The 144,179-nt window shown below is 39.0% G+C and overlaps 1 protein-coding gene and 1 pseudogene across 4 annotated transcripts; both read right to left on the bottom strand.

Annotated features, from left to right (window-relative positions):
* Positions 1 to 46,465: 46,465 nt before the first annotated feature.
* On the bottom strand, positions 46,466 to 133,342 carry DDHD1 (DDHD domain containing 1). Of its 4 annotated transcripts, XM_045810393.2 has the most exons (14): positions 132,339 to 133,341; positions 101,812 to 101,985; positions 95,162 to 95,263; positions 93,109 to 93,237; positions 91,872 to 92,019; positions 81,255 to 81,361; positions 75,582 to 75,688; positions 66,969 to 67,231; positions 65,300 to 65,375; positions 60,394 to 60,543; positions 58,247 to 58,499; positions 57,053 to 57,244; positions 54,464 to 54,547; positions 46,466 to 49,167 (listed from the first exon to the last, which is right to left on the bottom strand). In XM_045810393.2, the coding sequence occupies exons 1-14, from the start codon at positions 133,165 to 133,167 to the stop codon at positions 48,986 to 48,988; spliced, it is 2,796 nt and encodes a 931-aa protein (XP_045666349.1). In that variant the 5' UTR covers positions 133,168 to 133,341; the 3' UTR covers positions 46,466 to 48,985. The 4 variants fall into 4 exon arrangements, with proteins under 4 accessions (XP_045666349.1, XP_045666350.1, XP_045666351.1 ...); XM_045810394.2 differs by lacking the exon at positions 54,464 to 54,547 and having other exon boundaries at positions 132,339 to 133,342; XM_045810395.2 differs by lacking the exon at positions 95,162 to 95,263 and having other exon boundaries at positions 132,339 to 133,339.
* On the bottom strand, positions 104,086 to 104,220 carry LOC148107673 (U2 spliceosomal RNA; annotated as a pseudogene).
* Positions 133,343 to 144,179: the final 10,837 nt, after the last annotated feature.

Below are 144,179 nucleotides of genomic sequence, written 5' to 3'. Positions count from 1 at the left end.
TATAAAGGCTTTTCACTGCAGGCTTCCATTGGCCTTCTCACTTCTAAAGGAGGTGAACATATGAACACATATTGAATAATTTTGCATCTCTGAGATTTAATCAGCTCTCATAAATAATTTAGTTTTGTCTGTGAAAAAGTGGCGATGAGGACACATCCTCCTTCTCACCATACCTGGAAGTCATTGCCCATCTCTGTTGTCTGTATGCCTCAAGAGAGGAGTTTATTTTGTAGTTTAGAGCCCAGATTATTCGTTTGGACTGTTTGTTAACAGGTAAGATTACTGTATGTTAAAGTTTTGTATCTCTATACCCCCCCCCCTTTTTTTTTTTGGTGGTAGGTGTACCAAACCTGGGCAGGCTTAACACCTTCCTCTCTTTAATTCCACATGGCTTCCAGAGACTCAGGCCTCTCCTATTTGGGGCAAAGAAATGACACCTCACTTAGACCGTCAGCACAAGCTACATTCTTCAATCCAGCCAGAGACCTCCTCCCTCCTCGTGGGACTATGAAGTGCTTGCTCAGCTATTAAGGAAGTAGAACTCTGTTTTGCTTTTGGCTCTTTCTTTTCATGTGGTCAAGCCAACTGAGTATGCAGGATGCTTGGTGGTGCAGGAGCTGGACAGTCTGGGTCTCTAGCTCAATACACTCAAAATAGGACCCAAACCTTACCTCCAACCTCTAATCAAACACTTGTTTCTTCAGGAACTCGGAACAACAATTTCTAGCTTATGCCTAAAACTGAGCATATGGGTTTTGCTTTTTGGCAGAATCTTTAAAATAAATAATAGAAAAGCCCCAATAAGCCTTCCAGTCTGTCTCCCCAAAACCAGACCAGGATCATTTCCTACATTAGGCCTGCCTAATGTTTTATCTGATTTAATTTTTAATATTTTGGATGATGACTTTCACAATTTCCCTGAGGAGACCATTTCATAATTTAATATTTACTTCTCAGACAGGGATTGTTTCCAGTAATGAACCCAAATTTTAAAATTTCATCTTGTTCTCTTGGAGATTATTTCCTCTCTGTGAAAAGTTAAAATTTCCAAATATGGTATTAGTATACCAATAATTTCCCAGTAGGCAATCTTTAGTTCCTTCAAAGAAATTTATACCCCGAACCATTTGTTCTTATTGCTTTTCTGAACACCTGTATTTTTTCCTATCCTTTTAGTATCTGTTCGAACTTATTTTCTACCCGTGGTCTCATTCTGGTTTTTTAGCTGAATATTTTTTATAGTGACTCTTCTGTGGTAAAATACGTAACACAAAATTTACCATTTTAGCTGTATTTAAATACAGTTTAGTAGCGTTAGGAACATTCACATTTCTGTACAACCCCCACCACCATCTGTCTCTAGAACTTTTTCCTCTTCCCAAACTGAAACCCCGTCTCCATTAAACACTAACTCCCCCTTCTCCCCAACCACAGTTCCTGGTAACCACTATTTTACTTTCTGCTTCTATGAATTCGACTCTTCTAGGCACTTCATAGAAGTTCATTCTTGTTTTTTAAAAGACTGGACTCTAACATGCCGTGATTTTAAAGGATCACAAAAACAACAATAACCTTAGTACAGCTATATTAATTCAAGGATGGTATTTAAAATATTTAATGGCTGGCACAGCAGAGGCTCAGGGCAATCAGAACAAAGGTCAGTCCAGTCAGAGTGGATGATGGATACACAAACCAGCAGAGCCTGACCAGTGCTTTGGCCTTTAAGGGTATTGTATTGTATTGTATTTATTTTTAGAGAGAGAGAAAGAGAGCACACGGGTGTGTGGGGGGGGGAGGGACAGAAGGAGAGAGAGAGAGAGAGAATCTTAAGCAGGCTCCACGCTCAGCCTGGAGCCCAATGCGGGGCTCAGCGTCATGACCCTGAGATCATGACCTGAGCTGAAATCATGAGTCTGGCGTTTAACTAAATGAACCACCCAGGTACCCTGAGGTTATCTTATTGACTGGACAAAAATCACTATCAATTTTCTACAAGGTATACTACTTAACTCTCTTGAGTCTAGGCTCTCATCAACAGTAAACAGTAAAGCAAGCGTTATATTCCCTAGAGAATCAGGCTTGTTAGGTAGTTCTCTGATAGTGCTCTGCTGTAATGTTGAAGGGCACACAGGACTTTCTGTTTCATTTGTGTGTTTTGGATACTTTTCCCTTACAGTGCTGTGCAGAGAGCGTGCTCCTCAAATCTCTCCACTATCCTTTTTTTTTTTTTTGAAGATTTTATGTATTTATTTGACACAGTGAGCGAGAGAGAGCACAAGCAGGGGGAGCAGCAAGCAGAGGGAGAAGGAGAAGCAGGCTCCCCGATAAACAGAGAGCCCAACATGGCCTCGATCCCAGGACTCTGGCATCATAACCTGAGCCGAAGGCAGACGCTAAACCGCTTAACCGACTGAGCCACCCAGGCGCCCCGCCCGTTGTCCTTCTGAAGACATGTTTGGGTTGATGGAAAATTCTTCCTGCCCAGAATGAGGTCCAACAAGTTGGGAGAAAACCTTAGTGGGGGCTCACTGAGTTTTTTATACCCCCTAATCTTTTCCTTAGATAGTTTCAAAACGTGCCTTTAACAAGTCACGTGTAGTTCTAACATTTGGGTTCCAGGTACAATATCATACGGTGTCACCAGTGCCATAGGAAAATTCCAAGTACAATACTGTGAACACCCACATATCCTTTGCTCAGCCTCACTACTTGTTAGCATTTGTAAGTTTGCTTTATCTCTTTCCCTCTCTCACACCCCCACAGACGGTGCAACGCTCTGTCTAGACCCCCTTCAGGGATGAAGAACTCATTTCCCCGTACTTTTGGAGTGCTGCTGGCATATAGCTCTTAGCTATCGGTCTTCTCTGGAAATTGTCTTAGTTGAAGAGACTGTGTAGCCCAAGGTCACACCTCCCCAGGGCCATCTGCAACCCATGATTGACTGATGTGGAGGCAGAAAGGCCTGGACTCCTTTCTGTATCAGGATAACTCGGAAGGGCCTTTCTAGCTTTAGCTCCCCAAGGGTTCATGTTGTTGAGACTGCATTGCAGCCCACACGTTCTCTCTGCCCATTTCGCATTTTTATTTATTCCTTCTATTATTCCCTTCTATAGGTATTGATCCCAAGAACACTACCAAATAAAATTCCTGCATACTAACCTCCATTTCAGTCGACTTCCTAGGAACCTCAAACTCTGTGATGACAGAGGTGACTTAAGACAACTGAAAGTAATATCAATTTTAGTGACTCATTCCAGAATTTTATCCACATGATCGCTAAAAAGTACTTCCTCATGTTAGATTTAAACTCTCCTGTTCCAACAGTCTCCAAGATATATTAATTGAAAAAAGCAAGACACAGAATGTTACACATCATCAGCTTCCATTTGTGAAAAAAAAAGGGAGAATACACTAATACATATGCTTATATGTGCCCAGAACATCTCTATAAGGTTGCCTCTGGGAGAGATCAGGTGTCTGGGGGTGGGAGGCTTACTTTTTTTTTTTTTTTTTTTTACTATTAACACTTTGATATTGTTCTAATTTCTACCATGTACTTTTTGACTTTTTTTTTTTTTTTAAGGCTGGAAATAAAATAAGACAAAATGGTAATGGTTGCTAGGTTAGGGTGGAAGGAATATGGTTTTGTTGTATTGGTTGCAATTTTCAGTAGTTTTAAAAATTAAATTTCTAAAACCAAACTCATCTGTTTAATTTATTTTTTCTTGTAGACACAGAGACCAGCCTATTTACTGAAACACTTCACTTACTTTTAAGGGGTAATCAAAGAATTCCTTAGCCTTTTCTTCTGGGAGTTAACAACCTGAATTAATTTAAACTTTCATGGTAGTAATTTATTATCTGTTGATTTGATGATTATCTTTGTCACTTTTCTTAGAACCTTAACCACATTCACTACATTGTTTTCAAAGTATAATTATCGAAACCAGATATAATGCTGTTTACCCAAGATCTAAATAATACAGAGGACAGAACTGATTTTTTATTAATGGCCTAAGCTTGCAGAATCATGTTCAACTAATGCTCAATGAGATTTTTATTCAATGTGAGCAAATCTGAAATTTTGATTAATCTGTTGGGATTTTTTAAAAAATTTTATTTATTTAAGTAATCTCTACATCCAATATGGAGCTTGACTTCATGACCCTGAGATCAAGAGCCAGCCAGGCACCCCTAATCCACTGGAATTTTTTTGAGTAAGAAAGCAAATGAGGTCCACAAAACTAAACTTAGCGCACAAGGCAGAGCAAATGAGAATATATCCTTTCTGTGGGCAGCGGAGGCAGAAGAAGAGAGAAGTAGCTGAAGCCGGTGTGCACAATGCCTTCAACACTCATCGTCACACTGGTCAGGCCTCATCCTGAGCTGCAGAAAGATGAGGATAGGAGGAATAATAGTTTCTACCTCTGAGAGTTGCTATGGGAATTAAATGTATTAATACATTGCAAATATTAATGCATGTTAAATTATTTTTCTATTTAACACATATTCTATAATTATAAAACATAACATGATAGTAAGTATGTTGTTATATTAAAATAAATAGATTAAATTAAATACTAATGCATTTAACTTTAATTAAAGAAACTAATACAGACAAAGCACTTAAAAGAGCCAAGCATATGATATATGTTCAATAAATGTTAGATATCTTTATTTATTTATGTATCACCAATACTTAGCACTGTGCCTACCACTTACTAGATGTGTCGTCATGTTGGTTCACTCACTCGGTCATATGTCCGACCAGCTGACCTGGTAGGGGCATATTGCTTTTGATCCACTCCTTTGGTTTCCTTGAGGAAGGATCTTCCCAGCACACTTGGCCTCTTCCCACACCCCGCATTCTGACCCATGGGGGTGGAGCGGCTTACGTGGATGGCAAGTTTGGGAAAGGCTCTTGGTGGTGGTGGGGCGTACCCTGACCTCTTTTTCCTCTTTTCTCTTGGATACATATTCTGTTCTTCCTCTAGGACGAGAGTTCTGTAAGGGGCTTGTCCCATGGGCATGTGCATACAGCAAAGACTAGGGGAGTGAGGCTGCCTGATTTGGGGGTTCATGTTGGGCATACCAATGTTGCTGCACACCTGAAGCACATTTTCAACCACTCTGTTGATGAAACTGATATTTTGATCTCCATCTGATTGTTCCCTCCATATCTTCTCTCTCAACTGGCTCTCAACCCAGGCAGGGAAAAGAGAAGTTTAACTTATGAGTATCCCTCTTCAAGCGCCAATATCATTTAACAAATATTTTTGTGGTAAGTGCTGGGGAAGAGACAGTCAAGATCTGAAGCATGAATCAGAGTAAACTCCAAGAAGATATGGTCAAGATTCCCAGGTAGAAGGACAAAGGCCCTGTGGTGGGGGAGACATACAAAGAGAACTGGAAAGAAGCCTGGGGAGCTGGCTGGAGAGAATGAAGGGGAATATAGATCAAATGAGGGCTGATTTAAGTCGGCAGGGACAAGTGCATCCTCAGAGCATTGGAACTATTTGAGAGCCATCTGAGAACCTTGCATTCTGAATGATCTCTTTGGCTGCTCTGTGGAAAATGGATTGTCGGAGACAAAAAGGGAGGTGGGTTGATCAGCAGGAGTCAAATCCGGAGGACTTTTGCTCTCTGCAGGGACTGAAGTGATGGGAGTAGAAAAGAAAAGGACAGATTTGAATGATATTTAGGAGACAAACTCATCAAAACTTGGTGCTGGATTGGATGTGGGCAATAAGAGAGATGGAAGTGTCAAAATAACTCCTGGATTTTCAGCTTGCATAACCAAGTGAATGAATGGGACACACCATTGAAAGATATCAGGAGCAAAGAAAGACCAGATTTGGAGAGAGAGCATGTGAATTCAGTTTTGACACATCGGGTCTGTAGTGCCTTTGAAACTTCCAAGGAGAGATGTTAAGAAGGCATTGAATATATGGATTTGGAGTCCAGAGGAGAAAGCGGGGCTGAAAGTATGCGATCATGAGTCACTGTGCTACATTTATATGCCCTCTCTCTTCCTTCTCCCTCTCTCTCCTCAACCCATCTCTCACCTTCTGTATGTAGTAATTAAAGTAATATATATATAGTAATTAAATGGACTCTCCCTGTCTCCCTCTTTCCCTCCCTCCTGCCTCTCCGCCTATATATGTGGTAATTAAATTAATACATATATCAAGTAATTGAATTAAAATTATATGTAGCAATTAAAGACAGTGTGTGGTGAGATCACCTAGGGAGAAAGTGTAGCTGGTTGGAGAAGAGAAGGTTGCTCAACACTGAGCCATGACCTCCAACAAATAGAGGTCAGATGGAGGGGTAGGAACCCACAAAACAGACTGAGAAGCAGCCATAGAGTGGGAAGAAAAGCGGGCGAGTGTGAAGTCAAGGAAAGAGCCCAGAGAGAATGTCTGGGCACTTCCAACATGGAAATGTCTGCGTAGCTCTTCAATGTCGTGCAGAGCTGAGTAGCGACAAGAAGTGGCCGTGCCTGATTCATCCTGATCTTTATCCCTTTTTATCCAGGTTCTCAAAGGTTGCTTTAATTCTTGCTCACTACCTGTGCGGGAAAACACCTTGCCTCTCCCATTCTATGTGCTCTGTATTCACTGAACACCAACTCTGTCAAAATACCCTGAGGCTCACAGGCAGGGCTTCTCAGGGGCAAATAATGGATGGAAAACAAGCAAGGTCCCAAGCTGGGAACCCAGTGGGCCACACCAAATGAACAGTATGGGAATGGTGAGAGAAAATGGCTTACAAATATTTTCTGTTTTACATGTAAAAGTTTCAATTTTCTGGGGTAATGTTGCCCCCAGTGCTACAATACTTCCAGCCCTTGAGCACCTGCCCGCTGCATATATCTCTCCCAGGACAGCCGAGTGATATCATCGGGTGAAGACATGTAACAAGGAGGCAGTGTTATGGTGTGACAGAGGCCTGGAGTGGGTGGGCAGGTGGAAAGTCATCATTCACCTCTTCTCAATATGTCAGGACGACGCTTGCTGGGAATAAGAATAAGAATTGGGCCTGAACCCCCTTCCTCCCTTTTGCTCATTTTTTTGACCCAAGGCTTTTTGCTTTTTTTTAGGGGATAGTAAAAGTGTCAGCCATCAACATTCTCTTCTGTATATATTTGTAGCCATTAAAGCAAGAATTATAAAAACTAGGTGGCACAATTAGTCAGATGCTTCCTGAAAGCTGGAACTTTGTTTTGTTCACTGTTATAACCACAATGCCTGGTACAAAGTAGGGGCTTAGTAAGTAAGTTGTCCACGATGAGTGGATGGATGGATGGATGGATGGATGGATGGATGAAGAAGCAAGTGAGAGATCATCTTTACTAGTTATTATACAAACAGGGAAATACGTTATCATCTGAAAGAGGCTACAGAAATTGGCCCTCTGGCAGGAGCACAAATGTGAAATGGCATGAAGCACCTGTTAGAGCTTGCTGGATCCCCTTCCTTCTGCCTCCTGCTTGCCCAAGCTGTGCAAATGGCAGAGCTCGATTAACTCCTCCGCTGATGTCACCTTGGCTAATGCAAAGGGGTTTCACCGAACCCCCGAAAGGAAATATCCAGTACAAACCTCATATTCAGTAGATTCTCAGTAAACCTTTTTGACTCACTCATGATTATCTGAACACTATCAATGTGTTCAAATCTATGGGGCCTGATGTTCTTCCCTTCTGGGATATATCACGGTCAGTTAAGTTCACTATCATGGTTCTTTGCTTGTGGCAGTTCCCAAGGACTGATACATTCCTGAAAACTGGAAAAAGTCCAACTTCATGTCTTTCTGAATGAAGGATGAGAGGGATGACCTTGAAAATTATTAAGCTAGTAGAAATACCCTGAAAAGTCGTACAATAAATCAGCAAAATATCAATTTAGAAATGCTGAAAAGAGAATAAAGCATAGGGTATGGTTTTACAATAAGTGATCCTGTCTGACTCACCTCATTTCCTTTTAGGCAGAGGGATAAGCCTGGCTGAAGGAAAGGGGAGCAATAAATTAAACAATTTTTTAACCTATCAAAAAAATTTCATTTGTCTTGCACAGCAATTTAAAATGAGGAAACCATACTGCAGGAGGATTAAACTCTAAGAAGAATCATTGTCAACCGTATAACAAATGTGTTTCAAAGGGATTTCAAGGAGCTCATGTAGATAGTGGCTCTACATTCATTTATTAAAGATGCATTTATTGAACACTTAACTATTTCCCAGGCATTGTTCTAGATGCTGGGGATGTAACACTGAACAAAACAGGTTAAAATCATTGCCCCATAGAATAGAACGTGTGGGGAGAAGAGTTACAATTTTAGATAAAATGGCTATTGTGTGTGAGAGAGAGTCATGCAGGTATTTGGGGATGGCATTTCACCTGTGAAAACTGCATACACTAAGGCCCTGAGGCCGAAGCCTACTTAGTTGGTGTTTTACATTGAGGCTACAATGGAGTGAATAGGAGTTGAGGTCAGAGAGGTAGCAGGGGCCAGATCAGGACAATTTTATTGGTCAAAACAGGTCCCAGAACCAGCACAGATTAAAGAGGAGAGGGAACAGGGGCGCCTGGGTAGCAATGACCAGGTGTTCGGTACTGGGTACCTCTTTGTATTTGTGGGGAACACTCCATCATGTAAGCCTAGGTAGGGGGCAGAATACTCTTAGTCCCAAACTTTAAAGTGGAAAGGACCCTCTCCTCGTTTCCTGGTCAAGGATGGAGCAAGTAGACTTGGACAACTGGCTGTTCCTATTCAGGACTTGGAACCACAGGGAAAGAATGAAAGCCTCAGGCCCAGGTGCAGTGGCGCTGAGAGCCCCACAGCCCAGTGTGTGCAGTGTCAGCTCTAGTGTCCTGAGCAGAGCGTCCTTGTGGTGCCACTGTGGATACGCCTTCCTGCCAGCCTTCCTTAGGTTTTGTCCCTGTTCTGTATCTAGCTCTCCAACCTTCCCGTCTTCTGTAAACAACTTGATAAGACAATGAAAATTCCCTGTCTGCTTAAGTGAGCCAGAATTGCTTCTTGGGCCTTGGAACTGAACATACTGACGGATGCACATGGAACTCAGGATTATAATTCAAAACATCCATTCAAGCTAAAGTGCTGATGAATAAAAAGCAGGCAGACACACAGGGAGAAAGCAAACTAAGAGTAGATTCGTCACCGCAGCCCAGAACCGGGACTGACAGTGGATTTCCAGCTAACACAGAAGAGTGATAGCTCATGTCCCCAAGGGCACCGCAGGCGTATCTCCCACCCTGCACGCTCGTCCGTGTCGCGATCTTGCTACGCCCCTAGTAATTGGGAGAGGTGGAGTAGATCTCCTCTCCTCTTATTTATTTAGTATTTTAGAGAGAGATAGACAGCGTGAGCTGGGAAGGGCAGAAGGAGTGGGAGAGAATCTCAAGCAGACTCCCTGCTGAGCCCCACACAGGCTTATCTCACAATCCCGAGATCATGACCTGAGCTGAAATCAAGAGTTGGATGTTTAACCAACGGAGACACGCAGGCGCCCGTTTCCTCTCCTCTTTAATCCGTGGGGGTTCTGGGACCTGTTTTGACCCATAAAATGTGACAGAAGTGATGCATAATTTCCAAGGCCGTGTCTCCATCTTGGAAGCCAGCTGCCACGTAGGAAGTCCCATCATTGCTGGACAGAGTCTGGGGGAGAGACACCTGAAGATGCTGGCTTGAACAATCCAGGCCTGGTCAAACTCCCAGCTGAATGCAGCCATACCAGTGAGCCCAGGCACTGTCCTATGAAACAGAAGGACCACCCGGCTAAGCCCAGCCCAAATTCCCGATCCACAGAATCATGAGCAAATAAAGTGGCTGTTGTTTTAAGCTGCTAAATGTTGGGGTTGTTTGTTACACAGCAATAGATAACTGAAACATACAAATATTGTCATGATATGAATTTTTAATTAAGCACCAAATTGCATGTGGTTTCAGTCAGGAGGTTCACAAAGACAGACATGCACGTGTGTGTGTGTGTGTGTGTGTGTGTGTGTGTGTGTGTGTGTGTGTGAGATCTCCGCCCACCTGGGCCTTACTCTGTAGTAGGTATAACTCTCCCAGACAGAAGTAAGGAATGCAGACTATGCAAGACAACTGTGGAACAGGATCTGAAGAGTTATTACAGTATTTAGATTAAATATAAGATAAAACAAGAGTGTGTGTGTGTGTGTGTGTGTGTGTGTGTGTGTGTGTGTATGTGTTGGGGAAGGTCAAGGAAATGTCTGGGAAAATTGAAGAAAGAAGAAAAGGGAACACAGTCCACAGAAAGGCTCATCTTTCTCTCAGGACCATATTTGAACCTAAGAAGCACTGGAAATACATGTATTAAACTGACCCCTGTTCAACTATTGATCACACATTCCGTCCTTCGGTGCAGAGACATGATTTTACTCGTTTTGCTCATGATGTATCCCCAGGTGACTGGAACCGGGCCTGCCTGGTAACTGCTCATTGGAAATTGTGGCAGGAAATAAACAAACACACATGGAAATAGCAATATCATTTAAACATTTTACCTAATAAATATCAGAAATGTAACAGAGTAGTTCATCTGCATTACGTTTTCCAAACAGATGACTGGTGAGATGGCAAGAGGTGGAGTGACCTGGAGAGAGTTCCAGAAATCTGCAAAATAGATATGATACCATTACCAGAAACTCGGAAAGGGTTATGAAGGCTAAAGTTCAAATTAAGCCAAGGTTTATGAAAACTATCCAGAACAAGGCTGTAAACCTATATTCTTCAGCAATAGCTCCCTCTAATTTAGGCCTCTAATTTTATCTCTGTCTTTTTCTTCAGGTTCATTTTCTTAAATCAGAAGATCTTCAAACTGCAAAGCATAAAATACACACGTAAGGAGATAAAGGAGATAGAGCATTTTGCTCCTCTGAGTTTAGATCTGCAGGCCCTGCAAACAAGGTCTGGCGGGGGTTGGTGTGGCCCTGTGGAGTGTCCTCAGTTGGTCCTGCCTCAGGGGGCCTAGAGGTCCATTCTTCCTGAAGGGAGATGCTTCTGGTCTTACAGGTGTTGTCTTAAGCCCAGACATTATTTAGGCTGAGCAGCTTCATAAGACCCCAGCCACAGTGCCCCCACCCCCTTGAGGAAATCAGATCTTACAAGCCTTCGATAGGTTCCAGTAGTATTCTGTTGGCCCTTCCCAACCCATCGCTGCCCTCCAGCAGACATGGCACCTGCCACGTCTGAGGGTTGTCCTCGCTAGGCAACCCCGACAACCGGGCACGTAAGAAGGGTAGCTGGGGGCTGTCTCCCTTCGGCCAAATGGAACCCCAGCCTCTGTAGCAGCCGGTACGTACAGGGTTACCATACCGAATCCCACACAGAAAACCCCTAACTGACCTCTTCACCTCTGGAATGAGCAGGGTCTCGACACTGATGTATTATGCCTTCTTCCACAAGCCTTTGGTGTTCTCGAGGCTGAGTCCGTCCCCGTTTTGTAAACCTCTGCTGAATCCAATGCATTAGCATACCAAATAATATTAAAGGATTACTGATCATCAAAAGTACCAAAATGATGGGGCGCCTGGGTGGCACAGTAGTTAAGCATTTGCCTTCGGCTCAGGGCGTGATCCTGGCATCATGGGATCGAGCCTGCTTCTTCCTCTCCCACTCCCCCTGCTTGTGTTCCCTCTCTCACTGGCTGTCTATCTCTCTGTCAAATAAATAAATAAAATCTTAAAAAAAAAAAAAGTACCAAAATGATTGAGCTTTTCCCCAAGGGGACCCCTGACTGCTGCTTTGTCCAAATGACCTTGGCAAAAGCTGCAAAGCTTACACACACACTGCCCACCCTACTGAAATGAACTCATACTCTGCTATATCGTCCAACATTCTTATGGATAAATGCCCAGAAGTGAACTCATAAAGTTAAATAACTTTTTCAGGTCATTGATCTATGGTCTAACCTTAATTTATCCTTTAGCAAATGTCATGTATTAGCTCGCCCACAGATTAAACATTTTTGGAAGTAAAGTATAAAGTCAAAATGTTAAAAGAATTATACGTTGAATCATATAGCATCACATCAAGATTAAATATACATCATTTTTAAAAAAGATTTTATTTATTTATTTGACAGAGAGAGAGAGACAGCCAGAGAGAGGGAACACAAGCAGGGGGAGTGGGAGAGGAAGAAGCAGGCTCGATCCCATGACGCCAGGATCATGCCCTGAGCCGAAGGCAGACGCCCAACGACTGAGCCACCCAGGCGCCCCTAAATATACATCATTTTAAGCATTGTTTGCAAAAAAGGTTAGAAGCAACTCAAAAGTCTATCCATGAAGGTTTGGTTAAAGATACGAGGGTACGCCCACACACTGGAATACTACGCAGCTGTACAGAGGAGTGAGGGGGCACGACTGAACAGGTAAAGAAAGGTTTCCCAAACATGGTAGGTTAAAAACAAAACAAAACAAAACAGTTCAAGAAAGTATGTCATGCTTCGGTAAAGAAAGGCAAAACATAAGAATGCGTATTTGCAATTTGCTTGCAGGTGCGCTAACCAACTCCAGAACCATCATATGCTAAGAGGGCATATGTGGAGTGTACAGGGAGACATTTCACTGTGTAACTTTTTACGCATTTTGGTTTTGACCCATGACAATGTATTACTTATTCAGAAAACTAAATTTAAAAAAAGATTCAGTATTTTTAACAGCAAAACTTCAGTGCTTCAGGTCCTCTATGTTGGGAATTTGTGGTGAGTTGAACATGTGAAAGTCAGGGGTGATGATTATGTCTTCACTCCATGGGGAAGTGGGGATGTAGAGGCTCTGGAAAGGAAGCAAGGTTCTTTTCCCAAGTGTCCAGCTCTTGTAGAGGAGTGATGGGGACAGAAGAGGGGCGGGCCCTGATCCTTATTCCAGCTTTATCCAGGCCCTACAGGAATTTCTGTGCACATGCAAGTTTTTAACATAGCCTAAAACTATTGAAGGCTTATGCATTCAACAAATATATTAAGGACCTACTGTGGGGATACAGACATTAATAATAGTCCATTCCGGTCCTTAAGAGAATAGGTAGGTAGGCACAACGTGATAGGGGCATAGAGGAGTGCCAATATTTGGCCAATATGTACAATATTTGTTACTATTACTTTTGAGAGTGAAGACGAAGCAAGAATGCCTCCATCAGAGTGTTAACAGCAAACAGCCCACTCAAAGTGCACTGATTCTAAGAGAGTTTATTGACAGACAGATAACACCAAGGTGTGGGCCTGGAGTCACTGCAAAGAATGCTGGAGTAACGTGGGTCTTGTAGCGGCCTGGCTGACGACACGTGCCTGTCTGTTACAGACTGAATGTCTGCATGCCGCCCCGCCCCCCAAATTCATGTATTGAGGCTCTAACCCCTAATGTGTTGGTATCAGGACGTGGGAGGTAATTGGGTTTAGATAAGGACGCACACGAGTTGTCATGATGAGATCAGTGCGCTTATGAGAGGGAACCAAAGAACTTTCTCTGCCTCATTCTCTCTCTCTCCCCCTCTCTCCGAGGACACGGCAGGAAGGCAGCCGTCTGCAGGCCAGCAAGAGGGCTCTCACCGGAAGCTGACCACGCTTGCATCCCGATCTCAGACTTCCCAGCCTCTAGCACCTTGAGAAAGGAGCGCTGCTGTGTCAGCACCCAGTCTGCGGTGTTTTGTTATGGCACCCAGGCTAAGACAAAGCCACACAGGCAGGGGCAGGGAACCGGTATTTGCATCCAGAAGGAGTGAGACCCCTCCTGTAAACTGGCCAGACTGAGAGGAGCAGTGAACTCCGGTGAAGACCTCACAGGGAGTGAGCCAGCGCAAGAAAGACCCTGACCTCCCCCTCCTCCCTCCCTCTCATGGCCACGCACTCAGAGGGCTGAGGGGCCCACAGTGTAGGTCAGTCTTCAGGGGCTAAAAGCAGGATACAGGAGGATAGAGCCTGAGTCTAAAGGGGCAAATGACAGAGGCCCAGCGCAAACATTATAATTAAATTTCCTTCCACTTAGCCTTTTTTGGTGTGTCTCCTCCCTCCCCAAAAAAGTAAAAGAGAAGAATTTTGCCATGAGTTAAAAAATGCTAACTGTTCTAAAAATGTATAATGGCTCAAATACCTTACAGCTTACTTCTTGTTCACATAACAGTGCTAGGTGATCCCCACTGGCCAGCGGGGTGCCTCCTCTTGCCCTGGAGCCAATGGAGGCTCTGCTGTCTTTGGTGGCTTCCAAGGTTGTCCTGGAGGTCATCTGCGTTCCAGCCAGCTGCAAGGGGCAAAGAGCAAGACGGGTCAAGCATGCGAGGTTTGGATGGGCCAGGCCTGGCAGTGGCACACAAGACTTCAGCTGGGACTCAGTCACAGGGCTGCTCCTATCTGCAAGGAGGGCTGGGACACGTGGACAGCCATGTGCCTGAGAAGAGGAGAGCTAAGAAGTGAGAGGGAAGCAGCAGCGAGCACCTCTGCCATCATACAGAACTAATGTCCTGTAGCAAAAATTGGTTTGTACTAATAGGCTAATCTCTTGATAGAACCATCCTACTCTAAATAGATTTATGAAGTTTATGTCCAGCTCTTGACAGTGAAATTTTGCAAAGGGTACTACAGTGCCTGAACTAAATCACTAAAGACCTGAATTAGCCAAGAATGTGACATTTTTAAAAAAAAGATTTTCTTTATTTGACAGAGAGAGAGAGAGAGAGAGAGCACAAGCAGGCAGAGTAGCAGGCAGAGGGAGAAGGAGCAGCAGACTCCCCATTGAACAGGGAGCCCAACATGGGGCTCGATCCCAGGACCCTGAGAGTATGACCTGAGGCAAAGGCACATGCTTAACCGAATGAGCCACCCAGGTGTCCCAAGAATATCACATTTTAATTTCAGAATGTATAGCTCCTTTATTTTACTTTCCTTACAGGAAAACCTCTCTGCTTCCAATTTATACCTCTTTTTTGATGGTATCATCCTCCTTCAACATAGGTGAATGAGCCCAGTCAGGTTTTTGAAAGTTGCGAAGAGCACATCAGGAATACACACGGCCAAGAATCGCAGAAGTCGATCGTGTAAGAGGGAAGAACGATTCTGTTTAAATGGCCTGGTATTATAGTCATGCTATTGTAATATAGTCCATCATGGATCCCTTAAGGAAATTGCTCATCTGTATGGCTTTTAAGCTGTCTTCTTGAAGCTCCCCAGTGTTCCCTGCATGGCAATTCACTCCTTTCTTGTGGGCTACTGTGTGCTGTGTCCGTCACAGTGAATTATATATCCTGTTACAGGCCCGTCAGCATTTTGAGAGCCGATTCCCTGCCTTGTGTCTTTCATCCTCCGCCTCTAACGCGTCATGAGGCATGTGCAGGCAATACACTGGAATGAAAGAGAGAAAAAATGAATATCAGTAAGTATAGTTTTATTTTGGGCCTCTGAAAATACTTTTTTTTTTTGCTCCCCGCCCAAAATACTTTCTTATTGGTGGATATAATAATCATTATCCTTAAACTGAACATTCACACATATGCCTGCTTACCTTTCTATCTGGAAAAAAATAACCAAAAAATGACCAGTGTTCGGGGGTCACTGTCTTAAAAAAAAAAAAGACAGAGAGTTATTTACTTATTTTAGACAATGCAAACATACCCTAACAATCCAAAGTTGTATAAAAAAAATTAAACAGGTACAGGAAGACAAATCTGATTTGCAAACACATTTCAAGCAGCAAAATCTCACAACTGTTTGCCAAACTGTTATTAGTAATCCTGCTGTTCTTCTCTTAAAACATTTTTAATTGAAGTATAATCGACATACACAAAAAGCTGTGCATATAGTTCTTAATGAATTTGAAGGTAAGCATACACCCATTAAAATGTCACTATAATAAACAATGCCATAAACTTAACCATCACCTCTAAAAGTGTCCTCCCTCCCTCTTCTCTTTTGTGATAAGACCATTTAATATAAGATCTACCTCTTAACAAGTTTCAAAACATACAGTATAGTATGGTCAACTACCCGCATTATACTGTAGACTCTAGAGCTTATGCACCTTGCAAAACTGAAACTATGTATCCTTTGACCAACAATTGCCGGATTCCCCCTCCGCCAACCTCTAGTAACCATGACCCTACTCTGCTTCCCTCACTGTTCTTTATATAAACAAACTAATAGTTTGTTAGATGTTTGAATTTGATTAAATAATTGTTGGCTGAAAGATACTTTTAACTCTGTGGAAACTAAATCACAGTTTACAGAAGCAATAGGAACGCCGTGCTTTTTTCCCCTAAGGTATGTGTGTGTATGTTAAGAAAACAATGACAAAATGTCAAATAGCACAAAGGGGTATATACTTAAAAATATCTCCCTCCTACCTTCGTTCCTCCACCCTAGTGCCCTTTACCAGGGGCATCAAGTGATACTATTTCCTGTATATCCTGAGTTTAGACAGAATTCTAAGCATATATAAGAAAGTTATTAGAGCGCCTGGGTGGCTCAGTTGCTGAAACGTCTACCTTCAGCTTAGGTCATGATCCTGGGTCCAGGGTCCTGGGATCAAGTCCTGCATCAGGCTCCTTGCTCAGTGGGGAGTCTGCTTCTCCCTCTTCTCCCTCTGCCTGGGGTTCCCTCAGCTTGTGCTCTCTCTCTCTCTTTCAAATAAATAAATAAAATCTTAAAAAAAAATATGTCCACGAATACTTGATACTTTTCAAGACGTGGAACTTAACTCCTGTGCCCTTGGGTGTGGGCTAAATTTGAAATAAATAGAATATGGAAGAAGTGATGGCATGTTACTTCTGCAATTAGGTTTTAAAGAGATTGCAGCTTCTATTCTGTGTGCCCATTTTCTCCCATATCACTCTCCCTAGGGGAAGCCAGCTGCCAGGAGAGCCACTGCCAGGACAGCCACTCTGTTCTCTATAGAGAGGTCTATGTGGCAAGGAGCTGAGGAACTGGCCAGTGTCTGGCCAGCATCCAGGAAGGAATTGAGGTCCTCAGTCCAAAAATCCATGAGGATCTGTGGCGTGCCAACAACCTTGTGAGTGAGCTGAGACGGGGATGCTCCCCTAGTTGAGTCTTCAGATGAGACCTCAGCCATAGCCGCTGGTGGCTTCTCCACTGGGAGGAGTGAAGCTCCTCCCAGACCATGATCAGAACCACCCAGCTAAGCCACTCCCAGCTTTCTACCCTCAAAAGCCACGAGAAATAATAAAGCTTTGTTATTTTAAGCTGCCAAGTGTATTTTATGACACAATGTGTAATTATTTAGGCCCTGAGGCTGCAGCTTGCTTGCCAAGTTGGAGAAATAGCAAGGGGCCAATGTGGTGAAACAAAGAGAACAGGAGTGGGCACGGTGGGTGATGAGGTCAGAGAGCATACAGGAGACCAGCTCACAGAGTCTTGTAAGCAGCACTAATGACTCTGACTGCTAATCTGAAGGAGGTGAGGATCCAGATTGCAGAGTTTTGAGTAGAGGAGTGACATGATAGAGGATGGACCTGATGGGACCATGTCTGGGGATGTGTGGGCAGTGTGGAATGTGGGAGACCACTGGGGTGGCTGCTGTCCCAGGAGACCGCCTGCATTAGCAAGGGTGTGGTGATGGTGCTGAGGGCTGACTGGGCTCCAGTAGGCTCTGATGTGGGAGCCAGTCGCAGAGGAAAGAATGGCGCATTTCTGAAGAGGTTGGCCTGTATTCGAGAATTAGAATAATTCCATGAAACTTCAGGGGAAAAGATGGAGTGATAAAATTGGTTTCCAAAGAACCTGGCAGCTCTCTTCTCTGGTTTTTGGGCTTCTTAGAGAGTGTCTTGTCCTCACGCATTTCTTCATGTTCTTTTTCCTCTTCCCCTTCCTACCTATTAAAATCTCCTCCCAGGGAAGAACCAATGCAACTGGTTCCCAGTGAGGTATAAATAATTGATGAGGTAAAAATCAATAGCATTTGTTCACACTAGCAATAGGCAACCAAAAATATGTGATAGAAGAATCGGATATCTTTCACACTCGCGACCAAACCTACAAGAGACTCCAGGAATTAAAGCATATCCTTGAGCTCTAGAAGGAAAAATTTTAAACTGTATTAAAGGACATAAAAGGAAGTGCCTGGCTGGCTCAGACAGTGGAGTATGTGACTCTTGATCTCAGGGTTGTGAGTTCGAGCCCCACATTGGGTGTTGAGATTACTTAAAAATAAAATCTTTTTTTTTTTTAAAGAACATAAAAGATCTGAATAACTGGGGAGGTATTCCATGCTCATGAACTGAATAGCTTAATACTATGAAAATGAAGATTCTTTCCAAATTTATCTATAAATTCAATCTTATCAAAAGGGCAGGTTTTCTGGGTTTTTTTGTTTTGTTTTGTTTTTTTGTTTTTGAGAAACACTGAAAACTGATTCTAAAATTTATTTGGAAAAACAAGTCCATGATTTAGCTAATTCTAAAATTTATTTGGAAGAACAAGTCCATGATTTAGCTAAGTTTCCTTTGAAAAAGAAAGACATAGAGGTGATATTTAAGACACACTACTAAGCCACGATCATTCAAACATGAAACTGATTCAAGAACAGACAAAATGGTTAATGGAACAGAGTAATAGATGGCTCAGAGACAGAGCTGTGTTAGATTAGAACTTGGTCCCCACATATAAATGTGGGAAAGAACGCAGCTAGATGGGAAAACTGTGGGAAAGGATGTTCACTAGACGGGAAAACTGTCTCACTCTATTGAGAAAAATAAAACCGAATCCCTACCTATTGCATAAACAAATGTTGGCTCCAAATGTCTCAAAGATCTATTTTTAAAACTATCATGAAATTAATAGATAATATATAAATCATTGTGACACATGTGTGGGGAAGGACTTCTTAAAATGTAAAAGCACAAACCAAGAAATGAAACAACATTTGCTTGACGTTGTTAAGGTTGCGCTTTCTGCTCCTGCTGCAGCCACGGAGAGCAGAGCCCCCCGGGTCACCTGTCCAGACAGTTTTGTCTAGGCCAACTCAGTAGCTCTTCAGAGTGGTCCACTCTGCTGACAGGGAAAATCACTCCCGGAGACTCAGGCATCCCTTACCAACCTCTCTTCTCTGAGATTGTGCAAATGGGATCCCATCTTTGTCACTTCCAGAAAACCCATCAACGCTACCCCTTCCCAGCTACCCAGGCTTAGGGAAATGCTTAGTTTCAAGCTCAGCCTCTAACCAAGCCTCCTTTGGACTTAAATCAATCCTGCATGCTGGGCCTCAAGTGCAAAAACTCTTTTCATTGGGAGAAAAATAGTTTTGTACCCAGTACAAAACACATTAAGCACATATAATACAATGAGTAATTAAGGGGAAAAAACCCTAATGTAACATTTCCTTCTGTTCTCCATCATAGCAATGCGTTTTGAAAGTTTAGAGAAGCTTTTACTCCATCCAGGCCCCCATTTATTTATTCAGGGTGCCATTCCAATTTCACTTTTTCTACTTACCACATCCTAAGGGCCCTTGGAATTACTCTGAGATTTGGAAATGAATACTGGAGTGTTTACTGTCTGGCATTCACAGGTTGCAGGGGCACATATATTAAGTTGTTGGAGAAGGAGAACCCAATCCCTGTCTCAAGTATCCCACAACCCCCAGTGTGGCTGACTGACAAAGAGACAAATGTGGCAGGAGGTAGGAAGTCTAAGGAGGCATGTGCAAATGTGATGTTGTGGGATGCCACCTGCTTCCTTGAGCGTGACGTTTATTATTGTCTGAAGGCTGAGCTTTCCCTGGACAATGCTGTTGTTCCATGCTTTGAAGCTAATGCTTCTTTTGGATAGTTTAAAATCCTATTTTAACCATTAGAACTATTAGAGCTCACAAAAGTAATTAGCACTACTAGTCAGTTTTGAACATCCTCAAAAATAAGTGATTGTAATCAACCCCATGTAGAAGTTACCCACAGAAGCACCCAAAGAAGAGAGAGACATGATATAACTTCCACCAAACTAGGCACCATCTTTAGTTCTGTACGAATTAGGAAGCTTTTGATCGCAAGCAACAGCAAGTTTGACTCAGACTGACTTTAAAAATAAGGAAGTGTGCTAATTCTTATAATAGGAACTCCAAAGACATGGCAGGCTCAACAGTAGCATCAACCACCCAGATTTTTTCTGCCCCTCATCACTGTTGCCCACAGGGTTCATCGGAAGCCTGGTTCCCCTCGTGTTTCTAATATGGCTGCCGTAGCAATGTTGGCTACATTGTGTTGTTGATACACTAGATGAGAGAGCAAGTAAAAATCCTGATGGATCAGCTTAGTTCCTATGCCCCTCTCTGGTTCAGTAACTGTCACCTCAGGGATTGCCATGTGCTGTTTGGCCCAAACCTTGGTTCCCAAGCCAAACTCTGCCAAAGCAGAGACAAGGAATTACTGAAACAGGTTTAGGTTAATCAGAGCCCATTCCTTGAGCAGGAGTAGAGGGGATAGAGTCATCTCCCCTTAAATCCCCTGAGTTGCGTGTGAGGGTGTTGGATACCGCAAGAAGGTCGGGATTCTGTTAGGAAGGAGGGGAAGGGGAATGGATGTGGAGTGGGCAACCCAAAGTGACAACTTCAAGGCCTGATCTACAGTAAAGAGGAAGGGCTGCTGGATGCAGTGCCGATCAATGAGGGCTGGCGAAGAGACCAGGAGGGACGTCTGCAGGGGGATCTCAGACAGATGCCCCCACATAGTGTGCAACGAGGGAGAATTCAGCACCCCCTTGAAAGAAATGATGGGAACGGGGGACACCTGGGTGGCTCAGTCAGTTGTGCGTTTCATTTTTGTTTTTGGCTCAGGTCATGACCTTAGGTTGTGAGATCGAGCCCTGTGTGGGGCTCCTTGTTCAGTGCAGAGTCTGCTTGAGATTCTCTCCCTCTCCCTCTGCCCCTCCCCCCATGTGCTCTCTCTCTAAATAAATCTTTAAAAAAAAAGAGAGAGATAAAGAAATGGTGGGAACAGAATGCTTAGGGTGGCTGCAGAGTTTCCAGAGGGCACTGAGAAGCAGCAGGAGAGGAGGGGTTAAATGAAGAAACACACACTCTTGCCATATTGGCAGGAAGCCGTCAGTGAAGTAGGTATGGTAGGGAAAAATACCCATGACTTGTGAATAGACCCACAGTTGTTGATCGCTGCTGACTGGGGAGTAGAGAGGGCTAAAGCATCATACACACACACACACACACACACACACAATTTTGTGTTACAAGGAACCAGGAAGAAGGTTTACCAGCTGAAAATACCAGTTTAGTTCCTCTTCCTTTACCTAAACCTCCTAGAAATTGCTCTTCCAGGAATACTCACCCCGTGTCTGACTCCGTCAGTTATTGGCTGTATGACCTTGGAAACTTGTGTAACCTCTCTGTATTTCATTTTGCTCTTATGTAAAATTAGAATAATAATAGTACCTACCCTCCTAGGGCTATTGTGAGGGCTAAATAAGTATATATATAAAGCACACAGAAAAGTCCTTGGAACTTAGTAAGCACTATATATATATTATATATATATTATATATTATATATATATATATATATAATATATATATAATATATATATATGTATGATATGGAAATTTTGAACAGACCTAAACCTGTGAATTGCTATGGACAGTGACTCTTCTGCACCTCCCATTTTCTTCCTTTTTTTTTTTTTCTAAAGATTTTATTTATTTATGTGACAGAGAGACAGCCAGCGAGAGAGGGAACACAGCAGGGGGAGTGGGAGAGGAAGCAGCAGGCTCCCAGTGGAGGAGCCTGATGTGGGACTCGATCCCGGAACGCCAGGATCACACCCTGAGCCGAAGGCAGATGCTTAACGACTGCGCTACCCAGGCGCCCCCCATTTTCTTCCTTTTTGAATGAGAGTGTTTCTAGCTGTTATCCTTTGCCTGTTCCACCACTGTATGTTAGGTGCATGGACAAGTGACAGGTCTCATTTGTTTCGCAGGTCTACAGATGGGGAGGAATTGTGCTTTAGGAGCTGAATTTAATAAGTTGGACCTGAGGCACCTTGGCCACACCTGGCCTGGTTTACAGGTAATATTCCAGACTTTGAAGTGATGCTGTAAGGGGATAAGAGCTTGAGGACAGGTGGGAGCATTTTGCTTGTGGGAGGGACACGAATGACTGGAGCCAGAGGGCAGACAGACTCTAGGATGGCCCCCAATGAATAGGCATATCCTAGTATTCACTTCCTTGTGTAATTCCCTTCCTTTGAGTGTGAGTGGGACGTGTGACTTGATTCTAACCAAGAGAATGTGGCATAGATGGTGGAATGTCACTTCTGTACATTAAATAAGACTGGATAAACAGGGCACCTTGGTGGCTCAGTCGTTAAGCGTCTGCCTTCGGCTCAGGTCATGATCCCAGGGTCCTGGGATTGAGCCCTGTGTCGGGCTCCCTGCTCAGCAGGAAGCCTTCTTCCCCCCTGCCCCACTCCCCCTGCTTGTGTTCCCTCTATTGCTGTGTCTCTGTCAAATAAAATCTTAAAAAAAAAAAAAAGACTGGATAAGAGAGTAACTTCCATCTTGCCAGCAGACTCTATTGACTCTCCCCCTTGTTGGCTTTGTTGAAGTGAGCTGTCATATGGAGAGGCAAGGAACTTGGAGTGGCCTCCGGCAGATACGAGCAAGAAGCCAGGCTCTCAGTCTGACAACCTACGAGGAACTGAATCCTGCCAACAGCCGTGTGAGCTTGGCAGCATGTCCTTCCCCAGTGAAGCCTCAGATGAGACCTCAGCCCCAGCTGACACTTTGCAGCTTTGTGAAAGGCCCTAATGCAGAGGACCCAGCTAATCTGGGCCTGGATTCCTGACCCATAGAAACTGCAAGATAATAAAGGGATGTTATTTTTTGTCACTAAATTTAGGGTGATTTGTTATGCAGCAATAAATTACTATACAGATTAACTTGAAAACTTAAGTTTTTGATAAAGGTAGCATTTCAGTTTAGTGGAGGGAGGATTGGATTTTTCAGTAGATACTGTTGGAACAACTGGATAGCCATCTGGAGAAAGATATAGATGAAGCCTAGATCCCAGCACTACAACAAATTCTGCTGGATCACAAATATAAAGGCTAAATGTAAAATAATACCTCTTATATAGAAAATATGGGGAGAAATTATCATAATTTTAAGGAAAATACTATCCAAATCCTAAACTTTCTAGATGCCAGGAGTGAAAAGGTAACTTCAGCAGAAAACTAAGAAGAGTTCTGTATGAAATAAACATTGTATATACGGGGAGAAGGGAAACAAACTGGAAAATAATTTTCTCTATATGTACATTGACAAAGGGCTATTTTCCTTAACGCGTTGAGTTCAACGAATCAGAATCAACAGTACAAGAGAGAACGGACAGAGAACATAGCCCACAGAATGGAAAATACCAGCGCCTCTCAAACACGCATAAAGACGCTCAGCCTCACTTGTAATAAAGAAGCCAAATTAGAATTATGAGATACCATCTTTTAACCTATCAAGTGGTAAAGGTAAGAAAGTTAGATAATCCTGTGCTGAAGAATAAGGAAAACAGACACACTCATGCATGTGAATATAAACTGGTACAATCTCTATGAAGGACAATTTGACAAAATATCAAAATGTCAAAGTATAGGGCACCTGGCTGGCCCAGTCTGTGGAGCATGCGGCTCTTGATCTTGCAGTTGTAAATTCGAGCCCCATGTTGGGTGTAGAGATCACTTAAAATCTTAAAAAACAAATAACAAAATATCAAAACATAACATAGCAATCCTGCCTCTAGAAAGCTGATCTATATATAGACCTGCACATATATTCAAAGATATTCACTGAAGCACCGTTTGTCGTGGGCAAAGACTGAGAATAACCCACGTGTGTATGAACAGGGTACTGCTAAGTATTTAGGGTACCGTTAAATGAAGAAATAAACAAGGGAGTCCTAGTTGTACTGATATGAAACTGTTTCCAAGGTTGTTAAAAACAAAGAATGAAACATTGTGTAACATGTGCTATTTGCACAGAAGTTTACATATATCAGACATGTTTGTACATGCAAAGAACACTTCTGGAAAAATACACAAGCAGCAAGTAAGGGTGCTTGCTTCCACAGTGGAAAAGTAGGTGGCCAGGGTGGGCTGAAGTGAGAGACACACGTAGTTCTTACCCATAGTTTTGTGAATATTTTGGATGAATATTATGAATGTATCCTCTATTCACAGTTATTAATAAAATAGTTTAAAAGAGGTAATGTTTTGACACCCAAGTGCTCTGTCCAGGATTTAAAAGGGAGTGGTCCTTTCCAGCAGTGGGAGCCAGTGAATGCCCCCTCTGTTGGCAAAAGGCAGAGAACGCCCACTGCGTTTTTAAAGTGCATCTTAAAATAGTGTATTGCAAAGCTCAGTGGGCTCAGCCCTTTATGATTGTTGGTTAGAGGACTCTCGGGGATCATTTCCCAAAAACCAGCTCGCAGTCCTCTATATTCTAGAAGGTTGTTTTTTTCTGCAGAAATGTTTAGGACAAAGAGAATGTGGCTAGAAGAGCTGGTGACCCCACCTAAAGCAGGTGGGGGAGTTTCCGAGCAGTGGTCCCCACGCACCCTTTCCCTTGTTGTCTTTCCTCAATCCAGCCAGGGCTGCCACTCCTCTTTCCTGGGTCCAGCCTTTGACACAAGCTCTGCAGCTGCTTCGACTGACCCCTCCTCGCTCCCTCTCCAAGTCTGGAACAGCCCTTGCTGGCACCTCCACAGCTGTGACTCATGGCAAATGCTTTGCATTCCGGGATGTTCTGCAGGGTTTGGGTCTCCCCTGTGGCTCCAAGCATTAGGCAAGTTGAAAAGGAGGAGAAAAAGGGGCCCCACAGCTGCCAAAACACTGCAAGGAAGAGGGGAAAATTGTTAGGAAAACTGGAGAGGTTTTGTGCCGGCAGGACCCCAGCCAGCCGCTCTCTGGCTTGGGCCTGCTGGTAACTTGAGCAGGGCCGGGGGACACAGGGGAGGCCGACTCAGGGGCTGCTCCAAGCCCAGCGAGGCCCGTTCACACGTCCAGAAGCGCTACCCGCCATCTGGAGACCATCTCCATCTGTCTGGGCGAAGCCACTCTAGAAAGCAGACATGGGTCTCATCCATAAATGTTTTTTGTTTCAAATACTAGTTTACCTTTAATTCACTAGGATTATTTTGTTAGTTTGTTTCCCCTCCCCCTTTTATAGCCGTACAGAACTTACACTGAGGTCAATTGTCATCTATTTTTAAAACGTTAGTGTTCTTTCTTTTTCTCTTTCTTAAAGCTTGGGAAATCTAGGCCGAAGCCTTTATATAAAAAAAAAAAAAAAAAAAAAAAAAAAGGCAAGCTGCGCAGGTTAATTTAACAGAGGTGGGTAGGAGTTGGGGGAGGGGAAAGCTCTGCCCAGTCACCTTCACTTTTTTTTTAATTAAAAATTTTTTTCATTCTTTTTTTTTTTTTTTTTTACCTATATTTCTTCTCTGTTTCTCTATGTGGACTCTAACGGGGCATAATTTTTAAAAATCTTTATAACTTTATCAATTTTATGGAGGCACATTTACTTACAATAAAATACACCCATTTTAAGTACACAGTTTGATGAATTTTGGCAATATCCATGTAAGGCATGATTTGAAACACTGTCTTGGTAGATACAAACATAATGAAATAAATGTGCATTTTTTTAAGGGGGAGATCACCATTATTTAACATTCACTATACTGTCCTAACTGCATGGGTGTACATCAACACATTACGCTTCCTTTGCTATCAAACAAATAATGATACTCAATTTTGTTTTACTTGGATTTCATAGAAGGAGCAATTTGGATTTAACACAAAACAAAATTGAAGCGAAGTGAAAAAAAAAATGCTAAATTTCCAACAAAGTTTTCTTCTTCTGTATGAATATTAGCTTCTAAAAGCTCTCTTGAAGATTCAGGAGGAATTTTGAAAGTTGCGTGTTTTTGAACACTGAGCTCTTCTATGAAAGACGAAGATAATGTTCTCACACCCACTCCCATCTGCACATCCCCCTCCTCTTACTTTTACAGTATTTTTATACCAACATGTTTGTGACATCAACGTTCTTATGACAGTCCAACAGTTTGTACTGGTCTATATTTAAATGGATTTTGTGTTCACCCAGAGCCTATTACATGGCTTTTCTGTCCCCCCCCCCCTTTTTTTCCTTATTTTTATTCTTGTCTTAACTGCCAGCCTATCATTATGGAGTTGTTTTTTTCAGAGAGGCTCATGGGCGCTGGGTTTTCTTTTCTTTTCATGTTTTGGAAAGTCTATCTCCTGGAGTGAGAACTTCTTTTGTTAAGATATTCTTGGGTTACGTGTTAGTCATTGCTCCTGTCTTTTTCCACTGAATTCTGAGGTCACTACGTCCCATGCAGATAATTTGATATTGTTGGTCTAAAAGCATGAAGAACTCTTTCTTTACTTTTGAACTTTAGCAGGTGGGCCAAGGTGGGCCTCAGGGTTGAGTGGTCCATGTAGAAGTTTTCTGAAGCACAGTGTGCGCTTTAATTCAGCAGATCTGCTTTTGTTTCAGGAACATTCTCTTGAGTAGGTTTAATGTGATGGGCTTACTACTTCAGGACGCCATTTGTCATCACATGAGATCAGTTTTATCCAGTCCCCACTACCTACTTCCTTTCTACTAACTTTAATCTCTTGGTTCCTTTTTTTTAAAACCTGTGTTTACTGTGGTTATATCTAACTTTTGAACTTTGCTCTATGCTGTAATTCAAGTTTTAGTTGTTTCTAACTCTGTTCCTTGCTGTTTTTACTTTGTTCACTAGTTTTGTAATTATACTGTTTTGTCCTCATTTTTTTCAGCTCATTCTACTTTTTCTTCTTTTTTCACAGGGTATTCGAGCTCACGTTCTATTTAATTCATGTTCTTAAAATGTTTTGCGGTATAAAGATTTTGTAGGCAATTCCTTTGTTTCTAGGGTTTTTCTAAGTTGGACTCTTCCTTTATCTATTAGGTTTGTGCTTTTTCCCCCTTTCTCTAAATTGTTAAAAAGCAAGTATGTTTGTAAAATAGTTCTATAATTTTTTTTTCCATTCCGCTCACATTTTACCTAGATTTTCTACTTTCTCTTTGCTTTGAGTCAGGATTCTTTTCCCTCTATAAATATCCGAAACTGGTTTGTTCCAGTTTGTTTTCCTCTCTATACCACAGTCTGAGGGCTGGAAATTTTGGGTCTTCACACTTTTCTGTGACTCGCGGTGATGGCAGGAGATGGAGGAGATATACGTCAACTAGGCAATATGTAGTCTTGGAAGATTTGTGCTTTGCATTTCTGAAATTTGTTAAATAGCCTGGATCAGTTCTCTTTCACCCTGTTGGAGTTTGTATCCTCTTCTTGAGGGTGGTGGGAGAAATACCTTTAGGATTATTTAACAATAAGGATTAATCATTTAAGCTGGGATTAAATCATTAGTAATGTGGATGGCTCAAGAGTCTTACTTCACAATTAGTTATTGAAATTCATGGCATTTGGTGAAGCCCCCTCCTTGTTTGATTATTGTAGGTAAATATTTGTTTTGCTACTTTAAAAAGCTACATGTTCATTTCATTCATTGGGCACTGGGGTATCATTTTTAACCTGGATTTCTCTAATAGCTTCTGTTTTCTTAAAGTGCTAATAATATTAAATAATTTCAAATTTATAGAAATATGATAAGAATAGCCCTCTATTATAAGAATAGCCCTCAATGTGGGAGTGAAGTGCCCTGGAGCTTACTTCCTGCTGTGATAATAAAGAGTCCCCTTAAACACAGTCATTTCCAATGAGATAGAAAAGCTGATTTCTTCTTTAATCATATTTGGTCTGTTGAGATTAGTAAAAAAATAAATAAAAAGAAAAAAATCATTATTAGAAAAAAATAATACTGTGAAGTTAAAGTTCAATAGTTTACTCTTTAATGCCTGTTACCTTTGGGACAGGAAGAGTGGAAACTTCATGCTTTAAATCCTCGTTGTCTGACCTTCTTGTCTCCCGACCTCTGGTGGCTGCTGGACAGAACATGTTAACAAAATTGACAGGTTTAATAGATTGGTAGATAAGGGTACTGGTAGAGGTCTGGTGTATCTAGATTTGCGCAAGGCACCTGATAAACCTTTCTTAATACCTTATTGAAGTGGCAGGATGGAGCTGTGTGTACTGGGTGGTTAGGCAACTAGGACGACTACAGCTGGTTAGACATCCAGCTCCTGGAGATCAATGTGTGGTCCTCAAACCACAATGCTTCCTTCTGACACTATCCTATGCAATCCTTTGAGTCTGGAGAAACACAAAAAAACTAGCTTACAAAGTCTGTAGCAGCAACAGCAGCCTGGGAATGAGGGCTAGATGACAGAATCATTCCTTGAAAGTTATCATTTGCAAGGGATGAACCCAAATTACAAAATGAAAATTTATGCATAATAGATATTTATAATTTGGGTTGCCCAGCATCTAAAAGCTTTTCCTATTTGGGAGGAATCCTCAGATAATGATAAGGAAGCACCCTCTCTTCCACTAGGGAAACTCAAAGGGCAGTATCCCCCTGGGAGCACAAGCAAGGACAAGACCTAAGATAATCAAATGCTGCCACCTGGACTTTATATCTTGAAGGGTAATGACAAGGCTCAGGTCACTTAGGTGTGCTTCAGTGTGGCTCTGCAGGGGAAAGGTGGGGGGAGTCTGGAAGGGTGACACCGGTGGATGTCTAATGCCAGCAGAATGCAGCACAGGGCTGGGAGGTGTCCAGTGGTGGTGAGGTGAGGCCAGTCTTGGGGCAGTGAGGGCCCTACTGGCAAGTGGGACATCCTGTGCTGCCTGCTCCTGCGGTGAAAATCCACTTGGGCCTTGCCTCCCCTTAACCTATCTGATTCATTTCCACCTTTCTTTGAGTCTAGGAGCCACGAGAATCAAAATACATTCCATTTCTGCCTAAGAAACCATAGTTGTTTTCTGCTATTTATAATGAAGAACCTTGCCAAGTACAATATATCTGAGCTCAGGATCTAAAAATCAACTGAGAAGACCCGGATACTTGGCAATTCATGTGAAAAAGACATAGTGAACTGTGATGTAATGGGTATCAATAAAGTGGCGTGGCTGCCAGAGGGCTACAATGGGCAGGACAAAGATGGTCAGAGGCCATCTTGTCCAATCTTCTGCTCTTGCTCACTACAACTAGAGTATATTTTCCTGTTCAAAGTGTTTTCTTTTAAGGAAGAGTGACCAGGAAGATGATGAGTCTTTGTATGAGGAGCTGGGGAAATTTAACTTAGAAAAACCATAGGGACGACATTCTAGGATTCTTTCAAATTAAAATGACCTTAAAAATAAGACAACATCCCCCACACCAATACTGAGCTCTGTGTGTATATCACAAGAGGCGAGAGAAAGTGAGGGCTGACAGTTTTCGGATGGGAAAAGGATAAGAAGTGAGTGTTGTTTGGACACTCACTTCCATCACTAGTAGCATGAGCCTTGGAGGGACCATTTCCCAGGCTCCAATCAGACTCACACTTTCCTTTTGGGGGCCCTTTTTCATAGGGTGCAGATATCTTTTACTCCAACAGTGTTCCTAAACTATTGTTCCGGAGACTCCAGGTGACTCACCTTTTCCATTGTGGAAGAAATACAAGATCTAAATGTACTGAAATATTCCAAAGGTGTCCTATTGTATGATATCATATTCTTGCTCTGCCTTCTGGTTTCTAATATGTTCAAATGAGTAGTATGTCTCAAACCCTGTTCTGGTAGCTTCATAATAAATCTAAGGCTGCTTCCATTATCAGAGTGTCCCCAAGGATAATGTTGATTATTTGGAATTAACTATTTCAAGTATGAAATAATAAATCTTATGTATGCATATATTACTTGCGTATTTCTTCTTTTATGTGGAATGTAAGAATTGAAATAATTCAGGATATTTTACAATTTCGAGAAATTAAAACCTCTGAAGGTAATTAAACTTTTTCACAAGCTTGTATGCAAACTGGTTCTTCCACTCCTAAGATCCCCTGGCATCAAGAATTGAGAGAGGTTAGGAGGAAATGAAGGCCTCCCCACCTTCAACTCTCCTTGGCACAGCACCCAGGACCAAGTCTTCTCCCCAGGAATACAATCAGGGGATTCAATACTGGCAGGATTTAGAGAGTCAAACAAGGGCTTCATTCAGGCTCCTGAGGGTTGCTACAAGTAGTACTGCTGTGAGTATCCTGCTGACTACAGAGCATGCATATTAACCAGCTAACTTTTGTTCCTTGTTTTTATAGTTATGGCAAATGATCTGGGTTTAGCCATTCCTCCTTCTCTCTGTCCTGTCTTGCAACATATCTCTCTGCAAAGTCTGACTGAGGCTAGAAGAGTAATCTGTACCAACAGAACAGACTGTGAGCTCCTTGGGGTGAGGGTGGGGAGGTGGGGAGAGGGGGAGGCATGGTTTATTGAGTATTCTCTCTCCAGCACCTAGGACAGTCAAAGCACATTGTAAAGGACTGCTGGATTGAATTGAAGTAGGGGAAGAATGGAACTACCTGGCTCATTAATACCAAAACCACACACAGACAAAAAATACTTACTATGTATCTAAACAAATTAATAAAGTAACTTTTTGGCAGGGAGAGAAGCTGGGGATGTACTTTTCCTTGATTTTCGTATTATATCTTGAACCACTGCATAATCATTTATTAAGAAATAAAGGAACAGAGGAATGCCATTTAAAAGAAAGTCAATAAAATTTACAGCATCCTTTTAACTCCTATTGTCATATAAGGTTTGTTTCTTAGGAAAAATGAATTGTTAACAATTCCAAAATAAAAAATCACAAGACAGTTAAGTTTATGATGATATTTACCTAGAAGAAAAAAAGAATTGAGGATTTCATTCCATTTTTCCTCCCTAAAATTTAATTATCTCTCTCTCTCTCCCTCTCTCTTTTATAATTCTTTATATGGGGGGAGCAATAGAAATGGCATATTCATTTTTATGTATTTAAACAGTTTCCAAAATGCTACCTATGCAGGAATTGGCATTATTACACTCAATACAAAAGGAAGGAATGCATAAAGATAAAGAATTAGAAAACAGAGAAATGAATCCAAAAACCAATAAAATTAATAATTAACCCATTTTCTTTTTAATGGAGAAAGCACACATACTAAAAATAGGAAATGGAAATGGATTAATAACCACAGACATGGGAGAAATTGAAAGACTTCTAAAAGCTGATTTTACTCAGCTCTATGCTAATAAAAAATTCTAAATGCACAAAATGGATGAATTTCTAGTAAAATATTAATTGCCAATGTTGTCCCCAGAAGAGATAGACAATCAAAACATAGCAGTTACTGAGAGAAATATGAAGAATTGTTAACCTGACTACCAAGAGTGAACAAATAATGTAAATTCTACCCACTTTTAAGTAATAGATGACAGCAAATGCTTTAGAGTATGCAGAAAAGAAAAACCCTCCAGACCCTCCTGATGAAGCCAGCCTATCACTGATACCAAAACTCAACAAAAGTCAGACAAAAACTAAACTACAGACCAAAACCACTCATGAATATCAATGCACAGGCCCCAAAGAGTGTACTAACACACAGATTCAACGTAGAAAGAAAACCACACCTTTGTAAAATAAATTTATATAAGGAATGCAAAGATGATTCCATCTTAAGAAATCTATCTATATGATTCACCATGTTAGTGTTTAAAAAGAGAAAAACCAAAGGGTTATCTCTATCAATGCTGAAAAAGCACTTGAAAATTTCAACCATTCTTGATTAGCATGCTTAATAAAGTAGGAATAATAATTTTATATCACACACACATGATATAACCAGAAAAGAAAGCCTATGCTGTATCGGGAACCACTAGGATGTTACCCTCACCACGACACCTAACCATCATCATCTTGGAGGTAACAGCCAGCACAATCAGACAAGAGAAATAAGTAAGAGGTATAAAAATTAGATTGTAAAGATAGAGTTAATATTAATCATTATTTATAGGTAATATGATTATACAGCTGAAAAGCCCAAGAAAATCACCTGAAAAAGTATGACAAACAATATGAGTGTTCACTACGGTGATTATGAATAAAGTAAACATAAAAGAATCATTAGCATTGCTACTGGGAAAGCTATATGAGATTACTAGTATTTAATTCACCTTTTTTGACTTACAGAAATAGCAATTTCATGCGGGTCAGCCTAATATATATAAAGAACGACTACCCAGAAAACATAACGGATAAAAGATGCCATATATAATGGCCACCAAAAAGACAAAGTAGTTGAGGATAAAATTGAGAAATGTTCACAATTCATACAAAGAAAACTTTCAAAAATTCTTGAATGGATTTCTGTATCTTCCCAATTAATCTAGAAATTTAACATAATATCAATGAAAACACCAAAAGAAATTTTTAGAAGTAGAAAAACTGACTTTAAAGTTCTTATTGGAAAGCAAAAAAAACCTTCGAGGTTAGAGCTAAGAAACTTGCTTAAAAAAAAAAAAAGGAGAATAATGGGGGGAAAACCAACTCTACAAGATAGTGTAACATAAAACTGCATCTAAACGGGTATTTTGTGAATGAAGTTGTAGGCGCCCAGGGCAGGCTGCCCTCGGGTGTACTGCAATGGCATACTGATTATTTTGAATTGAATCTATTTGGGAAACAACCAGGACAAGGACACTCAGAACCTTCTGTGTGCCCCTGAAAGCAGAAAACAAATCTCCCTTATGAAAAATAGCCTCCCTGTACTATGAAGTAAAAGACATCCTTATTAACAGAAATAGGGATGTTAAAGTCGAGAAAGCTATAAATAAGCCTTGCTACTTTTTCACTAATTCCTCAGCTGAAATTCTGCTTAGAATTCCTTACTAATTAAAGTTGCCAAACGCCTGCTTTCCTTACAAATCTATCATCCCTTCGTCTAAAATGTATAAAAACTGCCTGCCTTAGCCATTTCTTCTCAATTTCATTATTGGGCCTCTTTTTGCATGTAACAAAAGTTTGGTTTTTCCTTCTGTTACCCTGTCTCAGGTAAATTAATTCTTAGTCCAGCTGGAAGACCATGAAGGTAGGTGAAAAATTTTCCCTTGCCGTCAAAGTCAATGGAATAGATCCCAGAATCCAGAAATAGACTTGTGAAGAATTTCAGCATGATGAAAGTGGCATTTTAATTGAATTGGGAAAGGATTGATTATTCAATTAAAAATGGCTGGACAGTTAACTGAGTGACTATGTAAAAAAAACCCCAAAACTTCCCTCTATATCTCAAAATAAATTTGAGTTAGATCAACAGATTTAAATGGTAACAAACGAATCTATGAGAATATTCGAAAAGACCACGGAAATATTTCTATGAGTAAATCCTTAGGAAGATATTAGGGAGTTCTTTGGAGTAAGCAAATATTTTAAAGATCTCAAGAGACATGAGAGGTCTTAAAAAGTCTAATTTCCTGATGAAGAGCTGGAGATTGGGTTAGGTGAAACCTCCGAAACTCTCTTCTTAGAGGAAGGAGTGGGGAATTCCAAGTACTCCCCTTTTGCCTGCTTAATGCTCTTGATGTAATCAGTGTATTGGCCTATTTCACAATCTCACTGGGCAGGGCTTGAGTGGAGGAGGAGAAGGTAGAACCCAGATGTCAGCTGGATTACCCTCTCCTTTGAAATTCAAAGGAAATTAGCTTGAGCTCCTATGTTCTTCCTTAAGGAAATCTGGGCAATTTATGTATTTTCCAATCCCCTTGGGATTTGGAGAATTAATTTATCTACTGGTTTGCCTAACCATGTGCTATCAGTATTGTGCATTGCTTTTATAGATGGAGCAGAATTTACAGAAGTTGGCTTGGTTTCCTTTTGCCTTTGACACCCTCTTCGCATAGTCTCACCTGAAATTTACCAGGGCTCTTGGGGCTCTTTATGCATCAGTTCAGCTCTCTTCACATGCAGACTATTTTGATCTTTTCCAGGCTTGCCTTTGCATATCCCAAAACTCCTTGGTATGTTTTGCAAAACAACAGCTCGTCTAAGCAAATGTGAACGTTGAGCCTGCCAGCAGTAACAGGGCTAGCAAAGACTTTTCTTTTTGGCCTCTGTGTGAAGTAGGGGGCTGATATTTCCTTACTGGTAGGAGCTACTATTCTGTTGTCCTTAGAAGGCAGAAGAGGCTAGAGTCCGTTTTGGTCTTACATAATTTGCTTCTTCTCCATCAGAGAAGGGACCAGATTTCATAGCCATCTGAGTTACACTCTCCCCCTTGCCTAACATTAGTCACTACATAAAAGAAACAAGAAACAGTCCAAAGGTAAAACCGTACAAAACTTCATTTATGGAGTTCCCAGGTCCTGAGAGAAAGTGCTCAATCTAAGTTCCATTGAGCATATTTAAATACTATTCCTAAGATGTTTGGACCAGGATTCATGCGCGAGCCTTATGATTTTTAAAGTTATTAAGTTATTAGGCTGACTTAAAGCCATGTCTGGGCCATCACTTAGTTACTGAAGCTCTTTCAGAACACAGACAAACTGTCCTTTTAAGAGATTCTGACCCTTTATTCCTCTAAATGTCTGGGTAAGACATTTCCTTCCTGTTTCCTGCATTCTAAATCTTCCAATGTCCACCTCTGGGATAATAATCATATCCATATTGTTCAATACCCTGAAAAGAATGAGAAACATTTACATTCTATGGTAGTTAGACTGTGGTATGTAAATTTATCAGAGGATATTTTTCTTATTATTTTATTTCCGCTACCAGTGTTACACTGTTGTTATTTCTTAAAAAATAAAAAGCTCCACACTTTCAGGTCAGTAATTTATGGATACAATTAAAAAGTCAAAAGACACAAAAGACTACATATAGCTAAAAATGAGTCTCTCCGGCTCTGTCCCTCACTTACTCTCTTTTGCAGAGGAAACCATGGGACTAGTTTCTTATCTGAAAGATGTACTGTCCCCTTCCCCCCAAGTACACATTCTGTACCCTCCACAGTCCCCATTCCACGTTCTCTACACATTGCTCGGCAGTTTGGTTTTCACTTAGCCATGTAGCTTGGGGACCGTTCCATATCTGTGCAAACAGGATTGACTTATCTTTAAGTCGTTCGTCATTCCACTTTGTGAAGTTATCATCATTTATTGAACTAATCCAAATCAATGGACGCTCACATTGCTTCTAATTTTTAGTTCTCACCAACATTTCTGCAATGAATTACTTTATATGTAGGTCATTTTGCATATAAGAGAATATTTGAAGGGTAAATGAGTAAAAGCAAATTGCTGAGTTAAAGGGTATGAGCAGTCTTAATTTTGAGAGCTATTTTCAAATTGCTCTCCGAAGGGGTTGTGCCTATTCATGCTTCCACTGCCAAATATTTGAAGATACCTGTTTGCTAGTACCCTGACCATCAGAACACGTTAATTTTTTAAAATTATTTTCCTTTTTTCACTTTTTTTTTTTTTGCTGTCGATCTTATAGGTGAAAAGTGTATCTCAGACTTTTAGACTCTTCTCACTGAATGATTCAAAATGTGTTTTTACCATATACTGAATTTATTTGATGCATTTCTGGGCTTTCTGGTTTATTTCATTGGTCTCTCTTATCTCTTCAGACACTATTACTACAGTTTTGATCACAGTAGCTTCGGAGTATGTTTTACTTTAGAGTAGGGTTTAACCACCCTTATTGCTTTTCTTTCCCAAGAAATTTCCTGGCTGTTTTTATTTTTTCTCCATGAATTTGAGAAATAAGTTTGTTTTGCTTCAAAAAGAAAACCCTGCTCATTTTTACTGAGATTGCATTTCAGGAATAAATTATTTAGAGATGCTACTACTTTTTAAGGTTTATCATTGCAGGCTTACCATTTCTTACCAGTATCTTTTGAGTCATGTCTTCCTGAAGCTCACAAGAATGTCTTAAACGAAATATTTTCTTATTAATTCTTCACAGCATCTTGGGAAACAGCAGGGAAGACAGAAGATAAGGGTGTAGCCCAAGATTCCATATGATAAAAAGTCCTAATCCAGTTTTATACCTACTATTTCCTAATGCCTCACCACCAGTATATTTTACAGAAATTCAAAAACAAAATAACTCTTCTACCAAGGATTACATTTTCCTATTGTGAAAAACCAGCAATGTGCAGGAACAATTCTGCAATGTATTTTTTGTGCGATGATCAGTGGCCAAGCACAGAATGCATTCCTATCATGGAGTAACAATTTCACAAGAATTTTGAAACCAGAGTTGGCTTGGATGCTGCACAATGACACCCAGGATCTTGGCCTACTTCCCAGATTTCCCTTTTTGGGTTTTCTAGCAAGTTTGGTCATGCCTGGGAATTTGCTGAATATGGTACTTGGATCAGTGACTTCCTGAATGTGACATTGGGATCAATGGCATTTGTCTGCCCAAGGTTTTTTGGAGTATAATTTTTAGACATACTGCAGCTGTAAGTAAGTCCTTTATTGACCCGGTGCTCAGTTGCAAGGGTGCAAATAGGAAGGGCAGCTTGTGGATTGATTATGGAAGGCAAAGATCTTGAGAGAAAAGGTTCTCTTGTGAATATTGAGTTACATACCTGGGCACACTGGTGTTCCAGCTGGAGGATCTTCAAGTCCTTAAATAAATATCTAATGGATTAAAAAAGCTATCTTTAATGCCACTTTTGACAAATGGCCACTTAGTAAAGTTCAGCCAAGACTCGATAAACAGTTGATTATCTGCAGCACGTCCTACCGTCACCCTGGCTCGGTTAACATGGGGAGAGCTGACAAAGAGCCTGCATGAGTTACTGAATTACTTAAGATACAAGCACGTGTTGACGTATATCCGAGTGTATTTTTGGATTAATTTCCAAAACAATTATCGTTTCCATCATTTTGTTTCAGTCAGCACTATTCTCCTCAATGCCATGTATAATTACGAGCTGACTTATGTAAAATATTTTAAAAATGTATAGTAGTATGATATACATACCTAGATAACGTCTGAGATTACTTGCCACCACATAAATGAGAACATTCTTTAGCTTGGCCGTCTGAAACAAAACGACTACTGTGTTCTAAACTAGAATGTTATGCAAGAATCTGAATAACATAGTTTACTGAATGCTCAGCCTGTTTAGTGACATACCAAAGAGTAGGACAAAGGCTAACAGCAAAAACATGGGGCAAGTTTTCAGCAATGAATTTAAAGGTATACGGATGATGAAATATTTAATTATCAAGGCAGAGACCAGGTTGTAAAATCTAGCTAATGGAAGTATAAAGATGGAGTGATTAATGGGGTAGCTGTTTAATTAGACGATTCATTGGTTTGCTAAGCAGTAAGAGTGTTGCCCAAATCAGAAGATTAGACCTCTCTGAACGGGAATGGCGATGATGTGATGATGTCATGTATCACTTGCCTTTTATTCCCGTTATCATGGCAACACCTTAGGCTATAAATATGAACTATTTAGACACGAGAAATTAATAAACGGTAAGGCAGAATCGGCAACCAAAGGAAATTGTTATGGTAAATGAGGCATATGGCATATGAAGTTAGGAAAGTATTTACAAGTCTAGGAAAATAACATAATACAAATTTCATGATTCTCCTTAGATTCATAGAATTTATCTCCACCAAGTCATATAAGGAATGCTTTCACAAACATGACTGTGCTCCTGAATCTTGAAATTTGCCATAAGTATTATTAAATTCTGTGGTTACAGGACTCAACAAATTTCAGGTAGTCTTTCAAGCCTCTCAGAGAATGTAAAACATGATTTAAGCTCAAGGCAATTCCTTTTCTTTTTTTTTTTAAAGATTTTATTTTTAAGTAACCTCTACACCCAACATGGAGCTTGAATTCATGACCCCAAGATCAAGAGTCACATGCTCTTCTGACCAAGCCAGCCAGGTGCCCCTCTAGTTCCTTTTATTTATTTTTTATTTTTTTTAAAAAATATGTTATCTATTTATTTGAGGGAGAGGGAGAGAGAGAGAGCGCGCGTACGCACATGAGCAGAGGAAAGCGCTGAAGGAGAGGGAGAAGCAGACTCCCCGCTGAGCAGAGTCTGACCAGGGCTTGATTCCAGGACCCCGAGATCATGACCTGAGCCAAAGCCAGATGCTCAACGACTGAGCACGCAGGTGCCCCCCTCTAGTTCCTTTTAGTAACAATTTTTCATTAAGGATTTATGGACTTTTAGGGACCTCTGTATAGCTAAGAACCTGAGTGTCTATATATATAAACATTACTCACTACAGAAAGAGAACAGGAAACAACAATTCAAGGGTAAAACAAAACAACAAACTCATTATGGAGTTCTTAGGTCCTGTGAGAAAGTACTCAATCCAAATCTTGTCGAGCAGGACTGTTGGTACATATCCTGTATAACTGAAAGATTTCAGGGTCTGAATTCTGGAAAAAACTTAACACCATTAAAACTGTGGTTCCAGGATGATTATGACAAATTACAATACAGGTTATTTTCAGCTTGCTTAAACCTAGGGTGTCTGGATTGACCATTCAAAGGATGATTGTATTCCTAGGTAAGAATATTTAGCTTTTGTATGTATTGAAAGAAATACAGGTAAGATTATACTCACTGAACAACTCACTTGTCAAGTCATCAGCCTTCCTGCTTACAGCCCCGAAGAAGGCAAAGTACGATGCGATCACCCTGGTTTATTTTTCTTGTGAAATATGCTCTTTTCTACTCCCCTTGCAAGCACTGTGGTTAATTTTACCAGCAATCAAGACCACAAGCAGGGGAGTAAGCTAGAATTTTGACTGAGTCACGATTCCCAGGCCTTTTCCTATAGATATTTTTGTGGAGTCCTGTTTTGAGGCCCATCTGGAACATTCTCCCACACATCATGCTGGGCATGGCAGCAGAGCACAGGTTTAAGCATCTCCACAACGCGGCTCCACCACCACCATCCTGTGGCTATGTGACCAGGGACTGGTCACCTAAACCTTTGTGTCTTGGTTTCCTTGTGGAAAAATAAGGTCTAACAACAGCGTTTACCTCATAGAATCGTGAACATTAAATGAAGGAATACATCTAAAGCATCTAGAATGGCGCCAGGTAGATGTTAACAATGATTTTATATAAAAGCCACTCAAGTGAAGATTTAATAAACTTGGCATGTTGTAAGCTTCCACACCCCTGGATATAGACATATCCTTAAGTCTTTGTACAGTTGAGGGGGGAAAATGAGCAGAGAAAACTTTGAAACAGGTGGTGATAGCAAATCTTTACGACCACAGATCTAGATGAGAAAACTTCCCAGGCTTTAGTGGGTCAGAAACGGGTGTTTTCCAATTCGGCATTACGATGAGGCACCAGCTCAGACCCCCAACAAGGCGCCCCAGTTGTTCCCATTGCCTGAGAACTTTCTACTGGCCCTACCTGTGGGAATGCTTCTCTTCCAGACCAGTCCCTCCCTTTCTCTGGGCAGTGGTACCCTTTCCCCACAGAAGGCATCGTTAGTACATGTGCTCAGGCAACCATCAGAGGGAAAGTTTTGTGTAAGGATTGACCTTGGGGTGCATTTAAACATAGGTACAAACTTTGGCTCCCCCAAAAGTTATAGTCCCAAAGTTAATAGTTATTTGAAACTTGGGAGTATATTCCCTTCTTTATAAACACTAAAGCAAAATCTTCTAGTCCCTCACAAAAACAGATTAATTGACCAACTACCATTTCTCACGAACTCCATCTTCTTCCCCTTTGTTTTCCCTTCCACTGTGTTTTAGTTACTGTGGGGGTAAATCATAAATTACCGTCTGGTAGAGAAAGAAACAGTCTGCAGCTGGAACGAACTGGGAAAACACTGGGGATTTTTTTCCTCCTATCATGAATTCAGTGATTACTGTCTTCAAAATAAGTAACAGTTCAATAAATGGGAAAAAAAGGGGCGCCTGGGTAGCACAGCGGTTAAGCATCTGCCTTCGGCTCAGGGCTGATCCCAGTGTCATGGGATCGAGTCCCACATCAGGCTCCTCCGCTATGAGCCTGCTTCTTCCTCTCCCACTCCCCTGCTGTGTTCCCTCTCTCACTGGCTGTCTCTATCTCTGTCGAATAAATAAATAAAATCTTAAAAAATAAATAAATAAATGGGAAAAAAAGAGAGAACACATTCCAGGGTGAGGGGATGGCAAGTACAAAGGAAGAGAGATGTGAACATACACTGTTATGTTTAGGGAAGGAAACAGTTCCTGGTCTCTGTAGGAAACTGTCACCGAGTTACCGTGGGGCACAAGCTGGGGAGTGCCTATAATTACATCTAGCTGGCCATTTTTGTTTGGCACAGGTTAATACAACCATTTTTTAAAATAGTATGCTCAGGTTCTATTTTCAACTTCGGCCTGACATACACTTCTGTCACACCCTAAGAACTATTCATTTTGCTTTCTTGGGTTGTGGAAAAAGCAAGGTCCCTTTTGTCTGAGCCTCTTAGTTCCAGGTAGGGTCTTTCCTCAAGGCTTTTCCCAATTCAGCAGTTCCCACGGATTTTGATAAAATAACTTTCCTACTAGAATGTGAACTCCATGAAAGCATGAATTTTTGTATTTTAAAATTCATTGTTATTCTTAGTTCTTAGAATAGAGCTTGGCACATAGTACCAGTGTAGACATAATTCAAAACATTTAAGCACCTATGATATGGTGCCCTGGGGAGGGTCCAATATGATTGAGGTATGCTAACTTTAAAGAACTTGCAAAGAAGGCAAAGAGATGTGTAATCAAACCCCAAATCAAGGCAGAATGAAACCAGTGTAACTATTGAGGTATACGCTATCATGGGCAGTGCTATGGACCGAACATGTGTCTCCCCCAAATTCATATGCTGAGACCTCCCTCCAGAGAGTTTAGAGGTGCGGCCTTTGGGAACAGGTTAGGTCAAAGGGTGGAGCCCTCATGAATGGGATTAGTGCCCTTATAAAAGAGATCCCAGAGAGCCCTTACGAGGGTACGGTGAGAAGAGAGCTGTCCATGAGGAACAAGCCCTCACTAGACACCGGATCTGCTGGTGTCATGAGCCTGGACTTCTTAGCTTCCAGAATGGTGAGAAATGTTTATAAGGCATCCTGGTTATGCTATTTTTGCTATAGCAGTCCAAAAAGACTAAGACCTTGTGCTCACACACAGTAATTAATTTCAACCAGAGGATTGAGGAAAGGTTTCACAAGACATTGTCCTCAAAGAGAGAATTTCCATTAGGGATGTGGAGGTTATTTTTGGCCAAGTGATTATAAGTTTGGACTCTTCTGTTTCCAAGAGATAGAAACCCATCTCAAAATAGCTTACCCAAATACAAGGGAAGTGTAACTGGGAAATCTGGGGGTGGTACTTGCTTCAGCTCTCCCAGAACTCTTGACCCTGCTTATGTGTGTATGCTTCCTTTTCTCCCATAGCAGACAGACAAAATCCATGTTGCAGCGGAGGGAGTGGAGTTTGGTCACAGATCGCTCCATGCTCGCATCACACTGGATTGTATTTAATAGCCATAGAAGGCTATCTTCATTTCAGGGCCAGCAAGTAAGATCCCATGGGAAGCCTCTGGTCAGTCTAGTTTGGGTCACGTGCCTATCTCCAGGCTAATCACCACAGTTCATTGAGGAGGAAGTATACCCGTCACCTGGCCACGGTACAGAGAGTGCTATGACAGAGCTGTGTTAATAGGGACTCATACAAACAGAAAATACTTTTGAGCAGAGATAGGAAAAGTTGCAAGACTTTTGTAGGATTGGCAGCTCTACTAGAACCATACCGAGTGGGCAGGGCTAGGACGGTTTGCTTCCTAAGAAGATGGAGAGGAGAGCACCCCAAAAGAGGAGAAATAAGGTGTTAGGCAGACAAAAACAACAGGTAACCACGACAATAACTAAAATGCATGCGCCCACAGGCAAACGGGATACAGTTTGCCGTGACAGAAATTTGATTGCCAGCGCTCGGCAGTGGGAGATCAGGCAGGAGAGTTAGGTTGGGCTAGGTCATGGGGAGCTGATAGCCACGGATAAACGGGAGTTGTCAAAGGGCTCAGATGAAGGAATGTTGTGATCAGACCTAGGTTGCTCTACTCCTCCTTTCTCAGAAACAGCCTCTGGGCTAAGTCTTCGGCAACGTCTAAGCTGTCGGGCTCTCATGACCCTGGACTTCTTCCAGTCCCGTTTGCCTTTTCTTTCTCCAGTCCACACAGTCTCACCTCAAGAAGGTAGCCCCGACATCCTGGCTGCTTGTTTCCCAACCTAAGGTCGACACGCCATGAGGGAATTGTTTTTGTCCAGCACCGAAATTCCTGGATTCTTACAAAATACACCTAAAGCAACTCCTTTTCAGTCACTCTGGCACCAACCAAAGAGGGGGGGATAGCAAACAGAAATTACTACCGGTTGGTGGCTAATCTGTGTGGGTTATCAGGGTTAATTTTCTATCGCTTATCACATATTCCAATTGGCCTGAAAGCTTGAGAACCAGGGTCATCTTTTGAATCTTGGATCGATAAGCTGTGAATGGATTACACTGTACAAGATCTGAACGTGCCCATCTTTTTCTGTATGTGCTCTTGAAGGAGCCAGTGTGCCCCTGTGGCCACCAACCCCCCTAGTAGGAGGCGGTATTGTGGCCATGGCTCATGAATGTGTAGATTTTAACATCTTTCCCTCTTCATAAACTTTTGGAGGTTACCATGAACTGTATAGGACCAGGAGGATTATGTTCCTAAGAATGCTTAGAACAGCCGCCTCTTCCAGGCTGTTACTACAGAGCATAACTGCCCGCTCCTGGGGAATGAGATAATGAAGGGGTCCGTTCAGCTGGAGGAGCATAGTGTAACCCAGGAGCAAACTACATTCACACCTCACTTCCTTGAAATGATTAAATGTGCTTGCACTAGCTCCAACTGGGAAAACGAGAAGTGAACACTTCTAAAACGAGGGCTGGTTTTTTTTTGCCATCCAAGCGGATCACTGCAGAGATAAAATGGGAATAATGCTTCAGTAAAAACTGAAGTTTCTGAGAAAATTAACCTTCACTATTGAAAATGAGAGGAAAGAAAAGAAAACGAAAAAGGCCACCTTCTAAGAGTTGTTACCGGCAGCCACTGACAGCGTTTCGTACTGTCAGGGAGAGCGGGCGAACATCAGAAGAGGTCACAGAAGCCAAAGGAAGGGTCTTGGGAGGGTCACAGAGCTGGCTGCTTCTGAGAAGTGCACCCAATGGCAGAAAGCAGAAAGCTCCCCAGACTCTTACTGGCAGAGTTTGGATTTGTGATGACAGCCTCAGAACCAACTGGTTATATTTTTCTATGACAAAGCTCACAGGAATTGAAGGTTTTTCAGAGATCAAACAGAGAAGGTGCCGTGTGTGGGTGTGGTCAAGGGAAGGTATGAGTGACACTCATCGATACTCTGTTTCCCGGGAGAAAGCGTTAAAGGTGAAGTTAATACACTTGTTTTTCATCTTACTCCAACAGAAGACCAGACGTAATCTTCCTAAAGAGTGACTTCCCAAAGTATCCTGATAACTGTAGGGTGGGGAGGAAGCAAGTCGCACCCTGTTACAAATAAATGAAAAACCATAAGGTGAGAGACAATACTAAGCACGCTTCCACCCTTATTCAAACACAAAGGCAGAGGAAAAGTTCATGCTATCTGCCAAGAGATTATTTTGGGGGAAAAGCAGCATGCACACACACACACACACACACACACACACACACACACACACACACACAGCAGCAGCAAAAATTTTCCGAAGTACTTAAATTAAAAAAAACGTCAATTAGTTAACTTATGTTAGAACAGTTTTAGGAGGGACCTGCTTGTCATGAGTTGATAAAAGGCCAACATACAAACACTAAGGAAGGGAGTGAAAGGAATATCAAACATTATTTCACACTGTGCAACCTCCCTACCAAGTCTGCATTTGTCTCCAGAATGGAAAACTAATAATGTTTCTGGTGTAGCTTTTTTTTTCTTAATTTATTTAATTTTGTTTTGTTTTACTTTTTCTTGAGTATGTTGAGACTGAGACAAGAAAGGCCCTCTGTCCCTATCTGGTGGGGCACTCTTTCATAAGGGTCTTGGAAACAAAGGAGACCAACTGGGGAACTCAAGCCTGGAGCCATTTATCAAGGGCGGGCAGTGCAGAAAGCATCAGGTTACACAAGAGGGCTGTGGGTGGGGCACAGAGGACGCACAAAAATGGAGAGAGGCAGTTTCTGCCCTTGAGGAGTTCCCCATCTCGCAGGAGGAGGAAAGCGGCAGTGTGGTCTAAGATGTGGCTGGGAATGGGGGTGGGGATGGGGCTGTGGTGGTGGTGGGGACTAAGTTCTAATTCGGACTCTGTCATTGGCTGGTTATGTGATCTTACAGGGTGGGAGTGGTCACTTGTCAAATGAAATCACAGGAAGGGGCAGATCTCTGTAAAATGGAGTAATTAAATGTGATGATCATTTCTCTAAGTATATTCCAATTAAAAAAAAAGAAAGTCTGGTTAAATAAAATTTGAAAAACTTTCCTTCCCTGACCACCCACAGTACCAGATCCAGTCTTACTACATTTAGGGTACCAAAGGCTCCCAAAGTCCTGCTGTAAAAAGGATTCTTTTAAATTTGGCATTTCCCAAACTTATTTTCTGAAAAAAACATCTCTTCACATTTGCCAAACATGCTTTGGAAAATGCTGATCTCTTTGCCCCTCCCAGCTTCAGAATTCTATCGTTAGTGGTTATGTTTCCTTACCGGCACCACTGCTTCCCTCCTCTGCGCTGTGCAGTCAGCCTTTCATTGCGTCTCTTGGGCTGAACCTAACATGCTGCCTCTGGCTTTATTTTTCACGACTTTATGCTATTTAAATGCTCACATGAAACTAAAACAGGGTTGGACCAGATGACCTCTAAAACCTGTATAAACCCTGAGATTTTAGGATTCTTTGAATATCGTCACAAACATCCACTGAAGACCAAAACAGGATGTAGATAACCAGGGCTGTTCCCATCACAGCACTCACGTTTACTTAATGAGAACACTGAGATGCGATTCTGTATTCTGCCATTCTGTACACAGCTCTAAACTCAATACTGCATTTCCTTGCAACTTCCTTTCCCCTTGACTAATGCAAAAGGAGAATATAGGGGGACAGTGTGGGTTGTACGGGCTCCCTAGACCCATCTTAGAGGGGACAGAGTTAAGAGTCCAGTAGGGGTGCTCCTGCCAAATCTGCTCTTTGTAGGTACAGCAAAAGGTTTTTCATGTAAGTAAATTCTTATAAAACATTAGGAAACTATACACATTGACCATACCTAATTATAAAAATATTTAGTGCATGTGTTTCAAATTCAGCCAGGGTACCATCCAATTCCCGGCAGAGGCTTGAGGCCCAGGGGTGAGAGAATATGGATAAGAGACAACTTGAGAATACCCACAGAAGTCGACTAGCCAACACTCAGAGAGTTTAGTAAAATTCTAGTTCTTTCACCAGTGTAGGATTACTATATCCTCTTTTTTGCTCTGTCTTGACCCTTCTTTAATGTTACCCATTTCTTTTTTAGCCCCATCTTCATGACAAGACTGTTGAAAAATACTTTTAAGATAGGGGCACCTGGGTGGCTCAGTCAGAAGGGCATGCAACTGTTGCTCTCGGGATTAAGAGTTCAAGCCCCATGTTGGGTATAGAAATGACTTAAATAAACTTAAAAGAATATTGAAAAAAACACTTTTAAGACATACACTCAAATTAACTTTCTCGATTGTCCGACTGTAGTAGCTGAGAAGGCAGAAATATCGACCAACCTAATTAACAAGAAAGCCATTCAATTGTTTTTCCTCCACCGCAAGCCTTACAGTGAAATCTCTAGGTCTGGTCTGCTCTACTTTAAGGGGCTCAGGTGCCATCACTGAAATGAAGGGTGAACTGACTGGGACACCACTGATGGTTTCTTCTCCCCATCGACTCTTCAGGGGAATGCAAAGCTGGCATATGGTATGTGAATGCCGTGGAGACCAGGGTACTTCAGCCCCCAATGAGGAAACAATAGAGAGAAGAGAATGAGGACGAATGTTCACACGTCACTGTCTGGAGGCTTCTCCAGAACATGTGCAGCGTGAGAATTTCCAAAGGCTGACATGCTATTTAATAGAAAGCAGTAAAAGATTAGATTCTTACGGTCTGCTGCACATATAAAGGGGTAGTTCCAGTACACTGTGTATTATGCTTTATAATACAGTAATGATAGATTGTAACATAAACATAATTGCTGCTGAAAATAAAGTTATGAACTAACAAAAGGCTTTAGCAAAGGCTAGTTTCAAAGTAAAAATAAGGTAAGATTTAATCCAAAACATTCTCCTTATTCTAAGTTTTGATAATTCCTGGGACCCTAACTGGGTTAAAATTGAATGATCTGACCAGTACTCAGAAGAATCATCAGAGCATGTACACAAAATAGAGAATAAAATTTTAATGGTATCAAAAACAGAACTTTTTGGCCAATTTAGTACTTGCTGGAATAAAGTTGCAAAATGTTACTCAGTAACGGACTTAGCTTCTAAATCAAGCTGGAATTACACATACTCTGTATATTACTTGAGTATATACAAGTACATTCCATGATAACATGCAGAAACATGGAAACAAGAAGAGTACTATCAAATCAAGATCACCATCTCTATTAATGAAATAATGAATTGAAAACAAAACACCTGTTCAGTAATCCAGAATATATCATTTTGCCAAGGGGGTTTTAAGTGTTGTTCTTTTCAAGAATTCAAATAAACTCCATATGGTTAAATTTGATTTTGTTTCCTCAACATCAAAAATGAGAAGCAGATAATAGGCTATAGCTATGGGTGTATCTTTTTTTTTTTTAATTCCATAGCAAATTAAAAGGTTTGATAGACTTTACTCTTCTCAGGTAAAAAGGGCTCTTCACATTCTAGTGGTAAAGAATGAATCCCTTAAAGCTCGTAAACATTTGAGTGTCGCACCACCTACAGCAACATAAGCTCAAGTACCTTGAATGACACAGTCGCATGAGACAGGAGTTTGATTTTCCTGAGAACTAAATTAGACTTACAAAATAAAACAGGGTATGAAAATGACCTGAGTTCACAGGAGTCTCTAAATTTGAAAGAGATTGCTTCAGCTTTGCTAAGATTTCATCAAAAGCCTTTTATAGCAAGCATTTCTTGGGGAGTCACATATTTGGTTGTGGAGACTTGGGATCTTTTTAAGCACGAAGAAGTGCTTTCTGCTGTGCAAATTCAATGAAAGGCCAGAATAAACAAGAGGACTGACGGTGCTGTAGGAAAACCTACAGGTGAGCCTATGGATTCCACTACTTTGTTCAAGAAAGGAGCAGGTGAGATGTTCAACTGATCCAACTCTGCTCCCAGTCTGACGACGGGCAGCTAAGAAAATCCTTGCAAGATAAGCAAAGACAGCACCTTAGATGGAACCTAGTAGAAGCCACTCGGAAGTGAGGGTTGGTTGGGGTAGAGATGGTCCCCTCTAAGTAACTCTCCTCTGTACGTCAGAACCCCAGAACATATTCGAAAAGCAGGGTAAAATACTGGCTTCACAGTCTCTTCTCCAAATTACGCATTACAACTTCTGTGATTATTACTGTTTGCAAACTACTAAGAGGTCACATGTGAATTACTGGTCACTGAACAGCATATAAAAGACTATAGGCTAGCCTCAATCTGAGCTCTTCTGTTTGCTCGGTCATCTAATTCAAGGCACTTTAAAATGTTTTGGTGCCTTAGTGTATTAACACGTAACATGAGAAAAACACTCATTTACTTACCTCAAGGAGCTACCACATAGATGACTGAATCTTAAAGAACTTGGAGCTCCTCAGATGAAAAGCACTGTGGAGACAATCACAGCAGAGGAAAATTCTCCCAGTGCCTTGGAATCCTGATCTATGTGCCTTGTGTCTCGACCAGGTTTTCTTAAACACTTCACAAGTAAAATGTGTTAGTGGCACTCTATCCCTTTATATATGTTAATTGTTTGGCACACAGATGTTTATATATTCAAAATAGTTGTAGTACTCACTACTCCAAAGTTGTTTACTAATTGTCCAATAAAGTTAATGAAATGTAGCCATGATGGAGTACTTTGTGTCAAATTTAGAAAACTTTAGCTTTCTCTGAGGTACATGTCACATAATAAAAAGTTCATTCTTTTTCAAAATAACTAGTGTTAATTATGTGAAACCACAAGTTTTTAATGAAAAAAATACCGAAAGTATGCCACAGTGTCTATATATTCATCTGAAGAGTACAAAGATGGAGTTTTGAGGAAAAAAAGGGTCTTAATGCTATAGAAAACAAAGGTGGTTCTTAAATTGTTCAAAGGAGACATTTTAAAAATGTCATGTTTCATATACTGAAATAAAGCCATTAGAGGTAATAAATTATAAATACAGTAGTTCAAACATTGTTTCTTTTTTTAGCATTAATTTCTCTAAGCAAGTTAAATTCAAAACACTTGAAATCTGTTATCCTCTTGTTTCAAAGGAACTGCGGAAATAGAAGCTTTCACAGAAATGTACCACAGTGATACCACCTGGGATCTTCACATAGACTACACTGGACCTTGGCCATTCTAGATTTACAACGTATTTTGGTTAATACATTAGATTCAACTCAAATGCCTTTATACTTGGGAGAAATCAGATTGTGATTTATAACCTTACAGTTCACCCAAACTCAATTCCAGGTCGTGCTTGATTTTCTGCAGGGGGTTCTGTCAGACTCATAATTAAATGATGAAAACTGTAAATAATTTCTTGCAGACTGAAAAAATATTTTTGTCTTTTAAATAAAGTGCTTTTAAATTCAAATGCTTCTTGCCCTAAACAAAACTGAAACACACTTAAACCTGAAATCTCCATATCTTGACACACACATTTTAACAGAAAGAAATCAGTTTTGGGCCACTAATGTCCTTCCAGAGTTCAGATTGGATCTAAATTGGGTTTTGCATTATTGTCGTGCTCATGTTTGTACATGAAGGTTAAAAGAAAGAGGGCAACATCCAAGGAGGACCAATAGGCAGTGTGTGATGTAACGGCTGACCAGTAGCGGCTCTCCACGAGTCCTTCTCTGAGTTCAAAATCGATTCTGTGATCCAATTCCACTAGAAAGAAAGTCAAACAAAGGAGTAAGGGTTACAATATGTTCTATACAGACTTCACCTAGAGATGAGAATAAAAATTTAGCTAAGAGAAGTGATTCTCGTAATTATCTTTTTTTTCCTTAAGTGACTTTCCACTCTAAGCTTATGGGGGAAAAAAACCCCCAAAAAACAGAACACCCCAAACAGCCTCAATAGCTCAGGATTCTATTTGGTGGAGTCCTTTCTTTTGTATGCTCAGATCAAGATGGGATAATAAAGGAATAAAACAAAAAAATTCACTTGGTATCACGGGGTATATTTGGAGTAAAGAAATTGAGCTCAAATCTTAGCTTTCCTATTTAATTTTTGTTCCTAATCTGTAAAATAAGGAAAACAGCCCTCCTGCAAAATTGTAGGCCAGGCTCATATGCAATAATGTCTGTGGGGGTGCACAGGTCACTCAAAGGCTCCTTCCCTGGGGAGGTCCTATCCATCACCTCGCTTGGTGGTGACTTTTGCAGTCCTAGACCCCCCACGTGGCCATGCAGTCAGCAGGGCCTCACATGTGCCTGGGACATACAAGTGCTCACTAAATGTACGATCGATAAAGAATCCATTGGGTGGCTGGGACAGTTAAACCAGAGGAACAGTGCTGATCCTTGGGAGGAAGGACTCCATTTATAACAGTGCTGTCCTCAAACAATTCAGTGAATTCAGTCAAGCCTTTTTCTAAAACCCACAGTAAGACCCTGCAATACCTGTTAGAGAAAAATCAAGGCTAAAAGAGAATTACAGAGGATTCATTTAATAAGTCCTAGAGATAAAACACTTAGAAAAATAATACTTCGATCTTTAGGATCTCCTTTAAAACTGTCATTGAGTTACATAATATTTTGAAGGAACTATCTTAAAAACAAAAAAACCACTCGAATCTTTGTTCAGAGTGCCAGAGGATGTGGGAAGTAAAAGGCGGCAACAATCAGGGAGGCTGGGACAAAAGTTGGGTGTTTGCTTTCCACTGAACTTGATAATTGCACATAGGAAATCATATCACTCTAGAGAGTGCTTTCATATAGATGTTGAGCTAATGGTTATTTTAAATAGGTACTTGTGACAAGATCCTTTGGTGATTTAAAAATGCATATAGTTGTTACTTTTCTATTCAACTATGCTTTTCTGACAAGGAAAGTCTATGGATCTATCCATACCTTTTCAGATAAGGTTACCTTACCTAAGCAGCATAAATACCAATTAGGTTATAAAACACTTGTAAAATATATTGACATAGGCCCTTTACAATTTTTTTAAACTGCTATATTGCTCATTTAAATTACAATAAGCTAATCCACAATACATCAGAAGCAGCTGAAATCCATACGTGGAACTGTGGGGTAGTAACGTCTGAATCTTTGGTCTTTTGTATTCCATGGGACATTTGAGCTGCTTTGTAGGCACATTCGGGCACAAGAGACAGAAAGGTGAAAAAAGAGGAAATTGGAATTCTCAAGCATGATGAAGAGAAGTCAAACTGTAGTTATAGAGAAAAGAGCAGAAATAAGAGGAAAAACAGAAGAGATGAGAAAAATAGACATTAATATCGGCGAAGACCACTAAGTTATAATTTCTACTTTAAAATGCCACTGTAGAATGTCTTCCTAGTCTAACAGTCTTAAGTCAAATTGTTAAGAGTCAAAGAAAGGGAAATTTTTTCTGTTATAGCAAGTATTATTAGGCTTTGATTTTGTGTCCAACATTTACTCTTAAATGCTGTTACTGTCGTGAAACACTGCCTTTCATATACTAAACACTCAAATGCTGAATTTAATTACCATCCAGTTATAGCCTCTGTCATTCTTATCACCTACAGGGACTTTCTCTCCGTTGCTATTTATCTGTAGGCTGTCCTCATCAAAATGGGAATAAGGTAGCCAGCCTGTACCGGATGAATTGGTTTCAGTCTCTCATTTTCCTTAAGGCGTTTACAATAGGCAGTCTGGCTGTTAGTGCAGCTGACCTCACGTGTGTTGGTTCTGTAGGTGGAGAGATGCAATTAGGTGGGCCCAAGTCCCATCTTCACTCTCCCCTTTATGTAGATCACAGAATTTCCAAGGGAGCAAAGGTCTAGGTGGCAGTACCATTCTTTACGTGCTGCGAGATGTGCTCTTGGCCAAAGCAGGGCCAAATCTATATGGAATTGCCTTGGACCTACTTTCTCATGATCAGCATATCAAAAATGGGTGCACAACACAGCTGGTAGTTTTTTCCTAGTTTCTCTCACTGAGTTAGGTCAAAGAGAAAGGAGAACATAAAATCATCACTTGGTCGTTTCTTCTCTCTTTTGAATGCCTAAGGGCTAGAATTCCTCTATCCACAAAGAAAAGACTAAGATCCTGAACAACTGAAGAGAACTAAAACTGAGAAAAAGACTGTTAGATTTTAACAATCATTAGCAGTTTGCTTATACTGCTTTAAAACATGGATTCTTTTCTTTTTGGGGGAGTCTTGCATACAGGCCTGTTTCCCTTCCTATTCCCCAAAGTGAATGTCTGCAATTTATGAAGTGTGGAGGTAAAGTGTCATCAGTACTGTGCTTTCATCAAAGAACTTTCGGCACAAGGCTTGTCCACATGGATATGGTATTAAAAAAAATGTGTGAACAGAAAGTGAGCATATTAGTATTAAAATGTGTACTAAATGGACAGGTTTCTACTCTTTTAATGTAAACATCTTAACTTCCCTGGAGAGAAATTTTCAAAAACTTAACAGTTATCCTGGGGTACCTGGGTGACTCAGTTGGTTAAGTGTCTTTTGGTTTCTGCTCAGGTCATGATTTCAGGGTCATGAGATTGAGCTCTAAATCGGGCTCTGCGCTCAGCAGGGAGTCTGCTTGGGATTCTCCCTCTTCTTCTCCCCACCCCTCACTCTCTCTCTCTCTCTCTCTCAAATAAATAACTAAAACTTAAAAAAAGTTATTTGTAAGTAATAATTAAGGTCATAATTGCACGATTTTTGGCTACAGGCAGACACCAAGAAAAATACAGTAAAGGAAAAAGTTTTCAAATGACTGGCAAAAGATTCTTTCATAATAAAAAAGATTACGTTGAGTTCTTGGTAAATTATGTCTTTTTATTTTTGTGTTGCCTCAGTGCAGTCAGACAACTCATGAGGTGAGGTGTTTGACATTCAAGGAATATTTACATTTTGTGAATTGTTGTAATTTCAAGTATATTTAAGAATATTCTCTGACTATCCTTTATTTGAAAAAACAAAAACTCTAAAATGAGTTTTATAACCAGTTTTTGTATCTGTCAAAATAATTTCCCAACACTAATCTATCCTGAAAGATACTCAAAATACCTCATGTTTGATAACAGACGGGCTTTACTGGTAAATATAGGCTCTGTGGGTACACCTTGAATACAAAAAAACTCCAGGAGATGGCCAGATTTGCTGGATCCTCTACAATCTGGTTTAAGAAACTTTTCCAATCATATTTAGAACTATTCCCTTCCATTCATCCTTCCATTCAACTAACTTCTGGTTCTCTACATACCCTGTGCTCTGCTTATGCTGTTTCTTCTCCTGAAACATCTTTCCCCTCTGCATGTCCAAATCCTACTTCCACAGAGCCTTCTGTGATTTTCCTAGGTGAAAGCATTTTCTCATTCCCTAGAACGGACAGAGTACTTTACCTGTAACTTTGTTACATGGCTGCTCATATTCTACCATATACTGTAATTATTCCTGTAGTTACCTACCTCGCTACTACAGAATATCTACTCCCTAGAAAATAGTTACTTTCCAAACCAGCATTTAACATCTTTGTGGGCAGTACTGAAGTCTGTTCCATTTTGGTATCTTTTCTAGTGACTAGCTCATGGTAAAACTATAACAAGTAATGTTAAAAGAAAAAAAGCAGGGGAAGAGAAAAAGAAGCCATACACATATTACCATTTGAATCAGTCTGGTGTAGTTTTAATTAGTGGGCTAGTTGCCTAGGTAGCTGGGATGGTTTTAAGATGGTAGATATAAGGGCTACTTGAATGCAGGATAAATGAGTGGATTAATTTTCTTTCATCCAACTAAATATGCAAAAAGCACAAGTCAAATAATTTCTTCATGGATTTGACTAACTATTTACATGAGCAGGGGCAAGTGAGAGCACTTATATAACATCATTCCTTGAGGGAAATTCATGAAGTTACACCAACACAAACTGTTGCTCGAGAGCAAAAAAATCCCAATCAGTTTGTTATATTAAAATACTGTTTTGAGGGGCGCCTGGGTGGCTCAGTCATTAAGCATCTGCCTTCGGCAGGGCGTGATCCTGGAGACCTGGGATTGAGCCCCACATTGGGCTCCCTGCTCCGCTGGGAGCCTGCTTCTCCCTCTCCCACTCCCCCTGCTTGTGTTCCCTCTCTTGCTGGCTGTCTCTCTGTCAAATGAATAAATAAAATCTTAAAAAAAAAAAATACTGTTTTGGAATTTTTATCCAGTAAGAGGTTTTTTTTTTCTCCCCCCCATTTGAAAATAGAAAAAAAAGTGTGAGATACTAGCAATTAAACAGAGAATTTGTAAAATTAGATGCGGTTAAAAATCCAAGGGAAAACCTGTAACATGTTTTTTGTCAAAGACAAAGCCAATATTAAAAAAAAAGAAAAAAGAAAAAGGAAAGAGAGAGGAGCTGTGGAAAAAGGAATGAAAGTTAATGATAAAAGTGATTTTAAACTAAGATTAATCCTTAGTGATACATTTAGAATCTGCAGAAAACTAAGAGACTGAAAATATCTCTTATATCCAAAAATACTAATTTTTAAAAGCAACCCTATCCCTCTTAAAGAAGATTAAATGTTTGTGTTGAAACCAGATACCAGCAGCTATGGTACACCTACAGCCCTAAGGAGTAATGTTACTGACACCTGAAATAACTGGGAATGATTACATTTCTTATACTATGAAACTTTTTTATATCTAAATGTCTTACATGAAAAGAACAGTGAACCTCTTTGAAGCCTTTAGGACAATAAAGAAGGAAAACGGCCTAATGGTTTTCGTCCCTCTCTATAAGGTTCCTTCTTTGTAGGAACGTACAGGAGTATCATTTTAGCACATTAAGCAGCTAATCAGTACTTGGGTTTCAGGACCACTACTACTTAAGATTAGGAAATACAGGAAGAAAATACATATAAAATAGTCTATAATGGTGACATTCAAGCTGATCTCATAGAAGAATTGATGCAATTTTTCAGGGAGCAGAAGACCTCTAAGTAGATCATTTTCATAGTATTCTGAACACTATTCCTGACATATACCATACCGAGGGTATTATCTTTATTCTGCATTACATTTTCCGGAAAAAGAAGTTGTGGGAGATTAAAGAACGATTCCTGAAGTCTGAAATCTGTGAAAAAAAAACACAAGATGCTGTAAAGTGTTAGCTGATGGTTACAAAGGGCCTTCAATGATGTAGTGGCCAAAAGTTAGAATACTCCTCCCAAATATGCTGATTAAACCTGGCATACATAAAGTAGTACATACTTCGGTTTTTACGAAGAGCTCTTTCATGGAAAATGTAAGCATAATTAACTTTGAAATACAATGTCACAATCTGTTAACACCCAGATATTCCCCAAATTTATGCTCATATAAGTTCTAACATAGAGGCAAAACATGCTAAAAGAAACAGATTTTTTTTTCATAATATGTTACAAACACAGGGGAGTACAAGAAATGGAACCATAAAATACCTGTAAATAAGCCTGGACTCTTCAAAAGAAATGACAAACAGCTGTCTAAGATGCTTCAACTTGGTAACAATAAAGTGGTTTCAATGGACAACACACATGTACTCGTCAAAGAGAGAAACCCTGATTGATTCATGAATTCAAAGTCTGTGTCCATTTTACCCTCAACTAGCAAGAGAATCAAAGTCCGCAGCTTCAGAATAAAGGTTATCAAGAAGAACTGCTGTGAGGAGAAAGAAGAAAGGAAGCCAGAATCACCTAATCACAATGACCAAATTCCTGAGAGAAGATTTAAGGAAGAAAGGCTTTCTGATTGGCAAGATATAACAAGTATGACATAAGGAATGTCTAAATCAGGATTACACAGAAAAGTGTATTATTGAAGCAAGTCTAAGAATTAGTAAGGCAAATCTTGGGAATTTGGTTTAAAAGGAACTCTATAGTAGTTTAATTTTAATAGGTATATAGATGTCTAGAGATAAATACATGTTAACTAAGAGTCATGATGATCTCATACTTAGTGGAGTCTATAGTCAACAAGGAATTTACCATTAGGACCAACTAAGAATTTATATGCAAGAATGACAGAAAGTGTACTTATTGTTAAGCTATCAAAATATAATGATGCAATATAGCTAAGCATCTCTGTAACTGTTGTCCTGAAAGAAGAAACAGGTTTCTCTATTATCATTTTGAAATTACTATGTTAAATAGTAAAAAGACCTAAAAAAACAGCTTTCTTTCCTCAGATCCTATAGATTCTCTCTTTATGTCTTCATTACCCTTTCTCAGGGGCATTAACATTACAAGGAATTGTGACTTTTTACCTGTCATCTTACAAAATTCTTTGAAAGTATTTTTCCTCCGAAGTTCAGAATTTTGACCTCTGCGTGTTGCAACAGAATTTTGTATTTTTACAGTCACATTTCTGATATTAAGTTGAAGTGAAAGCTTAAGTCAGCAATAGTATAGGAACTTATGTAAGAAACTAAAAAATGAATTTTGTACAAATATCAAAGTCTAAAATGAATTTTCTAGGCAGTGTTCAAAAGGCTTACAATTACAAAATTTTCAGTACTCGGAGACTGACACATAAATAGGATTAAGTTAAAAAAATGCTACTGGTCCAAATAGGAATGTGCAACTCAGGAATGTCCAGGATAATTCCTTCTGGAGAGGGGCTGACTGTGGAGAAAGATCCAGCCTCTTAAGACTGCCACACCTGAGCTTCCTTTTAACTACATTTTATGGATGGCAATGGATGCTGGTCATTTTAAAATTCAGAGTGGCAGATACAGCAAGAAAATAAGGCTACAAGTATCTAAAATAAAATCTGCTTAAACATTTATTGACAAAGGAAAGGAAGTTTTCTGCATTCTACAGTTATAAAAGCAGCTAGTTTGAGAATCCACAGTTCCTTATGTAAATCAATAGAAAAATAGGACTTATTAGTCTTATTTTAATGGACACTTAAAAATAAGGTTCGAAATTAGACCCTTGGAATTAAATATATACTAAATATTTAAGAGTTTCACAACTATTCAAGATTTTAAACCTCAGAAATCTACTGGAAAAAAATTAAATAAAGCTCCATGGTAATGCCAAGTCCAGCATAACTATCCATTCATTCATTCATTTCTTGAATATCTTCTTTTGCTAGGTAGCTGGGATAGGGCTGAAAGCCATACAGTGGATCCGATACAATAATAATAAGAAAGTCCTATAATTTGGTTGGATGAAGGGAACTGTGGAATTAGCAGCAGGATGGCTTTGGCATAGTAGCTTTTAAAAAGTATCAAGAATATACAGCATAGGTTTGAAGCAGTTAAGAGAATTGTTAAAGTCATATTTTAAAAAATCTACTTTATAAAAATCAGGGGGTGCCCACCCCAAAGAGATTTGTTTTATACTTAATGTTTAAGACCCCTGTGCCATTGGGCCCTGATTATTAATGTTCTTAACTATTAATTCACCAATGCAGAGAGTAAAACTCCATTTACCTGGAAACTATACTTAAAAATATAATAAAAGGTACTTTTTCTTTAAAAGCTAACTTATGCTTTAGATTTTAGAGTTGACTGCTCCTGTCAGTACTTTAATCCTCTCTGCCCTCAAGTTGTAAGGAACAACGTAGATGTAAGGAAGGAAGAGTACGAACTAACATGCAGAATCCAGAAAGCCAGAACTGCTGTGTGGAAGGGTCTGTGTTGCAACAGTGGTCGTGGGAAGCGAGGCAACCGGCTTCTTCTCATCTTCTATTGAGTCTTTTGATGCCTCAGACGGCTGGGATGTGGTTGAACGTCCAAATCTTGAAAACAACATTCCTCCCAGGCCCTTTCCGATGCTAGCGGCCCCTGTATTTCACAAGACAGGGCAGTCAGTCTGCTGAATTACACCACACACCAAGCTAAAGAGCACCATCCAGTTACAGCCAACTGGCAGAGGAACCAAGCCCTAGTCATAGTTTTCCAGGGTGGGAACATAGGAAAACTGTAATTTATATTGTAGGTTTCTAAGTAAAAATGGTGTTGCACAGAATGAGAGTTGTACAAGCTGTAGGAATATAGCTTACAAAAAAAGGAATAAAGATTCTATTTTATTCAAGTGATCATAGTTTATTAAATTATTTGGTAAGTTTAAAAACTTTAATAAGAACCATGGCATTGACATGGGCATATATTTACTATTGATATGCTTTACTACTGAAGTGAATATTTTATAAGAAGCTATCATAAACAATCTGTATGACAAAGTGAAATATCAATGAAAAACCTATTTATAGTGCCATCTTGTGGCATTTTATATTAAGACAACCCGTAACCAAGAGCAATGGACTAATTCAAGTTGCACATAATTGAGCTCCAGCCCTACACCAAAGATTGTGGCTGGTGCTGGAGATCATTTAAAGAGAAATTAAATATCCTTGTTGCCCCCAGAGTGAACACGGTTTGAGAGACTGTTAAGACACGAATCGGAGAACTTGGGGGGGGGCACCCTTAGAACTCAAGTATTCCCTCATTTTACAGATGAGGCAGCAGACCTTTAAAAATGATGTAACTTACCCAAGATCTTACAGTAGGTGGCAGGGCCAAGATTAAAATGAGGGTCTTGATTCCCAGACCTTCTCTTGTCTATCCAGCTATCTCACAGTCTAAAATTACAAGATCTGATCTAATTGGAGAACCGTTAGGGCTTTTGGCTCTCAATATGAACAGTCAGAGGGTAGTTAATTCTAAACACAGGGATTAAATGTTGGATGTTTTGTAATAAACAGAGTATTTTCAAGTACCCCAAATTTAATGCCTACCTTAAAAAGTGCTTCTATTTACTGATAAGAAATACTTAAGAGGAATTACCTAATATACTTGCTTTGCCTATATTTGTTATAGATTCCCCATAGTGTCGGCGGGACAAGACTGGTGAGGTCACAGGGCTTGGTATTGTTGAAATGCCTTCATTTTCTGGAATTGAGGTAGGTTCTTTTGCTGGGTGGAGAAAGCTTGGCTTCATATACTCATAAGGTAGAGGATTGGAAGTATTATACCAGTGGATCTGGACAGGTGAAATGTTGCTGTAGTGTTTCAGTATTAACGGTTCTAATCTATAAGCCTTGATCAAAAAAAGTTCAAAGAAACACATTAAGGCACAATGCTTGGATCTTACTAAACTGTTTATTCTTATTCTATTGCATGCTCAGCAGACCTTGGGAATTCAAAAAACCCTGGTATTTCTAACATGCATTCTTATTTGTTTACTGTTAATAATATGTAATTAGTCTAATTATATACCCTTAATGATGAGATTATAAAAAAACCAATTAGCGTTAGTCTAAGCTAACAGTGCCCATTAATTTGTTTTTCAGAGAAACAGATTAATTTTCATTATGTTCTGATATCATCTAACAATTAGATTTATGTTAGTCTGACCAACAAAGCTGAAGCAGTAAACAGTAAACTAGAACACGATAAATAAGGTCAACCTGTAATATTTTAGGAGCTCTTAGTAAGCTCTCTTTTCAAACAGATTAATTTAGTAACAGCACAAATTGGATGCTGACACAAGACCATTTGTCTAACTTGAAGAAAGAACGATAGCGCGGAAAAGGCAATGAACGGATTTGGCCAATTAGAATTAGAATTCCCCAAGTTCCTATTCTGGCCTCCCTCGCTTGTCAACCGTGACACCTACCAAGTTACGAGGTCTCAGAGACCCTGTTTTCTGAGGTATAGGAAGGAGAGTAATGTTTCCTACCTCACGAGGATGTTGAGAAGAACGGATAACGTCTGTAAATACTGCCTAGCACAGTTCTGACACAAACTTTATTAAAAAAAACTTCAAAAAATCACAGGAAAACTATAAAATGGGCAGTAAAAATAACTTAATACACTGACTTTGGAGCCCCCCCTTTATAATATAACAAAGTTAAGATTATACCCAGGACAGAGTATACAATGACAACTCCAGAGTTGCCCTACGAACTCAAGTTCACTTTCAAGTTATAAGGCAATGAGTAAATGTGTATTAATGAAATACTTAATGTCTAGCTGGGTGTTTTCACATATATCATACTTAATACTAACAACCTTATGAGGTAAAATATTATCATCTGCATCATATAGATAACAGTCTCATGAGAGGCTTGGCCAAGACTGCGCAGTCTGTATTTGAATCTAATACTAGTTTTCAACTCAGTAAAATTTATTTTGTAAATACAGCACTTTTGATTCTTTAGCATAGAGGAGATTTTCTAAAATTCTTGTATTTAATCAATATTATATTTACTTGGTACTAGCTAAAGATCTTTTTAAAGACAAAGCTATTTTTCTGAGACTGAAAGCTATTTAAAATGGTTTTAAATTTAGTTATACCTAGCCTTGTTCCCAAAAAAGATTTAAGGAAGCATTTTTCTCATCTAAAAATCTTACTTGGTATTAAATGGCCTACCTGGATGCACGATCACTGGAGTGTTTACATTTAAACATTATTAACAGTACAAACGTAACAGGGAATATAAAAACCTCAAATTTTATATACCCACCATGCTAAAATAAATTCATCCACCTTTTCATGTTAAACACATGAAATATTTGAATATTTGATAATACTGAATAAGGGGACCTAACAGACACATTTCAAAATTGTAGCATGCTTCAGAGAAAGAAGAATTTAAAGTGAGATTTTAAAATTTATGGTTGCTGGGTTATTGGTATCACAACTGGTAATGGTTTGACAGTCGAGAAGACTCCTGTTCTGGGTATTAATTGTCCATAGATAATATTTTTCATTATGCTCTTACACTATAACATAAACAGATCATTTCTAAGGTATTTCCTGAGCCCTAAATTAACCAAAACACAAATGTCTTAATAATAGGAATCTATGAATATATAATCAGATAAATGAACTCGTTTCTCATTAGTTCAGTTGTACCCTGCAATATTTCTTACAGAGTCTTTAGGAACGATTTAATATTGAGAGAAAAGCATCTATAACTGCTACTTACCACTGGATCTGTTGGATGAAAAATATTTAGTAACCGGTTACAAATTTCTCTGGGCAAAATATGATCTTGACTTCCAGTGTTTCCTGGGCGGATGCCACGCAATGCCAAGAAAACAGCTAGTGGGGATCCCATGCAGAAGAAATTCTCAACCTAAAATGATAAGTTGTCTTAAATTTTAAAACTGGTTAAGTGTTTTCCAGCAGAATTTGGGTACAACATAATATGTGGTAAAAATGCAAATAATAAAATTATCTTCAAATATAAGTTTTTTATGAGCTTTGTTCAGGTGGTATCTGCATTATTAGTTAATTATATGCCAACCATTAATTATTCTAAAAACCTATTTTCAGAAGCAACTTCATTTTCCTTAAGTCTACTAGAAAACAAAGAACGAGAAGGAGGAGGAAGAACTTCTTAGTTTCATTAAGCTATTATTTTGCATTAAGTAATATTCTAGGTGCTGTGAAGTCTATTGACCAGTAAGGCAGAGCTTCTGCACTCAGTTTACAATCCTGTGGGGGAGGCAGAATAAAATAAATGAATACAGGAAAAGACTGCTATAAGAGAGTAAAGAAAGAACGAATTCCAACTCTGAGGGTGTTTACACAGGAAGAAGCATTTTTTCCCATATTGTTTGAAATTTTTTAAAATTCCAGTATAAGTGTTTATTAGTTTCAGGTGTACAATATAGTGATTCGACAACTCTACACATTACTCAGAGCTCATCACAGTAAGTGTACTCTTAATCCCCTTCACCTAGTTCACCCATCACGACCCACCTCTCCTCTCCTCCTGGCAACGACCAGTTAGCTCTAGGTATTTAAAGGATCTATGTGTTTGTCTTTTTGTCAATTTGTTTCTTAAATTCCACAAATGAGCGAAATCATAATGGTACTCGTCTCTGACTTATTCCACATAGCATTACACCCACTAGATCCATCCACATTGCTGTAAAAGGCAAGATTTCATTCTTGTTTATGGCTAATATTCCCTGGCACATATATATCACATCTTCTTCATCCATTCATCTATCAATGGACATTTACGTTTCTGCCATAATTTGGTTATTGTAAATAATGCTGCAGTAAATATAGGGGAGCACATACCTTTTCAAATTAGTGTTTCTGTATTCTTTGGGTTAGTACCCAGTGGTGAATTACCGGATTGTACGGTAATTCTGTTTTTAATGTCTTGAGGAACCTCCATACTGTCTCCCACAGTGGCTGCACTAGTTTGCATTCCTACCAACAGTCCACGAGGGCTCCTTTTTCTCCATGTCCTCACCCACACTTGTTGTTTCTTGTGTCGTTAATTTTAGCCTTTCTGACAGGTGTCAGGTGGTATCTCATTGAAGCTTTGATTTGCATTTCCCTGATGGGGAGTGATGCTGGCACCTTTTCATGTGTCTGTGGGCTACCTGTATGTCTTCTTTGGAGAACTGTCTGTTCATGTCTTCTGCTACACAGGAGGAAGCATTCACGTTGGTGATAAAAGGTAAAAAGGATTTCTACATTTGGGGCTGGGTCATTGGGGCCAGAAAGGAGGACATTTTAGATTGACAGAATCACTGTGAACTAAACCAGAGGCCGGAAAGAATCTGGCTCAATTTAGAAAATAGAAATAGATAGAGTTGAAAAACTGCGTGTCAGGAAAATGTAACTTGGAATGAGAATGTACAGAACCTTGACTATTTGACTAAAAGAAGTAGGACTTAATTGATTTTATAGGTAGTAAAGAACAGGATTTGACCCATGTTTTAGGAGGTTGGTAAACTTGGTAGTAGTCTGTGGATGAACCAGAAAACTGAGAGTCTGGTGACTCAGAGACAAGTTAGGAAACTACAGAAAGTGTTTAGGCAAAAGCTAATCTGAACTGGGCAGGACAGGATGTTCCATTCAGAAATGGAAATGGGAGAAGTGAGGGTGGAATCAACATGACTGAAAGGAGATGGGGATGAGGAATGAGTCAGAGGCAAGTTACAAGCTTTGGGCCTTGCTGACTGGGAGAGTGAAAGGAAATGGAGAACCAGGATAATGCAGTATACATGGAAGCCATGGGAGAGGGTTTCTAGAAAACTAGTGTGGTCAGCAGCACTGGATTATATACAGTACGCCATACCTCTCCCCGCTAAGGTCACCCTACATCTCTCATATGTCCCTTGATCCTGATAAGTGAGACATCTCCAATTCATCCTTCCCTCTCCTCCCCAACAGCAAAGAAGTTATTCCAACAGACTCCAACACTGTTCATAGACTTTCATCTGGACTGCACTGTAACTATATTGGCTTTTTGTTTTGTTTTTAAAGATTTTATTTATTCATTTGTCAGAGAGAGGGAGAGAGAGAGAGAGAGAGAGCACAAGCAGGGGGAGCGGAAGGCAGAGGGAGAAGCCCGCAAGGAGTCTGATGTGGGGACTGATCCCAGGACTCTGAGATTATGACCTGAGCTGAAGGCAGACTCCCAACCAACTGAGCCCCCCAGGCATCCCACGCACTGTAACTATATTGTAATTACCCTTGTCCCTGACTCCAATTTTATGTACCTTTAGTCTCTTTCCCCCACTGCATCCAAAGTGATTCTTTTTTCCCAAATGAATGAATATATATTTTGAAAATGGTACCTTTATGTTAAAGAAGGTATGAGAAACTTTTTGTTTGTTTTTAAAGGACTGGTAACTTCGACATGTCTGAAGCCTGAAGAAAATTAACTGTGTTAATTAAAATTATAGGAAAAAGCATTTGAAATAGTGACACAGGTGAAAACACCAATTTTGAAAGGATTAAGATAATTAAGATAATAAAGGATAGAGAAAGATACAAAAAAATAGGTGAGATAGAAGCTATGTAAATCCTTTCTCTTTTTTGTAAATCTTTCTGCTCGATACACACACGTATATATTTAGATTGACAGAATCACTGTGAACTAAACCAGAGGCCGGTTTACACCTAGCAAATGCTTTATGCTTTGGTCAGGCGTTTCATAAATGTTTGTTAAATTGCCACATCCCTGGAATAAATAACTTTTCTTTATGATTGGTATGCAGTTTCACAGACAAACACACCAAGTAATTATTCTAGTAATGACCGCTTTAGTGATATCTACACCCATCAAAGGATTTTAAAGGTGAAAAAGAGCTTCAGACATTTAATCTAACCTCCTTGTCCGGAGACGAATAAAAAGATGAATTCAGGATCTTAAATGATTTGGCTGCCAGTACATAATCAGTTAGCAGCAAAGCTTCATCATCAGAAACAAAATTTCCCACTCTCCACACCAGTATTTGTCAATAGTTTGCTTTTTTCTAAGTTCAGTGGTCACCTATAACAGATCTAACATCTGTATTCTGAAAGTAAACCCATCTATTCTGCTCCTCTTAGATCTCTGGAGTCCTAAATATTTGCCAATTCATCAGATATTCCTTTTTAAATTTCAGATTTCTGTATTTTTTCTCCATGAGTAATTAAATAACAACTAAAAATCCGTATTATTAGATGACATGTGACTATGTTTTAGAAGAGTACACAATTACAGTGCATAAGCTCTAGTAATATGATATTGAATTTTGAGAACCTAATGTACTTGGAGGATCATACTCAAGTCTCCAGTAAAAACCCAGGACTTGAAATACAAGAGTTTACTTTTTCTATCAGATCAGTTCTACATATTTAACACATTGATTATATATAATAATGGTGGTAGAGATGGAACTCAAATTCCAGGTGGAGAGGACTCCAAAAACCACGCTCATATGATTTTTAAATAGAAGTTATACCTTTACCGTATGGCTTTTAAATATGCTAAGTTTAAAAAGAAAACATTGTAAGTCATTGAGATAGGCTCAGTAAGAAAATTCTGATTAAAAAAAATTTCTGCATCATTCCATCACTCAACCTGGATATTAAGTTCCTGTGATAAAAGAAAGAGGTTTCAAGAAGAGATAATATAGTACACTATCCCTGGATATACATTCAAATGGAAATGAGTCTTGAGGAACTTGTGCCAGGCTCCATTTAACACTGCAAACAAGTTCTCTGTTATGCAGCTATAGGCTGTATCCTTTCCAACAGTCAGGTCAATGTTCACATCTCTCTGTCACTTTTTATTCTTCTAAATCACTGCTTTCAACAGCTCCATTCTGATGCTCAAAAACCCTGAAAAGTTTCCCACTGTCCAGTCAAATATAAGTTCTTTATTTCTCGCTTTTCCTATTATCCCACAGCCCCTTGCCCAATCCTGCGCATTCTAGCTGAACTGTTTTGCCTGCCCTAAACTAACCACATACATCCCATCTTGTGTTTGTCATATACTTCTCATGGAAAGAAATGCCAGCTTTCCATCCCTAAAATCATCACTGATTATACTTCTACTTATTTTTCCTATCAGCCACAACTAGCTGGTTACTGAGGTTTGTTAATTCTAAATGCTAAATATTTCCCAAATCTGTCTTTTTCTCTTCCCGCTATTTGAGATTATTTCATGTTCTTGGAGGTACTATGAAGTCATACTCTTCCACATCTTTGTTAGGCCGTTCCTTTTATTCAGAATAGCATTTCTCCTTTCCTCCGCTTGGCAATATCCAATTTACTGAGATCAAGTACAAATGTCATTCCTTTGTAAACCTTTCCAGGCAAAATTAAACCCCCTCTCTCCTGTATATATCATTCTATACCCTGCTAATAGTACCAATAACACTGTGTTACAGATCCTGAGGGTTGGGGAACCATCTTGTCCATTCTTTTCCTTGTAGAACCCCCAAACTAGCAATGGTCAACACACAGTATGTGTTCTAATATACATTCATTTGAAAGAAAAATTCACATTTCACTTGAATGCTAATGTCATGCTTCAAATGATGTTTGAAAAGAAATTGAGCTGAATAATGAAAATCTCATCTCTCTTTCCTTACCTTAAATTTTAAGGCAGGTGTTTGTGTCATGGATGATGCCTTCAATCCATGTAGTCGTTCTTCTATTTCTCTCAGCCTAGGAAGCAGTATGAGATTACATACTAATATTTATATTTATAATTTCATAAATATTAGACGCTTACTAGTTCACTAAAGAAAAGGATGACCCATTATCCAATCCCTCAAACTAATCCCTACTGACAGTATTTAACAAATGCATCTGCTGTAGTCTATAAATGTTTATAAAATGATTAGTAAAAGTAGCCCTACTCTTCATAATAGCTGCTGTTAATAGCTTTTGGGGAGGATCCTTCAGAAAAATGTGAGGCAAATACAAGCATATATACATCTTAAAAAACACACACACCGAATGTTCATACCATATGCACTGTTCTAGGTCTTTCTTTTTTTCTACTTTTTTTTTTTTTTTAATTAAGATTTTATTTATTTATTTGACAGAGAGAGAGGCAGCAAGAGAGGGAACACAGCAGGGGGAGTGGGAGAGGAAGAAGCAGGCTCCTAGTGGAGCAGGGAGCCCGATGCAGGGCTCGATCCCAGGACCCTGGGATCACGCCCTGAGCCGAAGGCAGATGCTTAACAACTGAGCCACCTAGGTGCCCCCCTTTTTTTTCTACATTTAATGATGAATCTTGGAGGTCTTTTCATTTCATTGCCTCGTGATCTACTTCAATCTTTGTAACAGCTGTGTCATTGTCCTTCATACAGATCAACCACAGTTTATTAATTCTCTGCTGATGAGATGGGTTATTTCAATTTTTTCCCATTATAATGCTCTGTATCTACTTACATTTAATAAATAACAGAACTAATTTTTTTAAAAGGTGCAGTTCATTTTCTAAACCTGATTTTTTTTTAAACTGGATTTTATGTCTCAAATGCTGCTCCGCTTATATTTTCTCTCAAAACTATCAATTATTTCGACACTACAAAATTCATGTATCTAGCCTATGGTACTTAATATTCTAAATGAAATCCTTAGACAACTTCTATAAGACTAAAATAAATCCAAGGCTTCCTGAATAAAAGTATTAGTCAACTAAATTGGTTGTTTTTATATGATGCTACCTATCACGATCAGGGACTTTTCGCTATTCCACTAGAACTGACGGGATGCGTTAAGAGCACAGAGAAGAACAGAGCACGTAACCACAGCTGAAGACAGGAATGTGGTAAAGAGTTATAAGACAGTATCAGGAAGGCCACAAGTGATCCAATAATCGTGAATCTGTGAAAAAATCGGCCAAGGAAAAAAGGGCTTTAAAATTATTTTCAGAATAATAAGACAGACAAAGGCCCATCTCTAAGATTCATAAAAACTATGAAGGATTATAAACTGGTAAACATTTTCGATAGGGATGCTGTGTGGTGACTCAGCTTGGAATAAGCTTTAGCTTTCGCTCCTAATATTGTGAAGAAGAGATGGAAGGAAAAAGAAGATGATGACAAAACAACTTTGTGGTACTGGAACACAGATGTAATTAGCATGAAAATTAACAAAACAGTCTCTAGCTGATTAGTCATGTTATCTAATAATCTTCACACTCCGAATACCATACTTTTCTTTATCATGAAAATCTTACAGTGACCTCCTAAGAAGTCCAGTAATTCCACAAGGACTGAAAATGCTTGAAGAGACTGGGTAGTTTACCGTCGCTTTGTTATATAGAGTTCGTCCAGCAGATGTCGTTCTTCATAGCTCATCCATCGCTCATCCGGCAGCTCTTCTTCCTTCTGCAGCAACTGTTCATAGAGTCGAACTGGATTCCAGCCAGTCATTATGTCATAAGTAATCACACATCCCAAAGAATGTGACACTATTGAGACTTTACCCCCTTTTTCTTCAAAGTCTGGATTCCGAGAACAGAAAAGGGAATATAATCGATTCAGCTCCTGCTGAAGGCCTTTAACAAGCTGTTTGAAATAAGAAAACATCATCATATTAGAAATAATCACTCACTTTGCTATAAACTTTATTTCTAAACGCAAATACATTAAGAAAGAAAAACAGACATTACTGGCCAAATAGACCTAGGTCTATTTTATTTTAACAAATAAACTCAAGCACTTCAAAACCTAGCAGAAAATGAAGAAAAGTATAATGTGTAATCCACCCCACCACTAAAGAATGAAGGCAGATACTACCCACCTACATCTTTTCACAGTCCTTAAACCAACTATATGAGCCAGCAGTTTCATAGACTGAAAAAAAAGTTCCATGCAGATTCCATTAAGTCTTCCAAAGAGCCCCTTCAAATTTTTTCTTCATTGCAACTTATTCATATGCTATTCTAAATTTTCGTACCTTGTAGTTTTAAGCTATAGTGAATTTTATTTTATTTTTAAAGATTTTATTCATTTATTCGACAGAGATAGAGACAGCCAGTGAGAGAGGGAACACAAGCAGGGGGAGTGGGAGAGGAAGAAGCAGGCTCCTAGCAGAGGAGCCTGATGTGGGGCTCGATCCCGGAACGCCGGGATCACACCCTGAGCCGAAGGCAGACGCTTAACGACTGCGCTACCCAGGCGCCCCAAAGCTATAGTGAATTTTAGAAAAAGAATATCTGAGTTTATGCTAACAGGTGTGCTAACATATATATATTATTTCATTATGCATTTAGATAAGAGTAATGTAATGAAAGGCCATTGTATGATTGAAAAAAAAAAAGCTAATGTTGATTTAGTCGATATTCCAAGACTCTCATTAAGCTGGCAATATGTATACGAGTAAAAAGTTGCTTTATGTGGTTGCAAAGCAGGGCTTTTTAAGGCTAAAGTTTAGTAATGTGGGAAGTATCTTAGTCATTTTTCTTTGTAAAATTGCTTCCTTTGAAATTTAGCTTTAACAAATATTAACTGGAATACTCCATAAAGTCAGAAAAAATGCTTGTTAAACCCATACTGGGCCCTGACCTGAGTTTAAGGCAGTTCTCCCCTCTTCCTGTCATTGCTTACTACTATTTGATTATAAATTTCCTGCTTGATATTAATGTAATTCCTCATTTCAGTACTAAGTTCTTAATATGCCAGCTGCTACTCTGACATCCAAATATTACTTACGTCTTACTTCTATTTTTGGTCTTGTTATTTCGTCTCAAGAGGCAACTAGCCTCCACTAGACTTTCCTGAACATTTTCTACCTGCTGACACTAACTGAAAATCATTCGAGCATTCCTGCCCGGCAGGATTAGCAGCGACGTGAAAGAAGGCATGGTGCTCTCTCTTGATTGTTGACATCACAGAACTCTACAATGCAATACTCAGGTCTGCTTAAAGCTACTGAAAGTATGTGTTGGGTCTGATGAAATATATTCAGCCAATGAAGGAAGAGGAGGATAGGAGGAGCTGCTAGCCTGTGTAAGGGTGATAAGGGGCCTTTTCACTAGGGAGAAAGGCAAAGGTTTTACTTTAACTGGACATTTTTTTTCTTGGGAAAAGCCAACTCCAACTTTCAAAGTGCATCAGGATCACATGGAGGGCTTGTTAAAGACAGATTGCTAGGCTCCAATCCATAGGGTCTGATTTAGCAGTTCTGGACACCACATTTTAGGAACTACTGCCTTAGTGGCAAATGTATATAAAAATCTTCTAAGACGTGGGTTGTAGATAATTCCAGTCAATATGGTTTAAGGAATAGGCAGTGTGATAATAATTATAGGGCTCTGCTCAAAGGGAATTATAGTGTAATGCTTTGGACTTAGCTTTGAGAAGAATACCAAGTAACCCTTAAAATTTGTAATTTTTTTTTTTTAAAGATTTTATTTATTTATGTGACAGAGAGACAGCCAGCGAGAGAGGGAACACAGCAGGGGGAGTGGAGAGGAAGAAGCAGGCCCCCAGCGGAGGAGCCCGATGTGGGACTCCATCCCGGAACGCCAGGATCACGCCCTGAGCCGAAGGCAGACGCTTAACGACTGCGCTACCCAGGCGCCCCATGTAATTTTCTTGATTTATAATCTAAAATGAAAGGAGGTGCAGAAAAAGCTAAGGTATAGATAAGATAAACTCCTTCAAAAGCAACATTTGTTAATAGTTTTTACTTTTGAAGTCCTTGATTTTAAGACTCACACCATGTAAATCCAGAAACACTAAAAGACAAGTACTCTGGCAAAAGATATCCAATCTTTTTGTTTTCAAATACCACCCTCCCCATCAAAATTTAAAAATTAAAAAAAGGAAAAGATCTACCAGCATCTCTACCAGTGATTAACCTATTTCATATCAAAAAATTTTAAAGTATTTCTCACTATACCAATACTTCAGTAATCACATATGGATAACAAAACAAGGATAAATATCCAAGACAGAGAAAGTCTATTTGATGTTAAAATATTTCACCATGGAATGAGAAACACAGAATGGACAGTTTCTGAAGAGCTGATGCTTTCATCTGTTTTAACCATATACTTGCATAGAAGTGGTTTTCATGTTTATTAGAACATTATCTAGATATGGTAGCATTTTTAATCTTTGCCCATAGCTTACATATACAGGAATGTTTGTATTCCAAAACATTATGATTTTGAAAGCCAAGTTTTATTTTGTTTTATTTTTTATTTTTTTAAAAAGATTTTATTTATTTATTCGACAGAGATAGAGACAGCCAGCGAGAGAGGGAACACAAGCAGGGGGAGTGGGAGAGGAAGAAGCAGGCTCACAGCGGAGGAGCCTGACGTGGGGCTCGATCCCATAACGCCGGGATCACGCCCTGAGCTGAAGGCAGACGCCTAACTGCTGTGCCACCCAGGCGCCCCGAAAGCCAAGTTTTAAACAGTTGTGCACTACCTCGAAATGCTTTTATAAATCATCCAGTCAGCACCAAAATGAGAAATCCACCTCTATTTTGTGTCCACAAAGTCTACTCTAATTAGGGTTTCTTCTCCTTCTCCTCACTGATCCAATTATATTCTCCCAGCTAATGATCCCTTTGTGACCAAGTATATTCATTTGAGATATATGAACCAAGATTAATGATATACCCTGTGATATTAATTTTATTAGCTCTACAATATTATCTAATCAAGTCAGCTAACCTCACATGGTAGGCAACTGATGGCTTTTCAAAAGCTTAAGAGTTTTTAATTTTCGTAACTGCTGCTTAAAAGTTAAACTTTATGAAGAAAATCAACCCAAAAGGAAAAAGCCAGCAGTTTCAAGAGAGAATCCAAACCAACAAAGTATGGCTGAAGAATATAATTAGTCCTTTGTCCTCTCTGCTTCAGGAAGTTTTAATGAGAAAAAGTAATTTAGAGAGTTTTAGTCATATGCATCAATTGAACGATTTTCAAGTAATAATAACAAGAGATGGCCACGACCATTCTCTTTAAAATTCTTTATTTTTAAAAGTCATTGAAAAGAGAGTTCAGATGTACAAGATGTATAGTTCTCTCTGGATTTTTCATGTTACTTTACTCAGGGTTAAACTAAGGGCCAAAGGCTTTCTGATGTCTCTGTAGTCTGGATTAGTTTCCTTTCTTAAAATGGGTCCTTAGGAAGTATGACCTGAGAAGTACTAATTGATACACAAACTTTTCCCTTAACCATGGCTTTTAAGGATTATTGGCACAATCACTAATTAGGGTCCTCCCATGAGCATCTCACAATCTCCAGCGAAAGGGGAACTAAGAGATTATCTAATTTAAACTGCGGTGAAGGCAGGACTCCCTTCAGTGGCAGCCTGGTAAGTCGCTCAGCATCTACCCCAGTGAGTGTCTACACTCTAAGAGGACACCTCTAGTTTTTAAAAACTTTTTTCCAGTTTATTGTGATATAATTGACACATAACACTGTGTAAGTTTAAGGTGCACAACATAACGATTTGATCTATGTATATATTATGAAATGATCAACTAATAAGTTTAGTTAAAATCCATCACATTATTTACAATTTTTTTTCCCTTGAGACTTTTTTTTAAGGCTGCTTTAGTTACTTACAAAATTCTTGTCATTAGTAAACAAACATGTTCCTTTCCATATTTTCTATCACTGATCCTTATTTACTTTCTAGAGTTAACAGAATAAGTCTCTTCCTTTTTTTTTCTTAAATGGGAGACCTTGAAATACATAAAGACAGATAATTAATCACAACTTGAGAATCTAAGGAGGAGGAATTGTACTGGGAGTTCTATATACATCTTTAATCCTCATGACAACCTTTATCAGGTAGGTATCTTCTGTCCATTTTATAAGTGAGGAAGCTGAGGAAGTGGGAAATTTGATCTAAGGTCACATAGCTGGTTAAGTGGCAGGTTTTGAATGGCATTTATTTTACCTCCAAAGGCTGAGAGGAAGGGGGGAAAAAAGGCTCTTTCATATGCCTACCGAGTAAACCAAACAAGGTTCATTCACCAGGCAAGATACAATTCTAAAGACCTCCTGACTGCTGTTATTTATCACTACTTCCCTAAGGAAACAACACTGTTTAAAAATAATTTAATCTAGAATACTGGCTAACATCAACCTGGTGCTAAATGGGCTTGATTTGAAGAATCATCATTTTTTTAAGAACAATTTTTTCCTGTTTCTAAGTTTTCTTTTGTTCTTCACAATACCTTAAGCAATGTTTCCCAAATTTCCCTGATGGTATCACCAGGGTAACTGTTAAAAAACCCAAGTTCACAGGCTCTACCTCACACCCCCTGAATCAGAATCTCCAGGGAAGGGACTGTGGAAACCATTCTTTTTCATTCCTTTTCTTAACCTTTTACCTGGAAATAATTTCTAATTGATAAAATGGTGCAAACAACAACAACAACAAAACAACAAAACAACAACAAAAAAACTCCACAAAGATCATCCATATAGCCTTTACCAAAGGTTTATCTATTGTTAGCATTTTATCCTGTTTATCATTCTGTCTGTTTCTGTAGCACACACATCCCTGTACATTTTTTTGTGACCCATTTGAGCATATATTACATACGTTATCGTCCTTTACCCCCTAAATACTTCAGTATGTATTTCCTAAGACTAGGAATATTCTCTTCCATACTCAGAGTGTAGTAATCAACTTTACTTTGATATATTTGAATAAATTTACTCTGATATAACATTTCATCTAATCTGATCTACCATCCACATTTTGTCAGATGATTTAATGACATCCTTTGTAGCATTTCCCCCCATCCAGTACAAGTTATGGTCTAGGATGAGATGTTGTATTGGGCTATCCTGTCTTTTCAGCCTCCTTTAATCTGGAACATTCTCCACAGCCATTCTTGTCTTTCACAATATTTACATTTTAAAAGAACACAGTGCCATTCTTACTTTATTTGAACTTCCTCATTCTATGTTTGCTTGATGTTTCCTAATGACTGGAGTACTGCACAAAAGATGCTGTGTCCTCCTAATGTCCCTCATAACACCCAATAAAGGCGTTGCCTAATTTCTCCACTCTATACCTGTTTTTTTTTTAATGACTATGCAAATATCTTGTTCTTCATCAAAATAATGCCTTCAATTAAGCATCCACTCATGAATCTTGCCCAAGCCTCTTTTACCTGATCCTACCATGACAGCTGCAAAATGAGGATTGTCCTCCAGCATTCCCTCCATATTATTCAGAAAGTCCTTTGCGTTTATGGTCGGCAAAGAAGCTTTCTCCCCCATTTGTGTATCGATTTGTAAATCATACAGATTATGAATTTCTCAGTGATTTTATAACTCCTTTTTTTTTTTTTAAAAGATTTTATTTATTTATTTGACAGAGAGACAGCCAGCCAGATAGGGAACACAAGCAGGGGGAGTGGGAGAGGAAGAAGCAGGCTCATAGCGGAGGAGCCTGATTTGGGGCTCGATCCCATAACGCCGGGATCACGCCCTGAGCTGAAGGCAGACGCCCAATGACTGCGCTACCCAGGCGCCCCTGATTTTATAACTTATTATCCCTATTATAATTCTATATTAAAACTACTACTACCAATTCCTTGCAATAAGTAGTAATAATTACTTGATTACTTTGGTGCTCAAATTGTTCCAGATTTGGCCAGTGGGATGTGCTTCTTTAATTTGGCTCCTGTGTCCTTGTGACCTGCCCCATCATTCTCTGGAGCATTTTCCTACTTTCTGTCATGACAAGTTGTTGAAGCTTCCACCTGTACCTATCTTACTCCAGTCTGAGTCAGCCATTTTCCCAAGGAACCCTGCTTATTCTTAGAGGGTAATAATAGTATTGGAGACAAAGATCCGGGTGCTAGGTATGCTCATTAGATTGTGGTACCCTCCCTTCTTGGCCCTTTCAATGCACACAGGTGGGTAATATATGCGTATATATGTATATAAATATACACTTAAATATACAGACATCTATACACACCCATATATTTTCAAAATCATGAATTCACATTTATACCTTCAATTCCAATAACCCCCATGAGACTGTTGTTTTTCCTATATTTTTAATGAGTACCCCAAGTAATTGCTGTAGTTAAGGATGTCTGGGAAACGCTGCTCACGATGGATGATGAATCTCAGCCACAAGTTCTCTGGTGCTTTTCCACAAAATTCAACTGGATTAAAAGACAAACTAATTTAAAATGCTGGGTGTTCTTGGGGCACCTGGGTGGCTCAGTTGGGTAAGCGTCTGACTTCGGCTCAGGTCATGATCTCAGGGTGCTGGGATGGCCTCATTAGGCTCCCTGCTCAGTGGGGAGCTGGAGAGCCTGCTTCTCCCACTCCCTCCGCATCCCAGCGCCTGCACATGTGCGTGCTCTCACAAATACATGAATAAAATCTTAAAAAAAAAAAAAAACCAAACACTCTGGGTGTTCTCTATTTCATTTATCTTAGCTGTCAGTTCCCTCTTTCCACTGAGTATCTGTTTTATTCAACTCCATTCCAAAGGTAACTATTTTTGGAGATATAAGAGTAAAATAGAAAGGGACTACTTTCTCAGCACTAGCCAGTGGTCAGAGCTTTGAGTCTGACACTTTTCTCTTTCCAGTTTTTCCTGTTACTAATGTCAACTTAAAATTTTTTTTTAAAAAGCTCTTATTATTAGTTTTGGGGAACATGTCTCAGTACGTTTTACCCTTAAACATTCAGGATACCTTCTTAGGAAACCTACCAACCATATGTGTATGTATAAAGGATACTTATGGTTTATGAGTGTGTATATATGTTATATGCTCTCAGCCATTCTCGTTCCTTTTTTTCCCCCTTACTGGTTTCACTTGCAATACTATAGTTCAATTTCCTAAACTTTAGTGCATATCCAACAATGCCCAAAATATACTATAAAGGACTATGAACACATAAATTATCAGTATTCTACCTCATGAACCAGGCCTTCCTTGTTGGGTTAGAATGAGGTCCAGCACAGTTTCTTTTTACTGTTTTTACTGTTTATTGTACTTTGTTTTACCGTTATCATGCGGAGCAAGGCAGACTTTGCCCCATACTGGGGTATGACAATGAGGGACTATAGAAAGAGGAATGGTGAAAAATCCTGAGGGGATGGCAGCCCGAAGAGAAGAAAGTTCTGTGGCAATTAATCTAACATATTTCTATAGATATGCAAGGGATATCCTGAGTGAGGTCAGGGATGACTCTGAATGAACAGAATCAGAAATGAACTGGCTTGGAGCAGCACAGAGCAGCTCAAATGGTAACTACTCCTTGTACCAGTTTCTTCATCTTTTGAATGAGGATACTAACTATATCTATCTCATAGGGTTTTTATGAGCATTGGACAAGCTAACACATGCTAGGTAGTTAACAAGGTTATTCCTACGCAACAGAATTCTTTTTTTCTTACCAATAACGTGACAAAATGTATTCAGTGCAGAGTCTCTCATCCCTCTGAATAAGCTTTTACCCTCCCCTTCCCCCCACCCAGGGTTATTTTTGCGATGCATCAGCAACATTACTACTTAAGGAACTATATGAATTCACTACAGTGACACAATAAAAGCAAGTCTATTACAAACAAAAACTTGAAGGAAATTTCTTAAGTGCCTAAAACTTTCTTGTGAGGAGAATAGTTGTAGATATAATCCGATTTAGGAAAACTGGTATTTTTCAAAGAGCTGTTTTCTAACCAATCTCTGACTTCCAAGATTATCCATTGTACTAAGGGTTTCCCAATGCGTAGTTTGAAGATAATCAAATTTACTATTAAATACAGGCTATTTATAGGTTAATGGATTCCTCTAAATTCTCATTTGCTTGTAAAAAAAAAAAAAAAGCATAAAAATTTAAAATTCAGGACACATATGCTATCACTCTAAAAAATACCCAACAGCAACAAGATAATCATGATACTTACTTCATCTCTATAAAGTGGGCTAGTATAATACATGATGTCCATTGCACTGCTGTTCAGCATATCCCTTAAACCTCGTACTTTGTCAGGAGTAATGGAATCGACAGTGTCTATAAATTTAAAAAAAAGATTAAACTTACAGAAGATCTTTGTTTTAGGGAAAAAATAAATTGCAAAAAAAAATTACATTCTCTGAAACAACAGGTCTTTAAGTTCATGTTTAAAATTCAAGAGTGGCTTTGGATCTAATGAACCTTCCCTTCTTGCAAAATGTTGAAAGAACAAAAAACAAAAACAGTAAAAGACTAAAGGGGACACGGGAAGGAAAGGAACATTAAGGATGAAAGCCATTATCAAATCTCTAAAGATTTACCATTTTTTCTTATGTACTGGCTTTTGCATGACATTCAGGGGCACCCAGAGCAAAACCAGGCCAACTCTATCCTTGGAACAAGGGTTAAGGAACACAACCTCACTCTTCCTGTACCTCTTTTTCTGTTTCCTTTCTCTTCTTCTTTGGCCTCTGTACCTTGGGCCTGGCAATACCCACGTGGAATGCCTACTGCCATTGGTGGCAAACCAGCAACAAATTAAAAAATTCCCCTATGCTTTACATACATCTTTCTTTAGTGAACCCAAGATCCTATGGACAAAAGCTGCCAAACTACAAACACGCACAAAGGCAAATCAGCAGAGGGCCTCTTCAGTAAACAAGATAAAGTTGGTATAATTTACTTTTGAAAAAAGAAAGTCACTTACACTGCCCTGCAAACAATTTAGCACTCCTGAATTACTGCTAACCCATGGAAATTCTACCTTGAGAAGCTTGTTCTCCGAAATGCCTAATAAAATGATCAGAGATGCAGGAAACTTTGCATTTCCCACAAAAATACAAGCAGCCCTATACTTGGATAAATATCATAATATGAAAGCACAAGTTAGGCAGGAGAAGGCTTATATTTTTAGTCTAGTGCAGTTTCTCTTACCTTCCAGTTTTTCACTGAATTGGTTTATTTTTATTTATTCCCTACTTTAATACAATCTAATAATGACTGGAAGACAACGATTCAAGCAAAAGCTAGAAGTCTTTTCAAAGATGTAAAAGGTATGGGTAGCACAACCCATTTTTTAATTGTAAAAGTGAAAGATGTGACTACCATGCTGATACGAAGAGTTTCAATGCCATTTTAATGCATTTTCAAAAAAAAGTTTTTACTGTGAAATACGCATACATACAAAGAAGATACTTAATAAATATGTGCATCTGAGAGAATAATTTATATATGGGAACACATGTTTCTGCTACCTAGCTTAAGAATATTGCCAGTATCTCTGAAACCCAGAGTATATCCCTAAATGATCACATGCCTCTCCCTAAGTAAACACCAATAAGAAGTTGGTGGTACACTCTTGCTTTATAGATTTATAGATTTACTACATGTTCATTAATATTAATAACTTTAGCCAATTCTATAGCATTTATTATGTGCCAGAGCTTAATATTTTATTTCATTTTGTCTGTTTCTGAACACTATGTAAATTGAATTATTTCACTCCCAATAGTGTGCTTCTGAGAGTCATTGATGTTGACCCATTTGGTGTAATCCACTCATTTTCACTGCTGTATACTATTTCACACATATCTAACAACATACCCACTTTCCTTTGAAAGACATTTGGGTTGTTCTTAGTCTTCTGCTAATATAACTATGCTCCTAATAACACTGTTGTACAGGTCTCCTCGTGCACATGTCTAGGAGTTTCTTTAGGGTATATACGTCCAGGAGTGAAACTGCTGTGGCATCGAGCACGTGCACACTGAACTTTGTAAGAATATGTCAAACCATCTTCCAAAGTGATCGTACCCATTCACACTCCCACCAATAGTCAATGAGCATTGTCAATGCAGTACAGCCTCACCAACATCTGGTATTGTCACTTAAATTTTTGCCTGAAGGCTGAAAGATATTTCATTGTGGTTTTAACTTGCATCTCCTTGATTACTAGAGAGATGTACATTTTATAATATATAAAAATATATAATTAAAAATATATATTATAAAACACAGACACACCTATATATATACACATATGTGTATGTATGTGTCTGCCTATCTCCACTTAAGTTTCCCATTCTTTATCCTGGATATTAAAGCTTTGGTGATTATATCTGTTGCTCTGTTGCAACATCTTTTCCATTTGTGGTTTGTCTTTCATTTTTTATGTTGACTATTGAGAAAAAGAAGTTCTTAATTTCAGTCTAATCAGATTTACCAATGTTACTTTATAGTTGTGTTTTTGTGCCTTATTTTTTTCCAATATGTTTTAAAGTCCTGGCTTATGTATTTGATCTTCTGGAATGTGAGGTACGAATCATTCCCCACCACCCCCACCCCAGGATAACTGGCTACCAAGCACCACTATGGGACAGGCCATCCTTTCAGCTGTGATCTTTAACGCTGGCTCTGTCATACTTCAGGTTTCCAAACTAAGCACGGATCTGTTTGAGGGGTCTCTAGTCTGGTGCACTGACCTGTTTGCCTATCCTTGTGCCAATCTAAACGGTCTTAAATACAAAAATTAAAAATAGTCCAGTTATCTACCAGCACATGACACCCTCTTCACTCTCTTGTTCTGTATCTTGGCTATTTTCGGGCCTCCGATCTTTCTACAATAATTTTGGGATTAGCTTGTTAAGTTTTATGAGACTCTATTGGGATTTTGATTGGGATTGCATGGAATCTATAGATCAGTTTGGGAGAATTAATATCTCTAGGATATTGAACCATCCAATCTACAAAAATGACCTTTGTATGTATTTAAAAATTATATTTACTATCTTTTGTTTTTTTCATTTTAATATAAGTATACATATTTTATTAGATTTCTCGGAACCTTGTATTTTTATGCTATTCTGAAGTTTTGCTGGCATATAGAAATGCAGTTATTTTTGCATATAGATCTTTTATTTCACAACGTTGTAAATGATTTAATTCTAGTAATTTTTCCTTAGATTCTTTTATATATTCTGTGTAGACAACCATAAGACCTGCAAATGAAAACATATCTTTTCCATCCCTTAAAACTGTTATTTCTTTTCCTTATCTCATTATGCTGGTTAAGACTTCAAATTGAGTATCTTTTATAAGAGCAGAGTATCCTTAGCTTGTTCCTAATTTAAAGGAAATGATTTTAGCCCTTCAATACCAATGAGGACAATGACGGTAAATGAAGGTAAATACTCTTTATCAATGTTTTTTAATTTATAAACAGTAAAATTGACCCTTGAGTTTTAAAGCACATATTCTTTCGCATAACCACCATGATAATCAGAACACAGAACTGTTCCATCACCCTAAAAGGTGCTCTTTTAAATTTAAACTCTCCCTTAAACCCTGTAACTGCTGATCAGTTCTCTGTCTCTACAATTTTGCCTCTTCCAGTATGTCATATAAATGGAAGCACATATTATGCAGCCTTTGAGACTGGCTTCTGTAATAATGTAATACTGGGATATACAGCTGACCCCTGTACAAGGTTTGAACTGTGTGGGTCCACTCACACATGGATTTTTTTTTGGTATATACAGCACAGTACTGTAAATGCATTTTCTCTCCTTATAGTTTGTCTTTTATAATAACGTCTTTTATTATTCACAATAAGCCTCTTTCAGCCATACCTGAGTTTATGCTAATAAGGTGACTCTTGAAGGATGGGAACTGACTGCCAGAGGAACCAACCATGTGATTAGAGGGTTGAACTTTCTGCCCCAACCCTGACCTCTGTAAAGGAGAGGGCTTGAGACTGAGGTCAATTGCCAGTGATTTAATCAATTATGCCTACAGAATAGAACCTCCATAAAAACTCTAAATAACAACAGGGTCTGGGGAGCCTCTGGATTGGCACACACATGGAGGGACTGGAAGGGTGGTACACTTGGACAGGATATGAAATCACTGCACCCCTTCCCCATACCTTGCCCTACATAGCTCTTTATCTGGCTTTTTATTGTATCCTTTGTAACACCCTTTTAAATCAGTAAATGTGTTTTAAACTAGTAAATGTAAGTAAACGCTACCCTGAGCTTTGTGAATCATTTTGTGAATCTGGTAAATTCCTGAACCTTCGGATGGGGTCACCGCCCTTCCCCAATTTATAGCCAGTGAGTCAGACGTACAAGTGACGATCTGGAATGAGTGATGGCATCTGAAGTAGGGGGCAGTCTTGTGGGACTGAGCTCTGAATCTGACTGCACTTTCTCTGGGGAGTCTGTGGCAGAACTGAGTTAAACTGCAGGACAGCCAGAATTGGAGAAATGGTTGGTATGGGGAAAAACCTCCGTATTTTGGTATCAGAAGTGTTGAGAATAGAAACAGTGGTGTTTTTCCTTTAGTCTCACTCACCATAATGCCTTTAAGAGTCTATCACAGTAGTTTAAACCTGATGGAAAATAACAGATTCAGTTTTATTAAGTGTTAATTCATCTACACTGTCTAAATTCCTGAGCAGCCTCAGAAATCTATCTGGGTAAATGGGAAAAGCCCAAAAGATAGTGTTAATTACACTAGAACCTTACATACAAGTTCCTGCTGCTGAGAAGTCTTCTTTGGTCACTAGTATTTTTTTTTTTTTTTTTGAACTCATTACAACTGTGGATACCTATTTTGGTTTATAAGCTATAAGTGACATTCTTAACTGACTATGAGATAGAATCACAGACTTGGAAGAATCTGTGGAAATCATCCAGGGAGGCAGGTTAGTGCCGATGAACAAGAGCTCTGGTATCATACAGATCGAGATTCCGTCTGCCATTCTAAGTTAAATTCATTTACCTTTCACCGAGTTTCAGTTTCCTTATCAGTGAAATAGAGCAAATAAAGTGGGTACATTTCATAGACACCTGAGAAAATTAAATGAGAAACTCCATGCAAAATGAACGATGGAGTGCCAGGCACACAGTAAAAGCTCCACAAACAGCAGCCGATATCATGTCTGAACAACTCTTTCACTTTCCAGATTATGCAAATCATGAACTGAAACATGCCATCCTGATGGTTTAAATATTAAAAGGTCACAACTTTGTGCATATTTTAGCTAATAACTCTTTTAGGAAGCAAACAAAAATGATTTTAAACAAATATATTGTATAATTTCTCTATGGTAGATTAGAATGCACCAGCCCAGGGAATGCAGGAACAAAAGAAAAAAAACACCTGAGATTTTATCTTCCAAATATAGGAAAAGAAAATTATTAGAAAGAAAATATAAGCTCATATGGAATTGTGGACAATGTGGACAATCACTTTCTGTCAAAAACTTGAGACAGTATTTTTTCTCCCCACGTGCTCCCCACATCCTCCCACTGCGCCCCCTAATCCACGGAAGGCATGCACGAAAACTGGGCTATCTGTGAAATCTACATGGTGATCCAAATCAACATACATCAATTATTTTAAAAATCAATCACAGACCTGTACCCCTGAAACAAATAATACATTATGTGTTAATAATAATAATGAGATAAAAAAATAAAAATCAATGGATTTTATTTACTTAAATAATCTAGAACAAAGACTGAATATACCTCAAGACAACTAAATGAAAGACACTTTGTTTCCAATGAGCAACACTTTGTTTCCACTGACTAAAATCACTTAATTTTTAAACAAACTGTACCTCCATCAAGAGTAAGTTTTGACCTCCACTCAACAGGCAGAAATTCAACATGTGTTGCGTGGTTAGAGAAATGCCTTTCTTCTATTTTTCTTGCAGCTTCTCTCATCCTGAAAAAACAGAATAAAAACAAAACAACATATTATCAGAGTAACTTCTCACATGTACTTACACGGTATAAAATGTCTTTAATCATGTCACTTAGACTTGCTTCTAACTTCATCCTATAACATTTCAATCATTATTACACTATGCAGTTCACAAGACTAGGAAACCTTAATTTTGAAGATATTTCTCTAAATTTGTTATCTATGATTTCAAATATTACAAACTTTCACATTATACTCTAAATAATTATATGTGTAAATCTTTAGTAGAGAGAGCAGGACATCAAATTCCCCCCACCTTCAGCCATCACTCTGCTCCAAATATTAGCAAGTCATGGCCTATCTTATTTCATCTATTCCTCCACTCATTCTCTCCATAATATGAATTTTTAAATTATATTTTAAAATTAAGATATAGCAAAATTGACTTCTTTTCCCTCCTGGTGTCAGTTGTATAATTTGTGGTTAGCACCCCCACAATTAAGATATGGACTGGTTCTATCATCCCCCCAAATTCCCTCACACTAACCCTTTATAGCAGCACCCTTCCCCCATAATATTTTAAAGCAAATCCCAGACATCACATCATTTCATCTGTAAATCATTTAGTAGCTATTTTTTTCCATAATAAATTTTTTTCATAATAAAATTTTTATTAATAGCTATTTCTAAAATGTAAGGAAAACATAACGTATTCAGTACTATTATCATACCAAAACTTTCAATAATTTTTTGATTTCAGCAAATATGTAGTTCAGTGGTCCCATTTTCCCAGTTAGACTAGAAATGTTATTTTATAACATAAAATATACTTTTACACTTGTCTGAATGGAACTCCAAATATAGCAGTCAGCTCCCCCCCCCCCGCCCTTTATATGTGGGGATATATTCCAAGACCCCTAGTGGATACCTGAAACTTTGGATAGTACTGAACCCTATATATACTGTTTTTCCTATACATACACACCTATGAAAAAGTTTAATTTATAAATTAGGTACAGTGAGAGCTTAACAATACCTACTAATGAAAGAGAACAATTACAACAATATAACGTAATGAAAGTCATATGAATGTGGTCTCTCGAAATCTGATTGCATTGTACTCATCCTTCTTCTTGTGATGATGTATGAGACGATAAAATGTCTATGTGGTGAGATGAAATGAGGTGAATGACGTAGGCATTGTGACATAGTGTAGCGTTAGGCTACTACCACCTGCTTCCAGATGCAGATGACACCAGATAACTGACATGACAGAGAGTGAAATTAAGGATAAGGTGGGGGACTATTTTATAGTCCATGCACTGTAGTTGGTGGATATGTCTCTTATGCGTCTTTTAATCTATTGGTTCCCCTTGCTCTTTTTTTGGTTTTGTTTTGTAAATTATTTTTGTCCTGTAGAGTTCCTCAGAGTCTGATTTTTAATGACTGCAACTCCATGGTGTTGTTTAGCATGTTCTTTGTCCTCTACTTCCTGTAATTTCTTAGTGAGATATCAGGGCTTGATCAGATTCGAGTTCTACTGTTTTGGCAAGACTACTACTCCATGGGTGCATACAAATGTGGTGGTCTCTTTTTGGTGACACTAGCAGTTACGACAATCATTACTTAATTTATTATGGTTCCATCACTCATTTTCTTATAAAGCTTACACTTTTCACATCCACTTATCTGTACTTCTCTAGAAAGAGAAGTTTCCTCACATCAAATATTTGGCTGCTTTGTAGTACAACCAAATAGTTTATGAACTGAGAAAAGGCAGGATGAATGGTTAATTCTTCCCTTTTATTAACAATTTTCAAAATACTGAGTTCTTAGCTTGTATATTTTTTGACATCTTTACTAACTCATAGACTTAAGACTTATTTGTTCTTTTTTTTTCAAGATTTATTTGTCAGAGAGAGAGAGCGCCCACGTGCATTAAGCAGGGGGTGTAGCAGGCACGGGGGGAAGCAGGCTCCCCACTGAGCAAGGACCCTGATGCAGGACACGATCCCAAGACCCTGGGATCATGACCTGAGCTGAAGGCAAACACTTAACCGACTGAGTCACCCAGGCATCCCTATCTGAGGTGTTTCAATCCGTTGCAGTTATCATCCTTACTGATGCCCAAATTGTCTCCTTTTTGGTCAGCAAATCTTTCCAAGTTGGCTTCTGTGTCCTTTTGAAACAAACTAAGTTTTCCCTTTTGAACAGTTTGGGGGCTTTTTTGTTCACAGAGTTGTACAATCATCACCACTATCTAACTTCAGGACTTACATTGCCCTTAAAGAAACAATGTAGCCATAGCTGTCACTCCCCTTGTTGCCTCTCCCCAGGCCCTGGTAATCATGAATCTATTTTCTTTCTCTATGGCTCTGTCTCTTCTGGATATTTTATATAAATGGAATCATACATATGTGGCCTTTTGTGTCTGGTTTCTTTCACTTAGCATAATGTTTCAAGGTTCACCCATGTTATATCATGAATCAGTACTTCACTGCTTTTTATAGTTGAATAATATTCCACCATATGAATATACTTTTGCTTATCCATCATCAACTAACGAACACTTGGATTGTTTCTATTTTGGGGCTATTATGCGAACGTTGCTATGAATATTCTTTAACAGGTTTTTGTGTAGATAGGTTTTCAACTTTCTTGGGTATATACCTAGGAGTGGAATTACTGGCTCGTATGCTAACTCTGCGTTTAAATTTTTGAAGAAGTGCTAAACTGTTTTCCAAAGCAGTTGTACTATTTTACAATCCCATCAGTAACATGAGGGTTCTAATTTTTCCACATCCTAACACTTGTTATTTTCCATCTTTTTGTTAAGAGTCAACTTAGTGGGTGTAAAATGGCGTCTCTTTGTGGTTATGAATTCCATCTCCCTAACGCCTAATGATACCGAACATCTTTTCACGTGCGTATGGACCATTTGCATATTTTATCTGGACAAATGTTCAAATCCTTTACCTATTTTAAAAATAGAGTTCTTTTTTTTATTGTAAGAGTTCTTTACACATGCTACATACTATAGATCCTTCTCAGATTATGATTTGCAAATATTTCCCCCATTCTATGGGTTTTCACTTTCATGATAATGTCCTTTGAAGAAGTTTTAACTTTTGCTAAGTCTAATTTATCTCTTTTTTCCTCTGTGGCTTCTACTTGTGATGTTGCATCTCAGCAACCATTGCCTAATCCAAGGTCACAAAGATATACTCCTATGTTTTAAGAGTTTTATAGTTTTGGCTCTTATATTTTGGCCTTTGATTAATTTTGAATTAGTTTTTATATATGTGTGAGGCAGAGGCTTAATTTCATTCTTTTGCAGATAGATATCCAGGTGTCCCAGCACCAACTGTTGAACGGCTATTCTTGGGGCACCTGGTGGCTCAGTCAGTTAAGCATCCAACTCTTCATCTCAGCTCAAGTCTTGATCTCAGGGATCTAGAGAATTATACTTTATTGGACTCCATGCTGGGCATGGAGCCTATTTTTTTTTTTTTTAAAGGGCTATTCTTTCCTTAATGAATTGCTTTGGCACTCTTGCTGAAAATCAATTGAACTCTCAATTCTATTCCATTGATCTTGCTTTGTAGCAAGTTATGAAATTGGGAAGTGTAAGTCTTCTGTCTTTGTTCTTTTTCAAGATTGTTTTGGTGTTCTTGGTTCCTGGCATTTCTATATGGATTTTAGGATGAACTTGTCAATTTCTGCATAAAAGACAGGTAGGACTTTAATGGGGATGTGTTGAGTTTGTAGCTCAATCTGGGAAGTACTGCCATATTAACAACATTAAATCTTCTAATCCACAACGGTCATTTTCGTTTATTTGGTCTTCTTTAATTTCTCTCAAAGATGTATTGTAGCTTTCAATGTACAAATCATATATTTCTTTTGTTAAACTTATTCCTAAGTAGGTTATTTTTTTTTGATGCTATTGTAATAAATGGAAATGCTTTTTCTTTTTTTTTTTAAAAGTAAACTCTACCCCCACGTGGGTCTTGAACTCACAATCCCAGGATCAAGAGTCATATACTCTTCTGACTGAGCCAGCCAGGCGCCCCCGGAAATGCTTTCTTAATTTAATTTTCAGATTATTCGTTGCTAGTATATAAATACAACTGATTTTTGCATGCTGATCCTGCATCCTGTAACTCTGCTGAGTTCATTTATTAGCTGTAGTAGCTTTTTGTGTGTATGTATAGGTTCCCTAGTATTGTCTCTCTATAAGATCATGTTATCTGCAAACAGAGATCATTTTATTCCTTCCTTTATAATCTGGATCTCTTTTATTTCTCTTCTTGCCTAACTGCCCTGGCTGAAACCCATAGTACAATGTTGAACAGAGTTGGGAAGGGACATCCCTGTTTTGTTTTTGATCTTGAGGAAAAGCTTTCAGTCTTTCATTGTTAAAGTATAATTTTAGTCATGAGCTTGTAGATGCCTTTTACCAGATTGAGGAAATTCCCTTCTCTCTCTAGTTTCCTCAGTGTTTTCATTACAAAAGGATGTTAAGTTTTGTCAATGCCTTTTCTGCATCAAAAACCACATGGTGTGTGTGTGTGTGTTTCCCTTTGTTCTTGTGTCCATAGGAATATTGATTTGTATTCATAAGGGATATTGGTCCATAGCTTTTTCTTTTCCTTATGGTATCTTTGTCTGGTTTTGGCAACAGGGCAATACTGGCCTCAAAGGATGAGTTGGGAAGTTTTCTTTCCTCTTCCATTTTTTGGACAGTTTGTGAAGAACTGGTGCTAACTCTTTGTTTTGCAGAATTTGCCAGTGAGACCATCTGGTCCTGAGCCCCCCCCTTTTTTTTTTTTGAAGGAAGCTTTTTGATTATTAATTCAAACGCTTTATTTGCTAGTGGTCAATTTAGATTTTCTATATCTTCTTACTGATCATCAAATCAGTTTGGTAGTGTGTATCTTTCTAGGAATTTGTCCATTTCATCTAGGCTATCTAATTTTTTGCCACAGAATTATGTGTAGTATTCCCTTATAATCCTTTTGATTTCTGTAAGGTCAGTAATTATGTCCCCTTTTTCATTCCTGATTTTAGTAATTTGAATCTTCTTTTTTCTTGGTCAGTCTAGCTGCAGGTTTCTCCATTTTGCCGATCTTTTCAAAGAGCCACAATAATATATAGAGATCTGGGGCACCTGTGGCTCAGTCATTAAGCGTCTGCCTTCGGCTCAGGTCACGATCCCAGGGTCCTGGGATCGAGCCCTGCTTCGGGCTTCCTGCTCCCCTGGGAGGCTGCTTCTTCCTCTCCCACTCCCCCTGCTTGTGTTCCCTCTCTCGCTGGCTGTCTCTCTGTCAATAAAATAAAATCTTAAAAAAATACATAGAGAGAGATCATCCTAGTTGTTTTACAACTGCACAGTTTTCCATCATATAAATAGCCATAGTTTATCAACCAACTCTTACTGATCACGTTTGGGTAATTTCCCATTACACATAAGGCTGAGAAGAATAGCTTTATGCATATATCTTTTAAAAAGTAATTTTGCTGATATTATCCTTGATTCAGAAGTTAAGTTAGCTGGGTCAAAGAATAAATGCATATATAATTTTGATAGACATTCCCACATTCTCTCTTCTTCACTGCAGTTTACTAGCAGTATGAGAATGCCTATGACCTATAGTCTGGCTAAAGGATTTTTGCCAATCTCATAGTCAAGAAATGGCATCTTAGTGCATTTTTAATTTACATTTGATGAGCAAGGCTGAGCATTTCATTTTCTGGGAACTGGCTGTTCACCTCTTTAGCCTATTTTTCTAAAAGGCAGGGGTATTTTTTCTTTATTTTTAGAAGTTCCCTATATATTAAGGATATTAATTGTTTATTTGCGATATAAGCTACACACAGTTTCTCTCAGTTTGTCTTACTTTATATTTTTGTCAACATAGCTTTCTTTGGAAAAAATATTTATCAATATTTTTCCTTATTGTTTCTGGATCAGTTATAGTTAGGATAGTTTTCTCTATTCCTAAAGTGTAGAAGAATTCAAACTCCCCTCAATTCCACCTTTTAAGTCCATAGAATTTGTAATGGCTTCATTTCTTATGTTTAAATATGATCCAATAAAAATTTATCTGAGTGTGAGAAATGGACCCAATGTTATTTTTTTTTCTTATGGCTATCTAATTATCCCAATATTTGTTTAAAAAGTCTATCTCCATTTCCAGTATATTTTAAAAGGCATTATTTAGAATATGCTTATATTTTATTGATTATATATCCCCAAAGCTGCCTTTAAAGACATCTAAATAATTTCTAGGTTGCCAAAAGGAAAATCTGCTTTTTGTTTTAACATAACTGAAAATAAATGATAGCTAAAACTTCAGACTTGAAGGCATGACCTCTTTTATTACTACCTACAAAGTCTAAAAGTTCCTTTTTTTGTTTTTGTTTTATCTTTTAGAGGCAGATACTCCAGTAAGGGTTATAAATACATTTTTAAGTTTCTTTGCCATCTTTTCAAATGTTTAGTTTTAACAAGTATAATATATAAGACTGACCATATTTTAAGATTTCTAATATTATTTTATCCATATATTTATGTTTGATGGTTGTATAATTCTTATGTATTTCATTATGACATAACAGAATGACCTAATCAAGTACGTCAAAACTGACGGGGTTGAGGAACCCTGACTGAGTTATGAACTCAGGAAAACACTACACTTGCCTAAAATACTGTCCTCTTCTACAGTAAACTCACACAGTTCTCCACTCCACAGGACCACTATCCTAGCTCTCCAATGGTCACATATGTAGATACTGAGTAGGCAAGCAGCCATGCCTCCGAGATCACTTGGTGGTAACTAATTGGAATGACTCAAAAAAAAGGAAAGAAAGGGAAAGATGAAAGAAGATCGTAAGGAGTGGAGGAAGGAAGGGGATAAGGAGAAGGAAAGAAGAGGGAGAAGAGAGGGGGCAGGAAGGAGGGAGGGTGGGAGACAGAGATTGGTTATGACCCCAGATTTGTCTTACTAAAAATGGTAAAACACTTCCTAAATGTATAGGTCTTGACTACATGAGAAACACTGAGACCGATGGAGGGCAGAGGAAACAACAAAACAGGAACGCTTGAAAACCATTATGCTACGGCTCAGGCTACAAACCCATGACTGTGCAGCTGTAAGGCCACAGACAAAGCTCTGTCCTGTTATAAGCTTATTAAACTTCAATGTTTCCCTGCTAGGCAATGAATGCTTGTTCAGTTGATATTTTGAAAAAGGAAGAGATTAATAGTGCCTGAGAATTACTGTCCAATTAAGGATCATTAAATTGCTCTGAAAAAATAAGTCTGTCTAATTCTCCTAAATTAAATCAATTGATAAATTGGTTTCAAGATATACATAGGAAAGGAGAAAAATAGAAAATGATGAAAATAGACAAGGTACACTCTTTACATAAGAAAGCAAGGTCCAGAAGTGTATATGCCACCTTTGTGTGAAAAAATCCAGATTTGCCTAAAGAAACTTTAGAAGAATATAAAATAAATGGATAACATTGCTTTGAGCCACAAGGACAGGGGACAATAAGGGATGATGGAGATAAGAATGGGAGTCAGACTTCTCACTCCGCACATTTCTATACTTTGATTTGTCAACCATGTGAATGGACTTCCTATTTAAGAAATAAATTTGTTGACAATCTTGTTTGCTGTTGTCCTTCCTCCATTTTTTCTGTGCTTACAGGTTTATGCCTTTTTTCTTTTAAAAATTCCTTTGCTATCATTTTCAGTGAGGTTTCAGGAGGGAATGAGATAAGCCTAAGTGTTAAATCTACCATGTTTAACGGAAAGTTTCTTTATACTCTTCTAAAATTACAGCTTTATCATTACTTATTTATGGTCTTAGTATATAAGTTCAGTGAAGATTTCCTTTGTAATAAATTGCCACAAAAAGTATATCCAATCCAATTCAAATACATTCATCCTTTTTAGTAAACCAGTTCTGATATTCCTAGAAGTTGTCTATAAACATTCTTCTCAACCCACATCAATCACTAAAATAAGGTGAGGGATAAACCTCTAATTCTACGCTTCTGAAACATGATTTCAAGAGGTCCTCAGAGAACGAAAGGTTACCAAAGGGGTGGAGTCTAACCTTTTATACTACTATGTTCATTTCAACCGTAGTCTCACAAATACAAAGAAGATTCAGAATGGTAGTGACAAAGGTGAAGTTAATTTTACTCTTTTTATAGTTTTGGACAACTAACTTAGGAATGGTAGAAAGCAGGAAAAAGATTAAGAGATCCTCTGGATTTTCCCATTTATTATTAAGCAGAATTCCTTTATGTTTATTTTCTATCAATTACTAATTTATGTGGGGAGTTTTCCATCAAATTAACCTGTCTCTGAAGGAACAGCGGCAATCTTTTCTGTAGCTGATACTTTTTTTTTTTTTTTTTTAAGATTTGAGAGAGAAAGAGAGCATGAGCAGTAGGGGCAGAGGGAGAGGGAGAGAGAGGCCAAGCAGACTCAGTGCTGAGTGTGGAGCCCGACATGGGGCTCGATCCCATGACCTGAAAGTACCACCCGAGTGGAAACCAAGAGTCGGACACTCAACCGACTGCACCACTCAGGTGCCCCAGCAGATGCTTGTTTTTTTCGAGCTACTTTGGATTCATTCATCCTACTTCCAATACAAGCTCTTGATTTTTATCTGTGGCTCTACCTCTCCCTATGTTTATGATGAAGCCAACATCCATCTGATTGTGGAGAGATGACAAGTTCAGCAGATTAGACCCTGCATGGCCACATGTACAGATTCAGGCAGTTGGATGCAACGCCATTGGTCATTGAAATGTCTAGACTAGCTGGGACTTCTGGAAAAAAGGGCTTATTCTTTCTTCTTGAAGTTGAACACAATATAAATCACACCTGGAACCAGATGTCTGAGAATAGCTCAAAAATGAAGGAAAGTAGAGTAGATAGAAATTGAATTCTGGATTCTCATGACTGGAAAATCTTAGATTTAGACTTCTCAGTTTTATGGATTACTAAATCCTCCTTTTGGCTTAAGCCATTTTGGGTTAGGTTTTCCCTTACCCACACCCAAAATAAGCAAGGTGATACCTTCCCATTTATCAATAGCTCCAGAAAGAACATGCCATTAAACCTATGTCTCAGGTGCCTAGGTATCCAAGCAAGAGATCAGCATTTTAACAATAAAAACATAATATTCAAGAAGTCATGTACAACTCATCAGAAAATAAAGTCAGAATCAGAGGGAAGAGATTTTTGTAACATAAGCTATGAAGATTGACAAAAGTTAGGGTGGCTTGGCAGTATCTGACAAAGTTATTTTTTTTTTTTTTAAAGATTTTATTTATTTGACAGAGATAGAGACAGCCTGTGAGAGAGGGAACACAAGCAGGGGGAGTGGGAGAGGAAGAAGCAGGCTCATAGCGGAGGAGCCTGATGTGGGGCTCGATCCCAGAACACCAGGATCACACCCTGAGCCGAAGGCAGACGCTTAACCGCTGTGCCACCCAGGCGCCCCTGACAAAGTTTTTAAAAGTCGAACTGTACTTTTACTTTAATCCATCAGTTGGCATCAAGAGGTATTACAATAAAAAGTGAAACAAAACTCAACACTGCACTATTAGAGAGATGTTGATGAGGACAAAGTTCCTGGTATCATACAGTATTTGCTCTAAAGGACTCAAGAAACACATTTACTTGAAGCCTCAGAACCAGATAAAGTGTGCTCTGAACCAACAAGTATTTGTTTTCATCACATCATAAATATGATTAGACTTTTCTTTCTTTTTTTAAATTTTAAGTAGGCTCCATGCTTGAATTCATGACCCTGAGAACAAGAGTTGCACGCTCTACTGACTGAGCCAGGCAGGAACCCCCGATTAGATTTGGTGGAATCTTTAACCCTAACATTTCCCTTCAACATAGTCCTTAACATTTTTCATCACACACAAATACAAACAATCCCCCACCCCCATAACATGTTGGACTTCTTAGAAAAAAAGATGAATATAAAGAAATTAATGAGGTAAATAATGTACCTGGTGTGTTGGTAAAACACCCACTGTTCTCTGCATAAAATTTAGAGTATGGTTTCCCCTGGTAGTAGTTAATAGGCCAGGTTAAACTGCTAACTGGCAATTAAATGGTTCTCAGGGTTTTTTTATAATTATGCAACTTTGAAATTATTCTCAGTTTCTGCAGTTCAGACAGTAAGATACAAACTGAAAACTAAGCCTTTTTCTTTGCTTTCAACCTTAATGTAAATTAATAAGTTAAAAACACTTTCTTATCCTTCATCTTCTCCATGCTATGGGGAAAAAAACTCAAATATCATCATCATCATCATCATCTGGACATAATCACTCTCAAAATTTGGTCCAGAAATTCCATCTATAAAGTAAGAGATATTAGAGTAGTAGCATTGAAGAAACATGTGGTGGAATGATTACACTCTGTTATACCCCAGGCAAAAGTTTGGATTCTAGACTAGATGAAGAATGTATTCATCAACGAACTCACATGGCTGTATTTTTGATAATTCTTCCTTGGTCCATTTTCTGCCCAATGCCATGCACGACAAATACAATATGGGTAGTCTGTGATGGCTTGTCTTCTAACGTGGCTTCTTCTACGTAACCTCTATGAAGTCTGGTCCCACTACTTGATGCTGTAGAAAAATTATGATTCTAAGTTTACTGTTTATTTCAGAAATAGCATTTTGACAACAATATATTGAAAGAAATAATAAAGTAAAAAGGATCTTAAGAAAAAATTTCACTGGGCTGGGTGGGGATGAAATTTGTAAGAAGATGTATCTTGACTGGCTCAGATACAAAGTGCTTAACTGGACATGATGCCAAAGCCAGAAACGACAGGAAAAAAGAAAAGGAAGGAGGGAAGGATGGACAGAACACATAAAAATTTTAAAAAGTTCTCTATCAAAAAAAATACCTGAAACAAAGATAAAATAAAAGATGAATGACAAACTGGGAAAAATTTTGTAAAATATGTGCATAATTAGTTAATTACTGAGGTACAAAAGAGAGCTTACTAATCAAAAAGTGAGACGACAACCGTTCAAATAGCAATATGGGCTAAAGGTACAAGGTAATTCACAAAACAAATACAAATGACTAGTAAACATAAAGAAGATAATCAAGTGTATCTGTTATCAAAGAAATCACAACAAAAGATGGAATGCAAAAAAAATCAGTATTAGACTTAACAAAAATTTCTGAAAAATTTATTAATAATGCTCTCACATCTTCCCTCAGGTACCATTTCCTCTTTTCTTCCCTTCAGTCACACTTCTATAAAGAGCTGTCTATTCTGCCTCCATTTCTTGACCTACCTAGACTTCAACCCATGCCAATCTGGCTTCTGCCCCCTCAATCCATCCAAGTCACCAATGACCTCCATTTCACTAAATCCAACAGAAAATTTTAGTTTTCACCTTCAATTGCCATGTTTTATTTTCACATCACTGCCTGAGGTTTGACTGATGCTGTGTTTCTAGAAGTATAAAAGATATTTATTAATCTTGTCAGATATCATTCTAAATATATGATTATCACTGATGAATACATGTGAACTCAATCACCTTAATAAAAGTTTCATTTAACAGGGTGGTAACTGCCACTAAATTTAATACATATTTAAAATATACTAAAAATAGAATTTCAATAGTCTGTATTTTGAACGTAAGAGAAAAAGATTCTCAAAATCTTGACGAACTATAGTAATATTTAACAATTACCTTTAGAAAATCCCAGTTTTTGGGTTACTGTTCTTGCAATTTTAGATGTTGTTGCATCACTATAAAGATACACTTCATCCATACTGTGCCAGTCCACGTGATTTCGACTCAACTTGAAACTATGAATAGCTGTTGCAAAAGGAAAAATTTATTTGAAGGTTGCTCATTTGCATGAAGAATTATATATAATACACAGATTTTTGAATCAATATTTGAACTCAGTTCAATAAAAAACTGTTTCGCTGAAACAGATATTGATGTGAAGCAAGTAATGGATAGGGACTTAATTTTATAAATGATTAACCATGCTACAGGGAATGTCGACTTGTTAGAACAACACGCAATAACTGGCTTACCACCATAATTACCTCTAACATGTAGTTAATATGTTCTGATTATTAAAGAACTGCTTTCCCAGGTGATATGACCATTTCTTAGGTCTAAGGGATAATATATACCTTCATGAAAGCCGTCAATACCTTTGACATAGAAACTTAAGTTTCCTTTCTTCTGTGGATTTTATTTTTGGATCTCTGAAAATTTCACTCAGTGCAAGACAAAACAAGACTAAGAAGAAAAAATTATATTTTTAAACTGGGAAGAGAACAACCTAATTTGTTAGAATATATGGTAGTTTTAAAATGGATATGTTATCCATTTTATCCAATTATCACTGGATATTGCTCACCATAACAGAAATCCAAACTTTAAAGATGTTTTAATAAGAAATCAAAATTTTTTCTACTATGATGTTCAAATCAGTATAGTTATTGCATTTCTGTAACTAAGGTATGCCTGGTGAAAATAAGCTCTAAAAAAAAAAAAAAAGTCAAACCTATATGCTCAAGGAATACACAAGCTCTCTGAGGCAGGTACTATGTCTCGGTCATTTTGTACCACTAGCACCAAACAGTGTCCTAGCACAGTGTCTGACATGTATCACAAATTCAGCAACGTTTGTGGAAGCAACGCTATTAAGAGAACTGTCATAACATATTCATCCATTCATAACTTAATAATTGCTATATTCTGAAGGCCTTAAACTTTCTACTCTGTATCTCTGGTATAGAGATGAGAAAAATTCACATACCCATCTTCAGAAAACCACATACTTTAAAATTGCGATACCTGGTTTATTTTTTAAAAAATCCTTTTTAAACAAAATATTATCTCCCATTACATATAAAGACCCAGAGGTACAAAGAGATTAAGTGACTTGCCACAAAGCTAATTACCAGCAGAGTTTATCTATTCTGATTTGAAGATGGGTTGAAAATAACCTCAAGTTAATATGAAAGGTTATATAGCCCTGGTCAAGATCTAAGATCATAAGTCATTTTTATGAAAACCTATTCCCTACTAGAACACATAGAAAAGTAAATCCTTTCAGGGAAATCATTCTTAGCTATGTTACAAATGCAATTTCAAAAATTTATGAAAAACCAATTTATATTTCACTTATCTGTCAAGATACATTACTAACATAGAACACAGACCAAGATGCAATTAATGTAACAAACGTTAATAATGTTTAATCCAAAAAAAAAAAAAACAACAAACCAATAACAATGTACAAACTCAGCTTTTTTTTTTATATATAAAAGAACTTCTTGTAAATTAGGAAAATCTTTTGCAAGAGTTTAGTAATTATTTACTTTTCTATGTCTGATCCAAATCACTATTTTATGCTTTTTTATCTAATGTTTCTAAACTACATCTTTGTGAAAATAGTGTTGAGCAACATATGCTTAAAACATTTAAACTATAGAACCAAGATATTAAGAGAATAGTGTTAAGCCAACCAAATTTTGTTCCTTTTCAAAGCATCTACAAACTGCCTTAAAGTAAAACATCTTAGTATTGGTGAACATCCCGTTACTGGACCACACACATTATTTACAAATGTTTATATCGCTTATAATTAAGGAACTCTAAGCAAAATAGCACAATGGACACATTTCTAAAAAACTAATAATTTCTATGCTTTAAATGCTGAACACTATAAGCCAGGGAGAAGTAACTACATGGAGAAACAAAACTACAATTACTGTACCTTGAGAACGCTTTCGTTTAAGACCTGCCGCATCTGTACTCTCCTTATATCCTCTCCATTTGAACAGAGAAGGGAGGGAGAAGGGAGGGAGGTGGTAGACAACTAAGAAAGCAAAAACACTGAGCTTCAAAGTAAATTTTAAATGAGGTTTGCCATTTTGCCTTTTTGTTGTATTAACTTTAAAAAATGAGTCATATTTGACAAACATTATTCTAAATGCTTTATTCATATAATTTCTAATTAAAAATCAGTAAAGCAGAACATTAGTTTAATAATGTTTATCAAATATATGCTCTACTTTTATTGAAAGAAAAAAGGCAAATGATACCTAAAATTTATCATTTAAAGACAACTATGGCTCATCATACTTAATGTCCTTGTACAGATAGAATAAAAAATAGGTCATGATATTTTTGTATGCAGAAGGGATTTATAAGCCCCATCTTCACAATACTGAGGTTATTTACTTTCACCAAATTAGCCGACAGCTGATGTGCAAATTAAGAAGGCAATAAATAATATTTTAAACATTTAATGCAGTTTTCTTGAGAAAATATCACAGTATACATTCCATTAGATGCCTTCTATTACTGAAGTATATAATGGAAGCTTCCCACAGAAATAAAATATTCTTTTCACAACCCTGTTTGAGTTGGGAAAAGAATTTTAAAACGAAACCTTTGCCAAAATAAATCAAACTGGAAGCTCTTTAACTGGTTAGTGATAAAATAATGAAAGTTAGTAATAAATTATAAAAAAAAAGTCACTAGTAAAAATGCATGCTGTGACACCTTGTAAACATGAAACAGACAACATAAAGCCAGATAGACACTTGATATTTGGCAAATCAGTAGATAACCTTAAAGTCAACACTTGCCCTGCTGAACACTGATAGTTACATATCAGTAAATTTCTTTACATTTTAAATAAGCATTTAAAATAAATCCACTTGAAATTGAACCTTATAAATCAGTTTTTCTTTTCTTCTTCTTCTTCTTTTTTTTTTTAATAAATCAGTTTCTTAACAGTTCAGGAAATGAACCACAAAACCTTTATGACTTAGTTCAAATTTGTGTTCTAAAACATTTGCTTTTTCATCCTCACTCCCTTCTACATTAATGCGACGTTCAAAGGTTAAACACTGCTCAAATATGAATATATTTAATTCCTGTTGTCCAGTACTAAATACATTTTAAAAATCTGTTGTATGTACAGATGAAATATATTCAAAGATTTGTTCAATAAAGGTAACTGAGAAATGCTTACAAGGTACTTAATAATTACAACTATATGTAATTAGATGCCTACAGACTAGGATTAAAAACTGGGTTGTAACATTAAGATTATAAAAACATTTCATTGTTATAGAGGGGTGGAAAATGACAACTGAAACAATTTTCTTCATTGAAAAAGTTTCTTCTCAAAGATGCCTTCTGGTCAGTTATTGAGGAGTAGATGCACCACTTGCAGGAAACATTTTTAAACAAAAAATTCTTTAGGATAAAGCTAAATATCGAAGTAGATCAAACTGGAATAAATTTGAGACTTTACTACTCAAAGAAACAAAACCTAGATTTTATATATCCACTAGTAAAACTAACATGTGCCAAATCCATATTTACTAAAAGAAAACTAAAATAATAAAAAAATATCATTAGTAAAAATGTATGCTGTGACATTTGGTAAGCATGAAACAGCCAACATAAAGCCAGACATAGACTTGATATTTGGCAAATCAGCAGATAACCTTGAAGTCAACATTTCCCTGTTAAATATTGCTGGTTATATACCAATACAAAATGTCTTTACATTTTAAATAAGCAATTATTTAAAAATCCACTTGAAACACATATGGACCATTTGACTACACTTCAAAATTACGCAAACACTTTCACAAAACTAGTCAAGATATAAAAAAGCAAGGCTTTTCTTTCTGAAGGAACAGTACAATTTAGGGATTAAAAAAGACAAATACCCCAGTATCCTAAAAGTAGAGAAGTACATTTATTTAAAACATTTTCACAAAATTAAATAGACATGGTTCTTTACCTTCCTCTTAAATTCTTATTTTCACTTGAAAGTCACTTGCTGTATTTGTCACAATATCCCATAGCATAGTTAGAAAGCTTAATTTTTTTCAACCCAAAGGACAGAATTAGGGGTACTACTGTAAGCACAGTAGAGACAAAAAGTATTTACTATCAATCCAACAGGGATCACCATTAAATGAAATTCAAGTGTTAGAAAGCATTATTCAAGTTTTTCCCCTAAAATAAAGTTTTAGTTAGGAATTCTTATGTTAGCAAAAATATGCATAAACTCAAAATGTTAACTTATTAAATGCTAACAATTAAATATTATTTTATATACTAAAGCCTTACATAACAATGAAAAAGATTTTAAGTACTATAGCATTTCTAATAAATTTCCTTACTAATCCTTCTCTTAAAGGGATTTTCTTCATTAAATAATTCTGAAAGCAGAGTATCAAAAAAGGGGGTTGCTGATGACATACTAATCCCCAGAATAGAACAACTCAATGACTTTTCCCTTTCTAAAAGCTGGTAACCTGGATAATCTCAACTTCAGGGAAAGCAGGTCTGCACAGCTCAAACATGCCAACTGTAATGAGAAAACTCCCAGCAACCTTCTTGGATCTCAGAGAAATTAAGTTAGGTACATGTACAAAATGTAATAACTAAAAGCTAGAAGATGGAAATCCTCTTAGTCACCAAAGAGGGAGGAAAACGAAAGCTGGTTAGAAAGGATTAGCAACTCCCAACTCCTCTCACGTTTTTGACTTTTGCAGTTCTACATTCACAATTTGGGATAGTCTTATCTAGCAACAGTGATAGGAATAAACACTTTACATGCCAAATTGTTAAATGTTTTAAGTCCTTCAAGATACACCAACGCTTGTGATGTCACAGTACCCCAAAATAGCTTGAACGGTAACCTATCCATGACTTTATATTGATAGTGTGACTCTTACAGATAGCATATAGTTAGGTTTCACATGCTTAATCTGTCAATCTCTGCCTTTTAATTGGAGCATTAGTTCACTTACATTTACTGTAATTACTAACATGGGTGAACTTAGGTCTACCATTTCCCATTTATCTTCTCTTTGTTCCATCTGTATTTTGTTTCTTGTTTCTCCTTTCCTGATTTCTTTTGGGTTAATTAAATATTTTTTACTATTTCATTTTAATGCACCTACTGGACTTTTCTTTCATAACCTTGACACTTAAAAAAATCATCTTTATTGAGGTATAATTGACAAAAGTATAAGGTATTTAACGTGTACATCATAGTAAATTGATATACATTGTGAAAGGGTTCCCCTTATCTAGCTATAGTTAATTAGACCCCTTAACACTTTTGAAGAGCTCTGATCAGTTATTTTGTAGAATGTCCCTTGAGTTTATTTGATGTTTTCTCATGATTGGATTGATATTATGCATTCTTTGGTCAGGGTGAAGTACAGGACTAACCCATTTAGTTTAACCTTTTTAAAACTGATTATTGCTTGGATAAATTACAAAGTGAGTCAAACACTAATCTGGCACCATGTTCAAGTATTTTCAAAATTACTTATTTGAAGGGCTGATTTTATTTGTAGAATTCATCCACAATGAAACTCTAGACTTCCATTTGTTAGGCTGCTAGAAGGTGGGGTGGGAAGAGAATCAATTTTTATTTTAACTCTAACAGAAAACAAAATTTAGATTAAAGTATCTAAATCACAAAAAGTAATGATGCTTTTACAGGTTATCTTTACTTTTACGCTAAAAAAGTTATGCTAAACCTTCATCAATCTATTTCAAGGCTTACTTTGAGATTAGTAGGAAAATTAACAAGGAGAAAATATTAAAAAATTCAATTTATTTGTGGCATCAGCTACCCTAACCAAAACACAGATAAGGTCAGAAAGAAAAGGAATTATTTTAATGTCCTTCAAGGCAAGAACTCTGTTTAGTTTCTTTGAAATTCCAGAGGAAAAAAAATTCCACAGAGCACTTAAGAGTTCCTAGATACAATATTTTAAAATGTTTTTAATTATTAAATGGGATTTTTCCAGAAAGCCATATCTGAAAAACTCCACGTCACTGTGATTGCAAACTCTCTGTATTCCAAGTCTGTTTGCAGAATATCTAATTCTGTATTCACTGTTTACTGTGTTATCTTATACTCACTCTTTATGACTACTCTCATCTTTGGCTTTGTCTTCCCCAAAACTTCTTGAGGGTCAAAACCCTGTATCTTTCACAAAAGTGCCTAGCACAGTACTATCTGCACATGGAAACATTTAAAACCTCCTGACGATATGAAGAGTCAAGGCTTTCTCATATGTACATGAGAAAATTTAGGTGGAAAAGAAATTTTTACCCTAATTAATGAAATATGAAATTTCAGAAGGTTGGAGGTAAGAAGCAAAATAAAAGACTATGTTTTTATCTTTGCAGATATGGTAAATATGATTTTTCTAACAGTGGTGGCTTTTTGGACAGCAAATGTTCTTTCCTGTTAAGACCAGTGATAATTTTCAAATGTACTACAAAATTTCCCATAATCTCCAAAGTGAAGTATCACATCTTAACAAAGAAATGTATGTTTCACATAAAAAAGAATAACAAGTAAAATGGCTGTAAATTTATGACAACAGTATATATACTAAATTGAACTTAATCGTTAATAACGACATATGCTGAAGCTTTAGTTACATGCCACAGTATATTTTAAAAAACCATTTTTTCTTCTAATGAACCTTAAAGAATCATCATTTAGAAAGATCACAATGCAAAAATGTTCTAACAGCTTAAAATTTTTCTATTACTAATGAGAATTTTGCCAGAGTATATCCTTAAAGCTAGCAAAAAATATTACTGTAATACCCTAAACTGATACTCTAGAATCAACACACATACTCAAAGACATTCTAAAAATCTACTCACACAAATACACCATGTTCTTTATCAGACTTAATTTAAATGACTGGCTCATTAAAATCAGGGCACTGTGAGGAAAATTGAAGTATCCTGCCATACTTAACATTCTGATAGGCAGTAGAAGTTTAAGACACACAAAATTCTAATTTTTATTGTAATAAAAACAAGATTCCAAATAGATATGATCTAGAAATTAAACAGAGCTGATGACTAACTTCTATAAGATAAATTAGCAAGAGGAAAAAGAATATTTTGAATACAGTACAAGAAAGGGGAATAATCTACTTATATTTTTATTTTTTATACTCATCCTTTTTCTCTTCCAAGCTCTTAAGTTTTTTCCCCCTACACTAATAATAAGGAATTCGAGTGGCTAACCTGGGTTTGTTAAGATGAACTGCCATTTCTGAGGGAGGACTGAAGGAGAATTAACAGAAAGAAGTCTAGAATTCGGCCTTCTCCACCAGCAATCTTAGTTTGGTAGTGCTGATGAGCCACAGCTTTCCTCACTTACGTAGACTTCTAATCAACTAGACACAAAAGTTATGTTAATTTGGTATAAACTAAACTATACAGTTTCCTTGTTTGTGTCATGAATGTTAGCATGTGTGTGTGTGTGTATGTGTGTGTGTTCAGAGAGAAAGAGGAGGAGAAAGAAAAGACTTAGGATGTTTGTTACTAACAATGAGAAAAAAAAAATAAGCCAATTTAAAGCTTATTGTTTTGCCATTAATTATGTCATGTGAACAATTACTTCCAACCACATAATTTTTTCCAAGCTGCGTTCTGTGAATTACTTGATCAATACTGAGTTTTTCTGCTTTAGAGATGTTTTATGAGAAGGGGAAAAAAAAATCACTAATTCATATTTTAATTCACTACTTTCAACAGGGCTTGCCAAGAAACCTCCAAAATAAAGGCAAGCACAGAAGAAGAAATATTATTTTCGAAAAAAATATTTTAGAAAAACATATTTTAGAAAAAAATATTTAGAGAAATCTACAAATTCTAGTCTACCTATATTATTATACTCACCAGAATAGCTGATCCCACTGCCTGCAGTAAATGGAACAATAGAAGTATTTTTAACTTTACCACACATTTTGAATTTTACTCAAGATCAGACACATAATGAAACATGGCAATCTTGGCTATTATATAAATATTTTAAGTTATTGCAAACAAATCCAAATGCTGAGTAAGGGAATATAAAGAGTAGACTTAAAAGTTGATGGAGTTCTCAATATGGAGACAACCTAAAGGTACTTATACAAAGGAAATTAAGTGTTGTTTTTTTTTTTAACTTCAGGAAAAGAACCAATATTAAAATATTAACGAAACTGCCCTTTTGATATAATGACAGATTTTTTGTAGATTCATATTTCGTTGGTAATTACAAACGACTGAAAAGGACTAATTCACAGAACATATAACAATTCGTACAATAGTAAGTTATGTTAGTGTCATGCCAATGAACACGTATATTAAGTAAAATAACAATTGGGACAGTTTAGAAATTCATAGCAGTATTAAATTCTAAAATAATAAAATGTTTAAATCAGAAATTTTATAAATTCTAACACTCATGAATTACTATGCAAAATTAAGAACTACTCTAAACTTCATCAAGAACTTACTTGAAGTTACTTGTAAGTAACTTGAAGTTACTTACAACATATTAAATGTATTAATTGGTCTTACCGTCTTTTCCATCTATGGATTTTGATACTTCAATATCAAAATTTTCCTGCATCTGCTGACCTCTAAAACAGCTGAGATGTTCTTGCTCAATTAAATTACTTTCTTCTTCTTCTAGAGGCTGCCAAGTACCATCAATAAACCACTGTCCACGCATTACTGGTATTTTATCTGCCTCTGAAAAGAGAAAACACAGAATTCTACATTTTAGGATACAACCTCCATGAAAGAGACATAGTAACTATAATTTTATGTTTTGTTGCTACTGTGGCAAAAACTTCCATGACCCAGCAGAATCATTTAAAGTTTTAAATTTCAGATTTCAAGCCATAGTATATATTTTTTACAGTATATCATTTTATTTATATTGGATATGATACACAAAAATTACTTTGGCATTAGAAAGGTAGATGAGCAGTTATCTTCGTAACTGAGGCCCTGAGTAACCCAAATTAGTAGGCGATGGGGTTAAGACAAGTTCATGCAAGACTCTGGTGATAGTTCCAATGTCTTTGAAAATACTGATATATGCTCCCAGAAGTAATTCAGAAATAGTGTGTGTGGTAGTAGTGTGTTGCACTTTTTAGGGCTGCCTTGAAGGTTACAGACTCCCAGTTAGAATATAGGAATAGCTGATACATTTAATTGTAGTAAATTCCTTACCCATTTTAGAAAAAAATTGAGTAGAAAATTTTCTTGAAAAACTATAAACATTCCTTTGATTATACATTGTTCCTATAAGCCTTCCTTCCTTCCACCTCTCCCCTCCCCCTTCCTTTCTTCCTTTCCCTCCATGCCCAGTGTGGAGCCCAATGCAGGGCTTGAACTCAGGACCCCAAGATCAAGACCCAAGCTGAGATCAAGAGTTGGGATACTTAACTAAGCCACCAATGCACCCCTATTTATTTTTATTTTAACTAATGTAACTGTCAGTTATGTTTCCTTGAATCCTTTAAGATTTGTAAAAAAATAAAGCAAAAAAAAAAAAAGGAAATAAACCCTAAAAATAAAAAGCAAAATAAATGAACTTAATTATGTAGAGATTTGGTGGTTTAACCATATACAGAAAAATTATTTCAAGTGGGTTTAAAACACAGTAAATTTTACGTATATATTAGGATACATCCTGTAAACAAAAAGAACTACAAATACATCTTAAGCCTGAATTTTGTTTCCTTGAGCTTTTTTTTTTTTTTTTTAAAGATTTTATTTATTTATTTGACAGAGAGAGAGACAGCCAGCGAGAGAGGGAACACAAGCAGGGGGAGTGGGAGAGGAAGAAGCAGGCTCCCAGCGGAGGAGCCCAATGCGGGCCTGGATCCTATAATGCCGGGATCACACCCTGAGCCGAAGGCAGACACTTAACGACTGTGCCACCCAGGGGCCCCTGTTTCCTTGAGCTTTTAAAAATGTTGCTCTACGGTAGCTTTTCTTGGTATATTATTCTTGAGAAGTCTGATATGTCTATTTTTTTTTTTTATAAGTAAAGTGATCTCCTGCTCACTCCTTACCCCAGAGGACAGAAAAAAAAAATTGCCTTTAAAGTCTAATATTTTTGACTAAGAGTTCATTTTCTGGATCAATCTGTCCAGGTGGGCTCTTTTAACATATAGATTTTAGTTTTTCTCTTGTTTCTAAAAAGCTTCCTTGGATTATGGTTTAGTCATTAATTCTGTTCCACTGATTTCTCCCCTTTGGGAACTCTAATTGTAGATATGTTGGGTCTTCCTTTGCCTATATTGTATTTCATACACTTTCTTTCTCAAGTTTTTTACTTCTTTCTGCATCTTTTCCATTATTTTCCTTCCTTTTATCAATGCCTCTTACGTCAATGCCCCTATTAGTATGTGCACAAGTTTGAAAATTTTTTTATTCAGTTGGAGTATTTGTTTCCTGAAACTTCTGGAGATGATGGTGGATTAGGAGGATCCTAAGCTCACCTCATCCCACGGATACAACTAGGTAACACCCACATCAGTGTAAATAACCCAGAAAACAACCTTCAGACTCTCCACAGATAAATATAGCCACGAGGTCACAAGAACGAGGGTAGGAAGGGTGGAGACGTGGTTGGGAACCAAACTGACTGGGAGACTGTCTGCAGGAGGAAGTGATGCTGCAGGCACAGAGAGGGAGAGGAGCAGACACCTCACCAGGCACGGGGGACCTGCACTGGGAAGAGGAATCCTCATAACGTATGGCTTTGAAAACCAGAGGGTCTTAACATCTCGAGTTCTTACAATCAGTGGGGATTGAAAACTGGAACTTTAAAAAACAGTGGGCTTGGCTCTGGGAGAGCCAGAGAGTGATAGAAAGTGAGTCCCTGACTGAAAAGAGACAGTAAGAAAAGAGCCCCACTGAGACACAGATTAGATACTACACTTGATCTTAGCCAAAAGGCTGAGAAGCAATTGAGACACAGATTAGAAAGAGCAGTTTAAAAAACACCTGGGGAAGATTCATTTGTGAATCTCAGAATGTATGCTGGAGAGACAGGGATTTTTAAGAGACTTCTCCAAGAGCAAAAGAGCTGGAGGGTGCCATTTCCCTCCTCCTAGCCTAGATATACAGACACCTGGGGGAACCACTGGGAACTCTCTCCACCTAGCTTGTTAACAGAGCTCTTTCCTGTGGACCTGCCCCTCCCACAAACCCTCAGCAGGAGTCCATTCAAAGCAACAAGTGTGGCAGTGTGCAAGTAGCCCCAACAGAGGCCAGCACCACTCCAAAGTGACTCCTGCCCCAGGGAGAGGGGAAGACAACCACACACAACAATCGGACTGCAGCCCCAGCAGTAGTCAGAGGCCAGACATGGGGTCTGACTGCAGGTCCCACGTACCAACAAAAGCTTCCGAGGCGACAACAAAGAGAAAGCACCCCGCAGTTCAGTGATACTGCATCTCTGACAAATGCCTGGTCTGACTCCACTCAAGCCCAAGGCAGCCCCAGACTGGCCCATTAACAACACAAGGACCAAACCTTGCCTGCAACAGGCAAGGGGAGTCACTGCAGATGACTGGACTGAAGGCAGTGTGGCTCACCACAATAGTAGGGCATAAGCAACACACATAAGAAACACCTGAAGTGCCAGGTTCTGGTGAACAGGGGACACTGCACTGCAGGGCACTACAGGAATCTTCATCTTAAGGCCACTACTGTCAGGAGCAGGAGATGTAGCCAGTTTACCTAACACATAGAAACAGAGAGTTAGACAAAATGAGGAGACAGGAATATGTCCCAAATAAAGAATAGGACAAAACACAACAAGAAAGCTAAATGAAATGGGATAAGTAATATGCCTGCTAGAGAATTAAAGTAATGGCCATAAAGATATTCACTGGACTTCAAAAAAGAGTAGAGGACCTCAGTGAGAACATCAACAAAGAGAAAACATGAAAAAGAATCAGAGATGAACTCAATAACTAAAATCAAAAATACATTAGAGGGAATAAACAGTACACTAAAGGGAAGAAGAATGGATTGGCAACCTGAAGGACAGAGTAATGAAAAACAATCAAGCTGAACAGAGGGAAGAAAAAAGAAAAAGAAAAAATAAGAATAGATTAAGGACACTCAATAACACCATCAAGTGCAGTAACTTTCAAATTACAGGGATTCCAGAAGAAGATAGAGAAAACAGTGCAGAGAATGTATTTTGAGGAAATAATAGTGGAAAACTTTCTGAATCTGGGGAAGGAAACAGAAATCCAGATCCAGGAGGCACAGAGAACCCCCAACAAAATCAACCCAAGGAGGTCCACACCAAGACACATAGTAATTAAAATGGCAAAGTATAGTGATAGAGAATTTTAAATCAGCAAGAGAAAAGAAAACACTTAAATGCAAGGGAACTCCATAAGGCTGTGAGCTGATATTTTTTAGCAAAAAAAATTGCAGGTGAGAAGGGAGTGGCATGATATAGTCAAAGTGCTGAAAGAAAAAACCCTGCAACCAAGCATACTCTATCCAGCAAGGCTATCATTCAGAAGAGAAGGAGAGATAGACAAACAAGAATTAAAGGAATTCATCACCACCAAACCAGCCTTTCAAGAATGTTAAAGGGCACTCTTTGGAAAGGAAAGACCATTAGCAGGAGTAAGAACAGTAGGAAGCATAAAAGCAGTAAAATTAAGTATATCTATAAAAATCAGTCAAAGGGGGGGTGCCTGGGTGGCTCAGTCATTAAGCCTACCTCAAGAAACAAGAAAAATCTCAAACAACCTAACCTTTCATCTAAAGGATCTAGAAAAAGGAAAACAAAACCCAAAAACAGTAGAAGGAAGGAAATTAAAGGATTAAAGCAGAAATAAACAAAATAGAAATTAAAAAAATAGAACAGATCAATGAAACCAGAAGCTGGTTCTTTGAAAAGAGAAAAAAATTGATAAATTTTTAGCCAGACTCATCATAAAAAGACTCGAATAAGATCGGAAATGAAAGAAAAATAACAACCAACACAATAGAAATACAATGTTCATCTAAACTCTTTCTGTAACACCACAGAAATACAAACATATAAGGGAACGTTATAAAAAATTACATGCCAACAAACTGGGCAATGTAGAAAACATGTCTTAATTTCTAAACACATATAACTTCCCAAAACAGAATCAGGAAGAAATAGAAAATTTGAACAGACCAATTACCAGCAACAAAACTAAATCAGTATTCAAAAATCTCCCAACAAACAAAAGTCCAGGACCAGATGGCTTCACTGGTGAATTTTACCAAACATTTAAAGAAGAGTTAATACATACTTCTCTCAAACTATGTCAAAAAATAGAAGAGGAAGGAAAGCTTCCAAATTCACCCTACGAGGCCAGCATTACCCTATACCAAAACCAGATAAAGACACTACAAAAAAAGAGAGCTATAGGCCAATATCTCTGATGAACATAGATGCAAAAATCCTCAGCAAATATAAGTAAATTGAATCCAAAAATATATTAAAAAAACCATTCACTACGAGCAAGTGGGATTTATTCCCGAGACGCAAGGGTGGTTCAATTATTCATGAATCAGTCAACATGATACTTCACATCAATAAAAGAAAAGATAAAAACCATATAATCATTTCAATAGATTCAGAAAAAACATTTGACAAAGGGCAATATCCATTCATGATAAAAACCCTCAACAAAGTAGGTTTAGAGGGAACATACCTCAACATAACAAAGACCATATATGAAAAACCCACAGCTAACATCATACTCGGTGAAAACTGAGAGCTTTTCCCCCTAAGATCAGGAAGAAGACAAGAATGTCTACTTCCCCTACTTTTATTCAACACAGTACTAGAAGTCCTAGCCACAGGCATCAGACAAGAAAAAGAAGTGAAAGGCATCCAAACTGGTGAGAAAGAAGTAAAACACTATTTGCAGATGACATGATACTATATACAAAAAACCCTAACGACTCCACCAAAAAAACCATTAGAACAGATAAATGAATTAAGGTCTCATGATATAAAATCCATATATAGAAATCCACTGCATTTTTATACAATAATAAAGTAGGAGAAAGAGAAATTCATAAAACAATCTCATTTACAATTGCTCAAAAATAATAAAAACCTAGGAATAAACTCAACCAAAGAGGTGAAAGACCTGGACTCTGAAAACTATAAAAGAACACCAATGGGGGTGCCTGGGTGGCTCAGCTGGTTGGGTATCTGCCTTCAGCTCAGGTCATGATCTCAAGGTCCTGGGACCGACCCCGCATTGGGCTCCCAGCCCAGCAGGGGAGTCTGCTTCTCCCTTTCTCTCTACCCCTACTCATGCTCTCTCTCGCTCACTCTCTCTCTCAAATAAATAAAATTAAAAAAAAAAAAACAACAACACCAATGAAAGAAGTTAAATATGACACAAAGAAACAGAGATTCCATAGTCATGGAATGGAAGAACAAATACTGTTAAAATATCCATACTACCGAAAGCAGTCTACAGATGTAATGATATCCCAATCAAAATCAAAACTAGTGTTAATCATAATCACAGATTTTAAGATACACTACAAAGCAGTAGTAATCAAAACAGTATGATATTGGCACAAAAACTGACACGCACATAGATCAATGAAACAGAACAGAATGCCCAGAAATAAAATCACAATCATACTGTCAATTAATCTACAACAAAAGAGGTGAGAATATGCAATGGGAAAAAGACAGTCTTTTCAACAAATGGATGTTGGGAAAATTGGACAGCTATATGCAAAAGAATGAAACTGGACCACTTTCTTAAACCATACACAAAAATAAACTCAGAATGGACTAAAGATGTAAATGTGAGACCTGAAACCACAGAAATCCCAGCAGAGAGCAAAGGTAGCAATTTCTCTGACATTGGTGGTAGTGAACATTTTTCTATGTAGGTCTCCTAAGGCAAGGGAAACAAAAGCAAAAATAAACTACTGGGACTACATAAAAATAAAACGCTTCTGCACAGCAAAGGAAACAACAAAGCAAAAAGACAACCTACTGAATGGGAGAAGATATTTGCAAATGATTTATCCAATAAGGGGTATCTAAAATATATAAAGAACTTATACAACTCGACACCAAAAAATCAAATAATCCAAATAAAAAATGAGCAGAAGACATGAACAGACATTTCTCCAAAGAAGACATACAGAGGAGATGGCCAAGAGATACATGAAAAGATGTGCCAGGGAAATGCAAACAATAAGATATTACCTCATACCTGTCAGGGTGGCTAAAATCAAAAACAGAAGAAACAAGTGTTGAAGAGGATGTAGAGAAAAAGGAACCCTTGTACACTATTGGTGGGAAGGCAAACTGGTGCAGCCACTGTGGAAAACAGGATGGAGGTACCTCAAAAAATTTAAAATACAATTACCATAAGATCCATTAATTCCACTACTGGATATTTACCCAAAGAATAGGAAAACGCTATTTTGAAAAGATATATATGTGCATCTATGTTTATCATTTTTTTTTTACAGTGGTCAAGTTATGGAAGCAATGCAAGTGTCCATTGATAGAAGAATGGATAAAGATCTCTCTCTCTCTCTCTCTCTCTCTCTCTCTCTCACACACACACACACACACACACACACACACACAGAGGAATATTACTCAGCCATAAAAAGAATGAAATCTTGCCATTTGCAACAACATGGATGGATCTAGGGGATATAATGTTAGTGAAATATGACAGAGAAAAACAAATACCATATGACTTCATTCACATGTGGAATGTAAGAAACAAAACAAAGGAACAAATAAAAAAAGAGACAAATAAAAATAAAAAAAAAAAAGAAAGAAAAAATACTCTTAAATACAGAGAACAAACTAATGGTTACCAGAGGGGCAGTGAGTGGGGAATGGGTGAAAGAGATGAAGGGGATTAAGAGTACACTCAGCGTGCTGAGTACCGGGATAATGTACAGAATTGGTGAATCATTATGTTGTACACCAGAAACTAATATAACACTGTACATTAATTAAACTGTTATTAAAAAAATAAGAGTTTTCCTCTGTTTTGTGTTTCCTTTTTGGGAAAGAATTTTTATCAGTGGAAATATGTTGGTTCATATTTTCTGTATTACTCTTAAGGTAGCTTTGTATAGCATCTAATTTATTTCTATTCCTGAGCACTTTATGCAGAGTTCTTAGTTGGAAGACTGTCTGCTTCTGCGGATTAGTAAAAGCAGCTGTTTTAATGGATGATGTTATGGTGGTCGTAGGGGTGGTGGTGGGTGGGTGGGTATTGCTCCTGTGTGTCTTATTTCTCTTTGATTTCTCCAGGACACTTATTTTCTCCTTACTTTCTTCTTTCCTTTCCCTGCAATGGCTCCAAGGGGCACCATCCTTTCTCTGTCTCCTTTCCCAGGAGCAATGTTTCTCTGATGCTGCTAGTGGTCCCTCTCTTTCACACACATTCCCTATAGCTAGTGCTATGAATTCCTAAGTCCAGGCCTGTGTCTGTATTTTCCCAGTTATGTGGGGGATGTTTTCTTTCTGAGGGTCATTGTGCTTGTGCTTCATTGTAAACCCCCGATCTCCTTTCCTCTGTCTTCAACGTCCCTTAAGCCTCTCCTTGCCCCACTTTTCAGACTCAGAGGCTTAAAGCAGCAATAGGAACCGTTGTAATTTGTTCTTTACATAAAAACAATTTAAAATTCATGGTATTATCTATGTTGTAGTAATACTGAAGGTGGGGTTTATATATGGGCTGTGTGTGTGCCTGTACGTGTGTGGCCCTGTTTGGTCTTACGGCTTTTCGGGAGGATGTGTAGAGAGATTTACATTTGGACAGTTGCCATCATCTTCCAGACCCAAAAGCTCATCTCATTTAATTCTTATAATAATCTTAAAAGATAGCTATAATTACTGCAGTTTTACAAATAAATAAGCTAAGTCTTAGTGAAACTAAATAACTTGTCCAAAGGCACATAGCTAAATAATACAAGAAGCAGGATTCCTACAAACTTTGACTCCAATGTTCATCTAAGCTCTTCCTACTATACAATACAACCTTCTCAAGAAAGAAAAATCCTTTTTTAGCCTTCTCCCCGAGAAATACAGGCTGTTAAGCTGTGTTGGTAATTTGAAAACAAGTAATTTGGGAGATTTTATATTGACAGTCTATTACAAGACTTACAAACCAGAGCCAACCACGGCTCCCCATAAAAACCAGAGAAGGAAAAAGGCAGAGTGAAAAACAGTTAAACACGTTTATAGCAAACATCTGCACTTCTAACTCTTTTCCTCTCTTTAGCCTAATAAATCTAAACATGTATTCTACTGATAGATGTTTTGGGAGTTTTACCCAAGCTTTAAATGCTACCAGTATGCTATCAAATACTGTATCATCTTTCTGGCTCAGACCTCTGTCTTGTCCAAATATTCAACTGCCAACTAAACGTCTCCCAGTAGACAGATCAAAATTACCAGAATCATAAGTAGCCACGGAACACACTAGATTCCTGGAAAACAAAATGGAACACAAGCCTGTTACTTGATTCGTATTCCCCTTCATAGCAAACAGTGGGCTGACAGTATTCAACCAGTCACCCAACACAGAACTCTGGGGGTCATCCATGAGCCTCCTCCTCAAATGCTTCTTATAACCAGACATTAATCACTATTGTATCTCCTAAATCACCTTCAAATTCACCCCATATTCATTGGGTCCACAGTCTAAGTTCACACTCTTATCATTTCTGTTTTATTTTAGGAACTTCCTATCTAAATGTAGTATCCCTAGCTTCAACTCTCACCAAAAGCCTGCTCACACACATATGTATGTGTAAGTACACACGTTCATGTACACACATACACAAATTCCCCTAACTTACTCTCTTCTTTTTAGAGAACGACTCGATCCTTCTTTTACAGAGTTCCCAGAGAACCTTTCTAAAATACCACAAATCATGTTATTCTAATACTTAAATTCTTTAATGGCTCCTCACTACTTACTAAATGAACTCTGAGCTTCTTAGAATTATAAGCTCATGATCTTTCTTTGACTACCTCTTCACATAACTGATGCTATGTTAATATTTATTCACCTAAATATCTGAAGGTCTACCATGAATCAGGCTTTGGGGTAGGCTCTTGATGATATATAAGATAATGCTGATGGTGCCTGTGCTATCCCCGTCAACTAGAACAGTTCCCTGAATGTGAGTTGTGCTTCTGTATCCTGCATGTGCTGTTCCTTCTCCCTGGATGCTCTTCCCATTTTTCTTCATTTAGCTAACTTTCATTCTTCTCTCCTTCAGGAATCCTTTGGTGACCTCTCCTTCTCTGTGATTTTTTTTTTTTTTAAGATTTTATTTATTTATTTGACAGAGATAGAGACAGCCGGCGAGAGAGGGAACACAAGCAGGGGGAGTGGGAGAGGAAGAAGCAGGCTCATAGCGGAGGAGCCTGATGTGGGGCTCAATCCCATAACGCCGGGATCACACCCTGAGCCGAAGGCAGATGCTTAACGACTGCGCCACCCAGGCGCCCCCTTCTCCGTGATTTCACTGAGTTAACTCTGCACATCTATCAGTGTTTATGTTACTGTATTCCAACTGCTTAGCCTTCCTCACTTCCATGGGATCCCTGGATGTAGGTACTATGTCCTTGGATGCCTCCAAAACCTAAAAGGTAAGAGCACCTATGATAAAGTAGGATTTCAAAAAAGTATGCTGAATGTGGCTGAATAAAACATATTCCTTCAGCTTATCCTATCACCTGGCAAATCTGGTCGATGGAGCACTTTTATTAGTGCTCCAAACTGGGCGGCCTTCCTCAGTTCGAGTGGTACTTGCCACCTATTTAGTTGGTCTATGCTGTGGTCTGTCAGCCATTAACGTTCTATTTTCTGATAATTATGTGAGTCAGAGGAAAGAGTTTGACTATTTTCCCAGAGTAAAAGAACAGGTTATTTTTTGGGGGGTGGACATTCTGTTGAAGAATGACACACATACAGAAAGGTGTGCTAATCTTATGCATACAGCTCAAAGGCTTTTTACAAGTTAACGACATCCAGATTAAGAAAGAAAACATTATCGGGGCGCCTGGGTGGCTCAGTCGTTAGCTCAGTCGTTAAGCGTCTGCCTTCGGCTCAGGTCATGATCCCAGGGTCCTGGGATTGAGCCCACTGTCAGGCTCCCTGCTCAGCGGGAAGCCTGCTTCTCCCTCTCCCACTCCCCCTGCTAGTGTTGCCTCTCTCACTGTGTCTCTTTCTGTCCAATAAATAAATAAAATCTTAAAGGGAAAAAAAAAAAAGAAAGGAAACTTTATCAACATTTCAGAAGCCCCCCTCATCCCTCTCCTTTCCAGGTGCTACCCCTCACCAAGGGTAAACATAATTCCTACCTCTAGCATCACAGATTATTTTTGCTTTCTAGTACCTTATATAATAGAATCATGTAGTATGTACTCTTCTATTTAGTTTCTTTGGCTCAGCATTATGTTACTGAGAGTCAGCCACAAAGTGGGATTATCTGCGTGGTTCGAGTACTTGCCAGGTGATAGCAAGTGAGCATTACATAGCTATCAGCTATGTTCTTGGGCTAGCTTCTTCTACTATTAAAATAATTCCAAATAGCATAGAGATGTCAGTCAAAAAAAATCCCCAATTATATGCTTTAAAAGATATTAAATCATCAAATCAGTAATGGATCGCCATAGGGGGCAAGCTCTAATATTAGGAAACTACCCTAAATAGGCCTTTAGCATATAAATGAAGCACTGTTTTGGACCAGAGAGGACTATTCCTGCCTCTCTAATATGGACATACTTTTCACCCTGCCTGAGGCTCAGAATACCCCATGCCAGGGTGCCCTCATGGCTGGAAACCCTCCTAATCCAGCTTGTGCTTTGACATCCCACAATAAGCCACGATCCCTTGTGGCTAACCTCCCTGCCCCCACTGGCCTCCACTATCCATGCTAGGCTGCCTCTCATGCGGACATCTCTTCACTCAACTTGGGCTCTGACATCCCAAGCCCAGCTGTCCATATTGCACAGGAACAGGAAAACAGAGAAGGGCTAGTGTTCTGGTTCTTGGCTTGGGACAATCTCCCCATCAGGAGACATTTGGCAATGTTTTCTTTTGTTTGTTTGTTTTTTAAAAGATTTTATTTATTTATTTGTCAGAGAGGGAGACAGCATAAGCAGGAGGAGCTACAGGCAGAGAGAGAAGCAGGCTGCCTGCTGAGGAAGGAGCCCGATGAGGGACTGGATCCCAGGACCCTGGGATCATGACCTGAGCCGAAGGCAGACGCTTAACCAACTGAGCCACCCAGGTGTCCTGATATTTGGCAATCTTTGAAGATATTTTTGATTGTCACAACTTCGGGGTGGGACAGTGCTGCTGGCACCTAGGCCACAGATGTTGCTAAACATCTTACAATGCACAGAACTGCTTCCCTGACCTCACACCACCCTCCCAGCAACGATGAATTATCCACCCAAAATGTTGACAGCGCTGAGGCTGACAAACTCTGGGCTAGCAGCTATCTTTTAAAACCTAAAATATGGGTATCTTCTTATACAGCAATTCTAGAAACATGCTTTATAGAATAAACTCTTGTAAAAATGTCTGAAGATAAACATGTTTACCTCAACATTGTTATACTAGAAAACAGAAGAATAAAAACAAACCAAATGACCTAAATTTCTACCAACAGAGGATCAGACATATAAATGGTGCTTGGCAAAGTTTAATAAGCACGTTACTGGCCTTGCAGTAGTTTGCCAGGGCTGCCGTAAGAAAATACCACATTCTGGGTGGTTTCAACAAGAGAGACTTATTTTCCTTCAGTTCTAGAGGCTACAAGTCCAAGATTAAGGTGTTGCAGGTTTGCTTCCTCTGAGGCCTCTCTCCTTGGCTTGGAGATGGCCACCTTCTCCCTCCAGCTTCAACCGGTTGATTCTTTGTATTATGCATCCCTCGCGTCTTGTTCTGTGTCCACATTTCCTCATCTTATGACACCAGTCAAACTGGATTAGTGCCTTGCTAATGGCCTTGTTTTAACTTAATCATCTCTTTTAAAGGCCCTATCTCCATTCTGAGGTAGTGGTGATAAGGGCTCTACCCTATGATTCTGTGGGGAGGACAAAATTCAGCCCATAGCAGTCCTCAAAAATTTTTACTATATGATCCATTCAGGCCTTCTCATTACATTTTCATCCTTTTCTCACATTTTAATTCACAGAAGTCTTATTTTAGATGTTGTTAACAAAAGCTTTAAATCATTGGCCCTTTTGTTCTTAACTGTCCAAGTTTAATATTTGGGTGGTTCCAGGCAATGCAGAATTTTACGTGCTTAGGAAAAAGTTCTCTAGTTCCTTGGCTAGTTAAAAAATGTTTGATATAATCTGCATGGACATAGGAAAAACACCTATAACCAAAAATGAAGCCTATAACATAAAAACAGACTTTTGAATTTTTTATGTTAATTTTAGCTTAATGGAGATAATCAATTCAATATTGACTATAGCCACTCCATCAGATTATAATCAAAAGGATAGAAATGGGGGCGCCTGGGTGGCACAGCGGTTAGGCGTCTGCCTTCGGCTCAGGGCGTGATCCCGGCGTTGTGGGATCGAGCCCCACATCAGGCTCCTCCGCTATGAGCCTGCTTCTTCCTCTCCCACTCCCCCTGCTTGTGTTCCCTCTCTCGCTGGCTGTCTCTATCTCTGTCGAATAAATAAATAAAATCTTAAAAAAAAAAAAAAAGGATAGAAATGAACATAGCCGGAACTTTTAGAATCAGTAGAGTGTCATTCAAACCTATTTTCTCATCTCTTTCTACATAATACATGTTTCCCACAGTTTTATCCTTGGTTCTCTCAAACTTGGCCGATTATCAGAATCCCTTGAGGAATTAAATTTTAAAAATGGGTTTTTCAGATTCCTTGATACACACTTAAAATCATAGTCTTCTAGAGACAGGGTCCAGAAATATGTATTTTCTAAAAGTTCTCCAGGTTATTACTGTAAAGCAAAATGCTCGGAAGTGACCACTAGTTCACAACCAGCTTAAATTAGTAATTACTGGAAATATTTTGAGCACATTTTCATGCATACTTATTTCTAAATGATGCATCTGTATTACTCTTCTACATACATACATTAGAAAACATTCAAAAATAGAAAATTTGAAGGGATGAAATAGAAAGTAAATATAAATTCAAGTATTTTCATTATAATATCCCCAACAGAGTGTCTGCATACTCATTTTAGAGACCTTGGCTTAAATTATGAGGATCTTTGCATCTTCAATTGCAACACTGTTTTCTTCTGAGCTCTAGACCTATATATTCAATTGCCCACTGGATGATTCCATCTGGGTGTGCACTAGGCACCTTAAGCGCAATCAAAATAAACTGTTTAGCTTCCTTCTGCCACCCCAAGGCAAACTTGGGGGGGGGGGACACCTGTTCTTTCTCCATAATCCACCCAAGTTAAAAGCATTAGGGATGAGCTGGACACCGTCCCTTTTACTCATGTTGCATTGATAGTGTACCTTCTACTCCCTTACATTCTCCTCCAACCCTCCAATAGCCATTCAAAGTGTGTTGCCCTAGACCCGGTTTTTCCCTTGTAACACTGCAATAACTCCTTTGCTAGTCTCCCCGAGTACGACATCACATTTCTAGATTTCCATTTATCTTCCACACTGCTGCCAAACTCATAATTTAAAATGCAAATCTGCTCAAGCAATTTCCTCATTTTATACTTTCTAGTGTTTCATTCTCACAGGATAATTTTAAATTTCCAGTATGAAAAGGCCTAATCTAATCCTTGCCTATCTATACCCAGTTTCCTTCTACCCTTTTCTGCCTTATTCTCAGTGCTCCTACCAAACAGAACCTCCTGAGTCCTCTGCATGCAAGAGTCCTCCTTCAAGACTCTAGGCTTCGGGGCACCTGGGTGGCTCCGTCGGCTCTTGATTTCACCTCAGGTCATGATCTCAGGGTCCTGGGATGGAGCACTGCCTGAGCCCCGTGTTCCTACTCAGTAGGGAGTCTGCTTGAGGATTCTTTCTCTCTCTCCCTCCCCCTCTGCCCCACCCCCAGCCCTCAAGTGCCCACCCCCTCCAACACGTATGCTCTCTAAACAAATAAATCTTAAAAAAAAAACCAAAAAACGACTCCAGGCTTTTAGCCATGCCATTCCCTCTGCCAGTAACACCCTTTAAGATCCAACTCAAGTATTTCTCTGGAAAGCCTGAGATAGAGATGATCCCTCTCTTCTGTAACCTAACAGACACTAGATGAATATTTATAGAATGAAAATAATAACATGTGACCTGCTGAGTTAAAAAGTATTGAAAGAAAATAATTCACATTACAAAAAATAATAAATAATTCACATTTCAAAAGAGAAGCACAAAGTTTAGGAAGATGGCAAACAAATGTCAATCTGTCAACGCAGTTTCTCTTCAGGTGAATATGAACTATGATCATTCCAGAAAGTAAGCTCTAAACTGAGTCAAAATCGAAAGAAAAGCCAAAATCTTTTGTAAAAAGGAGGAACAGAAGAGAAAAAGGAGAAAAAGCCAAAATTCAGAATGTTAACAAGCATAAAAGCAAAAACTTGAAAATACGCAAAAAGAAGTTGAGGAAAACACTTGAGATTCCTAAGACTAAAATCACAAAAAACTTATTTGAGGAATATATTTAAAAATCATCAAACAGAGGCGCGCCTGGGTGGCTCGGTCCATTGAGTATCTGACTCTTGATTTCAGCTCAGGTCATGACCTCAGGGTTGTGGAATCAGCCCTGCATCAGGCTCCTCTCTCCCCCTCTCCCTCTGCCTCTCTCTCCCCCACTCTAAAAAAAGAAAGAAAGAAAGAGAAAGGAAGGAAGGAATCATCAAATAGAAGGAATGTAGCAATAAAAGTGGGCATGTATTTCTTACATAGGTTACAAAATAATCCAGGACATTAATTACTGTTGGCATATAATCTTCGCATTTGCTCAGATAGTACAAAAGGTCATAGATGGTATACAGGAGAAAGGGAACTAGTTAAGGACTCGGAAGGCTGGGCCTAATTCCAGTTTGATCTTTACCTTCTCTCTGCAACCACCTTGTAACATGAGGATATCCTACCTCATTGCAGGGTTATAATAGGGATTAATAAAATAATGTACACGAAGGTACTTCGTAAATTATAAAATCCTATTCCTACTTTTGGTGTTATTCTGATTTGCATAACATCTTTTTCTTTTTTTAAAAGATTTTATTTGAGAGAGAGAGAGCATGCTCACGAGAGAGTATTAGCAGGGTGAGTGGCAGACAGAGAAGCAGGCTCCCTGCTAAGGGGGCTCGATCCCAGAACTCTGGGATCATGACCTGAGCCAAAAGCAGACACTTAACCAACTGTGCCACCCAGGTGCCTGATTCACATAATATCTTTTTAAGTTTCTAAAACCACATGCAGTGGTTAAATCTGGCTATATCAAGACTAGCCTTCTAGAATCCTCAGCCATTTGAATCAACTAAACTGCCTTTTCCCCTACCATCTCTTCCAAAATGAAAACCTCACACTATGACAACTGGAGAAGCAGGCTCAGAAATCCAGAAACTAAATAGAAGATTAAAACCTACACATGAGATCACTGCAGACATACTCTGACGGGCAGGCTAATCCAGTACTTTGATTTACTTCCTGCTGATACCAGTAAAAGGGGAGGGGGTCCTTTGATATGAAAATAGAGATCCTCAAGAGTCTGTTCTTTATATGGAGGTGTAAGAAATAAGACAGAAAAAGAAAGGTGGTGATTAGGAAGCATGAGAAATTAAATGCAGCAGTTGGTTTGGTAGACTGCATGTAATGTAATATTCTGCAAAAAAGAGGCAGCAGCAAATAGTTTTGAGGTACTAGAGTCTAACAATCACTTCTACCCTACAGCCCATAAAAACAGCTACAGAAGACACCTTGATTGTACTCTGCGTGGCAAACAGCTACTTGATCCATGTTAGCTCACTAGATAATTACTGTTGTCCATTCCAACATTCCTACGCAGAAAGACAGGTAGGATATGAGAGTAATAGGTTGTGCGTAACAAGAAGAGACATAAAAAAGGCCACCAAGAATGGGAAGAGGAAATCAGTTTGCTCAATTGTAAGGACAGACTTCCACTTAATAGTCACGATGGAGTAATGCATATTAGATTTACTGCCCCACCGCAGACAACTAGAAAATCAGATAAAATATATGGAATGATGATTTTCAGATATTGCACAACAGGCAGAAGAGGACAGTGATCACTGGGAGAAGTGCCCAAGCTTAGTACCTAGAGCTTCCATACTATACAGCACAGGAAGAGGAAACCCAAACAGAGCCTAGCAGTCTTGCTCAGATGCCAAATGGCTCAGAGTTCAGGGAGGCCAAGGCAGCTAGAATCTGTGGGGCAAAATATCAGAAAAGAGAAGGCTATACAGAAAGACACTGCTGGAGATCTCTAGAGGAGTTCCTTTGAGGCTTTGGTCAAATACTTATCTATGCACACATGGGAGAAAACTATTGGAGGCCAGGGGAAAAGATCACTGGAAAGGAGAAGGTGTAACACTCTTCAGAGCTCATATAAGGCCAGGGAGTAGTTCAAGTTCCAGTAAGCAAGAGTAAAAAACACCTAATTCTCTGGGGCCTTAAGCAATGTCCTCAGAAAGATATTGCCTTAGTAGTGGGGATAAATTGTCCCAAAACTAAAGGCTGCTTTCACCACCCTAATAAAGCTCAAAAGAAAGCCTTGATAGGGCCAAAAAAATTTGAGGTAACTTAACTGTGTACTAGAACAAAGCCCAATAATATTAAAGGAATCCTACAAAACTCAGCACACAACAGAAAATGCACAGTATCTGACATGCAAAACAAAACGAAACAAAAAAAAAAACAAAAAAACCCCAAATGTTAAAAAAAAAACACAAAAATCTAACCCATAACCAGGAGAAAAGTCAATCAATAAGCAACAGATCCAGAAACAACATAGATGGTAAAATTAGCAGACTAAAGATGTTAAAACCATTATATTCTCTAGATTCAAGAAGGTAGAGGAAAACATGAACATGGTGAGGAAGGGCACAGAAGATATAAAAAAATACTTAAACTGCATTTCTACAGATGGAAAATACAACAGAAATGAAAAATATACCAAATGAGATCAACAGCAGATTAGACACTACAGATGAAAAAATCAGTGAATTTGAAGTTTAAAGCAAAGCAAACATATTCAAAAACATAATAGAAACCATTCAAAATGAAATACAGAGTAAAAAAAAAATGCTGAAAAGAAAATGCACAAAGCTGTGGGACAATATCAAGCAGGCTAATATGCAAGTATTAGGAATCCCAGAAAAGGGGTAGGGAAACAGAAAAAAAATTTTTTCAGAGAAATAATAGCCAAATATTTTCCAAATTTGATGAAAACTATAAGCCCATAGTTCCTAGAATCTCAAGAAATCCTACACAGAAGAAATATGAAGAAAGCCACACCAAGACACGTCATAATCAAACTGGCGGTGGAAAAGCAGCCAGAAAAAAAAAAAAAGATGACTTCTAGAAGAAAAAGTAACAGCAGTTTCTTATCAGAAGTTATACAAGTGAAAGACAATGGAGTGACATGTTTAAGTTCCGAAGGGAAAAAAAAATGTCAACCTAGGATTTTGCTATATCGAGTAAAAATATCTTTCAAAAATGAGGGAGAAATAAAGACTTTTAAAGACAAAAGCCAAGAGAATTTTTCATCAGTAGATGTACACTATGAGAAACAGTAAAGGTAGGTCTTCAAGAAGAATCTTCATAAAGGAATGAAAAACAGAAATGATAAATATGCGGTAAATATAAGATTTTTGTTTCTTAAAGAAATTTATTAAAATCGACCTCTTAGAGCAAAAATATTTTGGGGTTTATAACATGTAGAAGTAAAATGTATACCAACAGCAAAAGGTAATGAGGGGTAAATGGAAGTACACTCTATATGAAGTGACAACATAATTTCTGGAGTTAGGCTGTGACATGTTAAAGACGCACACTGAAAATCCTAGAGTAACCACTACAAAAATAAAAACAAAAAAGTATAATTGAATTTCAGCCTTTGGTTAGAATGTAAAAAGCTAAAAGAGCATTTATTTCTCCTACCCTTAAAACAAACAAAAGACACACATTTAATTTCCAAAATTGTAATTTTTCTCAAATCCTTCAGAGACCTGAAGTCACAGAGCAACTAACTAACACGATATCTAAGACAGGGAGGAACTAGATAGGAGTATTTGTTTACTGGGGGTAGATACCAGATGTCATAAGAGTGAGTATAAAGATTTCAGTTAAATTTTTAAATAAATTGCTAAAGGCAAGGTAGACCACAGTGAGAGTATAGAATCCCTGGGGCCTCAGACAGAGAGTAACTGCACCCTCCTGTACATTCTTCTTCAAAGATTTTACCAGGACCTGTAAGAAAGGCTGGGGTGAGAAACCTGGAAACAGTGCATGGTGCGGGCCTCGGGGGAGGGAACAGCAGCAGCTACGGTAAAAGTGTGAAGCCTTGCCTGGATCCTTCCTATCCTTGCCTGGATCCCACCCACGGAACAAAAGCCTTAAGATATTATTAGAAACGCAGAAAACACTGTTGCTTTTAGGGCACAGATGAAGACCCCACAGCAGCTGGGAAAAGCCACTAGAAAAAAAAAAAAACACCCTAGCCTTGGTGTAGGGGCAAGACACTGTCTTGGGTCTAGACAATGAGGGTTTTTTTTTTTTTTTTTTTAAAGATTTTATGTATTTATTTGAGAGAGAGAGAGACACACACACACACACACACACACACACACACACACACACACAGAGATAGCAAGAGAGAACATGAGTTTGGGGAGGAGAGGGAGAAGCAGGCTCCCTGTGGGGCTCGATGCTAGGACCCTGGGATCATGACCTGAGCCGAAGGCAGACTCTTAGCTGACTGAGCCACCCAGGTGCCCATAGACAATGAGGTTTCCTATCGCTGGTGTAGAGGCAGAATCACCGAGAAGGACCCGCTCTCAAGACTCAGAGACACTGTACCTAAGAATGAGGCTGAATCAGAACAACAGAGAATGTCCTGTCTCCACTCTCTGACCACCATCACCAACACAGCAAGCATTTAATCTACGGCTAAAGGAGGGTAACAGCATGGAGAGAAACCCTCTGGCAAACCAGTCCCCACCCTAAATACAAGGTAATGCCAGGCAAATTTGAAGCCCGTGGTGCACTTATGATAACAACTATAGTAACAAAATCCAAACCCAGCTCAACTCCCAAACAGACTGCCTGATCAACCTCCCATACTAAAGGCTGGCCAAAACATAAGGTTTCTAGGCTAATTAGACCACTGTCCTACAGATGATGTCCAGCTTTCAATAAAAAGTTGAGACAGATGAAAAAGAAAGAAAACATACCATCAATAGATAAAATAATAGAATTAGATCCAAGATGTCCCAGATGTTGGAATTATTAGAGAATTTAAAATAACTATGATTAATATGCTAAAGGCTGTAGTAGAAAAGATGGGCAACATGTATAATCAGATGGATAATTTCAGCACAGTGATGGAAACTACAAGAAAGAATAAAAAATGCTAGAAATTAAAAACACAGGAAGAGAGATAAAGAATACTTTTGATGGATTCATCAGTAGACTCAACACAGCTGAGGAAAGAATCAGTGAACGTGGAAGTCAACAGAAATTACCCAAACTGAAACACACACATACACACACAAAAGTGGTGGAAAAATTAAAAAACAGAATAGAGGGGCGCCTGGGTGGCACAGCGATTAAGCGTCTGCCTTCGGCTCAGGGCATGATCCCGGCGTTCTGGGATTGAGCCCCACGTCAGGCTCCTCCGCTATGAGCCTGCTTCTTCCTCTCCCACTCCCCCTGCTTGTGTTCCCTCTCTCACTGGCTGTCTCTGTCTCTGTCGAATAAATAAATAAAATCTTTAAAAAAAAAAACAAAAACAGAATAGAGCATCCAAGAGCTGGGGACAATATCAAATGATCTAATACACATGTAATTGTAATCCAAAAAGCTCAGAGAACACCAGCCAGGATAAATATGAAAAAGGTATCCCTAAAAGCTAGTAATGAAAATAAGAGAGAATCATAACAAATACTTGATCCAAAAGAAGGAAGATAAAGGAAAAAAGGAACAAAGAATAAATGGGACAGGGGTGCCTGGGTGGCTCAGTCGGTTAGGCTCTTGGTTTTGGCTCAGGTCATAATCTCATGACTCCTGGGACTGAGCCCCAAATTGGGCTCCCTGCTCAGCAGGGGGTCTGCTTGAAGAGTCTCTCCCTCCCCCTCCCTTCACCCCCCCCAAATAAATAAATCTTAAAAAAAAAAAATGGGACAAACAGAAAACAACTAGCAAGATGTTCAATTTAAACTCAAACTTAGCATTAATCATATTAAATATATAAATGGCCTAAAACACCAAATAAAATCAGCACATCTCAGAATGGAATTTGCAAAGCAATATCTAAGATAGGTAAAGATACATATGGGTTTAAAAGTAAAATAAGACATATTATGCAAATATTAAATCAAAAGAAAGTTGGGAGTGTCTAAATTAGTATCAAAGTAGATATCAATATAAGAAATAAACCAGAGATAAAGGGGGACTTTTCAAAATGATGAAGGCTTTATTTCATCACAAGGATATAATAACCCTAAATGTGTATGCACCTAATAATAGAGCTTCAAAAAACATGAAACCAAAACCAAGAGAACTACAAAAACAAATAAATCCACAATTACAGTTCGATATTTCATCTTCCTCAATGACTGATAGAATGAGTTTAGAGAAAATCAATATAAATACAGAATTTTAAATTGGAAGGGCAGAGCAGAAACAGGTAAAAGAAAAACAAAGATGAAATAAAGATAAATCAATTTGTGGGTGGAAGGCTGGTTCCTCTCAAACTGCATGAAATACAACCTCGGACTGGCTGAACTGGTGACCGTCCGATTGAAGATGAAGACAACCTAAGATGAGGCACTTGTGAGCCATTTAGACTGGAAGAGTTAATTAACAGAGTTATCAGTGTTGAGGTCTATAACCACCCCCCGCCCCCAAAAGAATTACTTGAGATACCTATTGAGGAAGATTCTCAGGCCACAGGCTCAGATCTGTTGCATCTAATCTCCAAGGACGAGATCTAAAAATGTACAGTTTTAACCATCTTCCCAGTGACTGTTAAGCTCAGTGAAATCTGCAAACTACTGGTCTAAGATAGGATGCCATTCCATAGGCAACAGAACCCAACAGAGGCGATTCAAAGGCTGAAATGTATTTCACTGCCCTCACCATACGGAAAGGTCTTCATTTTGTTCAGTGTCAGAGTCTACAAGAGGAATTAAGGGGCCTGCGATGTGATACTTCACTGTGATTCCCAGAACTCTTGGGGGGAATGGTGGTGGTAAGATTAAGCAGCTTTACGATGAACACACAGATGTATATATAGAAGGGTGAGGGAGAAGGGGAAAGGAAGAGTGAGGGACTACGTGTGTATGTATGTGTTATGTGTGTATACGGTCATCGAATGCAGGGTGAAGTAATTTTGGTCGAGCCATAGATTCACATTCTTCTTCTTCACAAATAAAACATGCCGACCACACACTTTTTAATTTCCAGAAGCTAGGCTTCTAGTTGAAGAGCCAATATATCAGCCTGGCTTAAATATAATGGCTAACATTTATTGAACCAGGTACTATGCTAAGTACTCTATGTGTATCTTAACAGAATCTGTAATAACCTTGTGAAGCAGGAATTATTATCCCCACTTATGAAGTTGAAACTGGACCATCAAGAGATTATAACTTGCCTAAACATAAGGCTATGAAAAATCAAGGACTCAAACTAAGGGAATTTGGCAACAAAGATCTCTTTTCTGAGCCCACTCAGTTTTATTGCCAGTGCTGGTAAGGGATGGCCGCTTCAAATCCCTGGGCTAAAAGATTCAGATCTGAAGCTAGATTTTGCACTAGGTGCCAGAACCTAGCTGCCATTCCTACCACTATTGCTTCAACTGCAGGTCAATTAAGAGGAATCGATTCTTCAAAGTTTTCATGTTGAGGTCTCCACTGTAAAAGGAATTATGGGTCATTTCTTTCTTGCCAACATGGCAAAAGACCAAGAACACTACTGGCTCTGCCTCAACTGAAAACTGGGCAGCCTTTTGAAAGCTGTAAAATTCTCTATTGTATCAAAAATCCCGGTAGCTGGTAGAGATGTTCTAAATGAGCTTTGGGGATGAAGTCGGTACCTCCCACAGCTGGTGACAGGATCTGCATACCAAAAAAAGGAGATGCTCAAGAACTTAGATTTCATGAGAAAGAACTCCCCGTTTCCCACAGGCAGCAGACACAGAATGGAATGGTCTCACCTGTGGTGCACAAACGAGGAAAACTGGAGAAATATAGCTCGTTCTGGGGCAAAAATCAGCCACAGTTTCTCACAGGGGCAGGCAACAGTTCACAAGGGTAGGTTCTAGGGCTGTGCCTAATCGAGAGTCAATTACCAAGAGTCAAGGCCAAAGAAAATACTGTGTCAGGAAAAGGACTGCAAATTGAAATAGGGGAGCTGAAAGCCAAGAATGTCAAGTGGGTTGTAAATTGGAAAGGACAGAAGGGGCAGGAAAATGGAGAAGTAGTAACAGCTAACTGTTATTTAGAACTTACTATTCATCATGAGAGGTTTCAAGATCTTATTGTAACACATTTACTACAACAATCCTAAGAGGTAGGTACTATTAACCATATTTTATAGAAGAAATTGAGGCACAGAGAATTTAAGTTGCCGGAAGTCACACAGACAGTATATGGCAGAGCTGGAAATCTGGCCCAGACAGTTGCCACCAGTGATCATTTACATTCATAAACATGAGACAGTGCTGCCACTCTTGAAAACCCAGTAAGAACTGAACTGGAAGTGGAAGAGATAAAACCGAAGACCTTAGGTGGGGTAAGAGTTGACTTCAAAACACATGAAGTAAACCAGGTCTACCCTTTATGTGAGACCGATCATATACTTTGATGGGTTTTAGATCTGTCCGTGAAAGCCAGAATACTGCCAGGCAATCAGAATTCCAAACAATTCAGTCCAGTATTCCAGTTATATTCCATATAACACTCGTTATATGTAAAGTACAGTAACACCTTTCTTGCCCACAAAAGAAGTGTAATATATAATGTAGTTTACACAAAATAACAGGCTAAATAGTAAATAAGTTAAAAATAAAAATAAACTATATCCAAAAATATATTCTAAAATATAAGGTCCCAACTTTTTTCTAGTAAAAGACAAAGAGCAGAACTATGGGTAGTGGTACTAATCTTAAATAAGAGTAAGAGTGGTTAGCTATACAATGAAAATGTCAAGCAAAGGCAAACATCTGTTCATAAAGGTTACAGACATGTATACCAGCCTCAGTGCTAACCATATAGTAAGGGTTCATTTTGGTAGTGGACAGCCAACATGGTAAAGTGAGTGCATTAAAAGTGCTTAAAGAGCCGTACTGTCCTTTGCTCAGTTTGAGCGACCCTCAACAATTTCTTTCAAGTCGACGCTCTCTCTCCAATGACTATCTTTTGATTCGCGGCAAAGATTTTGTTTTCTAAAGCATAAACAAACTTGGGGGTACTTAACATATCATAAAACAGATCAGATGTCAAAATGCAAGCTTTACTGAAGGTCTAGGTGGGTGAATCAGGTGGACAGGGGATACCCTGGGCCTACCTAGAAGCAATTCTATAGAATGAGAAGAAAAAAAATTAATTCAGTCAATACAATACTAACTGAAAGTTGATCACTGTAATAAATAGTAAAATAAAGGTGGAACTACATTTAGCTCTATCTCCAGGAAGGCTCAGAAGTAATTCTAACTAGGCTCCCTGTGCATCATCTAAAGTTACTGAGCAGCACATTCTATGGCATATGACCTAGAAGATTTATGTTTTGGCAAAGCCAATCCAGCTCTTTGTCCCGTATCACGTGTCTCAAGGACTTTCCTGCATCAATTTTCATGATGGTTCACTGAGAAGTGGCCAAAAGGGGAAACAGTAACATTAGAGAGATTTCCATTCACATAGTTAAAACTACCCTTCAACAAATAAAAGCTTAACGCTCAACTAATTTGGAAAAGATATCCATTCAGACAGAATTTACATTTCTCTAAGATTTCTAGATACCTGAGGTCTTGGGGTACAAAAGTTGCAATAGCAATGTAATTTCCAAAGGCTGGCCTGGCCCCAAAAGTCATTCAACAGATTTTATTTAAACACCCAAGTGCAATGATTATAAAGATTATCTGGATATAGCTTTAATGTAATAACATGTTAGAATAAATACTAATGAGTATATAAATTATTATGTATGGCAATCTGGCAAAATTAGAAAGCAGTACATAAAACACAATTACTTTTATATGATCATATCAATACTCCCACCATTTTTCTTTAGTTCTCTGGCACAGGCAATCTTGACAGTAAACCACGCGTAGCAATTTACACAACCTTGAATGTCACTTGTCCCCTAATCTTTCCACGATCTTAAATTTTACCTGTCCCCTAATCCTGGGGTATCAAAAAGTATCTATAGTATGCTTTTCATCCCATTAATCCACTCCTTTGTCAGTGATTCAAATCTTTTTGTGGGCAAAATTTCCCTTTACCAAAGCATATTCAAAAGAGTAGAATTGTAAGTTATATCTACTGGCTCTAAAAATCATGTTTTTCCTTGTTCTACTTTTTAACTGAGCTTTTAGAAATGTATTGTGGCAAAAAAGAAGAAAACTGGTATCTATACCCTTTATCAGTGTTGAAGTTTTTCTTGATAATATGTACAGTTTAAATTTTATCACACTCATGAAGATATAAAGGACTTAGATTGCCCAATAATCACGGATTCTAGAACTGTCTATCTCCCTACCTTCTCTGCCAATAATCATCTTAGGTTTCCTGTGAGTATATTCCCCATTTCCCTCTCTCCTTTCTATCCCCCTACTGTCCTCACCCAGGGTCCATAATCTCAGTGGATTCCACGACTAGAATATCCAGCTTTCCTCCCCTCCCCTCCCCTCAGATCAGAAAAGGATCACCTCTAGGGTTCCAGACATCAGATCTTAACAAAGCAGAAACTATAGAGCGTAATGTGGAGATAAGACCCAGGAAATAAGATTTGGAAGAAGGAACAGTACAAAAGGTCTCTTCCATGAAAAAATAGTAAAGGAGGAAAAAAAAAGAAGAGGGTTACAGATGGAGTAAAGTAAGACATACCAATTACTTTGAACGTTTATATAAAGCACTTGTACAACATGCATTATTACATTTGAGCCATATACAAACAAGGTGGATCAATAACTGATATGAAATCAGTTTTAAAGTAATGGTCCAATGTAAAGGGGAAGAAACGTCCTGAATGCCTTGATCAGATTGTGCCAAGTACTGCCCTCCATATATATCACTCAGTGTCATTCATATCTTCGTGCTCTTTCAATGGGTTGCTGAAATACGTAGTCTAAAGCAGGCTTGTCTAGAACAGGGTTCTCAGAAGACTTCTGCCAGGATTCTGGAAACCTGAGCAGCCAGGGTTCCAACGCTGCCCAAGGCTGCTTTCCCAAGGGCTAATGGGAGACAATGCAGTTAAAAAGAGATAGAAGAGACTAACACTTTTTCAGGCATGTCAATCCCCGGTCTCCATTCCCTATAGTTCTGCTTTACTGGAGGCAGAAACTGATCAGGAAAGACTGACTTCTCCCAGCTTGGACTCCATTACTTTCCCATGATGCCCTGTGCCTCATAAAGATTATTAATTATTAAGGTTAGTAACCCTTAAATGAAAAAGACCGAAGAGATGGTTACAGGTATGCCATGTTAATAAACACCATTTAATTTGGGTACTTGCAGAAAAAGCCCTTATTTTTCTACCTCATTTTGGTGGGAATATTATTTTTTCTTTAATATATCATGAAGACTGGTTAATTTTTAAAGTTTTTGAAAATGGTTTAGAATGATAATGCAAGTAGACCTCAAATATATCAGAAAGTGGGGGAGGGGGGAGAAACTACACATTCATATAAATATTTGGTCAGATCACTTTAGTCAATAAATGGAAATTACATACTCCCTAGTGTACAATGCACACATCACTGCCATAAGAACTGCTATGAGACTATTCATCAAATATCTCTATAATGCTCCCTATGCCTTTCTACCACTATTAGTAAATAGGGCCACTTTCTTGCTAATATTCTTTACAAACATTTTTTCACTTATGGTAAGGTACAGGCCAGTAACAACAAACACTGTACTTGATAATTTTGCACTGGTCAGCCTTATGAACTTTCATGTGAGTTTCTACAAGTAAGGATTATTGTTTTTTGAGATCCACACAGATATAGTTAACACCTAGCACTTTGTGCCAACCACCGTTCCAGGCATGTTATATATAGTAATTCTCAAAAGAAGCCTATGAGATGGCTACAAGCAGCTTAGGAAGAAGAGGGGGAGCAAGGGAGTTTACTTAGCCATTACTCAGCAATAATCAATTTTTATCTAAAATGTCTACATGCAGTAAGAAAAATAAACAGACAATAAAATGAAAATAAATTTCCTATAATATTTTTTCATAGGTAATAATATGGACTTCCTATCTATAAAAGACAAATTCTATTCCCCTTCTGATTCACATACCCCGAATTGGTTCAAATTTGGTCTGCTAGTAAGAGTTCAAAAGGAAGAGCAAATATAAATTACACCTTTCTTTTAGACTAAGCATAGCTAACTTATTGGCCTTGACACCCAGGTGCAGTGGGCTCAATTAGGTCACAAAAGCCTAAACCACCACTGAAATCCTACACCACCACTCTGTAGGAACTTTTTGAAGTTTGTCTTTCTTTCTTTCTTTCTTTCTTTCTTTCTTTCTTTCTTTCTTTCTTTCTTCTTTTCGTTTTTTGTTTTTTTTTTAAACTTTCATTGCCACCAAGCAGAAAGCTTCCAGAATTAAAAAAGTATATGAGAAGGAAGTCTAAAGCTGTAAAAGCTAAAGAGACCATACTGGGATTGAACCCTCACGAGACCATATGAAAACTTATATAATACAGAGAGACCTGAAGAACCAATCAGAGCAAAGTGATATGGGATTTTGTAAGAAGTGGTCAGTTAGGGACAATAAGCAGCATTGTGTTTCCATTGTAGTTCATATGAAGGCCTGGGACACCCACAGGATTGTATATTGCAGAAAACTATTTAGAAAATGCTAAAATGGAGTGAAAATAGGTGTTGCTGTTATTCTAGTTAACAAAAATTAATTTATAAGTTATAATTGGTCTACTGGCTACCTGCTTTTGAAAAGGAGATTCGAGAAGGCTAAGTCCACACTCCCTTTCAGGTTAACTTCTGTAGGCCTTCACGGTTTCTCTCTTGGTTTAGGATACTACCATTCTAACGATATACCCCAACTCTCCAATTCAACCTTTGTGTTGTCACTAATCACCTAAATAATAGAGAACCTTCAATTGTTTGGTTTAATACTCACAGGATATAGTCCAAAGTCCTTAGCACGGCATATCTACTCTTGTTCCTTCCCTAGCTACTCTCCAAATGCACCATTCAACGACAGGTACCCTTCACAATCTCCTCCTGTCCTTGACCAAACACTTCTGGCTCTGTGGTGGTCAAATCCCAAGCCTACCCTATGTGTCGTGGCCCCTGCAGGTGCAGCCTTAATTTCTTCAAAATGCCATGCAATTTCATGTTTCTGTGTCTTTGTATATGTTACCCCATCTGACTGAAATGCCTTTCCCTGCGTCTCCCCATTTTCTTTTTCTTGATTAAATTCATCCTTTAGGATTCAGTCTTACATTATCTGGCAAGCTTTCCTGATACCCTCACCCTTGGGTCGTGTGTCAGTTGCTCTCTGGACACCACACCTATTCCCCCAGCAGGCTCTAAAATGCTTCACCACTTTCTAGCTGAGTAACCTTGGACAAGTTCATTAATTTTACTGAGCCTATTTCTTCATAAACAGAATGTTAGCATTAATTTGATATCACTATGAAATAATGCGAAAAATTATTTTATAAACAGCAAAGCACTATGCAAGCATTAACAATTTTACCATAGAGAGCCTAGGTGGCTCAATCGTTTAAGCATCTGCCTTTGGCTCAGGTCATGACCCCAGGGTCCTGGGATCGTCATATTGGGCTACCTGCTCAGCGGGAAGTCTGCTTCTCCCTCTACCCTTCCCCCCTGCTCATGATCCCTCTCTCTCTCTCTCTAATAAATAAAATCTTAAAAAAAAAAAAAAAAAAGAGCCACAATTTTACCATAAACCAAAAGAGCACACAATATTCTAGGTGAATATACTTTAGTCGATTTAAGGGTATGGTTCATCCTTTGGTCTCCAGGCTCCTCTCCAAGAATGCCCTGCATTTTATCCAAATTTCCTGCTCCACTAAGTCCTTGTTTTTCTATATTCAAAGGAAAAAAATCTATACTGATGTGTAGCACATTTGAAGAAAACACTAAGTGGGAAACTCCTGAAGGGTAAGGATTGCCCTTTTCTCCACCTTTCCTAATGCCTTCATGAGATTACTATATTATGCACATACAAATACTTGGCAAAAATGAAAAAGCTGAATGAATAAATGAATGAGTGAATACAAGCATACCCTATCCTTAGTGAGCCTGTAATCAAAAGGAATGATGTGACAAATCCCATATGAATCTGGTCTTGTGAAAATGTTAATGCCTTCACTGTCATCCTTAAGTGTAGTAAGTTAAATTTTCTATGCTTATTTGATTTGATTTGACACACACTGTAATTGCTATCTTAGTGACTCATGCTTCACATGTTTTAACATTATCAGAATCACTCATGCAGTTCAATACCTATTAAGTATCTACTGCACTAGGCCCAATGAGAGTATTAAGATAAAGGTGGACTCTGCCCATAGATTGCTAAACATACAGAAAAGAAGCAAAGTCATCAATATATATTAATATAAGACAGAATACTGTAAAATGTATGGAAGACCTAAGGCTTGTGACAACCAATGAAGACAGATATCTGAGTTAAGGCACTAGGTCCATAAAAACTGAAACTATGTATTGCAAATTGCTGGTAGCCAATAGTTTCTGTCACAGTAGAATATATATTATATATTACATACGTAACACTTGCTTTTAACCCCATTTAATTACAAACTTGTGTTGCTGTCTAATTGAATAAGAACCTACGGTTAACACTTATAAATCACACGTGTGCCTAGCACAGTTTCAAGCCGGTTAGGTACATTATTTCATTTCACCTCCACAACAACACTACAAGGTAGATACAATTATCCCTATTTTATAGATGAGGAAACCAAGGCATAGGCCTTAGTAATTTTTCAAGGTTAAGAAGCAAACTGAGAATATGTAAACAAGAACGTAAGAGACAAAAAGGAGTATTCCACAGAGAGTGAGCGGACCCATTTGCCAGCAAAGCTTCATGCAGTGCTTTCCACGTCTCCCGAATGCACCAGGTGGAAACAACCTATCTCCTTTCCTTTCCCGCCTGGGATTAATGTTCTTTTCCATAACTGAACTGTTGATTCTCCTGCAGATCAGCTCAAACATTCCCAATTCAGAGGACAGGCTGTTCTTTAAATCATCGGCAGTTCAGGGTAAATGAGACCGAATCAGATCCCCAGGTGGACAAAGCTCAGGTAGGATCGCGAAATCAAACCTTCGGGCTGGGCATCCGTTCCTGGATTACCTCCAGGGGATGGCAGCAGCATCCAGCTCACCCAGGAAGCGCTACCCTCGCAGAATCTTCTCCTTCTGAACCACGGGAGGCTTGGATTTTGCCATCTGCTCGTTCATCCCTCACCTGCCGGCTCTGCGTGTCTAATCTCCACCCTGCTCCTACCAAACGGCAGGCCTCAAGCGCCTCGCTCTCCGCGGCGGTCAAGTCCCAAACCCACCCGGGAGCTCGTCCGCCCCAGAAGCAGCCCGTCCCGCTCCCTCCCCCGGCCGGCTACTCACGGTTCCAGTACACCGGGTAGCACTCTCCTTGGGTCACATCCACCTCGTAGAGGCCGCCCCGCACACACACCCGCTCGATGTTCACCAGCTCCTCCATCTCGGGCTCGTGCCCCGCAGCGCGCGGGCAGAAGCCGCAGACGCGGTCCTCGTCGTCGTCCTCCCCCGAGCTGGAGGCCGGGCCGCACACACGGTCGCCGTCCCGGTTCTCGGCCCGGGGTCGGCCACCGGTGGCCTGCAGCAGCGTTCGGAAGGCGAGCTCAATGCGGAGCGAGTCATAGCCGATGAAGGGCTTCCAGGTCTTCTTGTCCTCCTTGTAGAACCAGCGAACCTCCTCGGGGCCCAGCTCCGTCACCACCTCGTAGCGGTGCCTGGCGGCCGTTCCGCCAGACCGGGTGCGCTTCCTCTCCCCGAAACCCCCTCCCGCCGTCCCGCAGCCCCCGGCGCTCGACGGGACCAGCGGCGGTTGCGGCGGCGGGTGCAGCGACGAGGAGCTGCCGCCGCCGACGCTCTCGCCCTCGCTGTAGTAGCGCAGCGAGGAGCCTGACTCCGCCGAGCTGAAGTCGTAGTTCTCGTCACTGAGGCAGGAGTCCAGCGCCAGGTGGTGGTTGTGGTCCTCCGCGCCCGGCGCCAAGTGCAGCCCCGGCTCCCCGCGCAGCAGGGCCAGGGGCACCTCGCCGTCGCCCGGGTCCCCGCCGGGCAGGTGGTCGAAGCAGCAGACGCCGCCGCCGAACGCCGGCTCCGCATCGGAGCTCAGCTCCCAGGCTGCGCTGCCGCCGCCCCGGCCGTTATGTTCAGGGCTCCGCGGGGACCCGCGGCCCGGGTAATTCATGGTGTGGAGACGCCGCCGGCTGCCCGACCCCGCGCCGAGCAGCGGCCCCCAGCGCTTCCGCCACACATTCAACGCCGTCGCCCTCTCCACCGGTAGTTTTTAATCTTTCAAATCCCAACCGGGGCTGCGGAGGCAGCGGCGGTGGCTCCGCCCCCCCCAGGCCCGCGGCAGCCGCAGCCGTGTTCCACCGCCCGCCCCATTGTCGCGCAGCCCGACGTGGGCGGTGCTTGGCCCCGGCCCCGCCCCCGCCGGCCGCGCGCGCCGCCCCGGAAGCCCCTTATTCGCCCGGGCCTCGCGCAAACAGCCGGGTTCCTCTCTCTGGCCTCCCGGTGGTAGGTCAGCTCAGGGCAGCCGCAACTCAACAGATGCCTCAATTGCCTTCCGCCTCCACGCTCCACTCCCCGCACACCTGCCTCGGCCCGCGCCTTTCTAGGGGTCAGAGCCCAGATGAGAGGCTTTATCCCACTCATCCTTGTATTCTGGGTCATGAGCCCGAGGGCTTAAGCTACTGGAGAGGGCCCCAGGAAGTTGGGTTTCCCCTGACATTGCTTTTGTGACTTCAGGTCCTCATCTGAAGCTTCTCAGTCCCTCCATAGCTGTCAGACCGCACAAAGGCATTCCACCCCCTGCTTGCTATCCCAAATGTTGACGTCACCATTCCCTCTCGGAAAGCTGAGTCTAAACCTTACTTCAATAGATCACCTCCTATTGTTTATCTTTCAATACTTATTTCCAGTTTTCTCAACCTCATTGTAAGGCCCCTGATGGAGACCGAGTCCATAAGTCTCAACCCCACCCGCACAGTGGGTGCACAATGTTGATTATAATTGCCGGCAAGCGCAACCAGTTGTGATAGATTATTATATTGAAAGCCAGAAAACACTAGGTCCTAGACTTAGATAACCACAGGCAAGTCACTTCATCTCCTTGATCTTTTTGGTTTCCTCATCTGTAAGATGAAGTGATTATTGGACCAGATGATCTCTAAAGTGTCTTCCAGCCATGGAATTCTGTGGTCTTCACGGTTTCTTCCTGTTCTTTATGCATCTCTGATTCTGTAGCTCACTTTCTGGGATCAGGTTGAATGCTGAGCGGCCACTGTGTAGTTCTTTTATATTACAAAAAAAACTTTAATTTTTAAAGGTCATTTATTTATTTATTTGACACAGAGAGAGAGACGCCATCGAGAGAGGGAACACAAGCAGGGGGAGTGGGAGAGGAAGAAGCAGGCTCCCAGCGGGGCAGGGAGCCTGATGCAGGGCTCAATCCCAGGACCCTGGGATCACACCCTGTGCCGACGGCAGACGCTTAATGACTGAGCCACCCAGGTGCCCCCCCAAAACCTTTAATTTTATAAGTGCAACACCCTATGTTGAGAATCCAGAGAAAAATAATCTCTAACCTCAGTGTTCTCAATTCATGAGCAGACAGTCTACAGTTTCTTTTACTCCTCTTGTGGAGGAATCAGATCAGTGGGGCAGTTTTTCTTGCTCTATGATCTAACCTGTTAGAGATTAAGTCATAAAATAAAATATGGCTGTCTTTAGCTTGTGAAGTGCTATATGAATTTGAAAGAAAGGGCATTACTTCCTGTGTGCATACAAGATATGGAATAGTGCTAAAGTTAATGGCTTAGAAAGCAGAGCATGGGCTGGATTTTGTTCCTATTTGTGCCCTTGCCCAAATGATAATTTTATGTAGTGAACAACATGCCCAACTGGACACGGCAGCCCTGACTCAAAGCATCTAAGATTAGAGCCCTCATCTCCATTTATACCACTTTCTGAATACTTGCTTTCAGTTTCTTCTCCAGTCTTTCTATGACAACATGCAGAATATGAAGTCTGGTTATGAGCTTTGCTCTATTTACTACCCATGAAAGCATTTATTCTGCAGTGCTTTGATATACATGCCAGGCACCTCTGTTCTGGGTGTTAATATGAAAGGGAATGGGAGAGACTTAGTGCCTACTTTAAGGACCTTACACTCTAGTGGGAGATACAGACAAGTACACAGATACATTATAGTAGAGTGCGATAAGTACCATAAAGGGGATTCAAAATAAGGGGCATCATAACATTTAAAATATCTCTCTTTCTTCAGGTTTCTCGATGGAACATAGCCTACCTGTATAGTTCTTTTTTTTTTTTTAAGATTTTATTTATTTATTTGACAGAGAGAGACAGCCAGCGAGAGAGGGAACACAAGCAGGGGGAGTGGGAGAGGAAGAAGCAGGCTCCTAGCGGGGAAGCCTGATGTGGGGCTTGATCCCAAAACGTTGGGAAGGTAGACGCTTAACAACTGCGCCACCCAGGCGCCCCCCTACCTGTATAGTTCTGATCTGATTCTTTTAGACCAATGTTAACCTGTTAGGACAGTACAATTCCCATTAATGAATATTATTGTCTGTAAAAAATATCCTCTCTACCCTGTATTAGATGAATGTTTCTATCGTTTAAATGTTGCACTTTTTGCGTTATATATATATCCTCTTGTGGTCCATTGGATAAGGCCATGCTCTTTTAGGTAGTATGATCTTTCTTGAAGAAGCTCTTGATGCCCAAAGATGATGAATAAACCCCCCACAATCCAGTTGACAGGAGAAGGGAATCCCACATTCTCTTCTGATTTCACTGTCTTGGTTTAGACCTTGGCAAGGGGAGATGTCATTCAGTATTTCTGGGAGTCGAGATTGCTTCTGCCTCTTGGAAGTGAGCTGGAACTAGAAGGACAGACCCATGTAGCTGGCCCCAGGCTGACAGTGAGTAAAGATACTTGAAAATATAATATCTAATTTCATGTGACTATATGTGTTTATTTCTTTGTTATTCCTTAGCCATGTCAAGGCAAAGGCCAGGAAGTTGCTCTTCTCAACGTTCTTCTCTGCTTAAAAAAAATCATCCTTTATCTGATCCTTCCTGCTACTTCTCTCCTACTTTTGCTTTTTAAAGCATCTTTTTTAGGTCATAATATCCTGACAAGAGGGGGAAGGTTTCCTCTGTTGCAGTCCCCACTTGTTGGCACAGGTGTCAGGTGGCACTCCACATCATTATTGTATGCAATTGACAAAGCAGTATCTGAACATTCATGGTTGTATGTAAAGCATTACATACAATGTAATACAACAACAATACATTGTTGTATTTTAATCATTACACAAGACCAAGCCTCCTTCCCCTAAGCCAAATAAATATGATTGATTCACACTTCTGGCATTTGTGGATCCAGGCGGCTGCAATAACCCGTTGGATATGGAACCAAGCCTGAGGGAGTTCTGGTTGGCGTGGGAAAGTAAAAGAGGCAAAGCCAGGTGGTTTGTACTATTAAAGACTAAAGTACTTCTTCTGCACATCCTGCCATCCTCCCTTCCCCATTAGATATGACTGGGGCTATCTAACAACAATGACCATCTTTCACTCCCCATCTCTCAAAAGTTACATGGTGCAATTTTATGCCACCTTTCCCTTTTCTTCTTAAATTTTCCCTATCGTTCATTTTAACCCACTTTCACCTGTAAAAAATATTGAGCCATTAGGCCTTAGGCTATATAATTTATTCTGAACCAATAACCCACACCCACACTTGAAATGGCTTTGTCCATTGTATATTGATGAAAAATTTAGAATGGAGAAAGAGGGTGGTCATGTAACCATACCCCTGTTTGCTCTATCTCCTGTTTGATAAACCATCCGCTATATTTAAATTTTTATTGTACTTTTTATATTTAGGATCACTATCTAGTTTCTTAAAGGGAGAATGTCTTCGTCTGCTCATGCTATCATAACAAAATACCACAAGCTGGATAGCTTATAAACAATGTATTTCTCAGAGTTCTAGAGGCTGGGAAGTTCAAGATCACGGTGCTGGCAGATTTGGTATTTGGTGAGTTCTTGCTGGCTCATCTTTTCAGTCTTGCACAGTCATCTTTTCATTGGTTCTTCACATGTCAGAAGGGGCTAGGGAGCTCTGTGAGGCCTCTTTTATAAGGGCCCATCACCTTGGGGATTAGGATCTCAATATATGACATCTGGAGGATACACAAACATTCAGACCATGGCTGAGAACTTCTTTTTTTTTTTTTTTTGGGGTGAACAGATTAAAAGGAATGATAGCCTAGACTAAAGCAGGGAACATCCATTGAACATATATTAGATGTTAGCTAAGTTCCAGGCACTAGCTAGGCCCTACAGTGAAGCATTCACAGTCTAGAGGTATCTTTAAATAAACCCAGAATGCCAATTTTTTAGTTCCTATGAGGAATATAATAGTAATGCCAGAATGACCGCAGGAGTCATTCTTTCCCTAAAGACAGATCAATAGAGGAAGCCAAATTACAATAAAAAAATGTAGCTACATGAGCAGAAATAACATAGGAATATGTAATGAATAAAGTCATTCATCCTTCTATTTATTCATTCAACAAATATTTACTGTCTATTGCTATTTTGCTTATGGTTTGTTTTTGTTTTTATGTTAATTGAAGTCATACTTAAAATGTAGAATTATCAAATGCATTTACCTAAAGGTTTGTAAGGGGTCTGCCCTCAACGTTGTACCTACCAAAACCCCATAAAGTTTTTTTTTTATTCCTTCTGGAAATAAAGGTCAACGGCATTGAAGGTATATATTCAAATGAAACAGATTGCAGATCAGCACAATATTGATGCATTCTTAATGGAGGCAGCCACAAAATCCTCATTAGCTTGTTTATATCTGAAAGAGAAGATTTGGCTATATCCCTGTCCTTTCATTATAGAAAAGTGAGTTAGACTATAACCATAGACTATTGTGAGGTCCACATTATGCATCCACTGTAGATGCATTTGATGACTTTAGTGCTCCAGGATTCTTTCCTTTCTCACACCAGAGGTAAACCAAAAGTACATATTTATTTATTCACAAACTATATAGTATATAATTCATACAAAGTACATATATAGTATATAATTCATATCAGTTACTTTCTACAATAAGTAATTATCATCGTAAGTTTTGCTAGGACTTAGATGTAGCATATTGTATATGTGTAGTTTATTCTGATTTTCATATAAGAGGTGAGAAAGGAAAGGGAAAAGTAGCTATGTTTCAGTAGGGCTTTCCACTTATGCAACTCTGAGTAATTTGCTGAGTTTTTAAAGGACTGATTGGCAGAATCAATTCATTGCTTTTGCAACTGTTGCTTAAGATAGTGTGCTTATCCTTATATCATAAGTCAGCATTTCAAATGTCAATCAGTATATGATTACAGGCTCACAAGCCCACAAACCCCTTTCACGGCTTTCCCATTGCCTTTGGAACCGTACAAGATTGCCATTAGGGTAATATCATTAACAAATTAAAATGGGATGGTTAGAAAGCAAAGTTCTTCAGAAATTTAATGTTTTTTTTCAAGATTAAATAACCTATATTTTAAATATAAGAAATGAATAACAACCTCCTTGCATTTACAATTCATTCTTTCTTTACTTCTTCAGCTTAGAACTTCAAACTAATTCTTAATCATCAATGAGAGCTTCTAGTCCTTCATCTGATTATTCATATTATTGTACTTCTCAAGGTAGAAAATATAAACTTTGATAACTCATATTACCACTCTCAGGCTAGAAACTATAAATCTCTTCAGGTTCTCTTGAGAGGCACTTTGGAGATAATTTTTGAAGACATAGAGGGACAGTGTATTAGTTTCCTAGAGCTGCCATAACTATCTTTCCATAAACTGTGTGGCTTAAAGCAAAAGAATTTCATAGTTTCACAGTTTTGAATGCTGGCAGTCCAAAAATCAAGGTGTTGTTGAAATTGGTTCTTTCTGAAGACTCTGAGGAATGAACTGTTCCATGCCTCTCTCCTACGTTCTGATGGTTGCTGGCAATCTATGGTGTTCCCTGGTCTGTAGCTGTATTTTATGCCAGTCTCTGCCTCTGTCATCACATGGCCTTCTTCCTTGTGTGTCTTTATGTCTGACCTCTCCTCTTCTTATAAGAATACCAGTCATTGGATGTAGGACCACTCTAATCCAGTATGACTTTTTTTTCTTTTTTTTTAAATAGTCTCCACACCCAGAGTGGAGCCCAATGCAGGGCCTAAACTCACAACTGTGAGATGAGACCTGAGCTGAGATCAAGAGTCAGATGCCTAACTGACTGAGCCACAGAGGAGCCTCCAGTAGACCTCATCTTAATGAATTACACCTTCAAAGACTGTATTTCCAAGAAAGTCTACATTTTGAGGTTCCAGATGAAGAAGAATTTTGGGGGGGACACTATTCAATCCACTATAAACAGAGTGAATAAGCAGGCACGAGTGTTTATTTTTTATTTTTTAAATTTTTTAAAAAGATTTTATTTATTTTACAGAGAGAGAGACAGCCAGCGAGAGAGGGAACACAAGCAGGGGGAGTGGGAGAGGAAGAAGCAGGCTCCCAGGGAGGAGCCTGTTGCGGGGCTTGATCCCAGAACTCCGGGATCACGCCCTGAGCCGAAGGCAGAGCTTAAGCACTGAGCCACCCAGGCACCCCAAAGGCATTAGTGTTTAAACAGCTTTGTTAAACATGTAAACAATGACTAGATTAATCTTTACTGGAGAACTATTTTTTTTTAAGATTTTATTTATTTATTTGAGAGAGAGAGAGTGAGAGAAAACACAAGGGAGGGGGCAGAGAGAGGAAGAAACAGGCTCCCTGCTGAGCAAGGAGCCCAATGAGTGGCTCAGTCCCAGGACACTGAGATCATGGCCTGAGCAGAAAGCAGACACTTAACTGACTGAGCCCCCCCCCCCCCCCGCTATCCTGTGGTTTGATCTTATTTTTACATTAAAAACACAAATCTAGGGATGCCTGGGTGGCTCAGTTGGTTAAGCATCTGTCTGACTCTTGATTTCTGCTCAAGCTATGAGCTCAGGGGTCGTGGGATCAAGGCCTGCTGTGCTTCTTACTCAGTGGGGAGTCTGCTGGAGATTCTCTCTCTCTCCCTGTCCCTCTATCCCGCCCCTCCATACTCACTCTCATTCACAATCTCTTTCAAAGAAAAAAATAAATCTTAAAAAAACCCAGAAATTCACACTATACTGTACAAAATACATACGTGCATATGTATACATATATATTCACCTATGTATATGCAAATCATTGGTGATAATCTGAAAGAATAAGCTACAAATCACCCACATAGCTAGTCCTGGAAGGTGGTGAGGAAATGAAGTTAGACCTTAAGTTCTGTATTATTTGATCTTTATATAATGTGCATACATTTGTATGTTACTTGTATAATTAAATGACTTCTTTAAAAAGTAAAATCAGGGGCGCCTGGGTGGCACAGCGGTTGAGCGTCTGCCTTCAGCTCAGGGCGTGATCCCGGCGTTATGGGATCGAGCCCCACCTCAGGCTCCTCCGCTATGAGCCTGCTTCTTCCTCTCCCACTCCCCCTGCCTGTGTTCCTTCTCTCGCTGGCTGTCTCTATCTCTGTCAAATAAATAAATAAGAGTCTTAAAAAATAATAAAAAATAATAAAAAATAAAAAGTAAAATCAAATGGAGAATAATACGGTGTTGACCACTCCCACTGCCTTAGAGGTTCATCTATTCCAAGTAGCCTTCTCCTTGTATGACCATATCAATCTTGCTGACTCCCCGATTTGAATAAAATCACTATCTACAGGTGTCATAGAAATAGGTTGCAGACAGACCTAGGTTCAGTTCTCAGTCCTGTCAAAGACTAGCTATGCCAGCTTTTAGCTCAAATTCATCATCAGTTGGGAATAATGACAGTACTTGCCTCACTTTGTTGTGGTGAGGATTAGTTTAGAAAACATAAGATAATGTATATGACAGTCCTTGTGGAACCTCCCACGGTTGTCACCTGGCACCGCTGGTGGCAAACACATTGTGTAACAGAACACCTTCCAGTATTTCCAAAGGTTTCCTTTTATTTTTTTTTTCTCCTTTTCCCCTCTGGCTTTCGTTTTCTTTCTTCCTTTTTTTTTTTTTTTAAGATTTTATTCATTTATTCGACAGAGATAGAGACAGCCAGTGAGAGAGGGAACACAAGCAGGGGGAGTGAGAGAGGAAGAAGCAGGCTTATAGCGGAGGAGCCTGATGTGGGACTCGATCCCATAACGCCAGGATCACGCCCTGAGCTGAAGGCAGACGCTTAACCGCTGTGCCACCCAGGCGCCTTTTTTTTTTTTTTAAGATTTTTATTTATTTGACAGAGAGAGACACAGCGAGAGAGGGAACACAAGCAGGGGGAGTGGGAGAGGGAGAAGCAGGCTTCCCACCGAGCAGGGAGCCCCTTGCGGGGCTTGATCCCAGGACCCTGGGATCATGCCCTGAGCCAAAGGCAGATGCTTAATGACTGAGCTGCCCAGGCGCTCCTCTGGCTTTCTTTCTTTCCTTTTCTTTCTTTTCTTTCTTTTCTTTCTCTCTTTCCTTCCTTCCTTCCTTCCTTCCTTCCTTCCTTCCTTCCTTCCTTCCTTCCGTCTTTCTGTCTTTCTTTAAAGATTTTATTTATTTGAGAGAGAGGTATAGAGAGAGCATGAGCTGAGGGAGAGGCAGAAGCAGACTCCCCACCGAGCAGGGAGCCCCTTGCGGGGCTTGATCCCAGGACCCTGGGATCACCCAAGGTGGATGCTTAACCACTGAGCCACCCAGGTACCCCTACCCTCTGGCTTTCTTTTTATCTCTACATTTTATGAAGTAAAATTAGTGGTATTCAGCAGCTAAAGCACCTTATTTATTTACATTTCAGTTAGCTTTGTGATTCCTCAGTTACTTAAACTTGTTCCTCTCAGAACTCTTGGCCAATCCACACAGAGGTTAGGAGAAGGGAACTGGACTTCTCAGTCCTTAGAGGGTCTGTAATTACTTGTATCCTCTTCTCTGGAGCTGTTCTCAAGCCTTTTTGGCTCCTCTATCTTGGTGCAACTCCTAGGAGAGAACATAGACCTGAATTTAAGGTAACACAAAGTCCTTGTTGCAACTCTGCCCCTCTCCCCTTTAACACAGTTGGCCTTCTTACTAACAGCGGCACAGCCTGCGGGGCTAAAAACGAAAATTCAAGTACTCTTCCATGCACTTTAAAATCTTCTTTTGAGGAGTCCAGGGGCCTCTTAGATTCTTTGCTATCTATAAATTTCTGATCTCCTTCAAAGATCATGGAAACTGTGAGAGCCCTATTAGCACTAAATGAATTTTAAGGTAAGTGAAACTTTCTTGGAGTTGTTTGAAATGAAGACTTAGTAGTCTGAGTCAGAGGTGAAACATAGAATGCATTGTTATAATTCTGAGGGAGGAAAAGGATGCAAATGGAATTTTATTTTCAGTGGCATCTTTCAGCTCCTATAAATAATGGTCAGGCAATATTTTCCTACTTGTGAGATAAAGGACAATTGATATGACCTCTCTCTCTCAAGGGGTATCAGTTGTTAGGGGAAACTGACAAAAGATCAACTGCAATGAACACATACATATTGCATGCCTAGTAAGTATGAGCCAAGCATAGTATTAGAGACAGAACTTATAGCCCAGTGGGAAAATGGACAATTGGCAGATGTAAAGTTGAAAGGAGCCATGAGAAAGACCTGAACGGTACTGTTGCAGCACTCAGAGGGTTGCCCAATCCTCACGGATGGAGACTGTCACATAAGCCTGCCAGAAAAAGAGATGCCTAAAGCAGGATCTGAGAGGTGAGGAAAAGGTAGCTGAAAAGGAGAGTGGAGGTGGGCTGCAGAAGAATATTCCAGGCAGAAAGAATCATGTACACGCTGACCCAGGATCTGAAGAACTAGATAGAAGACAGAGAGTGGGGCAGGAGAGATAAGCACATACAGATTATTGGAAAAGCCAAATAATATAAAACCATAATTATGTAGATACTGCAGATGTCTAATGTATTTTGCAAAAAAAAAAAAAAAAGTGAGAAGTTATTTTATGAGAGCTTCTTTGAGAGGAAGACAATCCGTTGTACTCTAATAGCAGGCTTAAGTCCCTGGAATGATTGGAGACATGACCTTCCTTAAATCAATCCAGCTGTAAGCACTTTGATAGCTCCTGCTTCATCTGGCCCAGGGCCTTGCACGTAACTGCCACTCAGTCTATACTGCTGAACCAGGGTACTTCTAGGTATTTGTTTCATTTCGTGGTCTATCCTGATATTGTCATCATTCTCACATGGACCCACCAGGGGCCCATCCTCTGTAAGTCACTGCTCGGATTTTGATAGGAAAGGCATCGCAAAGCTCAATCTGCTTTAAAATAGTTCCTCAATAGGGGCACCTGGGTGGCTCAGTCGGTTAAGTGTCTGCCTTCAGCTCAGGTCATGATCCCGGGGTCCTGGGACGGAGCCCACATTGGGCTCCCTGCTCAGCAGGGAGTCTGCTTCTCCTGCTTTCTCTCCCCCTGTTTATGTTCTCTCTTTCAAATAAATACATAAAATCTTAAAAAAAAATGGTTCGTCAATAGGCCTGCCATGGTGGGTCTTTCCTTCCCAATGGGTCTCACATACACCCATAATTTGAGTTACGTAATGAAGGTAGGGGCGTGGTCTTCATACATTTGTCCTTAAAATGTGTGCAACTGGTATGCTTAGGCTTTTCATTAAGTGAAAATGAGGTCATAAGTTTTTAAAGCCCAAATTATTACTTGAGTCCCCACTGATTTGATTGCTAGTCAAATATTTCCAGATATTTCTTGTTGTTCCCCAGAGGATGGCTTATATCTGCTTATGGTCTGTTCTATATCATTCTATCCACCATATCCGTTTTCTCTTGCTCTGGCAACACTGTGTCCACCCCCGCACCATTTCTGGCCTCCAAAAAGCTTGAAGGAACCTACCTGTTGTCTTGCTAATGATGCTGTCTCCTCCTGAGATTGGTGGTAGCCTTCCTAAGGTACTGTCTTCTGACTGGCCCTAAGCCTCCACCATCTGGGTGCCTGTCAGAGCAGTGCCAAACTGAGTTGGGAGGAGAGGGGATCAGCCCTCTTTCCAGCTCTAAGCCATACCTTTCACCTGGAACCTAGAA

This window comes from Ursus americanus, chromosome 26, assembly GCF_024610735.1.
Source record: "Ursus americanus isolate L20-20 chromosome 26, mUrsAme1.1.p, whole genome shotgun sequence".
Taxonomy (NCBI): domain Eukaryota; kingdom Metazoa; phylum Chordata; class Mammalia; order Carnivora; family Ursidae; genus Ursus; species Ursus americanus.
The sequence above is the reverse complement of the archived record's forward strand: the minus strand, read 5'-3'. Positions and strand labels throughout refer to the sequence as shown.

Coding starts and splice junctions, on each gene's coding strand:
- DDHD1 (XM_045810393.2), bottom strand. CDS start 133,167: ATGAATTACCCGGGCCGCGGGTCCCCGCGGAGCCCTGAACATAACGGC. Junction 67,232..75,581: donor GCCCACTTTATAGAGATGAA/GTAAGTATCATG, acceptor TATTTCAAACAG/CTTGTTAAAGGCCTTCAGCA. Junction 57,245..58,246: donor AGGCAAAGCAAGTATATTAG/GTAATTCCTCTT, acceptor TGTGAAATACAG/GGGCCGCTAGCATCGGAAAG.